Here is a 118420-nt window from a genome sequence, read left to right on the forward strand (position 1 = left end):
TATGTAAAGATTCCACAGCTAAGAAGGTATGTTTGTTTAATGCTCTGTTTTCTTGAGGACTTGAAAAGAGCTAACAGCTTCTCTTGGGAGCTCTCTCTTGCCCACCTCTGCTCCCTTTCTTTCAGTCTTCCTTCATTTCTTTTTGGAGAGATCACAGCAAACTCTGTGTGTGTGTGTGTGTGTGTTCTCAGTAAGCAATGGAAAGAAAAGATAGCCCCCTTAAAATAGAATTACTGGGAACATATCTCCTTAAAAGAAGCTGAGATAACAGATTTCATTAAAACTGCACTTTAATGAAATTAAAGGGAACTCTATCATTAAGATATGTTTGCAGAAGGTAAGCAGAAAGTGATTTTAATTATTGAATGTTTCTAAATATATCCACCCACTCCTCCCCAGCCAAGTCAGATCTGGGATTCTAGGAGAAATGATACAATATTGTTGAAGGGTAACTAGAGACATTCAAACTGACCATGATTTAGTAAGGTCTCTGCTTCTTTCACCAAAACAGAAGCAAAACTAGAATTTTCAACCTGCAGAGTAAAGTAATATTTTGAAATATGATAGCTGTGCTTATTTTCTGCTGAATTGATCATGTTCCTTTTCAGGCACTAGTGAAGTTTCCATGTTCCCTCTCCTAGGATAGATTTGTTATAGCCTATATGCAGAAGTATAGGCTAGGCAGTGTTCACATTTCAGGATTCATAATTGAATGCTGAAGTTGCAAGGCACAGATACACCTCCTTACAGTTCTGGAGATTTTGTTTTTTTGAGTATCCTGTTTTCCAGGAATTCAAGCCCTAGGGGGTGAGGAAATCTCATGGTGAAACCGCGGTGGCCAGAGTGATGGGGTAGTAGGTTAGAATGGCTGCAGGAGGTGCCCAGGCAGATGTGGGCAGGTTCAGAGAGTTCCCACGCCTTCGTGGTCTGGAGTGCAGAGCAGCACATCATTTGCAGTGATGTGTGGCCTGCGGTGGTGCAATGCAATCCAAGAACTTGGAGCTGCAACAGGAAGATGGTGGTGAGCACCAGATGGGAGCATGTGTGTCTTAGCAGATGGGTGACCTGATAGCATGATCTTGGCTTATGAAACCTCCCTTCAGAAAAGAGGTCCTCATCTCATGAATGTGTGACAGTTCTAAGTGCTGTTTGGGAAATGATGGATAATGATTCAGTAAGTTGATTTAGGTAAGTTTAATACAGTAGAACTTGGAATGCTTGGCGTGAGATTTTGATTTGGTATATTTGGCAACTAGGGATGATTGCAGTTTTCCTGGAAGAGGATTGGCATGGCAGGAAAAAAAAATTGCTTATGTTGAAAGAATGCAAAAAATATTGTGCTCAGTTGTATCTGACTCTTTGTGACCCCATGAACTATATAGCCCACCAGACTCCTCTGTCCATGGGATTCTCTGGGCAAGAATACTGGAGTGGGTTGCCATTCCCTTCTCCAGGGGATCTTCCCCACCCAGGGATCAAACCTTGGTCTCCTGCATTGCAGGCAGAGTCTCCAGGGAAGCCAACATACATTTAGATTTTTAAGGAAAGGACTGGATCTCACTCCTTTTGAAACCCATGGTGCCTAAAGTCTGGCATACAATTGCTGCTCAATAGTAGATGCTTGTTGATGAGAAAAAGAACAGTGCTGTCTCACGGATATCCAAATGGAGTCCTGAAATTTAGGGTGATATGAGAAAGGTTTTTTTTTTTTTCCTGGTGAGAAATTATTACCCCATAAAATAAAAACTAAGGGGAAATGTGCAGCATCTCTATGGCTTAGACTTGTTCTAGCCTGAATGTCAGAAGTAATTTTGCTGACTTTTCAACTCTAAGATGTATGTGACTTACTTAACTCTATTATTCAGATGAAGAGTGTTTAAAAATCCCTATAACTGGCCATGAACAGACACGGAGGAACATTAAATGCCTATTGCTGAGTGAGAGGAGCCAGTCTAATTATACAGTATAGTTCCAACTATCTGACATGGAAAAGGCAAATTTATAGCAACAGTGGAGAAGAAAAATCAAAGGTTGGGTAGGGAGAGCAGGAAGGTAATATATGTGGAGCATGGAGAATTTTAAGGATGACATTCTGTGTGATACTGCAGTGGTGGATTCACAGCGGGTTCCTGGCAGTGTACATTTGTTAAAACCCAGACAACTGTATAAACGCAAAGAGTGCACTAATATAAACTATGGACTTCATTTAATAATAATACATTGGTTCATAAGTTGTAAATAATATGTTGCACTAATGCAGGGTAATAATAGGGGACGATATGGTGGAGAATATCTATTTTCTGATCATTTTTTCCATAAACCTAAAATTGCTCAAAAAACTATTTTAAGTTATTTTTTTAAAGCTGTAAATCATGAAGACATAGAGGAATGAGGTATCTCTTAGCTTGAGGGCCTTGTTTTCTTTCTAAAATGTTAGAACTGGTGCACCTCTCTTTCTTTAACTAATTAGAAAGGAACTAGGAGGCATCAAGAAGAGAACCATTATTCTCCTCTATCAGACAGAAATAAAAGTGAATTGTAACCATCAGTTCCTTTCTGCTCACTCCAGGCTGGGAGATACAGGAGAAAAAAGATCCTTCTTTGACTTTTTTCCCGGGTAATTGATGGCTTATGTTCTTGGCAGTTAAAAGCAACAGACATGTGAGTGGGCATATGGAAATCAAAGGGCAGAATGTAGTTGAGTCCAGGCCTCATTCAACATTTTACAAAAGCAGGAAGTCCAGCATTCAGAAGGAAATGGCAAATCCTGTTCCTGTTTTTGATCTTGCCCCCTTCTCCCGCATTTCCCCGGGTTTGTTTCTGGGGTTTGTGCCCCCTCATTTGGGGGCACACATTGTCTCTTTTGGTGCCACCCTGGCCTGCTTTATAATGCCAAGTGGTATTTCCAGTTTGTATTTCATTCTTATCCAGCTATTAGAGCGGACCTAGCCTTCTGTTGAATTTTTTTTGTAACTTTGTCGGAAATTGAGCAGATGGATTTGAATTCCTAATTTTCCTCAAAGATGTGCCAAGTACTCGTTCCTTTGTTCCTTATTTTCCCCTTGACCAATTCCTTGTGGCTTTGCATTTTTCCTCTTTAAAAGCGTCTCACTGATGAGTCTTGTCTCTCTGTGTCCTTAGGCATCTTGTTGGTAGCTAAATTCTCTAGAATCCACTCCCCTTTTGTTTTCATACATTATCCTGGTTTCACACACCTAGGATATGTAGGTGTACACACAGATATTACCACTGAAATAATTAAAAATCATATTAAAATGCTTCTTCTTGAGACTGCTTATGAGAAAGAAAGACATATTTGTCTAGTGTTTTATTGAATACGTTGACCAGTTAATTTGCAGAGTGTTTAAGATAAATTATCTCAATTTAACCTCATCGAATCCGCTAATGGGAGAATCTAATAGTTCCATTTTATGGAATAAGGTAGTGAGACTACAGAACAGACTTGCCCCAAGGTCAGTTACCCAGTAAGCAATAGAGCTGGAGGCAAATTCAAGTTTGTTTTATGCTATAGTCTACTTTTCTTATAATTAAAAGAGCATTGGCTTTGCCATATGAAGGCTTTAGGTTTGAATTTTTCCTTTGAGGGAATAGGGATGTTCTTTAAGTTGCTTACCTAAACCTTTGTGTTTTTGTCTTATAAAATGAATATGATGTTAATTTACTTTCAGTATTGCTCTGAGAATTAGATAATGAAGGCAAGTTCCTTGCAAGGGGCCTGGTATGCAGTAATTTTTGGACTGTCAATGTTTTTTTATATTCAAGTTATTATTTTTAATGATGATACTGTCATTTATCTTGGGGCAGAAAAGCAAACTGTACTAAGTTAAGGCATATAAATTACCATATGTTGCTAGATCTGTGTCCTTAAATTTTTGCCCGTGTAGGTCTCTCCTGACATCTGCCATTCCATTGTCCAGCCCTGTGGCAGAAAGTTTATTTGGAGACCTGATGGGTTTGTTCCCTTTTCTTGGAGGCCATGTTTTTCTGGTCAGCAGCTTCTTATACAATTTAGTGCCAGCCTTTCTCCTTCCATTGGCACAACTGTCTGAAACCTTCCTGCCAGACTGATCTATTTTCCATCCTTAGTGAGACTCTCTTTTTGGATTAAAGGTCAGCCATCCATACCTGCACCCGCCTGTGCAAATAGCAGTGTTACATTGACTTGTCTTGCTGTCTGCCTTCTGCTTCTCCTATTACCAGTCAGATATTAAAGCCTTTCCTGGGCGGGCTGCTTCCCTGCCTCTGCCACCAGTTTTAGGAGTTGAAATGCAGACCCCAAATTATCAAAATAAAACAAAGAAAAGTAATAACGAACAACACAAGCAAGCAGCCCGTGACCTTTCACTCTATAACATATGGCATATATGATATTTTTAATTCAACACATGTTAAAATTCCTTTTTTTTTTTCATTTTTTTGTTATAGAGTTGCTTTCGTTTTTTATTTTCTTTTAAAAAATCCATTTTCAACCTTGGAAAGTCTTCCTCGTTTCCAGGAAACAGAATCCAAATCAATCAGTAACAACTTAATGGTGTGTGTTTGGAGGGGATTGTTGCTGGTATGTAGTTTCCTGTATTTTGGTACTTTATTTGTATCAACTTAATATACATGGAATAAGTATCTGAATGTCTGTGATGTGCCAAGTGAAACTTGCATGGCACTGGGCATGAATTAGCCACATGGAAAAGCAACAGGGAGCTGCGGGTGGGTGGGCATGAGAAAGGAAACATAAGGATGCTACACTTCAGCCCAATGGGAGGCCAGCTTCTAAGTCCTAATACAATCAGGAAGTTCTAGTTCCCACTGAAAGCCAGCAAGTGAAGATCACCCCACTCCCAGCAACTTCTGTGGCCCAAAGAACACAGCGTAGCCTGGTAGAGAGTGCTTAGAGAGGGAGATGAGACAGAAAGGCATCTAGCAAACAGTTTTGCTGGAGAGCAGTCTCCTTAGAGGTATTATGGGCTTGGGTTGTTGATTTACAGCCTGAACTTTTTGATCACTTGCAGAGACATGGTTTTGCAATGAGAACTCTGATACAATGAGGCAGTGTCCTACTGCCCTCTGCTAGGATGAAACCAGAGAAGGAGTGCAAAAGCCCATCAAGCATCCAAATTGGACCAGCCACATACCTTTCTCAGGTTTGCTTGGCCAAGGGTTCACCAGTGGAGTTAAATATATGGAAATTGAATTTTGTTGTATATTAGTTATGTTTAAGCTAACCATCATGAACAACTGAAAGCACTCCTCTGGGATTTGTGATCGATGGCCGTTTAGGCAAAGATGTGGTCCAGCCTGCACGTCGCAGTCAAGGGCCCACAAAGGGCGAAACCAGATACCTGCAGCTGCTTATGGATTGTGGTTTATCCAAGCTGGCTTCTGTTTCCTGCACCATCTGACACAACAGCACAGTAAAGAATATGAAAGATCAAATCCCTGCCATGGAAGAGCTTATAGTCTAGGGGAAAGCCAAGATACATTAAAATGAAGCAAATACATGGAATTATTTATATTTTATTATCAAAGTAATGCATGTTCATGGTAAAAGCAAGAAAAATATTAAAATAATAGAGCAGACTCTGATTTCCAATTACAGTCCCCTATCCTGCCACTCGCCACTCCCCACTTCAGCCTCACTACCAGAGATATCCTTCTTTTAACTGCTTCAGTTTTTATATCTTCTGGTAGTTAGGATCACAGCACTAAAACCCATATATAAGCTATTGATAAACATCCTATATTATCTATTCCTCCCCATGGCAATAGGATTTAGCATCCCTCCTCCCTCTTTTCCTAATTCATATTTGTATTACTGTGTTTATATTTTATACAGATTATTTTTATAACTAATTCAGCTCTTATTTTTCTATTCCATCATTTTTTGATGGAATCATCTTTTTTTTTCATTCTTTCAAGCCTCCTTTGTCCGTTGCCTAACTTCTGAACTTTTATAGTGTAAAGGTTCAGGAATTTGTCAGAGCCTGAACTTTTATAGTGTGAAAGTGAAATCGCTCAGTGGTGTCTGACTCTTTGTGACCCCATGGACTGTAGCCTACAATGCTGCTCTGTCCATGGGATTTTCCAGGCAAGAGTACTGGAGTGGGTCGCCATTTCCTTCTCCAGAGGATCTTCCCAACCCAGGGATCAAACCTGGGTCTCCCGCATTTTAGGCAGATGCTTTACCATCTGAGCCACCAAGGAGCTGATGAATTTTATTTTGTGTTCCGTCAGGAGACTTGAGTCCCGGAGCTTTGTATGTAAATTATTTAAATAACAAGGTAAAATTCTTCATAGTGAAGTGCAATTGCATAGTCTCTTGTTATTCTAGTTGACCAGATCTGAGACCTGAGAAATCAGTCAAGGTAAAATAGTGGAGACCGATTCGTGGAGGCATTCGGATATATTCTGCCTCTTGAAAAATGTGGAAGATAGGCAGAGAGAGGTGGCAGGTGCAGAGAGGAAAGAGAACAGGACCTGCATGATGAGTCAGTATACTCAGGTGATAGGCAAGTGACAGGGCTATATGGAGAAGATGGTTTCTTTTGGTGGATAAAGCTGGAAAGGTAATTTAGAACCAGATGGTTGGCGATGAGCCTCAGGCTGTCTGCTTCCCCAAAGTTGTAGCCTACACTTTCCCTGCCTCCACTTCCTGCTTTCTCTCTCTCTGCAACCTCTTTCAATCTGGTGCAAGCCCACACAGCTCTGTTAAAATTGCTCGCAAAGACCACCAGAAACTGATCTAATAGTTCAGTCTTAACCCACATCCTCCTTTATGTCTTTGTGGGATTTGATGCAGTCGGCTGGTCCTTCTCGGCCCCTTTGTCCTGTGACGTCACATTCTTCGTGTTTTTCTCCTGCCCCTCTTCCTGTTCGGTGGTCTCTTTCAGTGTGTTTCCTTTGAGGGTCTGTTGGGTTTCTGCACTGGACCCTGTGTCTCTCCATCAGCTTTCTGTTCACTTTTATCTCCCGTGTGCCTTGATTCCCTGGTCTCCAGCTTTGATTTGCTTCCCATGTTCCAGATTACTTCAGGTCACTGCGAGTCTACTGAGGTGCTCAATCCGAATGATCATTCAGAACTTTCACTCAGCGTGTGCAAGACTTACACTGTTCCCTTCCACACTAGTGCCTCGTCCTATTTGTTTGGTTTTTTCGCCCCTTTTATCTTCCTTACTTCTGTCATTATCCTTTAAGTTATCTGGATTCAAACCATCATGAGAGCTCTGGATTTCAGCCCCTGACCCACTGGTCAGTGACTGGGTTCTGTCATTTTCCTAGCATTTCACCCTATCTTTATATTTCCAGTGATAGAACCCTAGCAGGGCCCCCACTTGGTCATATCTGTGTGGAGGCAAATGTTTCCTCAGTGGTTTCTGGTCCGTCCCCATTTCAGTCAGCCCTTCCCAATAAACCCGGCTAGGATAGGTTGGATCATTTTATCCCTTGCTCAGAACTTTCAGTGTTTCCACTTCATTGGCAGAATAAAGGTCTCATTTTTTTTTAATCTAAATTGGCCATTTAAGATCATCCATGTCAACCTTTCCATCACTGTCTTCCACTCTTTGCTGTCATGAAACCAACCCATGCTCAAGCAATATTAGATTCCTCAGTTTTCCTGCAACCTACCTTTCTTCACTCCACTGCCTGAATTCCTGATCTGAACTCTTGACATCTTTTACACAAAATTCAATAAAGTTGCTGCCTATGTCACAAGCCTCCCTGCCAGCCCACCTCTCTCCCATTGGGATGAAATGATTGTTTCTATTTCCTTCCTAGGAGATACAGCACTTTTCTTTTTTGCTACTCAAATCTTATTCAGAATAAAACAGTAACTTTATATGGACTGTAGCCCTCCAGGCTGCTCTGTCCATGGGATTCTCTAGGCAAGAATACTGGAGTGGGTTTCCATTTCCTTCTCCAGGGGATCTTCCTGATCCAGGGATCAAACCCATGTCTCTTGCATCTCCTGCATTGGCAGGCAGGTTCTTTACCACTAGTGCCACCTGGGAAGCCCAATTTTATATCACCTCCACCCTTTTGCTTCTGATAGAGTTTGTTATCTGAGATAATTAGAAAGTGAGTATTTTAATGAGAAAGACATGCCTTTTGAGGATCGAATATCTAGTCAGAGCATGGTTCATATTAACCATTTTATCTTAAGTAAGTCACTAAACTTCTTATGCTTCTGTAAAATGGAGGTAGTATTTGTATCTTCAATTCCTCTGAGAATCTATGGAAATTCTAGGGTTCTATGTCAGACTTTATTATTTTGGGCTCCAAAATCACTGCGGATGGTGACTGCAGCCATGAAATTAAAAGACGTTTACTCCTTGGAAGGAAAGTTATGACCAACCTGAAGCATATTAAAAAGCAGAGACATTACTTTACTAACAAAGGTCTCTCTGGTCAAGGCTATGGTTTTTCCAGTGGTCATGTATGGATGTGAGAATTGGACTGTGAAGAAAGTGGAGCGCTGCAGAATTGATGCTTTTGAACTGTGGTGTTGGAGAAGACTCTTCAGAGTCCCTTGGACTGCAAGGAGATCCAACCAGTCCATCCTGGAGGAGATCAGTCCTGGGTGTTCATTGGACGGACTGATGCTGAAGCTGAAACTCCAATACTTTGGCCACCTCATGCAAAGAGTTGACTCATTGGAAAAGACACTGATGCTGGGAGGGAATAGGGGCAGGAGGAAAAGGGGACGACAGAGGATGAGATGGCTGGATGGCATCACCGACTCAATGGGCATGAGTTTGAGTAGGCTCCGGAAGTTGGTGATGGACAGGGAGGCCTGGCGTTCTGCAATTCATGGGGTCGCAAAGAGTCGGACACGACTGAGTGACTGAACTGATGTTTCTTTTCCCTTTAAAAGAGTTAATAGTTACAATTTTTCCTGAAACACTTTCCACCAACTTATAAGATGGTGGTCCATCTTACTGTAAGATGGATGTGCTAAGTTGCTTCAATCGTGTCCGACTCTGCGATCCTGTGGATTGTAGCCCTCCAGGTTCTTCTGTCCATGGGATTCTCTAGCCAAGAATACTGGAGTGGGTTGCCATTTCCTTCTCCATTTCCTTCTCCAATAAGATGGATATTACTCACCAATTCTGTTCTACAGAGAGGAGGACTATGAGAAAAGGACACAATAGACAACTATCTATTATCTAAATAGATATCCTCTCTCTTAAAAGGATTAATATCCCCAAAGAAGGATTTGTCCTGAAATTTTTGTCAAGCACACTGTAGTACTTAGAATCATTGAGCCAGGCACAGAAATTCCCCAATTGCCTCAGAGTCTCTTTCAAATAAGGTAGATTCCTGACAACCAGGAAGCTGAGACAGGGCTTTTCAGGCCTCTCCCCATGGACAGAGGAGTCTGGAGGGCTACAGTCCATGTGCTCAGTCAGTCATGTTTGACTCTTTGCGACCCCAAGGACTGTGGCCCACCAGGCTCCACTGTCCATGGGGATTCTCCAGGCAAGAATATGCCCTCCTCCAGAGGATCTTCCCAACCCAGGGATCGAACCCAGGTCTCCTGCATTGCAGGCAGAGCCACCATAGGGTCATCACTGTGCCTGGCTAGGTGTGCCCCTAAACACCAGAGGGCACTCTATAGAGTCGGTGAGCCATAGCAATGGAAAGACATGGAGGAGATATTGGAGCCCTGGGTATGAATCTCTTATTTAAGTTTTTACTTTTTTTTTTTTCATTTATTTTTATTAGTTGGAGGCTACTTACTTTATAATATTGTAGTGGTTTTTGCCATACATTGACATGAATCAGCCATGGATTTGCATGTGTTCCCCATCCTGATCCCACCTCCCACCTCCCTCCCCATCCAATCCCTCTGGGTCTTCCCAGTGCACCAGCCCTGAGCACTTGTCTCATACATCCAACCTGGGCTGGTGATCTGTTTCTCCCTTGATTAATTTTTTACTTTAACCAAGTTGTCCATTATTTTAGAACATGAAACATGGATAATACCTGCTTTGCATATTTGTTAGGCTGAAATGAGGTCAGTGAAGGAGAGACCAAGCTCTAGACCGACATAATGTTTCTCTGTGAGGCCCCTCTTTCTCTTTCTTTTCCGCTCCTCCTACCCTTCCTTCCGCCTCAACACTGAGTCTGCTCTATTGATCTGGGTCATGAGAGGCTTCCTGCAAGGTGACTGTTGATCAGAGCAGGACCGTATGCCTTGACCTGTTTCAGGGTCCCCCAGATCTCTAGGGGTTGTCACTCTAAATATAGCTTTTGGATGAACAAGGAAATGCAGCCAGTCAGCAGCAGCTCCTGGTGGCTTCACAAAAGCAGTTGTTGGCAGGGAGCCCACAGTTGGAGAGCATGGAGACAGGAATAGTACTCAAGGCTAGTTCAGGGCTCTTTCCGCCAGTTTCTGCTGCCGCTGCACATGTGGGCACAATTGGGGATTAACTCTTCTCTTCTTTTCAGCAGCATAGTCACAGTCTCTAAGCAGGAGCTGAATTTTGGGTCCTTCTAGAAAAATCGTTTTCCTTTGCTCTATAAAGTGGCACATTAAACCCATCTTATGTACAATACCTTTGTTTACCATTCCCGAATTAGAAATATCGATTGCAGGCTTTTCAACTTGATTACTAGGTTGACCTCCTGTATCCAGTCAAGTGGATTTTATATAAATCACCACCACTAAACTGAGACTTTATACCTCTTGAAAAAGCACAGATTCTGTTTTAGCAGACATTTGCTCAGTTATTCTTCTGGTTACTCTTAGGCATAGTTGCTGCCTTGCCTTGCTTTCCCCAACCACTTAGCTCTGTTGTAACTGATTGCATAGACCTAAGTTGGTATGTTAGGTATCATCTTAGACCTAAAATATCTTCCCTGAGTCAGGAAGATCCCCTGGAGAAGGGAATACTCCAGTATTCTTGCCTGGAGAATCCCATGGACAGAGGAGCCTGGTGGGCTACAGTCCATAGGGTCTCAAAAGAGTCGGACAGGACTGAACAACTAACACCAAGATATCATATTCCATTGCATCTCTTTCAGTGCCTAGTTCATTAGTCTCCCCCAAACAGAAAACAGGAAGTATCTGTTCCCTCATCAACTGGCTGGTGGCAGTGGATGTAGGTCATTGACTTTCTGTGTCCAGATTATCCTGCAAATAGCCTTGTGAGGCAGGCATTATAACTCTGTTTCACAGAAGAGGAAACTGAAGTTAAGAGAGACTGTTTTACTTGACCAAGGTCATCCAGCAATATATTGAAGGCTTCTTTATGGCACAGTATCAATCATTTTACCAATTAAAAATATAAGAAAGTATATTTTATTTAACTGTCAAAGCGCTTTCCTTGTGACTCAGCTGGTAAAGAATCTGCCTGCAATGCGGGAGACCTGCGTTTGATCCCTGGTTTGGGAAGATCCCCTGGAGAAGGGAAAGGCTACCTACTCCAGGCCCATTCTGGCCTGGAGAATTCTGTAGACTGTATAGTCCATGGGGTTGCAGAGTCAGACTCAACTGAGTGGCTTTCACTTTCATATTTTACTTAATTGTTACTTCTCAGTAGGATCAGTCAATCACATTGATTTAGCACCCGCTACTCCAAAGGGTGCCGTAGTCCCTGACCAGGCTCAGTTCTGAATTTACTTCAAGAAAGGCTTTTATTACCCCATTCAGGCTAATATACTGACACTTCCCTCCACCACCCCATAATCTCCCCCCTTATCACCTGTACTTTAGCATCTCCACACTACACTGTAATTAATTGCCTGTTGGTCAGACCAGCCCCTTTAGATTGTGAGCAACCTAATGGTGGAGTGGGAATGAGACCTGTTCATCTGTCTGTCCTAACAGAGGGCACAAGACCTATGATACAGTGACTGCTCAGCAAAGTTTATTGGATGAAAACAAAGTGCTCAGAGAGCCAGTCAGGTTTTAGGGTGAATAAATTTCAGATTATTTAAGAACAGTTGTGCCAACAGGAATTTATCCCAAAGTATTAGGAGAAAGAAATGTCTCCTTGAATTTTTTGAAACTATGATGAAACCACAGATGCCCATATGGAAAAGATTGTTGATTTTTTTTAGTAGAGTTTTATGGAAATACGTGAATGCAAAATTCACATTACATCATTCTCTATCTGACATCTTCTCTAAGGGAATGTTGGTATATTCCACCAATCAGTAAATGTTGAATGCTAGACAATTTCTGGGAGATACTGGGAAGTATGGGGATTGCCCATCCTCCTCAAGATGTGTGCTAGGATGTTGTCTTGGTCTGTTTAGGCTGCTGTAACAAAATACTGTAGACCAGTTGGTTTACAAACAACAGGAAGTTATTGCTCACAGATGTGGAGGCTGAAAGTCCAAGATCAGGATGCCAGCATGATCACTTTCTGGTGCAGAACCACTTCTGGGTTGCAGATCCCACGTTCTCTGTATATCCTCATGTGGTGGAAGGGGCTCAGGATTTCTCTGGGCCTCTAATCCCATTAATGGGGGCCTCACCCTTTATGACCTAATCACCTCTCAAGGGACCCACTTCTTGATTCTTGGAGGTTAGGATTTCAATATATGAATGTGAGAAGGAAACATTCAGACCACAGTTGATGTATTTTTCAAAGCACTATCTCAAAATGACTGAAATTGTTCCAATTGATCAGAAAGGGACCTCAGCGAAAGATGGCAGCTGCTCTGGGATTGGGTTTCAAGTACCAACATAAATCTGGCCAGATTCTGAAAAGGAACTCATACCAAGGTTTAGCTCAGCCATTTGTCATTTGAGTGTCTGCATCCTGACTGTCGCCTTGGATTAAGAAATACACATGGAAGCCTCAGGAAATTGAATATCAAGAAGGCATTTGTGGTGCTGGACTGTGATTTCATTCTCCTTATCATTTTTGCCAGGTGCCTACTGTAGTACTATGGAAACAGAAATAAACACATCCACTGTTTGGCAGGGGATCTTGACATATATCTATTTGCAGAGGCTTGGGCTTAGAATGCTTTGTTACCAGTGGGGGTTTCAGGGTTTGCAGTGTGTGTTCTGTTAGGGTTTCAGGATTTGAAGTGTGTGTCTTGTTAGGGTTTCAGTGTTTGCAGTGTGTGTCCTATTAGCGTAAAGTGTTTAGGATCAAGGTCAGCTGCTTGCCAGTAGGTCACAGCAAGAGCCTCTCATTTTCAATAAAGGCCTTCAAGTAGAGTCTACCATGGTGTGTGCATAGAAAACATGCTTCTTGGACCTTCAGTATTTATTGTCAGCAGAATCATGTTCTGTCTCTTTGTTCTCCTTACAGATACAGATTGATTAGAGAGGAAGACTGATGTAGGAAGGAATCTGACCATCTTATGTACTCCTACTTTCTGGCTTCATAGCTGGGGCGAGAGTGACAACACACACAGTGTCAATCTGACCTTTATTCTATAGTGAAGAACAGACAGAAAGTGAGTGTTGTTTCTCCAGATGTGCTGGTTTATAGTAGTTGTTTTGCCCTGCCTTCTTTTCTCTTTCCTCTCTATTCCTTCCCTTCTTCTTCCTTTCCCTGTCTTTCCTTGGTTTCCCTTCTTCCTACTTTTCCCTGTCCAAGAGAATGTATTTAAATTGTTCCAGAAAGCTTCCTTAAGGAAATGAGCATTGAGAGTTTAGAATAGCAAGATGCAGGAAAAAGACACAGGTTCCATGTTGTTTGCCTCTCAACTTTTGAGTTTCAATTTTTATTACTTGTAAAATGGGGATATGATAACTATTTTGTGAAGTCAGTTACAAAAGTTAGAGATCTGGAAAGTGCCTGCCATTATTAATAATTGGCATCAAGGAACTCAAACAAATTGTTGATGAAAATCTTGGAATGGAAATTTACAAGTTTTTTTTTTTAAACTAAACTGAATACTAAAATACTGCTATTCATTTTACCAAACTCTTAAGGCAGTTGAGTACCACACAAGGGCTCCAATTTCTATCTCAAACATGTCTTCTATATACTTTTGTAGCTGACAGGAACAGACCCTGCAAAGAGCACACTGTGTTTTGTGATATACAGGTAACTCAGACTATAATCATCTATTTTCTCATATTATTCATTAAGTGTTTTAGATTTCTTGAATGTGATAAACCAGTCTTTTTGCTTTTAAATGAGTGTTTGGAAAGCACAATATTTAAATCCCCAGTATTTGTGCGTATGTGGGTGAATCTCTGGGTGAATGACAAATGTGAAAGTTACTGTGAAATATTAGCTGAATCTTAACCTACAGTTAGTAACAAGCAATTGATGGAGAACAAAGCCAAAGCCTTACCTATTTGACATGCTTTAGCCTTTGAAGGGTAAACATGACAGTGAAAGCGCTGAGCATGATTATTCAGAATAAGAAAAACAAATTTCTCAAGCCTCATTTTCTTGATTACCAGCTTTCAGATGATGTGACTTTGACACAGGATATTTCTACTTGGTGCACATCTCAAAATATCTTGTACTAATATAGCCTTTCATTCAAACTTTTAAAAGATTTGATTCATCAGAAGGAAGTCTATTAGAAGAACATGGATTCAGAGACAGACAGACCTGAGTTTGAAATATACCATCACTAACAGTGTGATCTTGTGGTGTAATAAAAAATAAATATGTGGTCTTTGTCCACTTTTCCTAAGACAGCTAGAGAACCCTTGGAATTTACTGTCTTGTATGCTACTGAGATGACCTATAGGAGAAGGGAGGCCCTAGATGGTCATTAGTGGCTTAAAACTTTTATCCTCCACCCCTCAACTTTCTGGGAACAGAAAGGGGCTAGAGATTGGGTTAAGTTACCAATGGCCAGTCATTTAATTGATCAGTTTGACAAAGGTAATGAAACCGCCATGCATGTATGCTAAGTCGCTTCAGTTGTGTCTGACTCTTTGTGACCCAGTGGACTGTAGCCTGCCAGGCTCCACTGTCCGTGGGATTCTCCATGCAGGAATACTTGAGTGGGTTGCCATCTCCTCCTTCAGGGGATCTTCTCCACCCAGGGTTCGAACCCATATTTCTCACATCTCCTGCATAGACAAGTGGGTTCTTTACCAATTGTGCCACCTGGGAAGCCCAGTGAAACCTCCATTAAAACCCCTAAGCAGTCGGCTTCAGGGAGCTTCTAGTTTGGTGAGCACACTGATGTCCTAGGAAGGTGGCAAGCCTGCAGACGGCATGGAAGTTCTTCACCACCCTTTCACCTCCTCGTACCTTGTCCAAGCATCTCTTCCGTTTGTCTATCCCTGAGTCATATCCTTTAAGTATAGCATTTTCCTGAATTCTGTGATTCCTTCTAGGGAGTAATCAGACTTGACAGTGAGGTAATGGGAACCCCTGAACTTGTCATTGACCAGGCAGAAGTGTGGGTAGACTCTCTGCCCCATTTGTAGGTGGCATCTGATGTGGAGGCAGTCTTGTAGAATGGAGCACTTAACCTGTGGGGTCTGCACTAACTCTGGATGTTTTTTTTTATCAGAATTGAATTGATTGTTGGGTACCTAGTTAGTGTTGGAGAATTGATGTGGAAAAATGCCATGTATTTGGTATCAGATCTTAAGGATTTTTTTTTTTAACTACAGTGAACTTTGTTTTGTAATCTCTGAAAAGGAGAAAAGGCATTATAAAACCTCAAAGTGTGGCTAGAAGAAATGAAGGGGATGATCTATATAAATCTCATAGCACTATGTTTGTTATTTAGTAATTGTACATAAATGTTAACTCCCTTCCTTCATTTTTCCACCTCCTCGTTGTTGAGAGAGTGTTGGACATGTTGAGAGAGTGTTTAGAATATGGTGGAGAACATGGCAAATAAATGGCTTATGATGGCTCTAAATTACGGAGTGGAGATATGGAATGGAAAATTGTGGGAACTTTACATGAAATGGAGAAAGAGTTCAACAGCAGATTGACCCAAATATTAATGGCTTGATAACCTAAAGGGAAAATTCTCATTGCATATTATCCCAATATTTTGAGCTTTTTTTTTTTCTTTTTCTAGTGACTTGGATGCGATTATGAAGGGCTTGCTTGGCAAGTATGTCAGGAGAGAGAACGTGTGTGTGTGATAAGTGAGCATATCAAAGAATTCTTCTTAGGCCCATAGCTGTGGACCAAAATCAAAAGGGCAGAGTTTTGCTGCTACTCAGGTTGGTTGTAGATTGCTACTTGGGGTGGTCAGATCCCACCCACAGTACTGTTCAGCAGGGGCTGAACCCAGGACAGAGTGCCCAGAAAAGGGGAGTGAGGTTGAAGAAGGGGTGGAGATGGGGGGCTGTGGAAGCTATGCCAGCTAAAGAAGAATCCTAGAGCCTGAATTGTTTGACTAAGAGAACAAGTATCTCGTTGATTTATTTAAAGGGCTGTCATGTGCTGGGAAAGATTGAAGGCAGGAGAAGGGGATGACAGAGGACTAGATGGTTGTATGGTATCACCAACTCAAAGGACATGAGTTTGAGCAAACTCCAGAAGATGGTGAGGGACAGGGAAGCCTGGCGTGCTGTAGTCCATGAGGTCACAAAGAGTCAGACATGACTGAGTGACTAAACAACAACAAATGTGCAAGGAATGCGTGTTATTTGCTCAGTCGTGTCCAACTCTTGGAGGCAATCCAATGGACTATAGCCCGCCAGGCTTCTCTGTCCATGGAATTCTCCAGGCATGAATACTGAAGTGGGTAGCCAATCCCTTCTCCAGGGGATCTTCTCTACCCAGAGATTGAACCTAGCTCTCTCACTTTGCAGGCAGATTCTTTACCATCTGAGCCACCAGGGAAACCCTTGTGCAAGGAGAAGCAAGCTAATTCTGACCACTCTAGAAAACAGTCTTAAAACCAATGAGTTTCTAATATTCAGAGGTAAAAACCCAGTTTTAATTAGCAAAGACTTTTCTGATAATTCAAGGAATTCAAAAGTTGAATGGGCCACCTCACAGGCTAGAAAGCTCCTCATTGCTGAAAATTTCCAGCCGAAGCTGGACGATGCAATGAAAAGGAGGCTGGAAATGGTCTCCTCCAATTCCCACTCTGAATCCTCTGGATGTTTTAAAATATTGAACCACGTTAAGAGCAAACAAGACAAGACATTCATAATTCAGCTAACTTTGGCAAATCCAACTTGTTTGAGTTCTGTCCTGTATTAGACCCCCTCCCAAAGAGAGAATTCCATGGACAGAGGAGACTGGTGGGCTACAGTCCGTGGGGTCACAAAGAGTTGGACATGATTGAGTGCAGGTACAGACAATGTACATAAATATGTGGAGATACACATATACATACTCTTTTTTTGGATTCTTTTCCCTTATAGGTTATTACAAAATATTGAGTATGGTTTTCTGTGCTATACAACAGGTTCTTGGTTGTCTAGTTCATATACTACTGTATATACTAGTTGGTTATCTAGTTCATATATTCTAGTGTATACTGAGCGACTAACACCAACAGAGGATGTCCTGACACATGATTGGTTAAGTTCATCCCTCAAGGCATGTACATTCTCCTTTGACCTATTCATACCACTAATTCACCAAATCACTGTCATTGAAAGCATTTGTCAACATGTGATCACCACCCTGCCCCCCCACAAAGAACTTTGCAGTGAAATGAATATACTTTGATTATCTTATACTGTTTTCAGTGGGTGTTTATTTAGACTTTATTTTTAATTAATTAATTAATTTTGAATTTATTATTTTTTTCCATTTATTTTTATTAGTTAGAGGCTAATTACTTTACAATATTGTAGTGGTTTTTGCCATACATTGACATGAATCAGCCTTGGATTTACATGTGTTCCCCATCCTGATCCCCCCTCCCGCCTCCCTCCCCATCCCATCCCTCTGGGTCATCCCAGTGCACCAGCCCCGAGCACTTGTCTCATGCATCCAACCTGGGCTGGTGATCTGTTTCACACTTGGTAATATACATGTTTCAATGCTGTTCTCTCTGATCATCCCACCCTTGCCTTCTCCCACAGAGTCCAAAAGTCTGTTCTGTACATCTGTGTGTCTTTTTCTGTATTGCATATTGGGATATCGTTACCATCTTTTTAAATTCTATATATATGTGTTAGTATACTGTAATGGTCTTTATCTTTCTGGCTTACTTCACTCTGTATAATGGGCTCCAGTTTCATCCATCTCATTAGAACTGATTCAAATGAATTCTTTTTAATGGCTGAGTAATATTCTATGGTGTATATGTACCATAGCTTCCTCATCCATTCGTCTGCTGATGGGCATCTAGGTTGCTTCCATGTCCTGGCAATTATAAACAGTGCTGCGATGAACACTGGGGTGCACATGTCTCTTTCAGATCTAGTTTCCTCGGTGTGTATGCCCAGGAGTGGGATTGCTGGGTCATAGGGCAGTTCTATTTCCAGTTTTTTAAGGAATCTCCACATTGTTCTCCATAGTGGCTGTACTAGTTTGCATTCCCACCAACAGTGTAAGAGGGCTCTCTTTTCTCCACACCCTCTCCAGCATTTATTGCTTGTAGACTTTTGGATAGCAGCCATCCTGACTGGCGTATAATGGTACCTCATTGAGGTTTTGATTTGCATTTCTCTGATAATGAGTGATGTTGAGCATCTTTTCATGTGTTTGTTAGCCATCTGTATGTCTTCCTTGGAGAAATGTCTGTTTATTTCTTTGGCCCATTTTTTGATTGGGTCACTTATTTTTCTGGAATTGAGCTGCAGGAGCTGCTTGTATATTTTTGAGATTAATCCTTTGTCTGTTGCTTCGTTTGCTATTATTTTCTCCCAATCTGAGGGCTGTCTTTTCATCTTGCTTATAGTTTCCTTTGTTGTGCAAAAGCTTTTAAGTTTCATTAGGTCCCATTTGTTTATTTTTGCTTTTGTTTCTAAAACTCTGGGAGGTGGGTCATAGAGGATCCTGCTGTGATTCATGTCAGAGAGTGTTTTGCCTATGTTCTCCTCTAGGAGTTTTATAGTTTCTGGTCTTACATTTAGATCTTTAATCCATTTTGAGTTTATTTTTGTGTATGGTGTTAGAAGGTGTTCTAGTTTCATTCTTTTACAAGTGGTTGACCAGTTTTCCCAGCACCACTTGTTGAAGAGGTTGTCTTTTTTCCATTGTATATCCTTGCCTCCTTTGTCAAAGATAAGGTGTCCGTAGGTATGTGGCTTTATCTCTGGGCTTTCAGTTCTGTTCCATTGTTGTATATTTCTGTCTTTGCGCCAGTACCATACTGTCTTGATGACTGTGGCTTTGTAGTATAGTCTGAAGTCAGGCAGGTTGATTCCTCCAGTACCATTCTTCTTTCTCAAGATTACTTTGGCTATTCGAGGTTTTTTGTATTTCCATACAAATTGTGAGATTATTTGTTCTAGTTCTGTGAAAAATACCGTTGGTAGCTTGATAGGGATCACATTGAATCTATAGATTGCTTTGGGTAGTATAGCCATTTTCACAATATTGAGTCTTCCAATCCATGAACACAGTATATTTCTCCATCTATTTGTGTCCTCTTTGATTTATTTCATCAGTGTTTTATAGTTTTCTATATATAGGTCTTTGATTTCTTTAGGTAGATATACTCCTAAGTATTTTATTCTTTTTGTTGAAATGGTGAATGGTATTGTTTCCTTAATTTCTCTTTCTGTTTTCTCATTGTTAACATATAGTAATGCAAAGGATTTCTGTGTGTTAATTTTATATCCTGCAACATTCATTGATTAGCTGTAGTAACTTTCTGGTAGAGTCTTTAGGGTTTTCTATGTAGAGGATCATGTCATCTGCAAACAGTTGGTTATCTAGTTCATATATTCTAGTGTATACTGAGCGACTAACACCAACAGAGGATGTCCTGACACATGATTGGTTAAGTTCATCACTCAAGGCATGTACATTCTCCTTTGAACTATTCATATCACTAATTCACCAAATCACTGTCATTGAAAGCACTTGTCAACGTGTGATCACTACCCTGCCCCCCAACAAAGAACTTTGCAGTGAAATGAATATGCTTTGATTATCTTATACTGTTTTCAGTGGGTGTTTATTTAGACTTTAAAAAATTGGAAAGAATATTTGTTGAGGCAGACACTGCTAGTTGTCTATTCAGTGTTCATTTCTTCCTTCTTCCTTGTTAACAGAATCCAGAGTTGTTTTTTTTTTCCCCCAGCTCCAGGAAAGAGAAGCACTTTCCCAGGCCTTCTTGCAACTAGGGGCATCATGTGATAACTGATAATGAGACTTAACTGGAAGTCAGCTTAGGGACTTTTCAAGGTTCATTCTTTCCTTCAACATGGCTTCATGATTGGAACTGATACAGCTATCTTGAAGGCTAAGAGAATTTTAGAGACCTCAAACTTGACATTGCTTGGCCATTGAATGAACTCCAACAACTGTGTTGCTCTGGACTTCTTGCTATATAAAAATAAAAAACACCTATTTGTTTGTTTAAATTATCACTTTTGTGTTTTCTGCTACTTGCAATGAAAATTGTCCTAATTGGTCATTTGACCATGGCCTTTATGCCACTAAGAGAGCTTTGGCCAAGTGCTATGGGAAGTGCTACTCACTGGAGAAAAAGGTGTATGACACACGGGACCTTGAGCGATCTCAGCCTCAGTCTTTATATCTTAAAGAACCTTGGACAGCAGTCTAATGGGGAAAGTTCAACACCTTGTGTCTTTTTTTTTTTTTCCATTTATTTTTATTAGTTGGAGGCTAATTACTTTACATCATTGCAGTGGTTTTTGTCATACATTGAAATGAATTAGCCATGGATTTACATGTATTCCCCATTTCGGTCCCCCCTCCCACTTCCCTCTCCACCCGATCCCTCTGGGTCTTCCCAGTGCACCAGGCCCGAGCACTTGTCTCATGCATCCAACCTGGGCTGGTGATCTGTTTCACCCTAGATAATATACATGTTTCGATGCTGTTCTTTTGAAACATCCCACCCTCGCCTTCTCCCAGAGTCCACAAGTCTGTTCCATACATCTGAGTCTCTTTTTCTGATTTGCATATAGGGTTATCATTACCATCTTTCTAAATTCCATATATATGTGTCAGTATACTGTAATGGTCTTTATCTTTCTGGCTTACTTCACTCTGTATAATGGGCTCCAGTTTCATCCATCTCATTAGAACTGATTCAAATGAATTCTTTTTAATGGCTGAGTAATATTCCATGGTGTATATGTACCACAGCTTCCTCATCCATTCGTCTGCTGATGGGCATCTAGGTTGCTTCCATGTCCTGGCTATTATAAACAGTGCTGCGATCAACATTGGGGTGCACGTGTCTCTTTCAGATCTGGTTTCCTTGGTGTGTATGCCCAGAAGTGGGATTGCTGGGTCATATGGCAGTTCTATTTCCAGCTTTTTGAGAAATCTCCACACTGTTTTCCATAGTGGCTGTACTAATTTGCATTCCCACCAACAGTGTAAGAAGGTTCCCTTTTCTCCACACCCTCTCCAGCATTTATTGCTTGTAGACTTTTGGATAGCAGCCATCCTGACTGGCATGTAATGGTACCTCATTGTGGTTTTGATTTGCATTTCTCTGATAATGAGTGATGTTGAGCATCTTTTCATGTGTTTTTTTGCCATCTGTATGTCTTCCTTGGAGAAACGTCTGTTTATTTCTTTGGCCCATTTTTTGATTGGGTCATTTATTTTTCTGGAGTTGAGCTGGAGGAGTTGCTTGTGTATTTTTGAGATTAATCCTTTGTCTGTTGCTTCGTTTGCTATTATTTTCTCCCAATCTGAGGGCTGTCTTTTCACCTTGCTTATAGTTTCCTTTGTTGTGCAAAAGCTTTTAAGTTTCATTAGGTCCCATTTGTTTATTTTTGCTTTTGTTTCTAAAACTCTGGGAGGTGGGTCATAGAGGATCCTGCTGTGGTTTATGTCGGAGAGTGTTTTGCCTGTGTTCTCCTCTAGGAGTTTTATAGTTTCTGGTCTTACATTTAGATCTTTAATCCATTTTGAGTTTATTTTTGTGTATGGAACACCTTGTGTCTCATCCCATTTTCCTGTGGGCTAGAACTGTGAGATGGATCCACTAGAAGGTTTGCAGGGCACTTGGGTCAGGAAGAGTGGCCTGGGATAGCTTATCACATGGACTCTGCTGTCTTCCTGTGCTGCTCTGAGGGTGTGGTGCTGAGATTTTAGTGTCATCTGTACTTCGTGATTTAGCTGTTGAGAGAGAAAAGATGTTGGTAGTGTTTACATCAATTTAATGACATAAATAGCATTAATTTTCTGAGTACTTTAACTTTATTTATTTAAAAGGTACATTACCACTGTAAACTGTGAATAAGATATTTAAGATTTCTATTTAAAAACCACGTGAATACATTTTGTAAAATATGTTTTTGAAGCAACAATTTAATCCCAAATACCTTTCTGATTGTATATTAATATTTTCAGGGAAGATGATAGATTGTTTTCAAAAATTATATACAAACTATATGCTTAAATAACCTCTGTAAAATTTTTAAGAGAAATCCTAAAAGGAAATACACCAAGGAATCGTCTAATACCACAGAATTTTGAAATTTTGTGTGATCAACAGCTACTTTCTACTTTTCTGACTTTATTCTAATTTTATTGTAATTAGTGTTATTTTTATACTCTAAAAAGAATGAGTGTAAGGAATTATGTACCGAGTCATGACAAATGAATTGACATAGAAACAGCAGAAGCATTTTAATGTGTTTATATAAATAGTTCTGTATAATTATCATTAAGCCTCATAAGCAGATACTGCTAAAAAGAACAGTTCTGTTTACTCAAATCAAAGTTGAATTTTATTACAATATATACCACAATAAATTAAATCACATTCCAAAGAGAATGAGATAATGGTGACAGGAAAGCCATTGCTTTAGTCCATCTATGTATTAGGTATCTGTGCATTAGTACCTATCTATTTATTAAGCAAATAGTGTTACATGTCCATAGCTTTGCTATCAGTAACCTAAAAGTGCTGACACTTTGTTTCTGGGACCTTGAAAAGGGAGAGGAGACTATATTCTCACCTGCCCTTTTCATGTAATCGATTTCAGAATATTCTGTTACTGAGTGTCTTTTCCCTAAATTTGATTCCTGAATTGAATTCTTGACTCCTTAAAGCCACTAAATATCATCATGCAATTATGTGTTTTAGAGTTTGAAGTCCAAACTTTTAATTGGAAGAGATTAAAAAAAAATAGGGTCTTAGTGATTTTTAAAAATATTTCATTTTTTGAACACTATTTACACGCTTACCTGAGGTACTCAGATGATTGAGGGATGGATCCCATGTTAGCAGAATTTAGTGCTGGGGAGTGGCTCCAGTGGAGGAGAAATAAGCAAATTTGGTTCATGGGCAACCAAGAGAGGAAAAGGGTCCCATGTTAAGACTAAAAATACCCACAGATGGCAACTGTGCCAGGAAGGAGTCATTGGTGGCCTTCACTTGAGTGAGTAAGTAGATTTGATTGAATAGATTTGTCAGAAGGGCAGAAGCAAAAATCAGCTTTGGAGAAGCATAGAAGTGAGAAGGGATCAGCATTAAATTTAGGAATCTTCTCCTTGAAGGGGGAACGAAGTGCTGGGGCCAGAAATCAAGTCTCCTGACTCCCAGGTTATTACTTATTCTCCTAAAGCATGTTGAAAGTTTATTGAATACAGAATTCTGTCAAGGTTAGAATTTAGTAATATGATTTTATATTCCTCAGAAAGAGTAGTGTGTTCAGTCTTTTTAACCCCTTGAGAGAGTTCATGGACCCATTCCCTGATGATGTGCAGAGCTCCACTGCCGCAGGCGTGGGGGGCTCAGCAGAAACAGAGACTCGAGTTTTAATGTACTCTTTAGGAAGTTATGTGGATGGTCTTCTGCTTCAAACTCCAAGTACTGTTTCATCTGCTCTAAAAATAAACCACAGACCTCTTCTCTGCCCCTGCCAGCGCATACACTTGTCAATGCATGGCAGTTGCCACTCTCTCTCTCTTGAACTTTGAAAAGTTTAGCTTATTGGTCAGAGTTAGGCCATTTTGTGAAGCTAGTCACTTCCAACAAGCCGTGCCCTTCTATTTCTGTCAAATTGTCCATCCTCTTAAGCCCGAATTCCCTGATTACTATTCCTTACCTCTGGTTCTTCCAAATACTAAGACTCCTTTGGATTTTTTTCCATTTTGCATTCAAAACCTTTGCTTGCTTTATTAACAATTACTTTTACCTTCAACCTTTTTTTTAAAGATTTTTTTTAAAAATGTGGACCTTTTTTTTTTAATTAAAAAAATCTTTTTAATTAATTGATTTATGTTGGCTGTGCGGGCTTCCTCTAGTTGTGGCGAGCAGGAGCTGCTCTTCCTCGAGATGCACAGGCTTCTCACTGCACTGACTCTCTTGCTGTGGAGCATGGGCTCTGGGGTGCATGGGCTTCAGTAGTTGTGGCACACGGGCTTAACTGCTTCTTGACCTGTGGGATCTTCCCAGACCAGGGATCGAGCCTGTGTCTCCTGCATTGGCAGGCAGATTCTTTTTTTTTTTTTTTAAATGTTTATGTATTTTGCTGCATCAGGTCTTATTTGCTCCACATGGGATCTTTGTTGGGATCTACACATGGGCTCAGTAACTGTGGCCCTGGAGGACTTAGTTGCCCCACAGCATGTGAGATTTTAGTTCACCAGGCCGGGCTCAAACCCGCTTCTGCTGTACTGGAAGGCAGATTCTTAACCACTGGACGATCAAGGAAGTTCCAGCAGGCAGATTCTTAACTGTTGAGCCACCAGGGAAGCCCCTACCCTCAGCCTTTCATCAAAATGCTATTCAGCCAGAATTCAAAATCTTTATCTTCCTCAGGATAGTTTCTGCCAAGTTGTTCTGCTTTGAAGATTGATTTTCCCATCCACTGCCAATTTCATGAACCAGGAAGGAGGGTGGCCACTCCCCTGGATTTCCAAAAACTTTCTCAGCCCCCCCAACTTCCCTCATTTAAAACATCTTCTCCAGATTCCTTAAAAAACTGGAAATAGAACTGCCATATGACCCAGCAATCCCACTCCTGGGCATACATGCCAAGGAAACGAGATCTGAAAGAGACACATGCACCCCAATGTTCATCGCAGCACTGTTTATAATAGCCAGGACATGGAAGCAACCTAGATGCCTATCAGGAGATGAATGGATAAAAAAGCCGTGGTACATATACACAATGGAATATTACTCAGCCATTAAAAAGAATACATTTGAATCAGTTCTAATGAGATGGATAAAACTGGAGCCGATTATACAGAGTGAAGTAAGCCAGAAAGATAAAGATCAATACAGTATACTAACGCATATATATGGAATTTAGAAAGATGGTAACGATAACCCTATATGCAAAACAGAAAAAGAGACACAGATGTACAGAACAGACTTTTGGACTCTGTGGGAGAAGGCGAGGGTGGGATGATCTGAGAGAACAGCATCGAAACATGTATATTACCAAGTGTGAAACAGATCGCCAGTCCAGGTTGGATGCATGAGACAAGTGCTCGGGGCTGGTGCACTGGGATGACCCAGAGGGATGGGATGGGGAGGGAGGTGGGAGGGGGGTTCAGGATGGGGAACACTTATAAATCCATGGCTGATTCATGTCAATGTAGGGCAAAAACCACTACAATATTAAAGAAAAAAGAAAAAAAACTACCATGTATAAAATAAAATAAGCTACAAGGATGTATTATGCAGTACAGAGAATATAGCAAATATTTTATGATAATTATAAATGGGGTTAACCTTTAAGAATTGTGATTCACTGTGTTGTACATCTGAAACATATAATATTATAAGTCAACTATGTCTTAATAAACAAATATTGGGACTGACAAAAAAATAAAACATCTCGTCCTTTGAGGATCCAGTGTCCTAGTTCTATCCTCTTGACCCTTTTCCTTCACTGCTGTCCACCAGCATGCCTCTCTCTTTCATTGAAACTTTGAGATTGAATCATTCAGATTTTGCCCTCTGTTTGAACTCCAGTATCCTTGCCTGGAAAATTCCATGGACATAGGAGTCTGACAGGCTACAGTCCGTGGGGTTGTGAAGTCAGATACAGCTGAGCATGCACACTAATACTACATTTATAGTTCAAGCTTCCCAGGTGGCGCTAGTGGTTAAGAAACTGCCAGGCAGTGCAGTAGATATAAGAGACGCGGGTTCGATCCCTGGGTGGGAATCATGCCCTGGAGGAGGAAATGGCAACCCGCTCCAGTACTCTTGCCTGGGAAACCCCATGGACAGAGGAGCCTGGCGGGTTACAGTCCGAGAGATGGCAAAGAGTCAGACACGACTGAAGCGACTTAGCACTGAGCTCTCTGGGTCTTGCTCCGTCTGCAGCTGCTGAAGAAGCCTGCAGTGTGAGAGCGCGTGCTGCTGCTGCCCAGACAGGCATTTCCAGTCCCATTTTGAGTGGGACTGTGAAGGAGGAAGCCAGATCTGGGCGAGCCCTGTGTGCCTTCCACGGTGTGTGTGCTGCCGGATGGCAGATCCCAGGTCGCTTTCTCTCTGAGGCAGCCCTGGGGCTCCAGGGAGGCAGGAGACTTTTCAGATAACTCCAGCGCTATTGAGCTGGGCGCTTCAACTCCAGGACTACAATGAGAAGAAGAAACTGTTTCAGGCTGTCCCCAGGGCTCCAGTGGACCACTGTATCGTATGACAGCAGGTTTTGAAAAGAGCCAAGAATATTCCAGCTAATCAGGGAATAGTTGTTTAGCAAGTTGAAAACAAATCTTTTCAGTGATAAATGAAATTATTGATAAAGAAAAGCCGATGAGTTCCAGGCGTCTCTGATAAAAAACGAGTATGTTACAGTTTTTGGTGAAAGGAACTTGAAATAGTTTTCTCCTGTAATTTCAGCTGCTTATGAGTCGGGCTTTTCTCTCTCAGTTCAGCATTATCTGTGTTGTGTGGGTTAGATTTGACCTCTGAGGGAGGATCTTTGCTTTTCATTTCTGCCAGCTGCAGGAGTTCCTTGCTGGGCATGGCTTTGGCTTCATCCCTTTTAACGGTTGACCAGAAAGATACGTGTTGGAGGTAAAAGAGGGAAGCATCTTATTTAGAAAGCAGAATAATTGTGCGAGTGCCCTGAATGGAGAGGCCGGCATAAAGGTCTGCCTTGGATGGTCGGTACCTTGGCTTTTGTTATCCAGTGACTGGACTGAGTGAGGGGGGAGCAAAGAAAGAGACACCCTTTTCTCTCCTGAATATTGAATTTTTCTCTCAGGCACAGACCGCAGCTCCCAAGAGAAAACAGCTCTTTAAAATGTCCTACGCAGATAACTAAAAATCTAGAACTCCCAAGTTCTACTTTTAGATTCATTAATTTATAAATGTTATGGCCAGAAAGAGACCTCTGCATGCATGCTCAGTCGTCACGTCTGACTCTTTGTGGCCCTATGGGCCGTAGCCTGCCAGGCTCTTCTGTCCATGGGATTTTCCTGGCAAGAATACTGGAGTGGGTTGCCATGTCTTCCCGCATGGGATCTTCCTGACCCAGGGATTGAACCTGCGTCTCCTGCATTGCAGGTGGATTCTTTACCACTGAGCTACCAGGGAAACCCAGAAAGATACCCAGGGGTGCTCACGTAGCAGAACACTTCCATTGTACAGATGAGCGAACTGAAGCCCTGGGGGAATATAGTAACGTGCTCAGGGCAGTGCAGCTATGCTCTTTTTTCGTCAATGCCACCTTTGTATCATTCTCCTTCCAAAAACAAACTCAAATTCTCTAAGATTCAGCCACTTAAATGGTAAAATTCTTGTATCTCTAAAACACCTAAAACTTTTATAGACTAATTTTTCCAAGAGATCAGGGTACTTTATAGTCGTTTTCTCTCATTTCACAACATGGTAAGTCAGGGACACAAGCTCCTAGGGACATTTAATACTCAGAAGGTGCAGAAGTATGGTATGACTTGTTCAAGATAAAAAGGAATTGAGAACATGAGCTGGAGATGACTTAGAAACTCTATATTTAATAGAAGAGGTGACTTTCTGGAGGAGACCCAGCTAAGAAGAGGCCTTAAATGTGGGAAATCAATATTATTAATCAGACTGTGTGTAGCTTATCAGAGATGATGACCAATTTGAGTCCATGAAACATAGAACCAGTTTATTTTCTTACTCTAATACTTCTTCTTCCAGATCTAATCAAGGCTAAACTACACCACATGCATTTTTGCTTTTAAATGATTTTCCTCACAAGTTTGCCATCTTGTATTACATAAAGCAACCCAGTCAACCTACAAATAAATAAAGGCTGATCTCTGATTCTCATCTCTTTGGCTCTAATGTCCATACTTTCTTCTGTCTTCAGCTGAACAGGAAACAGGGTCTCCATAAACCATCTGGTCTTTCCCTGGACTTGGCCAGACAGACAGAATGTGGGGTCTCTTTTCAGAAATAGACCATTTGTTCTTTTGTACTTACCTTCACTATTCCTTGATGAACTGTATTTGTTAAATCTTTCGGTTTTGCTCTGTATCTTAGTATTTGACCCTAAAAGCCAGCATTCTGCTGCTTTTATGTTTCCTCTTGACAATTTCCCTTTGGTCTGAATGGAAAATGTCACAGAATTAAAAACAATGGGGATTGGAACAAAACATCAGTTGTAGGAATTGGAAGATTTATAATCTTAGGTAGAAAGTCATAGGAAAACCTTGCTGCAGAGAAAAAAAACCAACCCCAGGATAATCCCAGAAAAGTCATACAGTTATTTGAGATTTGTGAGACTGTAGCAGTGTATGTGGACGAGACACTTGAAGAGAAGGCTATTGACCAGAAGATCTGAGTGATGGCTAATCATTCATTTTTTCCTTCAATTTTCATTTCCTCTGGCATACATGACACAGTGGTAAAATGCTGGTAGTGGGTTTTGTTGAGGGAGCAGTTTTGGCTTCTCCCTACTTCATTCTTACATGAAAAGGTTATTTTTCTACCATTAGAGGCGAGGATACGTAGATGGTATTCTCTGTTTTATTTTCAGTAGTATATCTGTGATCTTTCCAAATGATTCATGAAAAATATTAACATTATGGGGTGGGGGAATTTTCTTCTTTCCATTTTTAAAGAGTTTTTAAGTAGCAATGGCTCCTAGTTCTATAGTGTGACTTTGGGTGGATAATTACTATAAAATACTGCAGACCTTTTTTTTCCCCTGTAGGGTGATTGATTTTAACCTTTCTCCCCTGCCAAACCTCTGTTCCGTGCATGACATTTCAACCCCCACCACTTCCTATGTTCTCTTTTGCCGAAGAAAATTGCATTTTCTATTTCTGGATAAAGCATGGTTGTTTGTGTCAGTCAATTTAACACAATACACCACTTCTTATTTGTGCAGAGGAAGCACTAATAAGATTCCAGCAGGAGATGCGTCCTGGGCCCATGACCAAGCCTCCCATTGAGCCCGGAAGACGGAAGCCACAATAATCCATTACCGACAAGGCTACTTAGTGATGATGTAGCGCCTTCTTGTCTCAGAGACCTCCAGGTAGTTTGAAGTTCTATTTCCTGCCTGTACCCTCATCCTGCAGATGATACCCGAGCAGGAAAGAAAGTGGTTGTGTGGCTGAGTGGAAAGGACAGATGTTTGAAGAGTCTGACCTTGTTCTTGATCTTTGCTCCATTTACCAGCTCTGAACACTTAATCATATTACATACCCTTTCTGAGCCTCTGGTTCCTCGTGGAAAATGGGGTAAAGATACAGTTTCTGAGTTGCAGGATTCGTAGGAGAATGAAATAAGATACTCAACATGAGACTTAGCACAGGGCACACTCCACGGCAGGCTCTCTAGAAGTAGCTGTTGTGCTGAAAGCGTTCCTCTTAATAAGAATAGATTACATTTTGATGAAGTAAGCAGTTCTTACTCTAAGATGTCTGTTGGTTAAAATGGAGGTAGAGCCCTCTCACCTTTGCGTTCCATAGAGTATATCAGCTGTGGGAAAAGTTGATCAACTATCTGATTTCACCGCTCCGCTATGTCGATTGAGTCATGTCCAACTCTTTTGTGACCCTATGGACTGTAGCCTGCCAGGCTTCTCTGTCCCTGAGTTTCACTGCTACTTATACTTTAACTCATTAAACTATTTAATGAAGGCCTATTGGATGCAATGAACTGTTCTGGATGTGTGAATCTAGAAGAAAAAACAAAGAGGAAAGAGGCAAAGTGATGGTGAGAAAAGAATACAGGTTCTGGTGTGGATGAACATGGAGTCTGATTCTTGCTCTGCTATCTGTGAGTACTCTGTGGCTTGGTCATGTTATTTAGCTTCTCTGAGCCTAGTTTGTGAATCTCAAAAATTTAGATAATAATACATGCCTCACAAGGCTGTGATAATAGATAGAAGGCAGTTGTAATATGGGATGATGTTCAGAATATTCACTAACCAGAATGGGAAGGGCATTGACTAATTAGAAAGAACCAGCTGTAGAAAACCAGTCAGCTAGTACATATCAGTGTATCCATGCAATCCAAGCCCTTCTAGAAGCTGTGCTTAAAGCCCAGGGCCTAGCATATTCCTAACAGAAAAGAGCCCAGGTTTTAGTTTGGGCTTTGGGAGTTATATTGTTTGTATTTTTAGTTTTCTGTATATTATGGTATTTTAACATCTTAAAACGCTTTCTGGCTGGAGGGAGACTGGCCCTTCAGCAACTCGCAGATTCTTAGAGATTGCAAAGGGCTCAGGCGAGAGCTTGCTTTTGATAAAGTGGACTTACCAAGGCAGACCATACCTCCTCCATCCAACCTGGACACCCCAGGATGCAATGTCCCTCTACTTTCATCATCCCAGAGCCAGCCTCCATCAGACAACTAGGGACCACGTTATAGCTTAAAGCTGAAGATAGTGTTCAAAGTAGCCAATCCTAAAATGTTTACCCTGCATAACCTTTTCTGAAAGAGTATTACTCAGTCATGTCCAACTCTTTGTGACCCCGTGGACTGTAGCCCACCAGGCTCCTCTGTCCACAGAATTCTCCAGGCAAGCAGACTGGAGTGGGTTGCCGTTTCTTACTTCAGGGGATCTTCCTGACCCAGGGATTGAACCCAGGTCTTCTACATTGCAGGCAAGTTTTTTTACCGACTGCCTTTTCTGAGGAAACCTCCAATGATGACTCCAGACTTGCCTCTCTCCTGGTCTTCTGCCTCCTAACAGAAACCCAGCACTGCCACTTGAGACCCTGTGTGGTACACAGGGCTTCATGTTTCTGGGACTCGTCCTGACAGTCACATAAAAAGCAAAGAGCAGGAATGGACTTGGCAAACGATTGTCATATGGTTTGAAATATGCTATAATGAAAGTACAGAGATGAACCAAGAAAGCACAGGTAGGGAAGCCCTGAACCTAACTGGGGGAATCCAGAAATAATAAAGCAAAGGAAAGCTGAGCATTGAAGGCTGGGGAGGAGGGTGTGTCAGGCCTGAGATAACCACACAGAGAGAAAAGCATACCCCTCGGCATGAATGTCCACACGTGGACAACATGCTTCAGGAGGAATAGGGTATGGTGGGCTGGCAGGGGGCGCGGTTCGGGGCTGGGCAATGGATAAAACTGGAAATGTAGGTAGGGGCTTGGTCTCAAAGGATTTCTGAAGCCATGCTGCTACAGTGTGAGAAGCCATTGCCGGGGGGAGACGTGAACTGGAGGATGTGATGGAGGTGGGCTGTGTCGGTCAGTGGGCAGATACGAGGGCCTGAATCGCGGAGGGCACTCTCCAGGCAAGGAGGGCTCAGACTGCCGAGATGGGTGACACACGGACCAGATGGAACCAAGTCAGTGATTGGGTGTGGGGGGAGGGAAGAAAGCAGCTGAAAACACCTGAGCTTTAGCTTACGTGATGGATGCACATAGCAGCTGTCCCCAGCCTTTTCAACACCAGGGACTGGTTTCTCAGAAGACAATTTTTCCACGGACCAGGGCGGGGGCAGATGATTCAAGCGTGTTACATTTATTGTGTACTTTATTTCTATTATTATTACATCACCTCCACCTCAGATCATTAGGCATTAGATTCCAGAGGTGGGGTACCCCTGCAGATAGGGGGTCCCAGAAAAGACAACAGTTTGGGGATGAAGCACCTCCCTCCTGTTTGTGTAACAGCATCATTCCCCTGCCTGTCGGGTCAAGTGAGGCTTTTTTTTTTTTTTTTGGTCTCACAGCTGTAAATATTTCATGCCAGTGGCCATGTTTCTGTTTTATTTTGGGAATGGCACTTTAGCTGGTGTTTCAGTTTAAACGACTCAGGAACTGACGGGCCATTTTTGTCTTCCGGGGAATGTTTGGTGCCGAAGATGGTAGACAGTTGGGTGTGGGTGAGGACAGATAGCGCCTGAGGTCTTGCAGCTTAGAAGTAACATCTTGTCGTTTGAGGATAACACTGTCAAAGGTGTGTGGGTGTATCTTTGAAGAAACAAAACAAAAAAAGCATGACCAGCGATCTGATCTGTGCTAGGTGTCTATAAAAATCATTCTTTTATTTATTGCCTTGCATCTTATGAAGCTGCCTTACTGGCTTCCCAGATGGCCCCTTTGTTCAAGTAAACCACCCCACTGCTCTCACGGGCTGGGGGGTCAACTTGTCAGTCCGTGGGGCTGTGGGGAGGGGTTTGGAACCACTGTCCTGGTGGTGGTGGTGGTTGAATCGCTTAGCTGTGTCCGACTCTTGTGATCCTGTGGACTGTAGCCTGCCAGGCTCCTTTGTCCATGGAATTCTCTGGGCAAAAATACTGGAGCGGATTGCCGTTTCCTTTTCTGGGGGATCTGCCTGACCCAGGGATCAAAACCACATCTCCTGTATTACACGCTAATTCTTTACTACTGAGCCACCTGGGAAGTCCCCTACTGTCCTGCGATACTGATTCATTTAAAATCGGGCTGTTTTTGCTTCCTCTCTTCTCCATCCTTGGCAGCATCTAGTAACCTCCCCCTCCCGGGGCTGAGGAATGTGCAGAAAGCCCCTGGTTTGTGTTCCCCAGCAGGATCATTTCAGACTAGAGGGGCTGCACACAGGCCGGGCTATGCTCTCCCCTGACTGCTCTGACTGTTGAAACAATTTCACCGAGAAGATGGATTTATAAGAGGGTTCCTTTCTAATCATAGTGGGAGCCTGTCCAACTCTTTGAGGAGGTTTGCTGTGGTGTCTGGGGAATTTTCTTGACAATACACTTTTCCATCATTTTCATTTTTCGAAAAGCCTAAGATCCAGGCCGTCACACCATTTACCACTACTACAGTGACTTGTGTCAGGTACATTTATTGAGCCCCACCACCTGTCAGACCCTGTCCTAAGCACTTCACATAGATCATCTGAACTCAGCTTCCCAGCAGCTCCATGAGGCAGCACTGATCACCTCCAGCCCTCACATGAGGACCCGGGGGCTCAAAGAGGTAAAGACACTTTGTTCAGGGTCACTCAGCTTGAAGAGGTCGGCTCAAGAGTCCAACCCAGATACTCCCAACTGTAGAGCTGGCACTCTCAGCTGTCATGTTCTACAGCTTTGCAAGGTCAATAACACACGTTATCAATTTTAAAGAAGATGAACCTGAGGCTTAGAAAGCCTTTGATTCCAGAATCCAGGTCTCTCTGACTTTAAAGTCATGTTGTTGTCGCTGGTCATCAGTTAGCCCTGCTTATACCCTATGAACAAAGCAAAACTTTATATGAACTGTTTTATCACACACTGGCCCTGAGTCCTGGGATCTTCAGCATGAGCTGATAAAAGTGCTGTTGGTTTGTGATATGGTGATGCTTCTGGTCTTACATCTGATTGCACCATTCTTTCTCATCCTCAGTGGAAGAAAGAACATTTGTTGTTGTTGTTCAGTCATTAAGTCTCATCTGACTCTTTGTGACCCCATGGATTGCAGCATGCTAGGCTTCCCTGCCCTTCACTGTCTCCCAGAGTTTGCTCAAACTCATATCCATTGAGTTGGTGATGCCATCCTACCATCTCATCCTCTGTTGTTCCCTTCTCCTGTCCTCAATCTTTCCCAGCATCAGGTTTTTTTTCCAATGAGTCAGCTCATAAAATGAGAATGTTCAAATCACATCTTATTAACTGTTAAATCCCAAAGTCAGTTTGGGCCACATTACTGATTGCTCTGTATCAAGCGAGGTACTGTTAAGGCCAATATATGGAAAGATTACTACCTCTTTCTGTGGAGTTTACAACCTTCAGAGAATCACAGGATAGCTATTTATTTTTGTATTTATGCAAATTATATATATACATACAGAGTATTAAAACATAAAAACAACATATGGTTTAGTAGAATTTCCCTAAGTGCTTGAGGCATCTCTGGATACAGAAATGGCACGGCTGCTAATAACACAGATTCCTCAGTGAACAGAGATCACACCCTCAGCGACTCTCAGAATCTGTGAGATGAGGGGCTCTTTAGGAAAGGGTACCATTCCACATTCACACCTCGGCTTTCCAGTTCTACTCATGATGATAATTTGCCATTTTTAAAGAAGGTTGGGACTTCCCAGGTGGCTCAATGGTGAAGAATCCACCTGCCAATGCAGGAGATGCAGGAGATACAGGTTTGATCCCTGGGTCAAGAAGATCCCCTGGAGGAGGAAATGGCAGCCCACTCCAGTATTCTTGCCTGGAGAATCCCATGGACAGAGGAGCCTGGCAGGCTACAGTCTAGGGGTTCGCAAAGAGTCAGACGTGACTGAGCAACTGAGCACGCACAAAGAAAATCGATCTGGTGGATAAGCGGAAAAACTGAAAGTGACAGAGCAGGAGAGAACAAAACTTGCTTAAAGGATCCAGCCTGTCCTTTTGAGTTGAAACTAGCCTAAAATACTGACCTGTATCATTCAGAAAATTTGACAAATTTAGCAGAACTTGAGGCTTAAGCTTCCAAATCAGAAATGCTTAGAGGACTGCATGGAACCAGCTCCTAATGAGTCTAATCATCTCTCTTGCTAATTAGGCAGAAACAGATAAAAAATAAAAAGTTAAAGAAAACCAAAGAGGGAGGAAAAATAAGAGGGAGAATGAACTGAGAGCTACAAGATTCTGTCTACTTGCCAGGGTTGTGTTTTAATACCATCTTGGTAACAGCCAAGGGGAAAAGACTTTTTTTTTTAACCTTTTATTCTGTATTGGGTTATAGCTGATTAACAATGTTGTGATAGTTTCAAGTGAACAGTCATACATGTACATGTATCCATTGTCCCCCAAACTCCCCGCCCATCCAGGCTGCCACATAACACTGAGCAGAATTCCCCATGTTAGGTCCTTGTTGATTATCCACTTTAAATATAGCAGCATCACTCAGTCGTGTCCAACTCTGCGACCCCATGGACTGTAGCCTGCCAGGCTCCTCTCTCCATGGAATTCTCCAGGCAAGAGTGCAGGAATGGGTTGCCATGCCCTTCTCTAGGGGATCTTCCTGACCCAGGGATCGAACCCGGGTCTCCCACATTGCAGACAGATTCTTTACCATTTGAGCTACCTGGGAAGCTAACACACACATGTCCATCCCAAACTCCCTCCATATTCCTTCCTCCTATCCTTCCCCCAGGCAACCATAGGGTTGTTCTCCAAGTCTATGAGGAGAGGCTCTTCCTAATTTCATGTCATGGATGGGGAAACTGAGGTTTTAGCGTTGGAGGGATTTGCCCAGGGTCGTGCAGCCAGGTCGTGGTACTAACAGTCTGTATCCGACTCTTTCTGACACAAGGAAAAGCTTTTTGTTCTTTTCCAACCCTAAGTGGAAAGCTTTCTTGAGAGACTCCGCAGCACTGCCAAATGGCCTTTGCAGTCTCTGGGTACATCTTGCATTGATGCTTGGCAGAAACCGTGGAAACCAAAGGTGAGGTGTGGCCAGAGCCCGGCTGTGGCTTTGCTTCTCCCTCCTCACTGCTGCTCGGCAAGCAGCACAGTCACCGCTTCACACGTTAGGCTTCGTTGGTTCTTTGCACCGCAGTGTAGCCCCAGTGCCTATCACACACAAGGCAGTTGATTTTCCCAATATTCCCTCATTTTGGGCGTGGACTGAATGCAACCAGAGAGACTAAGCCAGGATTGTATCAAGGACTTCTGCCTGGGTCTGTGCAGAGCGCTGTGCGGTTGCCATAGCAGCAATCAATCTGCTGAATAACTGGTAACATAAACTGATTCAAAGGCAAAGACTGATTTGGGTCAGGGAATCGCACTCTATAAAAAAAACAACTTCTCTGCGACTTCTGCGGGTTTTTTAGCCTTCATGGTTGGCCCTAGAAATGCAGGTGAGTGAATGCTCAGAGGCAGGAGGAGTGTGTGTGCCTCAGGAGATGAGACATGTGCTGTTTCCAGGCAGTTAGAACTGGTAATTCCATGGCCCATGCTGTACACTTGCTCTTCTGCTGCATAGAAATTCCCAGGGGCTTAGGATCAGGGACCAGTCAAAAATCATGGTGTCCAGTTATTGAGTTCTCCCCATGTCCTGGGATGCCTCTCACTGCACTACAGGCTTTTGGTCAAGAATCTCGCAAAATGGGATTTATCACCGCTGTTTACAGTTGCAGACACTGATGTCCAAACTCGAGGCACCAGCCAGTGGTGGGTTCAGGATTCAATCTGAGATCTGCTTAATGTAGCTACTAGGCCCTCCCCATCCTGCCACGCAGCTTCTCTTCCTTGAACTTCCTAAAAAAGGAAAGGACATTTCTTCTTGGCCACTCCCATAGCAATATGCCCTGTTCTGATTATGCATTGCATATTGTGAAACGTTTGCTAATTATTTTTTATCCCTCAGGAAAACTAAATCTTGGAGCTAGAGGACTTGACATTCCCAGAACTAGTGCCACTCAGTTTGGGCAATTCAAGTTGTCATTGCTAAAAAGGAAAAAAAGCAATTTTTTTCTTTTATTATGGATTTTATTACTATACAGGGGCTTCCCTCATAGCTCAGTTGGTAAAGAATATGCCTGCAATGCAGGAGACCCCAGTTTGATTCCTGGGTTGGGAAGGTCCACTGGAGAAGGGATTGGCTATCCTCTCCAGTATTCTTGGGCTCTCCTTGTGGCTCAGCTGGTAAAGAATCTGCCTGTAATGCAGGAGACCTGGGTACCATCCCTGGGTTTGGAAGATCCCCTGAAGAAGGGAAAGGCTACCCACTTCAGTCTTCTGGTCTGGAGAATTCTGTGGATTCTGTCGTCCATGTGGTAGCAAAGAGTCAGACATGACTAAGCGACTTTCTTCATTGTTGTTCATTGTTAGAACAATACCAAGTATTCTGCTCTCTCCATTGTAATCTAGCCAAGCTCTTAGGTAAAACTTTCTCATAAGAAAGCTTTTCTGAACCATAGTAAGAGGTTCAGTTTAGTTGCTCAGTTGTGTCCAACTCTGTGACCCCATGAACTGCAGCACATCAGGCCTCCCTGTCCATCACCAACCCCCGGAGCCTGCTCAAACTCATGTCCATTGCGTTGGTGATGCCATGCAACCATCTCATCCTCTGTCGTCCCCTTCTCCTCCCACCTTCAATCTTTTCCAGTATGGCGTGTTATAAAGCAGAAAACACTGACTTAATGTCTATGTTGAGTTATGGACTTTTTCACTTTCCAGCAGTGTGATCTTGGGCATTGTACTTCTATTATTTAGGCCTACTCTCCAATTTGTAAAAAGGGGATGATGGTGGCCATGGTGGTTGTCATGACGATGGTGATACCACCACCTGACTCTCAGTGGCCTGGAATGCTCTTCAGAGTGAGATAAAGGTAAAAATTGTCACACAGCTTGAGAAGTAAAGATGTCTGCAGATTCCTTTGTATCAGGGCATATATTCCCTCATCCCTGAATTATAATTTTCATTCTTTTGCTTAGTGGCTCTGAATGAAGTGTTTGTAGGATGAATGAAGTCTAGGAAAGCACTTCAGAGAGTGCCCATCACATGGTTATGGTTTGATATATATTAGTTTCTTATTTAAGCAGAGCTTAACGATTACTGGGGGCTTCCCTGGTGGCTCAGATGGTGAAGCGTCTGTCTGCAGTATGAGAGACCCAGGTTCGATCCCTGGGGTGGGAAGATCCCCTGGAGAAGGAAATGGCAACCCACTGCATTTTCTTGCCTGGAAAATCCCATGGACAGAGGAGCCTGGTAGGCTACAGCCCATGGGGTTGCAAATAGTCGGACACGACTAAGCAATTTCACTTTCACATTAACAATTACTAGATCATTCTTCATCTTTAGATCTAGTTTGTAGGTGCTGGTTAGGTTTGGGAGCCCAGAGGAAGGAGACTAAGACCTGCCTTTGTGTTTTATGTTCTCTTACTTCTGACTCTGTGACTGAAGGTCAGGAGTCGAGGTGAGCGCCGTGAACTGCAGTCCCGTCTGGAAGGCTCACCTTACTGGGGTCCGCAGCCACAAAGCTGGGTCAAGTACCCTGGAAGTGAACTTTATGTGGCGTGAGGTTTGACTCTGCCATGCCAGCTGGAATACACCTTTAGATGCTGCGTAGGTGAGTTCATTTGGGGGATCTGACTATTTGGCAGCCTCTCAGCTGAATGACAATTTCTGGTGGAAAGGTAGTCTTCATGTCAGCTCTTTTCACATGGACTGTCAGGGAGCCTCATACAGGCAGGGCTGGGCTGCATTTTCAGCTTGTGACCTGGAGGTGAAAGTTCTGCCCCTTCCTTCTCATCATTCTTCCCCATGAGGTGGTAGTTTTACATTGACCTCTAGCCCCTTGACTGGTTTTCTACAGCGCTGCTGTAATTTGCAGCTTCAAAATAAGTGCTCCATTTTTTTTTTTCCCTGTGTGTAGACATTGATTTTTTTTTTTTTTCTTTGTAAACCTGGAATGTAAGCGGAGTCTGTGCCTGCTATCTGAATATCTCTAATTAGACTGACTTGCACAGATCTTCCAATTGACTTTCATAGATTGAATCCAAGTCTGCCACTGTGTCGGAGGGGAAATGAGATGTCCTGGCCTCCCAAGTTATCTTCAGTGCTTTTGTCTGAAAAGCAGACAGATTTCCCAAATTCAGGATCCAGTGGTAGGTAGGCAAGAGTTGCTGAGAGCCTGGAGGCAGGATCTAATCATCACACAGGTAAATTATCTCTGCCGTGAGAAAATGGAGCCGTCAATGAAGCGTGAGTCTCCTTCCCGGGGAGGTCATATATGTTACGGTGCCCCACCAGCCTGCCTCTCTGATGATGGTTGGAGTCGAGGCTGCCACCCAGGGCGTCCTATCTTTTTTCCATTTGGTTCCTTTTCCTCTTAGAGTCTACCGAGCTTTGTTTTATTCCAGCTTTCCTGTGTTCTACCAATTAAGCCCCAAACTGGTGGCAAAGACAAAATAGAAATGAAAGGAAGGGGGCGGTGAGAAAATGGACAAGGCAAATGAGAATAAAGATGAAAATTACTCCTGTCTTCCTTCCCACGCCGTTTCTCTCCTGGCGGCTGCGCTGAGCAAAGGAGAGACCAAGCTTTGCGTGGCAAGGAACCAGTAACTTACCAGGTTTGAGTCCCCGGCAGTCTGGATCAAAACTGCAGCAGGCGACATCTATAATCTGAACACATCTTCCTACCGTCCCTTCGCTGCTCCCAAACACACCTGGGCTCCTCCACCTGGAACAGTATTGAGCAATACTCTAACCCTGATCAAGGCTTATTCTCTCCCTGTGCGTGTTTCCTAAGGAGACCAGGTTTCAGACTTCGCTTGAAAGGATGATTATGAATTTTGGAGGCAGATGAGGGGGGAAGGGCGTGCCTTAAGAAGGGAGATTGTATATAAAGGCATAGAGGTGGGGTTTGTGAAGGATGGCCATGCAGTGCGGGATGGTTCAGACAGAGGATGGATCATGGTTGAGGATGAAGTTGAGGTCGGTGAGAATGACACCAGGGAGAGTGAGGTGCCAGTTTTAGAGGTTTGGGGCTCTATTTTGTAGACTCATCAGTGTCTAGTGAAACAGTTTAGGTCACCTGCTGCTGACTCATTCATGGCCTATAGGATTGTAGTCTACTCTGGAGTACCCTGTTTCCTTTCTCCCTCTCGGAGGCATCCCTTAAGGCTGGCCCACTGCTGTAAAAACAGCCCCCAAGCTCAGTCACTGTGCATTTGCTCCCTTCCATTGAGTCTAATGCAGGTTAGGGCAGACGTGTGTGGAGGGTTGCGATGACTGTGCTCCTTGCAGTCATTCCTGGTCCCCAACTCCCCTAGGAATTCCACTCACATTGCAATGGCCAGAACTCAGTTTCAGGTTCTGCACTTGATCCAGGGGGAGCTGGCAATGTGAGGAGGGAAGGTGTGTGCCAGGATAAAAGCAAATGAAATGTGGGGGAACACTTGGCTGGCGTGCACAGGCATGTGACTATAGTAATCCACGACATTCGCCTCTAAGAGAGGTGTCACCCAGCCACAAGTTGGGCTTTCTGGTTCTTGGACATCGTGTTATCACAACCATTTATTCCTTTATGAAATTTAACTAATTCAGTTTGGGCTCAGAGTTGGGCTTATTTGCTTAGATTTTCTATATCTGCTCCTTATGCAGAATTTGTTTTTTCATCTTTGTCCCTTCCCTATTTAATAAAGCTCTTATAGAGTGAAAGTGTTTCTACCTTCTTCTTTCACTCTTGTAAAAGTGAGGATTGTGAAGCAACCTTCAAATTGCAAATACAACATGCAATAGTCTGTCAAAAATAGTTTTCTCTATTACTTTAGTGGAATCCTAAATAGAAGGTAAATCAGAAGCCCGTGAAAGGCTGAAAAACAGGAAGATACTGTGTTCAGATTGCATTTATAATAGAAGGAACTGGAGAAATCATTTCAATTTGATTGTGTTTATAAACATGACTTTGTTGTGCCTTTTATCCTAATCTTCATATATAACATTTGCTGTTCTCTCCCTGTGCCCAACGAACAGATAAGTCTGTCAAATAAGTCACATATTTTGTTTTGTTCTGTCACCTCCACACCTCTTTATTTAATCTATGCAATCAGGAATGTGTTATGGAGAACATAATTAGCACTGCCAATGGACCAGCAATGAGATTGCATCTCTGTGTGTGTGTGGAAAAACAAAGAGATGCTTCTGGGTAAGGAAATAGATTTTAGTTTCAAATTACGCAGGGACTGTTACAAACCCCAAGGATAGGAATTGTTAAAATATGAAATGTATTCGGTAATATAATTTGATAACAGGGTTTTTTGGTTTCTCTTTTCATCTCTTCCATCGTCCCTCTCCCCTCTCCTCTGCTCATCAGTTTAAGAGAATCACAGTGAGACATGAGGTGCTGGGTAGCTCCTTTGGCCACCAAAATTGTTGTTGTTTAGTCAGTAAGTTGTGCCTGCCTCTTTTGCGACCCCATGCACTGTAGCTGTCCAGGCTCCTCTGTCCATGGGATTTCTCAGGTAAGAATACTGGAGTGGGTTGCCATTTCTTTCTCCAGAGGATATTCCCGACCCAACCCAAGGATGGAACCCACGTCTCCTGCATTGGTAGGTGGGTTCTTTACCACGGAGCCACCAGGGAAGCCCTTGCCACCAGGATAACTTTCCTTAAAGAAACGCAGGTCATTAAACTCCTGTTCATCCTTCAGGTACCAACTCAGATGACACTGCCTAGGGGAGGGCTTCTCTGCCCAATGAGGCTGGGCTTGGAACTCCCCACTTCCTCAGTCCCCATGTTCTCCATACGATATGGAACATGCTTCGTTGTTTCATGGCACTCTTTTATTTTTAATTTTTGTTTTATATCAGAGTATAGCTGATTTGATAATGCTGTGTTAGTTTCAAGTGTGCAGCAGAGTGATTCAGTTATCCATTCACATATATATATTCTTTTTCAAATTCTTTTCTCTTTGAGGTCATTACAGAGAATTGAGCTGAGTTCCCTACTGTATAGCACAGGGAACTCTGCGCATATACTCTTAAAACTGTTTTCCAGTGAGTGATCTGTTGTCATGGATCCATCCTGGAGAACCTAGCACAGTGCCCAGTACATGGTTGACACTCATGTTCGAAGGAATGAGTGAATGAAAGTGTAGTGTAAATAGGAGAGGTTCTAGAAACAGGTACAGCTGCAGTTCTACTTTGCCTCGGCTGGTTCCTAGCTTCAGTTTGGTGGGTAATGTATTTAATCTTTACAGGACCCAGTCACCAGAGCTACAGAATAAAAATGGTAGGTCCTAAATGCACAGTGGTTTTGAGGATTAACTGAGACAATGGACATGCAGCCCCTGTGACAATTTCTATCATAGGCATGTGACTCAAATGTTGGTTCTGTAGTCTGTGGACAACAGTGGAGAATTTGGAGCAGGAAAGTGACAGGATGAAAGTGGATGCTTTGTGAACGTTGCATCTGGTGGCCTGATGCAGTACAGCTGAGGAACAGAGTAAAGAAAGTTCTGCAGGGTTCTTAATGTGTGGGGAAGAGGCCTGATCTTGTTTATAGTTACAGTCTGAGATGCCACCTCTGGATGGGCTGGGTCACTTTGTCCAACTATGTAAGTGGTGTATGAATGTGGCATCCACTCAGTGAGCACCCTTCTCCGCCCCCTTACTGGCTGTTGGCTGATTTGCCAGCAGGTGCTGGCTTGGGTTATTCAGGCTCATAACCAAATGGGGAACAGGGAGTCATTTAGACCTTCTTGCAAAATGAGTTTATTTTAAGGATATTTTGCAAATGAAACAGGAAGATTGTAAGGCTCCAAGACAGTTACTCTGTGCCTCTGAACTGTGCACACTTCACTGTCATGGTGGGCTGGCTTCTCTCTCTTTACTATTTTATTTCTTGTCTATTTACTTTATTTCTTGTCTATTTACTCTTTTATTCTTGCCAGTGACCTGTCAAACTTCTCTAGTCCAAATTGCACAGGGTGGTTGTCTGTCTTAGTTCCCATAAACCACATTTAGAACGTGTTTTGTGCTAGACCAGCTCATGGGTCTTCAACTAGGCTGGAAATGAACATCCTTTGGGATTTTTCTTTTCCTTCACAAAGAAAGCCACTGGGATAAACTAGAAGGGCACCAAGGGTAGAGGACAACATGACCACCATGCCCAGGACAGAGCAGTTGGGAAGGCCTCACGACATCCCTGATGTGGTTGGAAAAACTGGTCCTAACTGTTGACATCAACATGGCCTGGTGTGACGGCAGGGGCCCAGTGGCATAAGCAAGCAAAGGAACAGGGCTTCGGGAACATCTCATAGGAGATAAGAGATCATCAGAGTATTCTGTGAAAAATGCATCTAGTGATTCAAAAAATAATTACTGGTGCCTTCTTTGTGCCAAACACTGTACTAGTACTGAAGACACAGTGGTGGACAAGATGGAAGGCCTGCCTGCAGCTTATGCTGTAATGCTGGAAGACAATGAAAGGATGAGCAAATAAATATGTGATGTCATATCAGGTGGAGATAAGCCTAGGAAGACAAATACGGTAGCATAAGGGGTCACTGGATGAGGTTGATCCCCAGTCCCATTTACTATTCCACAGGGACACAAAGACAGACTATATTTCCCAACTTTTTCTTGAAGTTCAGCTGTGACCATTTGACTGTGTGTTGCAGACCTGTGGGTTCTTCTCCACTTTGGTTGGCCTGAATGGAGACAACTCCCAGGACAACCATGGGCATCCTCTGTTAAAAGTAGTGGAGCCACAAGTCCGTCACTACATGAAGGAAAGCGAGCCTTCTAGGAGTGCCTGCATCTTGTGGTTAGGCCGATGAGACATCAGCTGTCATGTTGTTAAACCCAGTGATTCTCAGAGTAGGGTCCTTTGACCAACAGCATCAGCATCCCTTGGGATGGTGTTATAAATGCAAATTCTTGGGCCCTACCCTAGACATACTAGATCAGAAACTTGGAGGGGTGAGCACTGCTATCTGGGTTTTATCTATTACATCAGTTGGTATTATTTTTAATTAATAGAGTAATTTGAGTGGTGAGGGTGGGGTTAGCAACTTGAAATGGCATGGTCATGGAAAGTTGTTCTGGGGTGTGCCATTTTAATTGAGGGAAGGAGGGAGCCACCTGAAGATATAGGCAGATCATTTTAAGTGATGGGAAGCAATTGCAGTGAACTTAAGGGAACAAGTCTGGTTGCATGAGAAAGGAGGTCAGCATGGTCAGACTAGAACAATGGTAGAGAAAGCGTGGGAGAGATCAGAGTGGAAAGCCAAGGCCGATCACATAGGGCCCAAGATGGCAGGGCTGGGGCTTCTTCACTGACCCTTTCTAAGTGCAATGTGACTTACATGTTGAACAGATTTTTATGTGTATGCGATGTTTTTTACTGTCATAAAGTATTGTTGTAGTCGCTAAGTTGTGTCCGACTCTTTGCAACCCGAGGGATTGCAGCATGCCAGACCTCTCTGCCCCTCACTATCTCCTGGAGTTTGCCCAAGTTCATGTCCATTGAGCCAGTGATGCTATCCAACCATCTCATCCTCTGCTGCCTCTGGTTAAGTATATAACATAAAACTCATCATTCTAACCATTTTAAAATGTACAATTTAATGACATGAAGTACATTCAAGGTGTTGTGCATCCATCACCACTATACATTTCCAGAACCTTTTTAGCATCCCAAAGAGAAACTCTATCCATTAGACAGTAAGTCCCCATTCCCCTCTCCTTCCTAGCCCCTGGTAACCTCTATTATATTTTCTCTCACTCTGAATTTGACTATTCTCGGTACTTCATATAAGTAGAATCATAATATTGGCTCTTTTTTGACTGGCTTATTTCACTTAGCATTAATGTTTTCAAGGTTCATCCATTTCCCTGGTGGCTCAGATGGTAAACAATCTGCCTGCAATACAGGAAACCTGGGTTCGATCCCTGGGTTGGGAAGATCCGCTGGAGGAGGGCATGGCAACCCACTCCAGTCTTCTTGCCTGGAGAACCCTGTGGATGGAGGAGCCTGGCGGGCTATAGTCCATGGGGTAGCAAAGAGTCGGACATGACTGAGCAACGAAGCCCAGCAGGTTATGCGTGTGTCAGTATTTTCTCCCTCTTTCATGTTGAAAAATGTTTCATTGCACTTTCTCTTTATTCACTCATCCAGTGATGGAAATTGTGTCATCTCCCCGTTTTGGCTATTGTGAATAATGCTGTTATGAATATGGGTACAAAGGTAGGCCTGTGAGTCTGGACTTGTAATTTTTCTGGGCCAGCAGACTCTGTAAGTGCTCTGGTGCTGTGTCCATCCTGAGGATGAGGTGGTGTGTGGGATCTGAGCCAGTTGTGGCACTCACTTGGATGAAGGAGGAGACAAGTGAAGATCAGTCATGATCTCTTGGAGTGACAGGGCATGCTCACATAAAGTACCTAGAAGGATCACCAGGTGGGGTCAGAGAAGGCCTCCTTCCTGGAGGAGGTGATGCTGAAGTCAGTCTGAAAGAGAAAATAGAAATTAGGTGAAGAGGAGAGAGAAGGGCATTCTAGGGAGATAGTGGGGCACCAAAGCAAAATAGGTGTGTGTGCGTGTGTGTGTTCCTCTGCAGAAGCCCCTGTCAGCCAGGAAAGATGAAGAAATGAGGGTGTGATGGAGGAGAGGGTAAGAGATGAGGTTGAAGAGATAAGCAAGGGCCTGGCCGCGGAGAACCTGGCCAGAGATGTTAAGGAGCTTGACACAAATCCGTTAGAGCATCAGTGCTTCTTCTTGACTGCCTTTGGGAATCGCTCAACAGCTTTCAAAAACAAAACACCAATGCAGAGACTGAATTCCACCCCCCATAGTTTCTGGCATAATTGGTCTGGGTTGGAGCCAGGACACTGGCATTTCTGAAATTTCCCAGGTATTTCTAGTGTGTAGCCAACGTTGAGAAGTACATCCTCTGGCCATGGGGAGGCTCTTAGAAGGTTTTAAGCAAGGGAGGAGCAAGATAAGATTCTTTCTTCACCATGTATTTCAATGGAAAGTAAAGTTTATGGCTGAAGAGCCTTTTGGGGAAAGAGGTCCTTTCCTGTTCTCTGAGGCTAAGTTTGTTCCATTCTGAAGTGAAGACACGACTTCCATCCCTCAAAGGCTGCTGTAAGGAGCATATGGGGAGTAGGCAGTGACAGAAAGAAAGCCCAGGCAGGAGCCCCTTCATACAAACAGCTTTCCATTGACATGGCAGAATCCCCTAGAATCAATGACCGAACTTGGGGCTGAATCCCCCGGGGGTCCAGAGCTTCTCTGGCCTTGATGCTTTGCCAGCATCAAAAAGCTCTGCCTCCTTTCCTTAGCTGGAGACCTCCTGGTGCACAGGATCCAGCTAGAGTTGGTTTGAGAGCAATGAGAAGTGCAGGCTGACGCAGCTGTGTGTGTGTGCTGACTTCATCTCGCCTGCATGCTGTGGTGTTTGCTTGTGTTTGTCTCAATCTGGAGGAAAACTCCTCCCACGGAGCCCTTCACTTCTTCCCTTCCCATCCCATCCCAGGAGGGAGGCCGATGACCAGGTTCAAGCCACAGAATGAGCAGCCAGATTCTGCTTTGGATCTTAGGGTGTGGCACGGCAGTCCTTGGTTTTCTGGGGTAGGGAGTGGTGACCTTTCTTCTTTACCTTTACCGCTCCTAGAGAGACTGAACCATGCCTGTGGCCATTTTGTGCTTGAACATCTTGAAAGAAAGTTTTAATTGATCAATTAGTCAGTCAGTCCCTTCAGTCGCTCAGTCATGTCTGACTCTTTGCGACCCCATGAATCGCAGCACGCCAGGCCTCCCTGTCCATCACCAACTCCCGGAGCCTACTCAAACCCATGTCCAACGAGTTGGCGATGCCATCCAAGCATCCCATCCTCTGTCATCCCCTTCTCCTCCTGCCCCCAATCCCTCCCAGCATCAGGGTCTTTTCCAGTGAGTCAACTCTTCACATGAGGTGGCCAAAGTATTAGAGTTTCAGCTTCAGCATCAGTCCTTCCAATGAACACCCAGGACTGATCTCCTTTAGGATGGACTGGTTGGATCTCCTTGCAGTCCAAGGGACTCTCAAGAGTCTTCTCCAATACCATAGTTCAAAAGCATCAGTTTTTCGGCTCTCAGCTTTCTTCACAGTCCAACTCTCACATCCATACATGACCACTGGAAAAACCATAGCCTTGACTAGACGGACCTTTGTTGGCAAAGTAATGTCTCTGCTTTTTGATATGCTATCTAGGTCGGTCATAACTTTCCTTCCAAGGAGTAAGCATCTTTTAATTTCATGGCTGCAGTCACCATCTGCAGTGATTTTGGATCCCAAAAAAATAAAGTCTGACACTTTCCACTGTTTCCCCATCTATTTGCCATGAAGTGATGGGACCAGATGCCATGATCTTAGTTTTCTGAATGTTGAGCTTTAAGACAACTTTTTCACTCTCCTCTTTCACTTTCATCAAGAGGCTTTTTATTTCCTCTTCACTTTCTGCCATAAGGGTGGTGTCATCTGCATATCTGAGGTTATTGATATTTCTCCCGGCAATCTTGATTCCAGCTGTGCTTCTTCCAGCCCAGCGTTTCTCATGATGTACTCTGCATATAAGTTAAATAAGCAGGGTGACAATATACAGCCTTGACGTACTCCATTTCCTATTAGGAACCAGTCTGTTGTTGCATGTCCAGTTCTAACTGTTGCTTCCTGACCTGCATACAGGTTTCTCAAGAGGCAGATCAGGTGGTCTGATATTCCCATCTCTTTCAGAATTTTCCACAGTTTATTGTGTTCCACACAGTCGAAGGCTTTGGCATAGTCAGTAAAGCAGAAATAGATGTTTTTCTGGAACTCTCTTGCTTTTTCGATGATCCAGCGGATGTTGGCAATTTGATCTCTGGTTCCTCTGCCTTTTCTAAAACCATCTTGAACATCTGGAAGTTCACAGTCATGTCCAACTCTTTGTGACCCCAGAGTAGCCCTCCAGGCTTCTCTGTCCATGGGATTCCCCAGGTAAAGATACTGATGTGTGTTGTCATCTCCTTCTCCAGGGAACGAAGCTGGGTCTCCTGCACTGCAGGCAGATTCTTTACTGTCTGAGCCTCCGTTACCACTCCTGGAGGGCCTGAACCATGCCTGTGGTTACTTTGTGATTTGAACATCTTAGGTGGACAGAAAAATGTGTATTCAATTGACCAAGGATCAGTTAGGATTTACCGTGCTGAAAAGAGAAGAAGGAAGATGAAGACGACTTGAGTGACCTTGAGACCTGCAGAGAAATGGAGTGAGATGGGGTCTCTGTACTCATGCAAGTTAATGCAATGACTTAGCCTTGTCCTGTGTTTGTGATCATTGTGTGTTGAAATTGCACCCAGAGTAGTGAAATTCCAAGCCTCTCCTACCCACTGACAGTAGAACCAAGCTTGATGTGGGAGTGTCTGGGGTGGGGCATCCAAAATCACCAGCGGAGTCAGAAGTATACATCTAAATCTTGCACAGCCTTTACATTGAGGTCATGTGTAAAGTCTAAATCATTGCAAACCTCAGCTCTCTTCCATTCATCTTGGTAATTGAGTGCATACACGCTCAGTTACTCAGTCATGTCCAACTCTTTTTGACCCCATGGACTGCAGCCCACCAGGCTCCTCTATCCATAGGATTTCCCAGGCAAGAATACTGGAGTGGGTTGCCATTTCCTCCTTCAGGGGATCTTTCCAACCCAAGGATGGAACCCACGTCTCCTGTGTCTCCGACATTGCAGGCTTCTTTATCACTGAGCCATGAAGGAAGCCCAGATAATTGAGCAGTTGAGGGTAATTTGGGGGGATCCTAGATCCAAAGGCCTTAATGTTAGAGGGCAGCCCTTCTGTTCTTTCCAGTTGGGAAACTTCATCTTGTTAGCTGGATTTAGTTTGAGATTTTGTACTATCCTTTCCCAGTGTAACTGATTCACTCTTATTTTAAAATCGCATCATGGGGTTAATAGTGCATCCGGGCAAGCATTACAGCCTGGGGCTGTCTGTAGGGTTGTCCTGGAGCCATGGCCCGGCAGGGGGCCCATGATTCCTCACCTCTGTAACAGGGCCTGGCCATGCATGCATGCTCAGATGATGGGCCATCTGTGCCCTGCCTGGCACCAACTCACAGAGCACCTCACTTGACAAATGAAAGGTGAGGAAGCCTTAGGCTCTCTTGCTTCTTAAGAAGAATGTGGGAATCAGTCCCCTTAGAGTCAGGCCAGCATGAGGAACTAAGAGAAAGAACTCTACTGCAAATATACCAGACGTGTTTTTTCTATGTTACTTCATTGAACCCTCACTAACCTTGTGAGGTGGGTATTTTTATCCTTGTTTTATAGATGGACATATCAAAATTACAAATGACTGAGCAATCTACCCCAGCTTGCACAGCTAGATTGGTGGCACCCCAGATTCAAAGCCAGGCCTGATGTGCTGGGCTCCATACCTGGGTTTTTCAAAATGTCAACTGTTGACATTGATGGGTGATAGTTCTTTGTTGTTTGGAGCTGCCCTGTGCTTGTAGATGTTCTAGCAGTGTCCTTGGTTTTTATTCTAGATGATAATAGTAACCCCACCCCCCCCCCAAAAAAAAACTTGCTTGAAATAACCAAAAATGCCCCCTGGCAGACAAAACCCTTCCAATCTCAGCTGAGAACCACTGTCTTACAATAATACATGTGCATGTTCATGCATACAATAATATATGCACATGTTCATGCATGCTAAGTCACTTCAGTTGTGTCTGTCTGTTTGCAATGCTATGGACTGTAGCCTGTTGATCTCCGCTGTCCATGGGATTCTCCAGGCAAAAATACCGGAGTGGGTTCGCCTTGCCCTCCCGACCCTGGGATTAAACCCGCATCTCATGTCTCCTCCTTTGGCAGTCAGGTTCTTTACCACTAGTGCCGCCTGGGAAGCCCACAGTAAAACTTAAGTTTTCTCAATTCTCACAACAACCCCATACACCAGGTCTATCATCATTTCCCTTTTGAAGATAAATATACAGAACCTAGGAAAATTGTAAGTTGATCCATGTCATACAGCTTTTAAATCAATTGGGAATACACAGCATCTCTCTCTTGTTTTTTCTTTCTAGGTTTCCAAGGTGGTGGAGCCTATGTTAAGACTCAGTGTAATGCTAAAGTCCTTTTTCCTTGCCACTTTACCAGGAATCTGAAAAATGTAGTGTTTGTGAGAATAACCTGGGGGAGCTTGTTAAAATTCATATTCCTGATAGATAGATTTGAATCCAGTAGACCTGTGGGGGTGCAGGGTTGTGTATTATAAAACACTCCCACAGGGCTTGGGGGGTGCCGTGGTTCAGGGAACCTTCTTTGAGAAGCACTGAATTACTTGGCTGTGTCTGAAGTGACCCCAAGATAAAAATTCAGGAGAAAAAATGGAGATGGCAAGTGGAAGTGGAAGGAGTTTGAGATGAGACCTGATGAGCAACTCCTTGTAGAGTTCTGTTTAATTACCATAAAGGGTGCTAAACCTGTAGTTTACCCAGGGACCTACCATGCCGGGAAGAAAGGTCTACAGACCTTGGGATGATATGTCCTACACATTCAAATCTCTATCCATCCCCAGCTAAGGTTGCCTGTGCTGCCTAATTTGGAAGCTTAGTGCATCCTGAAATTCTAAAAATGGTTACATTTAAACAAAAACAGCTGTGTCAATTCCCAATTTCCGCTCCATTCAGTTCACAGCCTCCCCTCTTCTCTTAGAGGTGCTGGGAGGGACACAAGCGCGCACACACACACACACACACACACACACACACACACAGCCGCCTCTCTCTCACTCTCACTGGAGTTCATTTCTCCATGGAGAGGGAATGTTTCTAGTTTTCCAAAAAGGGATCACAAACACGAGAAGCTACAAGAGCGCAGACTACAATAAAATTCTGCAATATGCTTTCAAGCTGGAGCAACTCAAAAGCTGGGAAGAGAAAGTGGCAGTATGATGCCTATTTTTATCTTCAACTATAATCTACCCACTTGTAGTTTCATAGCTGTCAGGAGGCAGAAAAGGACACGTAATCAGCCTAACGTTGTCTGCTCGCATCCTCCACCCGTGTGACACGGATGTGGGTGTGTGTGCACACTTATTTTAAAACAGCTGTCAGAGGATTTGACTGAATTCACACCTAAAGCCAGACTCCTTTTTTTTTTTTCAGAACCCATCCTTTTATCCATTATTTCTTGGCAACCGGTCAGGAGGTGAAACGTGATGAAAACCCATTTTCTGAACATCTAGGAATAATGGTTACTGTGGGATGGTTGGAAGGAACAGCTGCTAACCTGGACACTAGTCACTGATCCAGTGACTGCCTGTCCTCTTTAGAGTGGGGGCAGAAATGGGCTGGTGCAAATTGCACAGCCCTGGGATCAGGAGGCCTGAGCATCTGGCCTCATGCTGCTGCATACAGGCTCTGTGTCCTCTCTAGTTTCAGGGAACGTGAATACCAAGTGTTACTGCATGGCAGAGGCTAAGGAGATGCTACCTATTAGTACTAGTATTTCTGTTATTGCTGCTTTACTTCTATTAGTATTTTAGAGATCATAGTAGCAGCAGCAGCAGTAGTAGTAATGGGAGTTTTTTGGGGTTTGATTTCGCAATCCGTTTTCAATACTCTAGTTTTCCGTGGTTACTCTCGGGTATTGGTAGCAGAGAGTGTCACGTGAGTATTCCTTGTGCAGTGTCCCCGCAGTGTCCACAAAGGCAAGTCAGAAGAGTCACTTCCTTTATGGTGTGATGGTGAGAATTTGAAAAACTCTATGATGCCCTCGTGTTTCCCCTCAACTTGCTGGCAGATAAGGGACTTAACATCTTCCCAGAGAAGCTGAGTCCCTTGGAAGCTCCTGCTCTCAGAGGCTTCCTTTTAGCTGCTGCAGTGACATCTCAATAGATGGAGGAGCGGAGAGTAAGTTTGGTGCTGATTCTTCAGAAAGGCATGAATTAGAGTCACACAGATCTCGCTTGGCGCACTGCCCTGCCTTTTATTAGCCACATGGACTTGTGCATGTCGTTGAACCTTTCAAGGACTCGGTTTCCTCATCTGTAGAATGATACCCTCCAGAGGGTTATAGTGAGGTTCAAAGTGTAAGGATGCTCTGTAAACTCCATGCCAGATAACTGTTGGCTGGCTTTCCTGATGGTCCAAGACAGCGGAGGGAGGGATGGTCCAAGACAGCAGAGGGATGGTCCAGCCCTCTCTAAATCTGAAGTCTTAGGGAACCTATTCGCTCACTGGGTTCAGAAGCATTTTCTGTACATGAGGTAATAGGGTTTTGGAGTGTAACTTTGACTCTCTGCTCTGCGTAGCCTGCATGAGGCCCTCAAGCCACCTAATGCATAGTCATTTCTTTGTGTGCAAGCTCATCACTGCGGCCACAGCGCCCGCAGAAGAGCAGCTGTCTGGGGGTGTGTGGGGGGCTCTGGCTGGCCAAGGGGGCACCCAGGTAGGGCTGCTGCTCCGGAGTGTGTGCAGGGCGCCATATGCCTGCCTGGAGTGTCCATGTGCTTCTGCTTATGATGCCTCGGGTCGAGGAAAAAAAGCCTGGACACACGAAAAGCTTTCACAGATTGGAAAGTGCACAGTTTGGGGGTGTTTAGCACTTCAGCACATGCTCTGTGACTGTGCATTCAAGACAGCATGTCAGGAGGAATTAGTCTGCAGTGGCCACATATGTCAGCCAGCCGGTGGGAGCATTTGCCTGACGCCCAGGCTAGCGACGTGGAAGCAAAGGCTGCTTACCTGTAAATCCCCTCAAGGTTAGCACATCGGCAAGGTTGTCCAGGCTCTTGTGCTCCGGGCAGATGTTGGCGAGGAGCAGCGTGAGTGTGGTTGAGGAGGAAGTAACCAGGCAGTGTGAGGAGGAAGCGGAATCTCGTGTCTTTTGCTCTGAGTCAGGCAAACAGAGGTGTCCCCTGCACGTACTATCACACTCCTGATGACAGCCCTGCCAGCTGGGCAGTATTAGCATCTGAATTTGCAGATGGGATAATCAAAGCTCAAAGAGGCCTTGTGACTTGAAAAATAAAAATCAGAGGCTCATCCAAAGATCTCTCAGAATCTGAAGTGTATCAACGCTCCTTCCCTTCCATAGGGCATGTGCTTAAAAAAAAAAATGTTATGGTTGACACTATGATGTCATTTACGAAAAAGAGAATAAGAATGATAGGGGAGTTCCCAGAGCATATTTTTCTTGTAATTTTCACTTTCAGAAGAGGTTCTTGGCATTTACCTCTTACTAAATATAGCACAAGATTGACAAATTACCAAAAGCGGAAGTGATAGCGTTCCAGCTGAGCTCTTTCAAGTCCTAAGAGAGGATGCTTTTAAAGGGCTGCACTCAATATGCCAGCAAATTTGGAAAACACAGCAGTGGTCACAGGACTGGAAAAGGTCAGTTTTCATTCTAATCCTCAAGAAAGGCAATGCCAAAGATGTTTAAACTACCATACAGTTGCCCTCATCTCACATGCTATCATGGTAATGCTCAGAATCCTTCGAGCTAGGTTTCAGCAGTATGTGAACTGAGAACTTCCAGATATACAAGCTGGATTTAGAAAAGGCAGAGGAACCAGAGGTCAAATTACCAGCATCCATTGGATCACAGGAAAAAACTGAAGGAGATTGTGTTAAATTCTAAAGCTTCACTCATTTTTAAAACGATAGAAGGTATAGTATAATAAAGATATACTCACTACAAGGATGAGCATTTTTTAAAGTAAGCAGTAACTGGAAATGTAGCCCCTATGAAAACAACAGTGGTTTAACAACAGTGGCTTTTCTTTCCTCAACAAGCATATCAGCGCTTACATATGTGATTGTCATCTTCAACGAGGAAACCTTGGCAGGCCCTGTTCCACAAGCAGTGTCCCTGTTCACACTTCACTGGATCCCTGTTGGGAGCTTCCTTCGTTCTCGTGAAGAGGGTCACTAACAGTGGGTGTCTGCCACTTGCCAGGTGGGTTTGACGAGCGGTCGAGGGCATGCTTAGGATTCTGTTGTCAAAAAAGTCTAGGCAGCAGATGAGCTGAGGTCGAGAGCAGACATGGGAGAGAGTTGAAAGCACACGGTGACTGATCTGACGGGAGAGGTGAGGGGAGAAGCGTTTCCAGCTTGGGAAATCGTGTTGACGCTGCTACCACGGCTTCCTAACTGGATGTGGGAGGAATGGGCACGATTTCCTTGAGAGCTTGGAGGAGCAGTGGGAGTGGGCAGGATGCGTGCTCCCGCCAAGACCTAAGGCATGCTGCGCTGGCATTTGAAGTTAGGAGGGCGTTCAGAACAGCTGTCCGAGAGTTGGGAGCTGGTGGTAGATGAGTGATCTGAGGAACCAAGTGTGATGGTTAATTTTATGTGTTAATCTGACTGGGCTAAGGGATGCCCAGTCAGCTGGTAAAGCATTATTTCTGGGTTCATCTTGTAAGGGAGTTTCCAGGGGAAACTCCCTCGGCCTCCCGACTCTGATTTATCCCAGCAGCCCGTCCACTCCCCTCCCATTCCCCCATCCAGGTTCGCAGGGCTTTGGCGTCAGACCGGGTGTTATGTCATCAGCAGCCCCGGTTCTGAAGTCTTCAGACTTGGACTGAATCTGACCAGTCTCTCCTCAGTCTTCATCCTGAAGACAGCAGAGCTTGGGACTTCTTGGCCTCCTCAGTTACATGAGCCAGTTCCTACAGGAAATCTCTCTCTTCTATATTTATGTGTATATGTGCTTCGTTGCTCAGTCATGTCTGCCTCTCTGTGACCCCATGGGCTGTAGCCAGGCTCCCCTGTCTCCAGGCAAGATTCTCCAGGCAAGAATACAGGAGTGGGTTGCCATGCCCTCCTCCAAGGGAATCTTCCCAACCCAGGGATCGAACCCAGGTCTTTTGCATTGCAGGTGGATTCCTTACCATCTGAACCACCAGGGAAGCCCAAGGATACTGGAGTGGGGTAGCTTATCCCTTCTCCAGGGGAACTTCCCAACCCAGGGATCGACCCAGGTCTCCTGCATTACAGGTGGATTCTTTACCAGCTGAGCTGCCAGGGAAGCCCATATGTGTATATACATATATAGAGAGAGTGATACACATACATATGTGTATTAATATATTTATATATAAGTATTTGCATTTTATATATATCTCTTTGGTTCTATGTATGGAGATAGAGATAAATACACTCACACATATATATGTGTGTGTTTATATGTGTGTTTATATATTTCTGTATATCTCCTTTGGTTCTGCTGTTCTTCTGGAGTGTCCTAATACACCATGAAAGGAGAGAGAATGGATGGGAGAGTAAAAAATGAAGAGGAAGAAACACTGAAGCTTAGTGATGTTTAAAGGGTGTGTGAGGAAGGGGAGGGCTGTTAATAAGTCTTGAGTTGCGTCCCCGCCGTTTCAAGCATATCCTTGAAGACAGCCGGATTTAAGATGACTAAACCTTTGTCAGAAGAGGGAGAGGAGCAGGATCACGGTACTTAGATCAGTCATCTCATCCAGGCGCGGCCATACTAAAACTGTTAAAGAAGACCTGCTGATGCTAAGTGAAAACTGAATGTCAGCAGGCTTGTGTGCATGCACACGTGTGTGCATGCACACACAGAGCACCCCTCAGCCACACAGCCAGCTGGTTTGGGCCAAATGGTCTGGACTCTGCTTTGAAGGGTAAATTTGGAAGAGAAAATTTTAAGCAAGTATTTAACTCTGCCTACTGAGGAGATCTCTGTTCTCTGGGATTCTGTGTTGTCAGCGAGTTCCAGAATAGCCTTAGAGCATGGAAGGAAGTAACAGCATGGTGCAGAGCAGAGCAAGAAAAGGCCTTTCATCAGCGCCCCCACCCCCACCCCCCTCACCTTAGGTTCGGTGGCACCCAGGTGGCAGTTCAGGGAATTCTCCTTGATGCTCACATGTTGCTCCCTTCCTTGGCTGTCTGTGCCCTGTGCCACACCGTGTGGACTGAGTGTGATAATCAGGGGTCAGGGCTGTGACCTGGAGGAGCTCTTTCAAGGGAACACAGAGGCAGGAATCAATTAGACTTGGATTCCTGAGTGCTGTGGGCACCTAGCCCAGTGACATCATTCTTCGGGCCTTAGTTTCCCCCATGTAAAGGAAGGACTTAGTGTGATGCCATGTCTGTCTCTGGGCTCCCCAGGTGGCACTAGTAGTAAAGAACCCACCTGCCAATGCAGGAGACATAAGAGACCTGAGTTTGATCCCTGGGTTAGGAAGATCCCCTGGAGGTGGGCATGACAGCCCACTCCAGTATTCTTGCCAAGAGAGTCCCATGAACAGAGAAGCCTGGAGGGCTACAGTGGGGGCTACATGGGGTCTCAAAGAGTCAGACAGGACTGAAGTGACTGAGCGTGCACATTGGTCCCAATTGAGACCATCATAGTATCTGTAAGACTTCATAGCATGTGTTCATATAGACTCTCACCACAGTGAACACACAGACCTATTCAGTTGCATGTTCCACGAATAACCCATTGTCAGTTACCTGTGATTCCCTAAACAAGGTCAGGGTAAGCCCTAAATCCCTTTAATAGCTGAACCACAGGCTTTTACCTCTAGCTGATTCCCTCCCCAAACTTCTCTGTGACCCATCAGGATTGCCACCTTTCTACGGAGGACTTCGCCTTGCTTATTTGCCACCTCTTTCCAGGAGGATAGAAACCTACTGCAGCCTTCAAGGCTGCTTGCCATAAATGTGGATGTCTGACCAAGTAATGAGAGTCATGCTGAAACTCCGGAAGTCCCAAAGAGATTGACCAGGCCTCAAAGCCCTGCCTTCCAGGGACTTGCTTGATTCCCTGAAGACCTGAGTGTGAGCCTCCATCGCTCCTCTCAGCTGACCTGACCCTACTGATCATCTAGCATCATTTTCTACCTCTGCCCCCTTGTCGCCGGTGAATTTAAGGTTGTTTCTTCATCACAAAAGAATTTGGAGATGAAGCAGAGAGGTTAAGAAAGTAAAGTGAGAGTTTATTTAAGCAAGAATACAGTCTCAGAGGGCTTCCCTGCTGACTCAATCGATAAAGAATCTGCCTGCAATTCAGGTGACCTGGGTTCAATCCCTGGGTCAGCAATATCCCCTGGAGAAGGAAATGGTTGCAAGAGTCAGACATGATTTAGCAACTAAACCACCAGCACACGGTCAGAGGGACAGTGGGCAGGCAGGCGAGAAGCTGCCCTGGATCCATTTAGCAAGCCGGTTATGAAGAAAAGTACAAATATTAGTAATTTAGTCGTGTCCAACTCTCTGCGACCCCATGGACTGTAGCCCGCCAGGCTCCTCTGTCCGTGGGGATTCTCCAGGCAAGAATACTGGAGTGGATTGCCATGCCCTCCTCCCAATCCAGGGGTCAAACCCAGGCCTCCTGCATTGCAGGTGGGTTCTTTACTGTCTGAGTCCCAGGGAAGCTCAAAAATGCTCGAGTGGGTATGCTATAGCTTCTCCAGGGGATCTTCCCAACCCAGAAATTGAACCAGGGTCTCCTGCATTACAGGTGGATTCTTTACCAGCCGAGCTACCGGAAAGCCCACTTATGAGGGGCATACAAATGAAGGAGTGGAATATTCACTGGGGAAAGAGGCATTTGGGCATCATGTTCTGTGATTTTTCACTCCAGTTCCAATTTCCCAAGGGGAGGAGGGATTTTTGTCCTTACTTAACTTAGATCAGAAATGTCACGGCATCAGTTCATCATGGGTACTTCTTATCCACAAGGCTATTTTTCTTGTAATGAGAGTGTAATGAGCAACAGATTACATTCAGAAGCAAGAGGTTCTCAGCTTTCTTTGTCTGCTACCCACAACCTTATCACCCAGTATGTGTGGTTTCCTATCAGTCTGGAGGTTCCTGCTTTTCTTCATCTGCCTATGGACCCGCTCTGTTTACAAGATGCATGATTTCCTGCCATCTGGCCCCTCCTCGCATTTCTCTGCTTGGTACCTAGCTACCTGCCTGTTCTGACACCCTCAGTGCCCTGCCTCACCCACGCAGTCCAGCCTCGCTGCTCCCTGACTGCTCCCACCGCAGGGCCTTAGCACTTCCTATTCATTCTGCATGGAGAATATTGACTCTTGTCTGGCATCACACATTCTCTTCCTCATTTGTTTTAGGTCTCTGATTAAGTGTCACTTCCCTAGAAAAGTCTTTCCTGAACACCGCATATGAAATACCAGCTGAAACCTCTTTTTTTCCATGCCCAGCTTTATTTTTCTTCGTGGTGTACCTGACATTGTTATGTTTATGCACTTGCTATCTCTGCATACTGAATGTCAGCTCCAGGGGAACAGGGATTTTATTCACTGCTTTATCCCCAGCACCTAGAGTGGTGCCTGACACAGGGCAGATTTGTTTCAAATGAGTGAAACAATAAATGAACAAGTAGTCAAGGAGGCATGTATGACTTCAGGAGTTCTCTCTTTAGTTGGTACATGCTTTCATTCATGTCATCTCTGAGAAAGATCCTCATTTTCATGGAGTTTATGTTCTAGTGGTAGAGGCAGATGGTTTGTACATACTTTAATTTCAGATGTTGGTAAGTGCTCTGAAGAAAATAAAGGCAAGAGGCATGCAAGAGAGTGTCTGGGCTAGGGTGATGGAAATTCTTTTACATGGAGTATTCGGAGAAGTCAGTCTGTTTCAAAAGACGTGGGCAAGTGAAGCACTGAGAAAAGAGCAGGTGGCAGGTCTCTGAGGCTGGAGTAAGTTTAGTGCATTTGAGCTCCACTGAGAAATCCAGAGTGGCTGAAGCTTAGAGAATAGGAAAGGAGCCTGGAGTGGCGGGTGGAAGTCTAATCACTTATTTCTTGCAGTTCCGTGGTATGGAACTTGGGTTTCATTGTAAGACTTTGGAAACACCTTCCGTGGAACCCGGCCGGCAGGGGCCTGGTAGCCCAGGTTTCCGAATTCACTGTGTATACTTTGCCTATAACTCCACTGAACTGGACCTTGGCTGTTGAAGTCTGACTCACATAGTCCAGAGTCTGTTCCCTGGAGAATTTCCTTTCTGAGGGTATGTGATGTCCTTTTCTATCATCTGATTTTGCTTATAGCAGGACAGTCCATCACATAAGTTTCAAAATAAATATATTCATCATTGGGAAGAGTCAAGGTCCCATTCCCGTATTTTCCAGAGGACTTCCTTACCCCCTGCATGTGTTTTTAGATTCTTAGGAGAGGGCTTGCTAGTGGTAAAGAACCCATCTGCCAGTGCAGGAGATGGAACAGATGTGGGTTTGATCCCTGGGTCAAGAAGATCCCCTGGAGGAGGACATGGCAACTCACTCCAGTATTCTTGCCTGGAGAATCTCATGGAGAGAGGAGCCTCGCGGGCTACAGTCCACAGAATCTCACAGAGGTGGACACAACTGAAGTGACAATAGTTAAGTCAAAGAAGCTAATGATAGATCAAAGTCTGGACTCCAGGCCATGCCCTTGAACTGCATGCCTGAGTTCACATTCTCTGTCTTTCTCTCCCTCTCTGAGCTCTCAGTGTCTATGCTTATTCTGCTTTTCTGGTAGAAGACCCTTTTTTAACTTCCCTCATTGTGGGTTTCTTATGTAGGGTTGGTGACATTTGTCTGCTAGTTCAGAAGATTTCCACGATTTTGAGCCACTTATAAGAGCTTTCTGGCATGGGACTTGTAGAGATGTGCAGTTCATGGAATCTTATTAGGCTTGGAAAAATCCGTAAAGATTCCTACCTTTAAATGTTACTTCTTTAGGAACAGTCTATTGGGGTAATTGCGTGGCAAGTTACTACCATTGCTTTGCCTGTAAGACATTTTTAGGCCAGCACTTTAATACTCTTTCAGGTGGTTGACCCAAATCCATTGCATTGTAACAAATGGCCCAGGGAAACGCTGAACTGGAGTGGCCTGGGGTTAGTCCAGGATAGTGGGAATCCTTTCAAAATTTGCAGGGGGAAGATACCCTGTCATTTTAAAGAAGATAATTTTCCTCAAATTTATCCCAAAATTTATTCTTAAACTCTGATGCCTGCTACCACTTGTCTGGTAGCAAGCAATAGCAGACAACCAAAGAAATGAACAAGCAGCAAATGAATATTAATGGAAAAATTCTGAAACAGTTGATAATGCTTGGTTTGACAGCTTGTTTCTTTGTGGACATGTGGGTTTCCAGTTCTACATATAGAATTTTTCTCCTAGTAAAATTATTGGTACTTCGCCTGATGGAGTTCACGCTGGTAATTTTTTAAAAAGAGCATCATTTCTTCCAGATTGTTCTTTTCATAATTTGGGAACCATTGAGTGTTAAGGGCCAGCTGAAGTCTCTCTCTTAAAAGGCTGCAAATAAGTTCCTCTCAGTTACCAGAACCTTAGAATGTTTCTGACTAGTTCTTGTTTGTTTTTTAATTTTTACAATGGTTTGTTGGTTTCTTCCATACAAAAACACAAATAAGCCATAATTATATACAAATCTACTCCCTCTGGAGCCTCCCTCCCTTCCCCCCAACCCACCCCTCTGGGTCATCGAAGAACTCCAGACTGGGCTCCCTGTGTTATGCAGCAGCTTCTCACCAACTGTCCATTTTGCATATGATAATGTATATATGTTGATGCAACTTTTTCCATTTGTCCTACTCACTGTGTCCCCCACTGTATCCACAAGTCCATGCTCTACATCTGCATCTCCATTCCTTCCCTGTAAATAGGTTCATCAGTACCATTTTTATAGATTCCGTGTATATATGTGTGTATGTTAATATACTATATTTGTTATTCTCTTTCTGACTGATTATACTTTGTGTAACAGGCTCTATGTTCATCCACCTCACTAGAACTGACTCCAATTTGTTCTTTTCAATGGCCGAGTAATATGTATATACGTACCACAACTTCTTTATCTAGTCATCTGTCAATGGGCATCTAGGTTGCTCTTATGTCCTGGCTATTGTAAACAGAGTTACTATGAACACTGGAGTGCATGTGTCTTTTGGAATTGTGGTTTTCTTAGGGTATATGCCTAGTAGTGGGGTTGCTGGATCATATGGTAGGTTTATTGCTAGTTTTTTAAGGAATCTCCACACTGTTCTCTATAATGGCTGCATCAGTTTACATCCCCACCAACAGTAGGAGGGTTCCCTTTTCTCCACACCCTCTCCAGCATTTATTGTCTGTAGATTTATTGATCATAGCCATTCTGACTGGTGTGAGATAACCTTATTGTAGTTTTGATTTGTATTTCTCTAATAATTAGTTGTGTTGAACATTTTTTTTTTTTTTTGGCCATCTGTATGTCTGACTAGTTTTTAAAAGGCTGTGTGAAGATGTGACCACTTAGGGTATTCAGGGTGGAAGTTTCAAGTTCTTGTACTAATTTATTCAGCAAACATGACCTACTATGTTGTGCAGAGTTATTTCTGTTCTCAGCTCGAAATCAACATCCTTCCGCATCTAAGGTCTTACAGAGGAGAAGCTGGGAGTCATATTTCCCAGGAGCCCCTTCCCTAAGTGATTCCTAGCTAGAGTCTGCCAATAAGAGCTACTCACATGAGATTTAGAAAGTGGATAGAAAAACAAAAGGCCATTACACTCCAGAGGCAGTTTAGGCAGATGTGTGAACAGCTAGCAGACTCAAGGCTTACAGAATCTTCTGGCAAGCACCTGTGAATTACCTGCTTTGTGCTCTAGGCAGTGGGGATGATCATTGTGGCTGTTTCTGAGTCCTTGATTCCTTGTCACCAGCCTAGACAGTGGTGTCTTCTTCAACGGAGCTTCCTCTAGGTTCTTGGTGCTTGCAGCAGCTTCTTGTTCTTTTCCTGCAGCAGGTGGAGGGAGGTCTTCATTGCTGGCTTCTGTATTCTTTGCTGCCCTAGCCCTGAAGCTGAATCTGGCCTCTCTACCCCGACACCAAATGAAATCTCAGGGACAGAGTTTTGAGTGAAGTCGAAAAGAATAGCTACCAGGGCTTCCTTGGTGGCTCAGATGGTCAAGAATCTGCCTGCAATGCAGGAGACCCGGGTTCGATCCCTGGGTTGGGAAGATCCCCTGGAGAAGGGAATGGCTACCCACTCCAGTATTCTTGCCTGGAGAATCCTATGGACAGAGGAGCCTAGCGGACTATAGTCCATAGGGGTCCAAAGAGTTGGACACTACTGAACGAATAACACATACACACACAGAAAAGAATAGCTTTGTTGCTTTGCCAGACAAAGGGGACCCAGCAGGCTAATGACCAGAAAACAAATGTCCCATCTTGGAGGGGGTAGTGAGAAGTTTTATAGTAATGGTTCAGAGAAGATGTGGTCAGCTCATGGACATTTTTTTGATTAGTTGGTGGTGAGGTAAGTGGGAGTCAGCATCATCAGCCTTCTGGTTTCAACCTGTCTGGGATCTCTATGTTTGTGGGCAGCACCTGGTGGAGGAGCTTCAATATCTGCAGAACAGCTCACAGTTACTGTTATATCCCTTGAGGGGGAACTGTCCCCAAGGCTATGCTATTGTTTCTTTGGACAGTTCCTCCACCTCCCCTCCCTTTCCCTAATTAGCAACTATTTGAACCTACTCTTGGAACACAGGGAAGGTCTTGGAGGCTAAATGAAGCCTATTTCCTGTAATCAAGAAGTGGGGGGACACAGAAGCACTTATGTGTCCTGGAGCTCCACAGGGTCCTGCTTGGTATGAGCCCTTTCAGTGACAGTGCAAGCCTCCGAATCTCTGGTTTCAAACCCTTCATGTCTGGAACACTTAAAGGTCGGACGTTTAGACACTGGGGTGCGGGCTCAGTTCTGTTAGCTAGTTTGGCTACAGCTTCCATGGGCCCATAGGATGTCATCAGATGGGTCCAGTTTCCTCCTTTAATGCGCGCCCTGGTGGCCTGGAGGTTCGGATTTGGCATCTCATTCTTCAGCCAGCCCAGTAATCCCCCTTGATAGCACCATCTTTCTGAAAGACAGTATCTCCCTATCACGTAAATGTCAAAGGACTCGAGAAGACACTAATCTGCTCAAATTTGACATCCTTGGCCTCATCAAACCCTCCTTGAACCTGTTAACATTTTCAGCATTACCAACACTTAGGAAATAATTCCACTTGTCTTCTTTTATTTTTCCTTATAATTCAAATTTAATGTAAGACTTGGCTGGTGTCACTCTAACAGTTCTTTCAAGACTCACCAGATTAAACATATGAGGCATGACAAAATCAAGCTTTTCCTGGGAATATCCCCTCGCCCAATATCTGTGTCAATTATTGGACTTAAACTTGATAGGGGGAGGGTGCTGAAAGCAGTGATGATATTCCCACTTCCTTCATGTTAGCTCAACATGCACTTGACTGTATAAAGATATTTTCATCTTAGCTGTTTCACAAAGCAAAAGCAGCAGAGAAATTCAAACGAAACAAATTTTAAAACAGATGTGGAAATAGAATGCTATGTAGCTTGAATGTTTAATAGATGCAGGTGTAGAGAGCAAGCTGGGTCAGTTTCCACCGTTGATTAGTCTTGCTGAATGGACCAAAATCTCTTTAGATTAGAGAAATTAAATCAGCATCAGAATGGACATGGATACTGGCTTTTGACTCTGACTAACTTCCTCCCTCATCTGGTCAGTATACTCTTGTCGGGTGTTAAAATGTTCAGTCCAAAAAAAAAAAAAAAATGTTCAGTCCAGTCACGTTATTGGGAACATCTCCAGGGCTGATATTCCATTGCTGTACCACCTTCATAGCCCTACCAGTTTCTAAAATATTGAAAAACTTTCTTACTTGTGGGTACAGTCACTGTCCTGAGTTCTCCCATTGCACCCCACCATCCTGCCACATTTCTCCACAATTCAGCAATCTGTCTGCCACATCATGGGAGCTTCCAGGATCTCATTGTTTGACACCTGTTTCCTATTGCAATTGAAGAGCCAAAATCTCAGACAGTGATCTAATTTTCTTTTCACTGTCTCCTACTCCCACCAACGAACAGCCTATCAATAACATATGTTTCTTGAAATCCTATCTACTGCTGGTTGAAAACAACCAGAGACAGACTCCACAAGAGGCTTATTAAAAGCCTGTTTAGATACTACCTGGATCAGGGAATAAAATCTCAGATAAGAGTCCCTTGGATTCTTTGTTGTTGCAGAGAGGGAAACTGTAGGGTTGGGTCATCTCTCTGGTTCTGTTACCAGACCCCAACATGGCACGCAGAGCAGTCAGCATGGGCCAGGGATAAAGACGACCCTCAAAACTTCAGGCCACAGAGAGAAAAGGAAAGGACATACTTGGTCCTCAAAGTCTTCTGGGTGCTCAGAGGATTTACCCCCGAGGTGGACTTCCAGTGTGTGGGGAGAGAACGTTGGCTTTGTTGTGATGGACCTGCCCTCAGTACTGATCTGGCCACTTCAGGTTCTGTGACTGTGGGCATTTTAGTCCCATTGGATCCACATGTACTCATTTCAGAATGGGGAGCATTCATAGGGTGGTGTGTGGGTCAAATGAGGTAATGTGTGTATGAAAAACACATTAACACTCAATTTATAACTGAAACAAACCCCGCAAAACAAGCAACTTGCTCTTCAGCTTTTTTTCTTCTAGGCAATGTGAAGAGAAGACTGGGAAGATGATCCTGACGTGGGGCACTCTTTGTGTTACGTTGTCTGTTTCTGTGATGGCCTTTTCAATGTATGAGTGTATGGACTGAGGGCCTTCACATGTTGAAAAGGTCATGTCCCAGCAGAAAGGAAATGAGACCCAATGTTTTGCCTTGTCACTTCTAGAAAGAGATGGCCAGGGAGAGAATGGACCTCCTGTTCCTATCCTGTGGTCTGCTAGTCCTGAGAAATGATCTCCTTGGAAATTGTCCTCGGCTTCCTTGGTTTCCTCAATGCAACTGAATACTCAACAGTGCCACAGGGACACGTACTAATGCTAGTGCAAGTTTACCAAGTTGCCCCCTGAGCAAGCTCTTCCTTGAATGTTGACTCCTATCCCCATCCCCCAGGCTGTACTGTATGGACTGTGGGAACCAGTAACGGTAGACAATGCCCTTTTAACAGTAAAGGCTGCGTCATAGGTTATTCTCAGTACCTCTTGAGCAATGAAGCTCATTTTCTGTGTTTTAATCTTTGGTGAGCTAAGTTGCTTCAGTTATCTCTGACTCTTTGCAACCCTATGGACAGTGGCCCCCAGGCTCCTCTGTCCATGGGATTCTCCAGGCAAGAACACTGGAGTAGATTGCCATGCCCTCCTCCAGGGGATCTTCCTGACCCAGAGATATAACCCACTTTCCTGTGGCTCATGCATTGCAGGTGGATTCTTTACCACTGAGCCACCAGGGAAGCCTCTTTAATCTTTGGAGTATATGATTATTATCTTTAAAGTGAATGTGACAAATAGGAGCAACCTCACATACCAGCACAGATTGCTTGATAGAGAGGCTGCTGCTTTATTGTGCTTTATCAGGATTCTAAGGCTACAATCCATGCCTTGATTGATTAGCAATGTCTGTAATGGATATGGGAAGTGATGATGGCAGTGTGCCCATAATGCACTTGCCAATCCTATTTTACAGTCTTTTTTATTCTTGTGCAAACAATAACCTTTTTTTAAGGTACAAAATAGCAGACTAAATGGATTAGAGGAGCTTTTCTTAGAAAAGTGATACAACAAACGAAAGAGATACTCATCCCTACCTAAGCAGAGTGTTGTAGGATTTCAAATTGGAGGATTCATTGTTATGTGTGCAAGATGGATTTTCTTGGTGCTTATGTCTACATGCAATGAAAAGGAAAAATTGTGTGTTTAAGTGTGCATAATCAGTGTCCTAGCTTTTACCTCTGTCTGCTAAAGTTAGGGTTTATAGGCTTCAAGTTTTCAATCAAGTTTTTACTTTCCTTGGGGGGTGTTTGCAACAGTATCCTCTCCCATAGTGGGACACACCCATTTCCCCCTTTCCTCTCCTGACCCTCATCTACGCTGATGTCTGGGAAGCCACTGGATGGTGTCTGTGCTGCTCCAGGTACTCATGGGGAAAGTTTGAGGTCAGTGCCAAGGATGCCATCTACAGATGCTCTGAAACCATAAATCTTTGCGGGCTTGTGGCAGTTGCTGTTCAGTGGGGGGATGGGCACGTTTTGCACTCTGGGCACTAAGGCAGCAGCGTTTCACGTAGTGAATCCACAGCTTCTGCACTGCAGCCCCTGTCTGCAGACGGCTCACATGGCAGACTAGGTGGGGTCTCGAAGCCACACTAAGCTCCCCTTCCATCTCCCCCAGGTATATCCCTGGTGCTTCTTGCAACACTGCTTGTACAGATTGCTAGTTGAGGGGCCAGTCTCCTTGGGACATTAGCAAGTATCTGGTCTCCTTGGACACATGAGTTCTTAGATAGTTTGGGCCATGAATATTCCAGTGATTTCAGGTGTTCTAATTCCTCACTGCTATTTTACTTAGAGGTAAAATGTAGTTTTTACTGCAAGAGTACCTGAAGTAGTTGGGATATGGAGGAAATACGTGACACTTAGACACACTCTTCTTTCGTATTTCAGTATATTCCCTTTTGTTAATTTCTATCATTTGTTAATTTCATTTATTCATTCAACATTTACTGCACTGCTTGGTTGTACCAGGGAATTAATATTGAATCCTGAACTGATGAATATGACTACTACAAGCCTGGTCTTCACAGCTTTCACAATTTTAGGGAGAAGGGGAGACATATGAAAGGGAAATTCTGTTGGTGAGTGCAAAATGAAACATTGAAGCATTTAAGCCTAGAGAATAGTACTGGGGAGGAAAAGATTAATCCCAAGCAGATGAGGAGGGATAGATGGTATTTCTGACTTTATTTTTGCCATTCAACCCCAGACAGCAGTCTTCTGGGCTTATGTTGATTTTGTCCAGCTCACAGAGACAACATTAGCAAAGCACCAGGCTGCCAGTATGGTTTAAAAACTAAAACAAATTTAACACCCTGAGCTGCAGGAAATCTGAACTGAGACCTGCTAGGGAGAGCTGCCTTGGCATTCGCTGTGTGGCATCTTGAAATGGAGTAGGTTTTGAGGCCAAGGTGATTTATGTTCAACAGCTAATACTTTAGAGACAAGAGTTGTATATACAGAGAGCCCTGTTTGGCCTTTACAGATGCAAATAAGAGTTGCATCTGTAACCCAGGCTTTATTTATTTACTTTTTTAGCCGCTGACATTACTATGAAAGGAGAGCATCAGGTCAAACCAAAGTAGGAGGTCATTCTACTCACCCCATCGCAGGACTGAAATAAAAGGAAAGAAGACTGTGCAAGTCAGTTACCACATCGCCCCTAACTGTAGGGGTTGGTTAGCTGTAAATGTCAATAGTCCTAACAAGGACTGTGGAGTAATTTGTTAAATAACCGAGTGAGCATGCCACTCGGAAGCCCGCCGGATGAGAGCGCGGCATCAATTAGAGACAAACGGAACCGCTCGCTTTTCTCTGCATCGCGTGGGCCCTCGGAGGCTCGGAACTAGCGAGTCCAGAAAAAGCAGGAGGAAGGAATGGGGGAAGGAGGCGGCAACTCGGCCTCCTTGAAATGTGAGGGGCGATAAAGAAAGACCGCCCTTGCTCACACTGAGAAAACACGGCCGGAGTGGAGTCTGGAAGGAAAGCTCTGCAGCCCCCCGGGACCTGGGCAGAAAGCGTCTGCCGACAGACTGAGTGACCAGCCTCACCATCTGCTTCCACACGTCGCTCCCCAACAATGGGGTCTCGGGCGGACCTCCTGCCCCTCCCCTCCCCTCCCCCAGCGGGAGCACTCATTTAAATGAGGCCGGGAAGGGGGCGGGGAGCCGCTGCTGGCGCTGTGATCGCTCACACCCTGGGAGCCAGCCCAGCATCCCCAGCAGAAGGCCCCGAGGTGAGAGGTTAGACTCTCAGCTGCCCGGAGAGATGATTACCGAGCTGCTCCCAAACGAAGCAGCTTCACCGCTGGTGCTTGGGCATGTGTGGGGGTAATTGTGCTTGAATACTTAATGCTTGATTGACTTGGCTGTTTTGTGTTTGACCATATTTTGAAATGCGATCTCACTGTTGGGGTGGCAATTAGCATCAAGCCCACAGGGTTGGGAAGAGTGAAACGGAGTTGCTTCTGTGGTGATGTCTGCTTCTTTCCTGGAATCAGCGCAGAAGACTGAGTGTTCTGCTGGGACTCATTTGCCTATATTTGGATCATCTGGAATTTTGATCTTAAAGAGGAAGTCTCTTAATCCTGAACTTCAGTGTCGCTGCCAACTTTGATCTTTACATCTTTGGTTGCAGCTGAGTCTTCCATCCACTCCAAGGGACCTTTGTTCCCTGTGCAGCCGTGGGAGAAGAGGAGAGGAGAGGAGAGGAGAGGTCAGGGCCCAGAAAAAGAAAAATTCATGCCAAGTAGCAGAAAGGCTAGGGCTGAATGTGAGTGATAAGTTATGACACAGAATCCAGAATTTCAAAATGATGGTTAGCTGAGTGGCTCTGGTGCCCCGTCTGGTTCAGTTCCTTGAGGATATGTCTTAATTATCTTTGTATCTCCAGCACCTTGCACAAGGCCTGGCTTTTAGTAGGTATTTAGCATTTATATTTCTGGAATATGTATACTAAAGCCAGCACAACTTCTAGGAAAAAAGAGAAGGGCAATCAGCTAATTTTTAAAAATCTTTTTAATTTCATTTTCAAATGGTGAACTTACGCATCCCTCGGGCTATGTCTCACATTATTGGAATAAAGTGTTCCAGTTAAAAATTACCAGAGGTTGGCAATGGATCTCACAGATTCAAGGTCACTCTGGGGATATTTGAAATTACTGACTCCCTGTAATAAAGGATGGGGCAGGTTTCTGTTCATTTCATCTCATTAAAAGTAGCACAAGCAGGTACTGATTTATTTGAAGAGAAGTAATCTGCCTGCAGTGCCGGAGACATGGGAGACGCAGGTTTGATCCCTGGGCCAGAAAGATCCCCTGGAGGAGGAAATGGTAACTCACTCCAGTATTCTTGCCTGAGAATTCCATAGACACAGAAGCTTGGTGGGCTACAGTCCAATGTGTCGCAGAGCATCGGACACAACTGGGCGCCCAAGGACACAGACAGAAGAGGGAAGTTAACTGTGCATTAGCTAGATGACTTAGTGTGTATCACTGATTCCATAAATGAAGGCATCGCAACCCATTGTTAACTTTTACAAGAAAAATGAGAACAAGTACTGAGGAAGTAAGATTACAAAACCTAAGTGATGGGTCTTATCAAACAATTCCAGAAGTACAGAAAAGTGTGGTGGATGTCTAAGACCCAAATATTAATAATAGGTGTGCAGTCAAAATTTCTGAGAAATCAGTCTTAGCAAAATGAAAGGGTTTGATGACTTTGGCTCAGTGGTATCCACAAATCTGCGATACACAAACTCAATTTATTTGTAAATTGATAATTAATGTCCCTTGGTCAATGCACAACTCCTATGTTGTTGTTGTTCTCAGTTAAAAATGAAGAGTGATTCTTGGATTTGCATTTTTTTTTTCTGTGTTCTAATTAAAGACTTTTTCCTGTCCTGGATGTTAAACAACTCTTTTAAAATTAGTTATTTATACTTCTTCTGTCTTTGTTTCCTCATCTGGAGAATGATAATTTTAATAATATCTACTTCATAAAATTATTGTAAGGATTAAATCAAATGATATGTGTAAGATATTTATAATTGTGCCTGGCACTTAGTGTTTGCACATATATATTTCCATTGATAATATTTGCAGTTATTAATTTGAGAATCTTCTTTATTGAGGATATAGTCTCATTCATACTCCTTTTCTGTTTAAGTATGTGTGACTCTGTTAAAGAAGACTGTAGACTTCTGCAAAAGATAGTGCAAACTTATAGTAAATACTTTTGTAAGGTCACATAATGAAGTATAATAATTCTCAGTCACTGCCCTAAATTTGAAATTCTAATTATATAATTATCATAAATTTTAGCAGCTGGGGAGTCTGGGTTAAGTATTAAACAAGGCTGAGTATTTTAGTGCATTACATAAGGCAGAGTAGAGAAGTGAATAAGTAAGTGAGTTTGAGTCTGGCTATTTTGGTTATTAACCTCTTTGAGACTTGAGATTTTTATCTTTTAATAGAGTAATAATATCTATCTCACAAAATTGAAGAAAAGATGAAATAAGATAATATATGTAAAGGACTTAGTACAATGCTTGGCCTATATAGAGAGGACCCAATAATTGAATAAGTGATAAGTGTAATTATTATGGTAATTCTTATTATAGCTATGATCACCATTTGCTATCACAAAAGTTAGAAGATGGGCCTTTTACTGCTCACAGGGAAACTCACGGAGGACAATTTGGCATCTTAGAGGGTATACTGTGATCTGTTGAAAAGAAACCAGAGGACATGGGCTGAAGTTCTCGAAATGCGTGGCAGGCTTCCAGGTCCTTCTTGGAAGGCTCTACAACACTGAGGTTGACTTTGCTGCTATAGGAACCAAGGATTACCTCCTCCTTCAGTGCTGTCTCTCTCTGCTCCCCACAGCTGTTGTCCTAATAGAGGTATCATTGTCTTTCTTCCCTATATGTGCAACAACTTTATTTGCATTATTTTTAATCACTATTGAAAATCTGATCTGAAATCTAGAGGTTACCCAGTTTACAGCTGTATAAAAGTCATTAGCTGGTGGGTAGCAGAACCAAGCATTCCACCTGGGTCTTTCTGGCCACTGAGCCTGCTCTTTTTCCATTGTCCCCTGGCCCCGTTTACCACTGGAGCACTATCTCCAACTCTAATCTTAACAAAGGTCTCTAAAAACATTTATAAAGAAATATTCTTGAGGATCATTTCTTTCTCAACTTGAGATGTGTTTTTCTTCCTCCCCTACAGAGTACAAAATTATGAGAATCCACACATATACATACTTGTGAAGCTGTAGTGCGAGTCACTCCTCTTGAGTGATATTACATATAGTTTGGCTGCAAGAAAATTAAACCCTGTCAAGAAATAGTTCCCAAGATCAGTAGCTTTTGTGGGGAAAGAAAGAAAGAAAGAAAGAAAGTGAAGTCGCTCAGTCATGTCTGACTTTTTGCGACCCCATGGACTGTAGCCTACAAGACTCCTCTGGCCATGGAATTTTCCAGGCAAGAGTACTGGAATGGGTTGCCATTTCCTTTGTGGGGAGGGGATGTGTAAAAACAGATGCCAAAAAAAAGAGTGAAGAAAAAAAAAGCCTCCCAACCCCAGAGACTAAATAAGTATAACATATATAATATTTAGTTCAGTGTTCTGAAAAGGTTGAGACATACTCAAGGTCAGTCACACAGTAAATCAGTAATGGAATCATACCCAGCCTTTGGACATTCATTCCGGTACTTTTTCTGATTCTTCTTTTTCCTCTGCAGCTTTTCAGGTATCAGGAGAGAAAAACTTTTTAATCAAAATGAACGGTGGAAGAAAAAGTGTTTAAGACATTCCAGGAATAGTGTTAACTGTAGAGTTTTGAGCCATTTTGAGGTTGCCCACATCCTTGAATCCATGTATCATGCATCTGAGTATATACTCCATGGATGTGTAGCAAGGACCATTCATTCCAATGAAACACCTGCAGGGGCAACTTGAGATGGAGCAAAATGTGTCTCTGTCAACATCCCCCTTTCCCTCTCATGCCCTCTAACTCCTTTTGATATACGTACTAGCCCTCTTGCTGCTGCTGCTAAGTCGCTTCAGTCGTGTCTGACTCTGTGCGACCCCATAGACGGCAGCCCGCCAGGTTCCCCCATCCCTGGGATTCTCCAGGCAAGAACACTGGAGTGAGTAAGAGTCCTCTTACAGCCCCTAAAATCCTCTTTGTATGTTTTATTACCAAACATTTTGTTCTGATGTGTTAACTTTTATAAAATTCTGCAAAAAATTATCTGCTGATAGTAATCACTTGTATTTGTATAACTCATTATATTAAGTACCATCATATGCACTGTTTTATTTTTCTTGTTAACTGCCAAGTGGAACAGACAGGTTATCCACATTTTACAAATATTAATAATACAGGGTTGGAGGGGTTAAAAGACTTGCCCAGAGTCACACTGGGCAGTGACCAGTGGTGTCAGATGGACCTGATGTTTTCTGAGTCCTAACAGGGCGTTCATCACAGAGCTACATTTCCTCATTGAGCAGTTTCACGTTGAGAGAAGACATACCTGATGATGGAAAGGTGTTTAATGCAGAAAGACTCTGACCATGTAATTTCAGGTTTTATGGCAGCAATTAGCCAAAGGTATACTTCGGTGGCACCTCCTGATTTATATCATGGAAACCAAAATCTTAAGGAAGATATCAGAAGCATTTCTCCCTCTGAAGTCTTATCCCATTGTAAGCATTTGACAAATACTTTTATTCAGAAAAAAGGAAATACACTTTTATGTGTCAGAGGTAAACAAAAGCCAGTACCAAGCCAAAATACTCAGGATTTCTTTTATTTACTATGTTCTAGAGCTGCTGGGCTTCCCTAGTAGCTCAGCTGGTAAAGAATCTGCCTGCAATGCAGGAGACCTGGGTTGGATTCCTGAGTGGGGAAGATCCCCTGGAGGAGGGCATGACAACCTACTCCAGTATCCTTGCCTGGAGAATCCACATGGACAGAGGAGCCTGGCAGGCTACAGTCCATGGGGTTGTGAAGAGTTGGATATGTCTGAGCAACTAGGCACAGCACAGAGCATTTTAATTAGAGGTTTTTAAGTTTTGAGAGTGATGTTAAGCAAATACAGAGCATGAAATTTATAGGAAATTGCTGAGCGGCTAATGTGACAATGGAATTCATTACTGGGCATATGTTGTGCATTTACTGCTTCAAAAACGGGATGGGGAATACATGTAAATCCATGGCTAATTCATTTCAATGTATGACAAAAACCACTGCAATGATGTAAAGTAATTAGCCTCCAACTAATAAAAATAAATGGAAAATAAATAAATAGATAAAAATAAATAAAATATAATAGAAAAAAACAAACAAAAAAAAAAAACGAGGAATCTCCCAGGTGAAATCTAAAACTGACCCCTATACACAGAAGGCAAGGAGAGAGAAGAGAAAGGCAGATCACTCCAGAATGGTAGGTGGAGGTTTAATAAACAAAGCAACTTACACACGAGGCTTGCCTTGGGCAGCCACAAGACAGGGCGATCTTATCCACCTGCCAGAATCTTAAAAGTTTACATGGTGGCTTTAACTACTTCAGTTACTATTCAGTCCAGATGGTCTTAAGAACACCTCATTCTCTCTGTGTCCTTGAAACTCCTAGTGTGGGAATGGTGGGCAGAGTGTACATTCCGAGGATGGGAGGGTGTAAGGAGCCTCCAATTTCCCACGTCTAATCTCCGGTTCAACTGGTGGTCACATCCCCTTGATGACCTCCTATAACAGCATCATGTTGGCTATGGGTACTTTAGAAGATTCAATTGCATAATAATGTCTTAGGTTCTTTAGAAAATGAGGACCAGAACTATAAATACTTCAATTGGACACAGTATTCTTATGGTTAAGGAGCAAACAACTTGTGTATCTCCAGGAAGGAAAGGAGCCAGTTACATAAACTTAGTAACTTAAGAGACGATGTGGTTGATAATAATTATTTTTTTATTTGTCCAAAGAGAATTTGTAATTTCTATGGAAGCATTTTTATAAATGGTTGCTTTAAAATCCTTGTAGGTAATTCCAGTATTTGATTAATTTCCAGTGTTGGTGACTAGAGTTTTCAGTTCAGTTCAGTTGCTCAGTTGTGTCCGACTCTTTGCAACCCCATGGACTGCAGCACGCCAGGCCTCTCTTGTCCAAAACCAACACCCGGAATTTACTCAAACTCATGTCCATTGAGTTGGTGATGCTATCCAACCATCTCATCCTCTGTCATCCCCTTCTCCTCCTGCCTTCAATCTTTCCCAGCATCAGGATCTTTTCAAATGAGTCAGTTCTTCACATCAGGTGGCCAAAGTATTGGAGTTTCAGCTTCAGCATCAGTCCTTCCAATGAATATTCAGGACTGATTTCCTGTAGGATGGACTGGTTTGATCTCCTTGCAGTCCAAAGGACTCTCAAGAGTCTTCTCCAACACCACAGTTCAAAAGCATCAATTCTTCGGCCCTCAGCTTTCTTTATAGTTCAACTCTCACATCCATACATGACCACTGGAAAAACCAAAGCTATGACTAGACGGACCTTTGTCGGCAAAGTAATGTCTCTGCTTTTTAATATGCTGTCTACCTTGGTCATAGCTTTTCTTCCAAGGAGCAAGCATCTTTTAATTTCATGGCTGCAATCATCATCTGCAGTGATTTTGGAACCCCAAAAAATAGTCTGTCACTGTTTCCCTTGTTTCCTCATCTATTTGCCATGAAGTGATGGGACCAGATGCCATGATCTTAGTTTTCTGAATGTTGAGTTTTAAGACAACTTTTTCACTCTCCTCTTTCACTTTTATCAAGAGGCTCTTTAGTAGTTCTTCACTTTCTGCCATAAGGGTGATGTCATCTGCATATCTGAGGTTATTGATACTTCTCCTGGCAATCTTGATTCCAGCTTGTGCTTCCTCCAGTCCAGCGTTTCTCCTGATGTACTCAGGATATAGGTTAAACAATATACAGCCTTGATGTACTCCTTTCCCTATTTGGAACCAGTCGTTCCATGTCCAGTTCTCACTGTTGCTTCCTGACTTGCATACAGATTTCTCAGGAGGCAGATTAGATGGTCTGGTATTCCCATCTCTTTAAGAATTTTCCAGAGTTTGTGGTGATCCACACAGTCAAAGGCTTTGGAATAGTCAATAAAGCAGATATAGATGTTTTTCTGGAACTCTCCTGCTTTCTTGATGATCAAGTGGATGTTGGCAATTTGATCTCTGGTTCTTCTGCCTTTTCTAAAACCAGCTTGAACATCTGGAAGTTCACTGTTCATGTACTGTTAAAGCCTGGTTTGGAGAATTTTGAGCATTACTTTACTAGTGTGTGAGATGAGTGCAATTATGTGGTAGTTTGAGCATTCTTTGGCATTGCCTTTCTTTGGGATTGGAATGAAAACTGACCTTTTCCAGTCCCGTGGCCACTGCTGAATTTTCCAAATTTGCTGACATACTGAGTGCAGCACTTTCACAGCATCATCTTTTATGATTTGAAATAGCTCAACCGGAATTCCATCACCTCCACTAGCTTTGTTCATAGGGATGCTTTCTAAGGCCCACTTGACTTCACATTCCAGGATGTCTGGCTCTAGGTGAGTGATCACACCATCGTGGTTATCTGGGTCATGAAGATCTTTTTTGTATAGTTCTTCTGTGTATTCTTGCCACCTCTTCTTCATATCTTCTGCTTCTGTTAGGTCTATACCATTTCTGTCCTTTATTGTGCTCATCTTTGCATGAAATGTTCCCTTGGTATCTCTCATTTTCTTGAAGAGATTGCTAGTCTTTCCCATTCTCTTGTTTTCCTCTATTTGCATTGATCACTGAGGAAGGCTTTCTTATCTCTCCTTGCTTATTCTTTGGAGCTCTGCATTCAGATGGGAATATAGTTCCTTTTCTCCTTTGCCTTTAGTTTCTATTCTTTTCACAGCTGTTTGTAAGGCCTCCTCAGGCAATCATTTTGCCTTTTTGCATTTCTTTTTCTTGGGGTTTATCTTTACTCATTTACCTTGTGGTTTTCCTGGTTCTTGGTATGATGAGTGATTTTTGATTGTATTCTGGACAGTTTGGATATCATTTTCTTGAGAATTGAATCCTTTTTCATCTTTTATGAGGTAGTCTCCCTGTTAAGGTGTAGTTTAAGGAAGGACTGGATGGGTGTATGTGTCAGGTTTTCTAAAGGGTCTCTGCTGATATAGGAAGTAGAGGAATGGCTTACACTGTTTCCTTGCAAGTGGATGCTCCCCACTTGGTCCTACTGATACCTTCCCAGTGAGAGTGGGACATCAGTTGGTACCACCTCCTTGCCTCCAAGTGGTGTAGGACCAGGTCTTGCTGACATGAGGGATGGGGGTGCAGAGGGCTGATTTACCTGCTTTGTTATTACAGGGGAGGGAGGCAATTCAACAAGGCATCCTTGATAATGAGGGAGAGGAAGGGGGTTGAGTGCCAACTGACTGCATCTCATACGTCATTGTTGCCAGGTAGGCATGGAGGTTCAGCCATCTGCTGGGCTCTAGTGACATGAGTGATGGGGAAAGCCACGTGCTGACTAGATGCGCCTCACTGTTCACTGAGTTTCACTGCTGCCGGATGGGGGTGGGATGATCTGCCTGCTGCTGGATGCTATCCTGATGGAAGAATCCGAGGCTTACCAGACGGTGTAGGGTGGCAGGTCAGTTTTCTACTCAGTCCTCACTGAACCATGGGGTGAAAGAAATGCAGTTTTTCTTTAGGAATTTGCCTGGAGTAAGGCAGCATTACCAAAAAGGCTTTCTGTTGATAGGCCACCTCTTTTCAAGTATTTTGACTTGGGAATAGGTTTTTCTTCAATTTTTTCAATTTTTTTTTGGTCCATGTTTGTTGGTGATTTCTGGTTTGAGGTTTTGAAATCTTAGTTTGAAGAGGGAGGAACTCTGCCTCTCTAAGAGGTGGAAATGGGGCTACTCCAATATTGGAACTAAAAGTCTCAGTAAATATTTTAAAATAATTCTTTGACATGCTATTTGGTAAGAATATTTCCATGGACCTTGCCATTAAGAGTATTGTGTGTGTATGTGTGTGTCTATGTGCAAGCATGTGCATGCATGGTTGCATGTACGAAGACAAATTTGAATGGTTTAAATTTTCCTTTCCCTAATACCTATTTAACATATTTTGCCTTCCTTTCTTACACACGTGTACACACACACACACTTCTTTTGTGGTGGTGGTGATCTACCCTGCAAGCTTACTTGCATTATTCTACTACCCCCACTACAGTTTATTTCAAATCTTGCCCAGTAATTCCTTGCCTTTGGGTGGATGTAAAAAATCAATAGCATTAACTTTTTTCTTTTTTTCCTAAAAAATCTTTATCTTTGGTTCACAGCTTGGGAGAAGGTTCCAAGGCTTCCTTGACGTCTCAGACAGTAAAAAATTTGCCCGGAATATGGGAGACTGGGGTTCGATCCATGGGTCGAGAAGATCCCCTGGAGAAGAAAATGGCAACTCACTCCAGTATTCTTGCCTGGAGAATCCTGTGGACAGAGGAGCCTGGCGAGCTATAGTCCATGGGGTTGCAGCCAGATACGACTGAGCTAACACTTTTTTCACTCGGGAGAAGGCCCCAGGGTGGTTAAAAAGCTGCCTAGTGTCTGCAAAGGGAGGCTTCTATCAGAAGCCCTGACACCAAGGGGATGTAAGAGGGGCCCTCAAGGCCCGCTGGGCCGTGGAGGCTTCTGTACGTGCTTAAGGCTGTGCCTATTGAGTAGATACTCACCCAGCCCGTGGGCCGCCAGCTGATGGAGATTAGTCACGTGGTTGCCATCTTGGTGAGTTTCGCCTCTCAACCCGGAAGTCCTTCATCCCGGAAGTTCGAGAGCTAGGGGTCTGTCGCTTGAACCTGGGGCATTCGAATCCAAAACGGCCTTCTTCAGGTTCTTCTCCATAGCGACGGTGGGTCTCAGAGTGTTGAAGGTTTTTCCCACTTGTCTTGGAACGGCTTCCCCACGGCAAGTTCTGGAAGAGGGCTCCGCTGCAGTCGTTTGTGTGTTAGAGAGGCTTGGCATTCTCGCTTTTCTCCCCGGCCAGCTTGATGAAGTGGCCTGTGTCTTCCCGAGTCACATGGTCGTAGCCAAAATAGAAGCCCAGCGAGAGGTAAGTGGCAGGGGGCCTGCAGATACATGTGGACCAGGCAGTTGCCAGAGGCCTCCACCTCGGTGGAATAATTCTGGGAGAATCTGGGAAGGCCATCGTTGATTGAGGATACGAAATCAGCTAAGGTTCCAAAGGTTGCATTTGGAAAGGGGGTTGGAGTGGAGTCGGAGGCCAGGAGCCAGGGCGGCTCTGGGTGTCTTCTGCCTAAACACTGTTTAAATCAGAGACTGAACTGGTGGGCCAACTGGCTGCAGTGCCGAGTATTAACTTTAAAAAAAAAAGCTTTTACTTTATTTACTTATTGTTTCTATTTTTGGCTGTTCTTGGTCTCCATTGTTGCGCGCTGGATTTCTCTAGTTTTAGAGAGTAGGTGGGGGTGGAGGGCGGGCTACTCTCTAGTTGCTGAACTCGGGCCTCTGGTTGCAGCGGCTTCCCTCCGTGCAGAGCACAGGCTCTAGGGTGCTCAGGCGTCAGTAGTTGCAGTGCATGGACTCAGTAGTTGCTGCTGGCAAGCTCTAGAGCACGGTGCAGTAGTTGCGGGGAAGGGGCCTGGTTGTGGGAAGGAACGTGGAATCCTCCCAAACCTGGGAACGAGCCGCTGTCCCTTGCATGGCAAGGTGGATTCTTAACCACTGGATCACCAGGGAAGCCCAGCAGTATTAACTTTTTAACTCAGATCCCCAGTTTCCTGTGCTATTGAAATTTTGGCTTAGTGGCCTTGCATGGAGAATTTCTTGAGTTCAGGTCTCTGACTACTCAGCTTTCTATCTGAAGCATCTAGGCTCAGTTCCTGGCACCTCCCAGGTTCTCAGTGACTATTTGTTGCATAAACTGCCCACATAAGCAATTTTCCCCTGGGTACCCTTGCCTCTGATTGGAAATCGTTTCTTTGCACATCCTCAGATGCAGCTTGTTAATTTATATGAAAGAGGCATAGCCTACCTGATGCTGGACTGTCTTACAATGTGAGTTGGTAGTGTTTCAGTTGTCTGTCGCTGTGTAATACACTTCCTCAAAGCTTGGTGACTTAAAACAACAATGATTTTGCAGTTTGGATAGGATTTGGTAGAGCTTAGCTCTGTTCCATGTGTCACCAGCTGGGGTGTTTTAACTGGGGTTGGAGGATATACTTTCAAGATGGTGCACTCAGGTAACTGGCAAGTTGGTACTGGCTATTGACCGGGAGCTCAAGTGAAGACTGTCAGCCAGAGGTTTGGATTTTATTTCACAAGAGCTGTTTGGGCTTTCTTACAACACGGTGGCTAGATTTCAAGATGTAGAAACTACCCAGCGTTCTTAATACCTTGCTTTGAATACTCATAATATTTCTTTCTCTGCATTTTATTGGCCAAATTAGTCTTAGACTCAGCAGATTCAAAGGGAAGGAATGTAAGTGCCTCCTGTTTATGGGGGAAACACCATGTACATATATGGAGGGGCAGAATTATTAGAGACTCTCTTTGGAGAATGACTTTAGTTTTCTGCCATAAAATTTCTTTGTAAAATATGAAATTGAGAGAGGGCAAAAATAGCACATACATCACAGAATTGGTATAAAAATCATATTCCTGGCACATAGCAAGTAGATACATTTTTTAAAAGATTTTTTTGATGTGGACTGTTTTTAAAGTCTTCAAAATTGTTACAATATTACTTCTGTTTTTTTTGGCCAGGAGGCATGTGGGATCTTAGTTGCATGACCAGGGATCCAACACACAGCCTATGCATTGAAAGATGAAGTCTTAACCATTGGACCACCAGGGAAGTCCCAATACATTTTAACTAATTTAACTAATTTTCATTGCTATGAGAAAATGAAAAATTCCTGCAAAACACCAAGTTGGAGAAGAACATACTTTTTCCTCCATGGAGATTATGATTTTACTGGTTAGTATTTCCTTTGGTATCTTTAATTGCCATATTCTCTTTGCTTCTACTTAACTGACAATTTTTTTTTTTTTTTTTTTTTAAAGATCTCAAACCAGTAGTCCTTAAATGGAAGGACTAACCCACAGTTTTGTAGGGTAATGACTTTTGGTGTCTCTGTTGGAATCCTTTTTCTTTTTATACTTTGTTGCAGATTTTTTTTTCTTCTTGATATTACTTTTCAGTCCTGGCCACATTATGTTTTGAAAAAGCAGTTCTCTGTAGAGGTACAATGAATGATATTGGAATGACATGCCCTGGAAGCTGCTCCTGGTTCTCTCTTTGGAAACTCTTGTGCAGAGTTAGTCCTTTAGGAAGTTTACAGGTCACCAGAGGTCATCAGCCAGATAAATCTGAAGAATAACCAGTGGAGCTAGATAAATTCAAGTCAGGTAATCTCTATATATTAGCAGTTCCAACAAGATAATTTCTTATTTCTACACCAGAGATGGGAATTGATGTTAAACAATATGCAACTGCAATTATGTAAATTTATTTTTAGTGGTTGAGATATTAGCCAGTCAGACTTTTTATTCACCAGTGCATGGTGTCTTTGTAACTAGCTTTTTTTTTTTTTTGTATATGAAGAAAGCAATCAGGTTTGTGCCATATTCTCATAACACTGCTAATTTTCATTCTTTTCTTTTGATTCTGTGTCCAGACCTGTAATTCCTTCGAGTGATTAAGACCACAAGTTTTTCCTTCCACAGCTGACATTTCCTTTCTATGATTACTCATCTCTTTAGTTCTTTTAATAGCTGCATTTTATTAATGATCATTTACCATTCTAGTAATAAACTCTATGTCATTTAGTCCTTCCGGAATTTTCTGATTCTTGATTACAGTGTAACATATTGCCTGATTAATTGCTCATCATTGCTGTTTTCAGCTTCTGCGTGCACTAGTTAAGCTTATTTCTTCCCTTTTTGGCGTTTCTAGCCCCTGAAGATTTTCATTTTTGAAAACCTTATTAGTTATCTCCAACTCCTCTCACTTCCTTTTTGCATTCCCTGATAGCACAGAGCATATGCGGAATCCCTGTCTATCTATCTGTATATGGTTACTATTTACACTTATTTGAATCTAGCACAGAAGTTCTCAGATTTTAGTGTAACTTAGGAGCACCTAGAAGGCTTTTTAAAACATAGCTTTCTGGGCCCCTCTCCCAGAGTAGATCTGGTTGTGGACAGAGAATTCACATGGCTAACAAGTTTCTGGCCAGGACCAAGCCTTGAGAACCCCTGGCATAGCTGATTACCATGGTGGTTAAGAGTTTAGGCTCTAGGTTTTGCTGATACAGGTTCAGATCACAGTTCTGCCACTTAACTTTCTTAATCATGTGACCTTGAGACAGCTAAGGCCTCACAGTTTAATCTTTGTAAACCTCAGTTTCCACTTTTATAAAATGGAAAGAGAAGTAACCTTCTAAACTTGTAAGTATGAGGTGAATTGATCCATATAAAGCACTGAGTGCATTGCTGCTGCTGCTGCTGCTGAGCTGATTCAGTCGTGTCCGACTCTGTGCGACCCCATAGACTGCAGCCCACCAGGCTCCCCCGTCCCTGGGATTCTCCAGGCAAGAACACTGGAGTGGGCTGCCATTTCCTTCTCCAATGCATGAAAGGGGAAAGGGAAAATGAAGTCACTCAGTCGTTTCCGACTCTTCGAGACCCCATGGACTATAGCCTACCAGGTTCCTCCGTCCATGGGATTTTTCCAGGCAAGACTACTGGAGTGGGTTGCCATTTCCTACTGAGTGCAATGGCAAGATGTAAATACTCAAAATGTTAGCTGGTGGTATTTTTTAACCAGATGTGAGAAATTAATGTTCAAGCTCAATTACTAAAATTAAGAAAATATGCCCCCTCTAGTAAGTTAATCATTTATCTCTGGATCTTGATTTTTTTTTAATACTGATGAAGTAGAAATTTTTCTTCTCTTTTTTTTTTTTTTTCAAGATTGGCTGTGTGGACAGAAAGATTTGGTAGAAAGATCATGAGATTTGGAATCAGGAAAATGCCTGGGTTCCAGTCTAGACTCTGCTATTCCTGGCTTTGTGAGTCATAGCAATTTTCTTCATCTCTCTGATCCAAGTTTCCTCTAAATATCTTCAGAAGTGGTGATATAAATGGTAAGGACTGTTACATGGATCAGATGAGCTAGATCATTTGAAAGGTTTTTTATCTTAATATTCAGTACAGGTATTGTTATTTTTATTGAAAATAAGGGTCTAGAGCAATTTTTAAAATTTTTATTGGGGTGTAGTTGATTTACAGTGTTGGGGTTAGTTTCAGGTGTACAGCTGGAGCAATTCTTTATTGTACTTATTATCATGAAGAATTATGCTTCTGTGGAGTGACAATTATGGAAAAATTTTTTCCATTGTAATTATTTTGAGTTGGTGGTGACTCTAACTGGGAATTGTGGAACACTTAGATATGTGAGTGTGTTATCTTTTATTAGTAATTAAGCCAGATTGCTTTCTTATTGGCTGAAATGCTGGTTCATTTTTCAGACATTTTACCTGGAAGGAATTAACATCTGAATGACCATATTTCAAAATGATGCAAGGAGAAAGAAAAAAAAAATGTGTCTGGCAATGACTGGACCAAAAGCATATTTTAGAAAACTTTGCCCCATGATGTGAGTTGCTGAGTTTTGATAATGAATTTTGGATGAAAATCAGGGGCTTATTTTCAGTTTGGGACTGTATAATTCTTTCAGAAGAGGAAAGAAGAGAAAATGAAACATTTTAAAATGTGGCACTGAACACTCTGTTAGGCGCTGTGGGAGATATGAAAATGAACCACACACGTTTCATCCTTTAACTGCGTTTCTCTTTCAGAAAGCACAGCAACATAACAAAAATCACTACACATGTCATAAAGAAGGTCAAGTCAGAAGGCTGAGAGCACTTAAAGGAGAAAGAGATTATGTCAGGCTGGAAGATCAGCCCCCTCCCAATTTTAGGCCACACTCTGAGCCACATTAAGCTCATGTATCTGAGTATCATATAGATTCTGGAAAGGACTTGGTGAGCCCAATTTATTGATCTTCACAGAGGATTATATTTAAACCATCTCAGACAGATGAGAACCTATCCCCCGTTGGGGGAAGAAATCCTTCCCTTGAAAGAGATTCTATAACCTTCTTTATTAACTCATTTCAGTATTTAACAGCCTTTACTGGCAGCTGAGAAACCTGCTTTAACTCCCACACGCACATCAGAATTTGTTCCTTCTGGGCTTACCGAATGCAGACTTGTATCTCAATGTTAGGCAACCATCATCCTAACTCCAGGATCCTCATGTCATTGCCTCACTATGTGATTAAACAATTAAACAATTTGGGAGTTGGGATATAGCCCTGGCTAAGAGCATTGAGAGGCAGTGGTTTTGGATTAGAGTCCTGACTCTCATTGGGTTTCCCTGGGGGCTCAGATGGTAAAGAATCTGCCTGCAATACAGGAGACCTAGGTTCAGTCCCTGGGTAGGGACAATCCCTTGGAGAAGGGAATGGCAACCTGCTGCAGTGTTCTTGCCTGGAGAATTCCATGGAAAGAGAAGCCTGGTGGGCTGCAGTCCATGGGGTCGCAGAAGAGTTGGACATACTTTGACTTTATTCTTCACTTTCCTGACTGTCACTTTGTTGTCCTGGAACCTAGGGCAAAGTTACTTGAAACCTCTGTGCCTCAGTTTCCTTATCCATAGAATGGAAATAGAATTATATTTATCTCTTAATAGATATCATATCTACTTCTTAGGGTTGTTGTGAAGATTAAATGTAAAAGATCCATGTTTGTGTTGAAGTACATGAAGTCATCAGTGTGTGACCATCTTGACCAATTAAAAACTAGCAATTTTATGTCGTTCAAGTTAGTCATGGCTTAGCAAAGTACCTAGAATCTACCAAAGACTCAACATTAATAGCATTTTTTAGAAGCAAAGGATTTTTTATTGTTGTTATTACATCCTTCTCATTAGTGTTACCATGGCATACATATTCAGGCTCAGTGCTAGAGGATATTCCTGCGAACAAACCACTACAAAATGGTGAGCACATGGATTGTGGAGCTGTATCTGAGACCATACATGTGCAGGAGATAGAGCATCTGGGTCGGCCTGCAGAAGGTGTTGAAGGCTCCAGAGAGGTGGCAGCATTTGAAATGGGGCCTTGTAGGATGAGCTGGAGTTTTCTAGGTAGAAACCAATGAAGAATCCCACACAGAAGCAAGAGCCTGTGCCCAAGGCACAGAGGTGGGAGAGGGTGTGGGAGCTTGAGGAACCTGTCTTGATTCCATATGGTGCGTGTAAAATAGGACTGTGGGGGTGGAAGGAATTGAGAGCAGAGAGAGGAGGAGGGTGCGCCTTGAAAGACGCTGGAGATTTCCTTGGAGAAGTGTCGTGGTTGGTTTTGCAAGCTGGAAAGGTTCCTCTGGAGATTTTGAAGAAAATGATTGGCCTGGAGAAAGTGTGGAAGACTTCTAAGAAGAGAGACTTGTAAGAAGGCTGTTACAACCAGTAAGCCAAGAAAGAGAGTATAGGGGAGCAGCAGTGTGCTGGGAGTGAATGAAAACGATGTCTTAAAGGTCCTCGTGATGGGAGGGCCTAGGGATGAGGGTGACAGGGAAGTTGTCTGCTGGGTGTGTAGTACAGAAAATAGCAGCAGGACAAGGGTGTGGAAAACTGGGTGGGAGAGGAGTGAGAAGATAATGAGTTGAATTTGGAATTTCTTGCATCCCTGTGCGTGAGGGCTTTCCATTTCCATGGATTTCCTGTTGATTCTGTTCTGACTGCTGCAGCGCGAGTTGTTACGTTCTTACTGGGACCACAGGGATTCATGAGGCCCTTCCTTGTTGGCAGATCTTGACAGCACAAATAACACTTGGCTTTTCTGGTTTCACCAGTGTCTTGCCTTCATGAGGACATTGGTCATGTGCCTGTGCTGAAGCAATGGATAAGTTTTTGTTTTTTTTTTAAATAGCTACTTTTAATGAAGAAATAGAGTGCTCACTACTCTAAAAAATTGTTTAATGATTTATTTTATTATTATTTGACTGCTGTGGGTCTTTGTTGCTGCACAAGGGCTTTCTCTAGTCACAGTGAGCAGGGCTACTCTTCATTGCGTTGAGCGGGCTTCTCATTGTGGCGGTTTGTCTTGTGGCAGAGCACAGGCTCCAGGCACATGGGCTTCACTTTTTGCAGCTTGTGGGCTCTAGAGCGCATGCTCAGTAGCTGTGGCACACAGGCTTAGTTGCTCCAAAGCATGTGGGATCTTCTCAGATCTGGGATCCAGTTGGTGTTCCCTGCATTGCAAGGCAGATTCTGAATGATTGGACCACCAGGGAAGCCCCTCGTTTTAAATTTCTTAAGGTATAGTTGATTTACAACTATAAATTGTTAATTTCTTACATACAAACAATGATTCATTTATATGTGCATATTTATGATATACACACACACAGTAGGACCTTGTTGTTTATCCATTCTCTGTATAATACTTCACATCTGCTAACTCCAAATTCCCAACACGTCCCTCCCCCATCATTCTCCCCCTTGGCAACCACAGTCTGTTCTCTATGTCTGTGATTCTGTTTCACAGGTAGATTCATTTTATAGACTGTCATATAAAATGGCATATAGAATGTCATTTAATGGCATATTATAGAATCCACATATAAGTGATGTCATATGGTATCTTTCTCTTTTGATTTACTTCACTTAGTATGATAATCTCTAGGTCCATCCATGTTGCTGCAGTGCATGTTGTTTCATCCTTTTTGATGGCTGAGTAGTATTCCATTGTATATATGTACCACACTTTCTTTATCCATTCATCAGTTGATGGGCATTTATATTGTTTCCATGACTTGGCTGTTGTAAATAGTGCTGCTGTGAACGTTAGGGTACATGTATCTTTTTGAATTACGCTTTCATGTGAATATATGCCCATGAGTGGGATTGCTGGATCATATGGAATGCTATTTTAATTTTCTGAGGAACTTCATACTGTTCTCCATAGTGGCTGCACCAACTTACAGTCCCACCAACAGTGTAAGAGGGTTCCCTTTTCTCCACATGCACTCCAACTTTTCTTATTTGTAGATTTTTAAATGATTTCCTTTCTGACTGGTGTGAGGTGATACCTTATTGGAGTTTTGATTTGTGCTTCTCCAATAATCAGTGTTGTTGAACATCTTTTCATGTGTCTGTTGGCCATCTGTATGCCTTCTTTGCAGAAATGTCTATTTAGATTTTCAGCCCATTTTTGGAGAGAGTTTTTTGATTTCTGCTTTTGAGTTGCATGAGTTGTTTGCATATTTTGCAAATTAAGCCCTTTCAGGCACATCATTTGCAAATATTTTCTCCTATTTTGTAGGTTGTCTTTTCATTTTGTGTATATTTTCTTTGTGATGCAAATGGTTCTAAGTCTGAGTAGGTCCCATTTCTTTGTTTCTGTTGCCATGGGATGGCTTCTAGACTTTTTGGCTAGGGTAAAATGTTGCCTTGGGAGACTGACCTAAGAAAACATTGCTATGATGTATGTCAGAGACTGTTTTACCTACGTTCTTTTCTGGGAGTTTTATGGTGTCAGGTCTGTGTTTAATTCTTTTAGCCATTTTGCATTTTTGTATTTTTTTTTTTTTTGAGGTTACTGAGAAGGGTGTGTTCTAACTTCATTGATTTACATGTGGCTGTCCAAATTTCCCAACATCACTTGTTGTAGAGACTGATTTTTTCCCATTGTATGTTCTTTTTTAAAAAAATTTATTGCTCTATAGCTATTTACAATGTTGTGTTTGTTTCAGATATACAGCAAAGTGATTCAGCCATTTGTTATTGTTCAGTCACTAAGTCATGTCCAACTCTTTGTGACTACATGGACTGCAACACACCAGGCTTCCCTGTCGTTCACTATCTCCTGGAGTTTGCTCAAATTCATGTTTGTTGAGTCAGTGATGCTATCTAACCATCTTATTCTCTACCGCCCCCTTCTCCTTTTGCCTTCAACCTTTCCCAGAATCAGGGTCTCTTCCAGTGAGTTGGCTCTTGGTATCAAGTGGCAAAAGTATTGGAGCTTCAGCATCAGTCCTTGCAATGAATATTCAGGTTTGATTTACTTTAGGATTGACTGATTTGATCTCTTTGCAATCCAAGGGACTCCCAAGGGTCTTCTGCAACACCACAATTAGAAAGCATCAATTCTTCAGCGCATATATTCACTTTTTTGCCATATAGGTCATTACAGAATATTGATTGGAGTTGCCTGTGCTACACAATAGGTCCTTATTTCTGTCTATTTTGTATATAGTTGTGTGTTTGTATCAATCCCAGCTCTCTTAATTTATCTGCCCATACCACCTGGTAACTCTTAAGTTTCTTTTCTACATCTGTAAGTCTATTTCTGTTTTGTTTATCCTTGGTACCCATTTTTTTAGATTCCACATATTGTTTTTGCTGTTCACTCACTCAGTTGTGTACGACTCTTTGAGACCCCATGAGCTGCAGTATGCCAGGCTTCCCTGTCCTTCGCTATCTCCCCGCGTTTCCTCAAACTTGTGTCCATTGAGTCAGTGATGCTACTCAACCAGCTCATTGTCTGTCAGCACTTCTCCTGCCCTCAATCTTTCCCAGCATCAGGGTCTTTTCTAATGAGTTGGCTCTTTACATCAGATGAACAAAGTTTTGGAGCTTCAGCATCAGTCCATCCAGTGAACATTTAGGGTTAATTTCCTTTAGGATGGACTGGTTGGATCTCCTTGCTGTCCAGGGGACTCTCAAGAGTCTGCTCCAACACCACAGTTCAAAAGCATCAATTTTTTGTGTTCAGCCTTCTTTATGGTTCAACTCTTACATCTGTACATGACTACTGGAAAAACTATAGCTTTGGCTACACGGACTTTGGTCGAAAAAGTGATGTCTCTGCTTTTTATTTTTTTTTATTTTATTTATTTATTTTTTTATGTCTCTGCTTTTTAGTATGCTGTCTAGGTTTGTCATAGCTTTTCTTCCAAGGATCAAACATCTTTTAATTTCATGGCTGCAGTCACTGTCTGAAGTGGTTTTGGAGCCCAACAAAATAAAGTCTGTCACTGTTTCCATTGTTTCCCCATCTATTTGCCATGGAGTGATAGGACTGGGTGCCATGATCATAGTTATTTGAATGTTGAGTTTTAAGCCAACTTTTTCACTCTCTTTTTTCACCTTCATCAAGAGGCTCTTTCATTACTCTTCATTTTCTGCTATTAAGGTGGTGTCATCTGCATATCTGAGGTTATTGATATTTCTCCCAGAGATCTTGATTCCAGTTTGAGCTTCATCCAGCCCAGCATTTCTTATGATGTACTCTGCATATAAGTTAAATAAGCAAGGTGACGATATACAGCTTGACATACTCCTTTCCTAATTTTGAACCAGTCCATTGTTCCATGTCTGATTCCAGCTGTTACCTTTTGAAGTCCATTCAGGTTTCTTAGGAAGCAGATAAAGAGGTTTGGTATTCCCATCTCTTTAAGAAATGTTCCACAGTTTGTTGTGATCCATATAAAGGCTTTAGCATAGTCATTGAAGCAGAGGTAGATGTTTTTCTGGAATTCTCTTGCTTTTTTGGTGATCCAAAGGATGTTGGCAATTTGATGTCTAGTTCCTCTGCCTTTTCTAAAACCAGCTTGAACTTCTGGAATTTCACTGTTCAAATACTGTTGAAGCCTGGCTTAGAGAATTTTGAGCATTACTAGCATGTGAGATGCTAACATGAGATGAGTGCTATTGTGTGGTAGGTTGAACATTCTTTGGCATTGCCTTTCTTTGGGATTGGAATGAAAACTGACCTTTTCCAGTCACTGCTGACTTTTCCAAATTTGCTGACATATTGAGTACAGCACTTTAACAGCATCATCTTTTAGGACTTGAAATAGCTCAGCTGGAATTCCATCACCTCCACTAGCTTTGTTCATAATGATGTTTCCTAAGGCCCACTTGACTTCATAGTCTAAGATGTCTGGCTCTAGATGAGTGATTACACCATCATGGTTACCTGGGTCATGAAGATCTATTTTGTGTAGTTCTTCTGTGTATTCTTGCCACCTCTTCTTAATATCTTCAGCTTCTGGTTAGGGCCATACCATTTCTGTCCTTTATCGTGCCCATCTTTGCATGAAATGTTCCCTTGGTATCTCTAATTTTCTTGAAGAGATCTCTAATCTTTGCCAACCTATTGTTTTCCTATTTCTAGCACTGTTCACTTAGGAAAGCATTTTTATCTCTCCTTGCTATTGTTTGGAACTGTGCATTCAGATGGGTATATCTTTCCTTTTCTCCTTTGCCTTTTACTTCTCTTTGTTTCTCAGCTGTTTTTAAGGCCCCCTCAGACAACCATTTTGCCTTTTTGCATTTTTTTTCTTGAGTATGGTTTTGATCACTACCTCCTGTACATCTTACATCGAAAAAGCAAGAGTTCCAGAAAAACATCTACTTCTGCTTGATTGCCTACACCAAAGCCTTTGACTGTGTGGATCACAACAAACTGTGGAAAATTCTTAAAGAGATGGGAACACCAGACCACCCTACCTGTCTCCTGAGAAATCTGTATGCAGGTCAAGAAGCAACAGTTAGAAATGGACATGGAACAACAGACTGGTTCCAAACCGGGAAGGAAGTACATCAAGGTTGTATTTTGTCACCCCGATTATTTAACTTACATGTAGAGTATATCATGTGAAATGCCAGGCTGGATGAAGCACAAGCTGGAATCAAGATTGCTGGGAGAAATATCAATAACCTCAGATATGCAGATGACACCACCTTAATGGCAGAAAAAAAGAAGAACTAAAGAGCCTGTTGATGAAAGTGAAAGAGGAGAGGGAAAAGGCTGGCTTAAAACTCAACATTCAGAAAATTAAGATCATGGCATCTGGTCCTGTCACTTCATGGCAGATAGATGGGGAAACAAGGAAAATAGTAAGAGACTGTTTTCGTGGGCTCCAAAGTCACTGCAGATGGTGACTGCAGCCAGGAAATTAAAAGACCCTTGCTCCTTGGAAGAAAAGCTATGACCAACCTAGACAGTATTTTAAAAAGCAGAGACATTAGTTTGCCAACAATGGTCTGCCTTATCAAAGCTATGGTTTTTCCAGTAGTTATGTATGGATGTGAGAGTTGGACTATAAAGAAAGCTGTGCGCTGAAGAATTGATGCTTTTGAACTGTGGTATTGGAAAAGACTCTTGACAGTCCCTTAGACTGCAAGGAGATCCAACCAGTCCATAATTGATGCTTTTGAACTGTGGTATTGGAAAAGACTCTTGACAGTCCCTTGGACTGCAAGGAGATCCAACCAGTCCATTCTAAAGGAAATCAGTCCTGAATATTCATTAGAAGGACTGATGCTGAAACTGAAACTCCAGTATTTTGGCCACCTGATGTGAAGAACTGACTGATTAAAACAGACCCTGATGCTGGGAAGGATTGAAGGCAGGAGGAGAAGGGGACAACAGAGGATTAGATGGTTGGATTGCATCACCGACCTGATGGACATGAGTTTAAGCAAGCTTTGGGAGTTGGTGATGGACAGGGAAGCCTGGCGTGCTGCAGTCCATGGGGTCGCAAAGTTGAGACACTTGAGACTGAACTGAACTCTTGTACAGTGTTATGAATCTCTGTCCGTAGTTCTTCAGGCATTGTGTCCATCAGATATAATCCCTTGAATCTGTCACTTCCACTATATAGTCATAAGAGTGCCTGAATGATCTAGTTTTTTCCCCCTACTTTCTTCAGTTTAAGTCTCAGTTTGGCAATAAGGATTTCATGATCTGAGCCCCAGTCAGCTACTGGTCTTGTGTTTCCTGACTGTATAGAGCTTCTCCGTCTTCAACTGCAAAGAATGAAATCAATCTCATTTCAGTATTGACCATCTGGTGATGACCATGTGTAGAGCTGTCTCTTGTGTTGTTGGAAGAGGGTGTTTGCTGTGACCAGTGAGTTCTCTTGGCCAAACTTTAGCCTTTGCCCTGCTTGATTTTGTACTCTGATGCCAAACTTGCCTGTTACTTCAGGTATCTCTTGTTTCCTGCTTTTGCAACCCAGTCCCCTGATGAAAAGGGTATCTTTTTGGGGTATTTATTTCTAGAAGATCTTACAGTCTTCATAGAACTGTTCAACTTCAGCTTCTTCAGCATTAGTGGTTGGGATATAGACTAGGATTACACTGATACTGAATGGCTTGCCTTGGAAATGAACAGAGATCATTCTGTCATTTTTGAGATTGTACCCAAGTACTGCATTTTGGACCCTTTTGTTGATTGTGAGGGTTACTCCATTTCTTCTATGGGATTCTTGCCCACAGTAGTAGATATAATGGTCATCTCCCATTCTGTTCCATTTTCATTCATTGATTCCTAAAATGTCAATATTCACTTCGGCCATCTCATGTTTGACCACTTTGAATTTACTTTGATTTGCGGACCTAACATTCCAGGTTCCTGTGCAATATTGTTCTTTACGGCATTGGACTTTTCCTTCCAACGCCAGACACTTCCAAACAGAGGTCGTTTCCACTTTGGCTCAGCTTCCTCATTCCTTCTGGAGTTATTTCTCCACTCTTCTCCAGTAACATTTTGGGCACCTACTGACCTGGGAAGTTTATCTTTCACTGTCATATCTTTTTGCCTTTTCATACTGTTTATGGGATTTTTATGGTAAGAATGCTGAAGTTTGCCATTCCCTTCTCCAGTGCACCACATTTTGTCAGAACGCTTCTCCATAACCCGTCTGTCTTGAGTGGCCCTACACGACCTGGCTCACAGTTTCATTGGGTTAGACAAGGTTGTGATCCATGTGATCAGTTTTTGGTTTGTTTTCTTTAATTGTGGTTTTCATTCTCTCTTCCCCTCTGATGGACGAGGATAAAAAGGCTTGTGGAAGCTTCCTGAAAGAAGGGACTGGCTCTGGGTAAAACTGGGTCTTGCTCTGCTCTGGTGGGCAGAGCCATGCTCAGTAATTCTTTAATCCAACTTTCTGCTGATGGGTGGGGCTGTGTTCCCTCCCTGTAGTTTGGTCAGAGGCCAAACTATGGTGGGGTGATGGTGATATAGGTGACCTCCTTCAGAAGTACTCAATGCCAGCACGCCACGGCTCCCAGGACTGCTGTAGTCAGTGCCCCCGGCCCTGCAGCAGGCCGCGCCGGCCCACGGCTCCACTGGAGACTCCCACGCTCACAGGCAGGTCTGGCTCAGTCTCACGTGGGCCACTGCTCCTTTCTCCTGGGTCCAGGTGCACACAAGGTTTTGTTGTGCCCTCCGAGAGTCTGTTTCCCTGGAGGTTCTCAGTCCTTTTGCCGGATGCCCAGGCTGGGCAGTTTGTTGCGGGCCCTGGAACTTTCACAACAGCAAGAGAACTTTTTTGGTGTAATTTTTCTGTGGCTTGGGGGTCCTCTGCTCATTTGCTTCATAGTGGAGCTAATGGCGACCTCCTCCAAGAGTACTGAAGCCACACTCTGTTCCTCCCACGTCTGCTGCAGCCAGAGCCCCTGTCCCCACGGCAGAGCACTGCTGACCCATGTCTCCCCAGGAGACACTCAAACACTCAAAGGCAGGTCTGGCTCAGTCTCTTGTGGGGATGAGTAATATTCCATTGTGTGTGTGTGTGTGTGTATGTACACACCACATCTTTATCCATTCCTTCCTTTCTTGTTTTTTAAATGTTTACTTATTATTTGGTTGTTCCAGGTCTTAGTTTTGGCATGTGGGATCTTCAGTCTTTATTGCATGCTGGATAGTTTAGTTATGGTGTGTGGAATCTTCAGCTGTGGTATGTGAACTCTTAGTTGCAACATGTAGGATCTTGTTCCCTGACCAGGCCCCCTGCATTGGGAGCAAAGCGTCTTAGCCACTGAACCACCAGGGAAGTCCATATCCATTCCTCTGTTGATGGACATTAAGATTGCTTCCATATTGTGGCTACTGTAAATAGTACTGCAGTGAACATTGTAATGCATGTTTCTTTTTGAATTATGGTTTTCTCTCAGTATATACTTAGGACTGGGATTGCTGGATTATATGGTAGCTCTATTTTTACTCTTTAAGGAACCTCTGTGATGTTCTTCATAGTGGCCGTATCCAACTGACATTCCCCCCAGGAGTGTAGGGGAGGGTTCCCTTTCCTCCATATCTTCTTCAGCATTTATTGTTTGTAAATTTTTTGGTGAGCAGCATTCTAATGGTATGAAGTGATGCCATGTTGTAGTTTTGATCTGCATTTCACTAATAGTGATGTTGAGCATCTTTTCATTTGGTTTTTAGCCATCTGTATGTCTTTTTTGTAGCAATATCTATTTAGATACTCTGTTTTTTGATGGGGTTCTTCTTTTTTTTTTTTTTTTAAATTGAGCTGCTTGAGCTGTTTGCACATTTGGACATTAATCCCTTGTTGGTTGCTTTGTTTTCAATCCCCCCCCCCCCCCATTTTGAGGGTTGTCTTTTTGTTTGTGGTTTCCTTTGCTGTTCAAAATTAAGTTTAATTAGGTCCCATTTTAATTTTTGTTTTTATTTTCATTACTCTAGGAGGTGGGACATGAACAGTGTTGCTGTGATTTGTCAGTGCTCTGTCTGTGTTTTCCTCTAAGAGATCTATAGTATCAGGCCTTACATTTAGGTCTTTAATTCATTTTGAGTTTACTTTTGTGTATGATGTTAGAGAGTATTCTCATTTCATTCTTTTACATGTAGCTGTCCAGTTTTCCTAGCACCACCATTGAAGAGGCATTTTCTCCTTTGTATATTCTTGCTTCCTTTGTCATAGATTAGGTGACCATAGGTGGGTGGGTTAATCTCTGGACTTTCTAACCTGTTCCATTGATCTGTATTTCAGTCTTTGTGTCAATAGTATACTGTCTTGATGACTCCAGCTTTGTGGTATAATCAGGGAACCTGATAACTCCAGTTCCATTTTTCTTTCTCAAGATTGCTTTGGCTATTCTGGATCTTTAGTGTTTCCATCCAAATTGTAAAATTTTTTGTCCTAGTTCTGTGAAGAATGCCATTGGTAACTTGATGGGGATTACATTGAATCTGTAAATTGCCTCGGGTTGTATAGTCATTTTTGCAATATTGATTTTTCCAATCCAAGAACATGGTATATTTTTCCTTCTGTTTGTGTTGTCTTAGATTTCTTTCATCAGCATCTTGTAGGTTTTGGAGTACAAATCTTTTGTCTCCTTAGGTAGGCATATTCCCAGGTGTTTTATTCTTTTGATATCTGTGGATTAATTTTGTATCCTGAAAGTTTAGTCAAATTTATCAATGAACTCTGGTAGTTTTCTGGTAATGTGTTTAGGATTTTATATGTATAGTATCATGTCATCTGTAAACAGTGACGGTTTTACTTCTTCTTTTCCAATCTGGATTCCTTTTATTTCTTTTTCTTCTGTTATTGTCATGGCTAGGACTTCCAAAACTATTTTTTGTAATAGTGGTAATAGTGGGAACCCTTGTTTTGTTCCTGATCTTAGAGGAAATGCTTTCAGTTTTTCACCACTGAGAATAATGTTTGCTGTGGTTTTGTTGTATATGGCCTTTATTATTTTGAGGAAGGTTCCCTCTATGCCCTCTTTCTAGAAATTTTTCTTTTTTTGATTAGAAATTTGTGTTGAATTTTGTCAGAATCTTTTTTTTTTTGCTTCTGTTGAGATTATCATATGGTTTTTATCATTCAGTTTGTTAATATGGTGTATCACATTGATTTACCTGTATTGAAGAATCCTTGCATCCGTGGGATAAACCTGACTTGATCATGGTGTATGATCTGTTTAATGTGTTGTTAGATTCTGTTTGCTACTATTTTGTTAAGGATTTTTATATCCATCTTTATCAGTGATATTGGCCTATAATTTTCTTTTTTTGTGTTATCTTTGTCTGGTTTTGGTGTCAGGAGGACTGTGGCCTCATAGAATGGGTTTGGAAGTGTTTCTTCCTCTGTAGTTTTGGCAAAGGGTGGTTGTTAACTCTTCTGTAAATGTTTGGTAGAATTTGCCTGTGAAGCCATCTGGTCCAGGACTTTGGTTTGTTGGAAAATTTTAATCACAGTTTCAATTTCAGTATTTGTGATTGGTCTGCTCATATTTTCTGTCTCTTACTGGTTCAGTCTTGGAAGGTTGTAGTTTTCTAAGAATTTGTCCATTTCACCCAGGTTGTCCGTGTAATTGGCAGATAGTTGCTTGTCTCTTATGATGCTTTGTGTTTCTTTGGTGTCTTTTGTAACTTCTCCTTTTTTCATTTCAAATTTTATTGATTTGAGTCCTCTTCCTTTTTTTCTTGATGAGAATTTTTTATAGTTCAGTTGTTCAGTCATGTCTGTCTCTTTGCAACCCCGTGAACTGCAGCATGCCCCTCTTCCCTGTCCTTCACTATCTCCCTCAGTTTGAGCAAACTGAGTTCATTAAATATGTGATGCCATCCACAAATTCAGTGGATGGCATCAATGAATGCCAGTCTCTGTTGTCTCATCCTCTTGTCATCCCCTTCTCCTCCTGCTTTCAGTCTTTCCCAACATCATGATCTTTTTCCAGTGACTCGGCTCTTCTCATCAGGTGGCCAAAGTGTTGTAGCATCAGCTTCAGCAGCAAGTCCTTCCAATGAATATTCAGGACTGATTTCCTTTAGAATTGACTGGTTTGATTCCCTTGCTGTCCAGGGGACTCTCAAGAGTCTTCTGCAGCACCACAATTCGAAAGGATCAATTCTTTGTCACTCAGCTTTCTTTATGGTCCAGCTATCACATCAGTACATGACTACTGGAAAAACCATTGCTTTGACTTATACGGACCTTTGTCAGCAAAGTGATATCTCTGCTTTTTAATGTGCTATCTGGGTTGGTCATAGCTTTTATTCCAAGGAGCAAGCATCTTTTTAATTTCATGGCTTCAGTCACCATCTGCAGTGATTTTGGAGCCCAGGAATTTAAAGTCTGTCACTGTTTTCATTGTTTCCCCATCTATTTGCCATGAAGTGATGGGACCAGATGCTATGATCTTACTTATTTGAATGTTGAGTTTTAAGCCAACTTTTTCACTCTCTTCTTTCACCTTCATCAAAAGGCTCTTTCTTTCCTCTTCGTTTTCTGCCATTAAGGTGGTGTCATCTGCATATCTGAAAATATTGATGTTTCTCATGGCAATCTTGATTCCATCTGGAAAAAATCATCCAGCCCAGAATTTCTCATGATATACTCTGCATTTAGGTTAAATAAGCAGGGTGACAATATACAGCCTTGAAGTACTTCTTTCCCAATTTGAAACCAGTCTGTTGTTCCATGTCCGATTAACTGTTGCTTTTTGGCCTGCATACAGGTTTCTCAGGAGGCAGGTAAGGTGATCTGGTATTCCCATTTCTTTAAGAATTTTCCAGTTTGTGGTGATCCACACAGCCAAAGGCTTTAGCTTTAGTCATTGAAGCAGAAGTAGATGTTTTTCTGGACTACCCTTGCTTTTTCTGTGATCGAATAAATGTTGGCAATTTGATGTCTAGTTCCTCTGCCTTTTTTAAATCCAGCTTGAATGTCTGGAAGTTCATGGTTCAGGTACTGTTGAAGCCTAGCTTAAAAGGTTTTGAGCACTACCTTCCTAGCATATAAAATGAGTGCTATTGCCTGGTAGTTTGAACATTCTTTGGCATTGCCCTTCTTTGGGTTTGGAATAAAAACTGACCTTTTCCAGTCCTGTGGCCACTGCTGTGTTTTCCAAATTGCTGACATATTGCGTGCAGCACTTTAACAGCATCATCTTTTAGGATTTGAAATATCTCAGCTGGAATTCCATCACCTCCACTAGCTTTGTTCATAGTGATATTTCTTAAGGCCCACTTGACTTCACATTCCAGGATGTCTGGCTCTAGATGAGTGATTACACCATCATGGTTACTTGGGTCATGAAGATCTATTTTGTATAGTTCTGTGTATTCTTGCCACCTCTTCTTAATAGCTTCAGCTTCTGGTTAGGTCCATACCATTTCTGTTCTTTATTGTGCCCATCTTTGCATGAAATGTTTCCCTTGGTATCTCTAATTTTCTTGAAGAGATCTCTAGTCTTTCCCATTCTGTTGTTTTCCTCTATTTCTTTGAATTGTTCACTTAAGAAGGCTTTCTTATCTCTCCTTGCTATTCTTTGAAACTGTGCATTCAGATGGGTATATCTTTCCTTTTCTCCTTTGCCTTTCACTTCTTTTCTCAGCTGTTTGTAAGGCCTCCTCAGACAACCATTTTGGCTTTCTTTTTCTTGGGGACAGTTTTGTTTACCGCCTCCTGTATATGTTATGAACCTCCATCCATAGTTCTGGCACTCTATCAGATCTAATCCCTTGAATCTATTTTTTACTTCCACTGTATAATCATAAAGGATTTGATCTAGGTCATACCTGAATGGCCTCGTGATTTTCCCTACTTTCTTAAATTTAAGTCTGAATTTGGCAATAATGAGTTCATGATCTGAGCCACAGTCAGCTCCTGGTCTTGTTTTTGCTGACTATATAGAACTTCTCCATCTTTGATTGCAAAGAATATAATCAATCTGATTTCAATATCACCATCTGGTGAGGTCTATGTGTAGAGTTGTCTCTTGTTAGAAGAGGGTATTTGCTAGGACCAGTGCGTTCTCTTGGCAAAACTGTTAGCTTTTGCCCTACTTCATTTACTCCAACACCAAACTTGCCTGTTGATAAGTCTGGCTAAAGGTTTGTCAATTTTGTTTATCTTCTCAAAACCAGCCCTTATTTTCATTGATCTTTGCTATTGTTTTCTTCATTTCTCTTTCATTTATTTCTGCCATGATTTTTATTGTTTCTTTCCTTCTACATACTTTTTTTTCCCCCTAATTGTCTTAAGTGTAAGGGTAGATTGAGATTTTTCTTGTTTCTTGTGGTAGGACTGTATTGCTATCAACTCTACTCTTAGAACTGCATTGTTTATAGGTTTGTTTTTTTTTATTGATGGCCCTTCTGACCTATGTGATGTTGTATTTCACTATGGTTTTGTTTTCCCTCTCTCTAATAATTAGAGTACTTACTGTTCTTTAGGCACTGCTGGAAATGCTTTCTGTTCAAATTTTGCTTAATTTTAGCAACAACTATAAAGGTGTGTAGTACTATTAAGGCCATTTTATACGTGAGGACAGGGAAGCTGATGGAGGTCAACTAACATGTTCAAGGTCAAATAACTAATGAGTGGTCAAGCCAGGATGCAAATGGAGGTGGAGGGTTCCAGGGCCTAAACTTTATGCTAGGATGTGTCATTTGGTCTAGGCAGTCCTCTGTGTCCTTTCCATGAGGGTGTTTTATAATAGGGTTTTTTGTTTGTTTTTTAAAAACCATTCTTATTTGGTCCAAACTATTTTATTAATACATAGTGTTCAGAGGTTTGCAGATTCAAAGACTAATTTTTTAAAAAAAATTTATTGAAGTATAGTCGATTTACATGTAAATTTCTGTACAGCAAAGTAACTCAGTTATACATATATATATATGTTATATATATATATACACACACACACATACACATTCTCTTACATAATCTTTTTCATTATGATTTCTCATAGGATACTGAATATAGTTCCCCATGCTATAGTGGTACCTTTTCGTTTATCTGTTCTATATATCAGTTTGCACTTGCTAATCCCAAACTCCTCATTCACCCATCTCCCAGCCTCCTTCACCCTTGGCAACCACAAGTCTGCTCTTAGTCTGTTTTTAGGTAAATTCATTTGTGCGATATTTTAGATTCCACATATAAGGGATATCATATGTTATTTACCTCAGACTAATATTTTTTCCATGGGTTAAAAATTCTTCTGTCTAATCTATGGTCTCCAAGGGGAATGACTCTGTATTTTGGTTCTAAATAATTGTATTTGGCCTGTTATTTCATTCTAGATAATCTTACTGTATTTGGTCTGTTATTTTTTTTCACTTTTTAGTTTGGGGGGCCCCTCAGGAGGAGTCATATAGGAGTATAGATATAGGTGATATTTTCTCTCTAAGGTAAAGTAAATTTATTGCTTATTTTTGATACTGACCGAAATAAAGTTTAATGTTTTGTGGGTATTTTTTGGGAAGTCACTTATATGCTATGCTGGTATTCTGCATCGTTATGATCCCACCATTCATCCTTGCTATGGATGGAATCTTTGTGTCCTCAGAATTCATATATTGAGGCCTCAATCTCTGATGCAATGGTATTTGGAGGTGGGGGCCTTTGGGAAATAATTAACTTATGAGTTCATGAGGGGAAGCTCCGTGATGGGATTAGAGCTCACTCTCCTTTTCTCTGCCATGTGAGGACACAGCAAGAAAGCAGTGCCCTTTAAGCCACCCAGTGTTTGGTATTTTTGTATAGCAGCCTGAGTAGACAGCACAGTCCTCTGTGGGTCTTCAGTAAGATGACTCATATCTGCTATGGGCCCCACAATGGTGTGACAGTCCTCACTGTAAGGCAGTCCCTTACCTTGGTTGCAGCCCAGTCACTGACTGATGGAAAAACCAAGCTCAAGTTTTCTTTCCGTAGATGTGTTTTTATGAATTACTTAGCTGGGCTTTGTTCCTGCCTTTACTAATTGCACTCACTGGAAAGAACTATGGAGTGCTGGCATTAAGAACCCTTTGAAAGACAAAGCAGTTGATTATTCGTATCATCAAAGTAGGTACTCATATCAGCACACTAAGTCCTGTGTAGAAATAGCTTGTTGGCAGAATTGCACTCTCAAGGGCGGATATCTTCAAGTCATCCTTAACTCTCCAGCAGAAAGGCAACCACATACAATGCTGGGAGTGGGGAAAATGTTGAACTGAAGGTATCTCATGTGAAATTGTGAGTGGCCTTCAATGATGGCTGTCAAAGGAGAGTCACAGTGCTTCACTTTTCTTTCCAGTGATGGAACTGCTATCCTCAGGAAAGCTCAGTTTGCTTCCTGGCACAAGTATTAACTAATGGTTTGAATGAACATAATCTTTTTACCTCCTTGCCTTCATATGCACTGTTTCCTCTCTGAGGAAAGCCTACCCCTCATCCCCCAGCCCTGCCTACACCTCACTTCTAGAGAATTTCCTACGTGTGGCTTTCCTTACCTAAATAATAACAGTGATACGAGCTAGCCTTTATATAGTACTTACTATGCATCTGGTAGTGTAGAGGGTTGAATTGTGGGGCGGTGGGAATACCTGCTTCAGATCTTGCTGATAAGGAGTTGCATTGCCTACAGAGAATTAAAAGCCATATTAAAAGCAAAAAACTGATTCTGCTTTTTTTCTGACCAACCTATTTTGGCAGTTCTAAACAACGTCAGTAATAAAACACCCCTCCCCACGGGGGCAGACTTCTCAGCCCCCTTCATCCTTGGTACCCGCTCTGTGTGCCCAGCACCTTCCTAAGCTTTTATATATATTAACTTCCATAACTTGTCCCCATTTTACAGCTGAGGGAATGGAAGCACAGAGATCATGTGACTAACCTAAGTTTACATGCAGTTTGGTCATACTGCCTAATCCAGCAGTATTGCATGATTTCACCTAACCACTAAGTATCTGCCTGGTGGAAGGTCTAATACACATATGTTGATAGATACCTCTGTGAAGACACCCTGAGCCACCCAGGGGGTAGTTAATAGCTCCCTACATGTGTCCCTCACCCCGTTTATATTTCTGTCATATTACTCACTGTGCTGCAGGGAGGAGACAGAGCTCCCTAAGCCTAGTCCGAGGGCTGCCTTGTAATAGAGGTTGAAAGAATGACTGAGTGAATGCAGTCTTTGGTCCCAGAGCTAGGGGATCTGCATATATTTATGTATATTACATGTATATCATGGCAGATTGGTGGAACGCTCTGGATTTTGGTTTGCATTCAAGAACAGCTTTCGGTTCTGACTCTGTTACTAATTATCTGTGAAACCCAGAATCAGGAATTGAATACATGTGAATATTTGTTTCCTAGTTTGTAAAGTAGGAGGTAGGATAGTCTGTCAGTGATTTTCAGTAGTGGTAACCTACCTTTAAACTAAACTCAAGTGGAGTTCTTTTTTTTTTTTCATCCCCTTGTTAACAGTCATTTTTGTAGAAAAAACTTTTCATTTATATATGACATACTACAGAAAGCACACAAACGAGAAGTATACCGCTTACTGAATTACCACAGGGTCAGCACATCCATGTGACACCACCTGCATCAAGAAACAAAGTATTAGCAGTTTTCTGGTATGTGCCTTCTTAGACAATGAGAAGCTCCTCTTTCAACATCATAGAGTTCCTGATAAGTGGAAAAATTTAGCATATATTATTTGCTCTAATTTTTCTTACTGTCTTTGTGGGCTTCATCCATGCTGTTACAACCCCATTTGCCTTGCTGTGTAGTATTCCATTGTGTAAACAGACTATAATTATCCATTCTACTATTTATGAATATTTTTATTTTTATTGAATTTTAGTATAGTTGATTGGCAATGTTTCAGCTGTTCACCCTGATATATCATTTTGCAGATTTTTTTCCATTATAGGTTATTATAAGATGGTGAATATAGTTCCATATGCTATATACAATAGGTCTTTGTTTGTCTATTTTTTAAAATTTGTGTTTTATATTGGAGTATGGCTGATTAACAATGTTGTGTTAGTCTCAGGTGTATAGTAAAGTGATTCAGTTATACATACACATAAACCTATTCTTTTTCAATTTCTTTTCCCATTTAGGTTATTCTGGAATATTTAGCAGCGTTCCCTGTGCTGTATGGTAAGTCCTTGCGGGTTATCTGTTTTAAATACAGTAACATGTATATATCAGCCCTAAACTCCCAATTTATCCCATTCCCCACCTTTCCTCTTTGATAACCATCAGTTTGTTCTCTGTGAGTCTGTTTCTGTTTTTAAATTAGTTTAATCATATCATTTTTTTCAGACTCTGCATATAGGTGATACCATATGTTTATCCTTCTCTGACTTACTTCACTCAGTATGGCAGGCTCTAGGTCCATCCATGTTGCTTCAAATCCATTATTTCATTTTTTAATGTCTCAGTAACATTCCATTGTATACATGTATTATTACCACATCTTTACCTATTCTTCCCTCAATGGCCATTTAGATTGTCTTGGCTGTTGTAAACAGTGCTGCAGTGAACATTCCAGGTGAATGTATCCTGGATTGTTGGATCTTATGGTAGCTCTAGTTTTAATTTTTTTAAGGAACCTCCATACTGTTCTCCATAGTGACTATGCCAGTTTATATTCACACCAACAGTGTAGGAGGGTTCAGTTTTCTTCAGTCTGTCCAGCATTTATTTGTATGTTTATAGAGGTTTGGTAATGGCCATTCTCACTGGTGTGTGGTGATATCTCATTGTAGTTTTGATTTGCATTTCTCTAATAATTAGGGATGTTGAGCATCTTTTCATATGCCTCTTGGCCATCTGTATACCTTCTTTGGAGAAATGTCTATTTAGGTCTTCTACCCAGTTTTTGATTGGGTTGTTTGTTTTTTGGATCTTGAGCTGCATGAGCCATTTGTAGATTTTGGAGATTAATCCCTTGTTACTTGCACCATTGGCAAATATTTTCTCCATGCTGTAGGTTGTCTTTTCATTTTGTCTATGGTTTCTTTTGCTGTGATTTATGTCACGGAGTGTTCTGCCTATGTTTTCCTCTAAGGGTTTTATAGAATCATGTCTTACGTTAATCCATTTTTAGTTTATTTTTGTGTACAGTGTTAGGGAGTGTTCTAGTTTCATTCATTTACATGTGGCTATCCAGTTTTTCCCAGCACCATTTACTGAAGCGACTATCTTTCCTTCATTGTATAGTTTTTGCCTCCTTTGTTGGTAGATCCATTGACCATAGGTATGTGGGTTTATCTCCAGACTCTCCATCCTGTTCCACTGATTTATATTTCTGTTTTTGTGTTTTGAGTACATAGTTCCTGTGCTCATGCCTACAATCCCTATGTCCAGGACTCATCACAATCAGAGCACTCCTTTAAGAATCCTGACCTTGGAATCAGACGGCGAGTCGTCCTATGAGACTTCGCACCTGACTGGGGCCGCTGAGGAGCATGTCACTGCATGGGGAGGAGGTGTAGCTACCACGTGGCGGGACAGTGTGGAGAGAACGCCCTGGGGGTATCCCCAGCTTCATTTACCCCAGAGGCCTACCACATCTTCCTATAGGTACTTATTTGGTCCATTAAATCACTCCTTAGTTTAAGTTAGTTCAGGTTAGTACTCTGTTATAATCGAAACAAATCTTATGAGTATACACACATGATACAAACTAAAATATTTAAAATCGCTAAATGTGGAGCTTCAGTGCTTCATTGCCTCACTTCTCAGCAGCCCCTTTTAAAAGCAACAGTGTTATTTAAGATCTGAATGCAGTTTTTGAGGAATGTTGAGGGTGGTGAGTTTTGTCAGTTTAAGAAAAAGAATCTGAAACAGTATTGTATGAGAGGCACAATCCTCTGGACGCCTGCCTGGCACTTTCTTCAATGCTGTCCTCAATTCCACTCTAAATAATCCTGTCTCTTGACTCTGCATCCCTGAGCCTGAGTCACAGGGCATTACATTTGAAAGGTGTAAACCCTGTATTCTGGTTTCAAGTACATTTGCCTTCCACGTAGAAGGAACTCAACAAAATCAGCCCTTACGGCTTAGCTGAAGACCCTTTCCTTATTTGTGGATGATGGCCTACCACATGTCTATGCAACAGTCTACTCCAGAATCTTTAATTCTCTTGAAATCTGCATTTTGACTTGATAAATGACTCCTTACTCCATTTTAATGAGCAGTGTCAGAGGTTCCCTTCATTTTTATCAGTTTCAACCTTCATGTTTATCCCTCTTCTCTCTAGTCCGTGGAATCTGTGTCCTTATTTTGCTCTCAAGCCAGATCCCCATCTTAGCGATACTGTTACTGTATTTATTCCCCCCTCTCTCTGGTGCCTTCAAACTCTCTGTCTTCATAGAGGGTATTTCAGCACAACTTGTGTATTTCTCCTTCACCTTGAAAGAGAATCTTGGTGTCTAGAGCAAACTCCAAAATTATACTGTCTTGTCTTTATTGACACAGTTCTTGAATAAGAAACTCAAGGATATGTTCATCACCTATGTCGAAACCTTGAAATACCTTCTATTCATTTCCAAGGTAGGTCACTCTACCTTCTTGCTTGATCTTTGTCTCTACCCCTGGCTTTGCTTCTCTGTATCCTTAACTCTGAGCATTTCTGAAAGTTCAGCCTGATTGCTGGGCTCTTTCTCCTGTTACAAAGTTCTGTCAGCTTCCTGGATAATGTCTGTGCAAATGATACCCAAATCTATTCCTTCCACCTTGTTCTCTCACCTGAGTTCCAGCTGTGTTGTTTGAAATTCCGGCCGAACATTCACACTCAGCTGTTCAATTTTCTTCCTTCAAATGAACACTTGCCAAACTAAGCTCATCTTTCTTCCATCCACACTGGGCTCAGCATGCCAAATTCCTTTCCTTCATCAATAACACCAACATTTCCCCACTTAGGAAGGCTTGGAAGCTCCATCATTATTGACGTTCCCTATCTTTCATTACACACAGTAATCAGTCACTATGACTCACAGAAATTTGTTCCTTGAAAACACCCTGGCAGCCATACCTTTTTCTTTTTCCTACTCCCACACACCAATCCATGATTTCCATCACCTGATGCCATTACAAAACTCATAGAAAAATGTGGCATCTTCCTTTCCCAATGTTTTCCCTTCTTGATGAACCTGTAAATTTGCCTCTCTCTCAAAAATATTTTTAGCTCTAAACTTTTTTAGAACCAGGATAACCTAATCAACATGAATTACAGGAATGAACAAGTCTTCTGTGGTTAACTCTCCCAGACTGGCTCATGTCTTATATGTTCTCTATAACTTCTCACTTAGAAGATTCTCTCAAAGGGTTGGGATGTTCTAAGAGTAGAATTTTAGAAAATCAAAATATCTTAAACATATTTAACAACAGCCATCATTCTCATCTAGGAAAGCAGAAATGGTTCCCACACATCCTTATTTGGTGGTCAGAAACGCTGACTACTTACTTACCTTTCTATATGGTACGGAGCACAGAGACTGTGTTTGCCATCCTGGAAACACTGCAGTGTCTGCCTCAGAGTTTTGTGTGTAGTAAGGATTTTAAACTTTCCAATGAATGGATGGATGACTATCAATAATACATATTATTTGTAAAAACTTTATAATTTAACATTTTTAGGACTGTACGGAATAACTTTTGGGCGTAACTAGAGCACACTGGAGAAGGAAATGGCAACCCACTCCAGTATTCTTGCCTGGAAAATCCCACGAACAGAGGAGCTTGGTGGGCTACTGACTCTTGAGGTCACAAGAGTCAGACACGACTTAGTGACTAAACACCACAGAACACATTATTTTTTCCAGTTTTCTGATGAGGAATCTGATGGTAAAGAGAGGTTATGAATTGCCTACATTCATACCGGTATTTGGCAATATGACTAAGCCCAGAAGCTGATCTGTTTTCTGCAAACCACTGCATGAAAGATTGGTAAACCAAGTTTTAAAATGAATAATAATGCATATATATGAAATCTAGAAAAATGGTGCTAAAGTACCTACAGGGTAGAGACGGAGACATAGAGAACAGACTTGTGGACACAGCAAGGAAAGCAGAGGATGGAACAAAGTGAGGGAGCAGCACTGATGTATATACACTGCCGTGTGTAATACCGAGAGCCGGTGGGAAGCCGCCGTTTGACCCAGGGAGCTCGGCTCCGCGCTGTGATGACCGGGAGAGGTGGGAGGAGGCCCAAGATGGAGGGCATGTACGTATACTTAGAGTTGATTCACACTGTGTATAGCAGAAGCTAACACAACACTGTAGAGCAGTTGTCCTCCAATTTAAAAAATATAAAAAAACAAATCACAGTTAGTAACTTAGTAAACTATGAAATATACTATAATTTAGTAAACTATGAAATATTGCTGTAGCAGTAGTTAATAGCAAGAACTGTAACCATGCTTAAAATCAGTTTTTATTCAAATGAAAAGATACATGGTTTCTAAATGTAATCTGTAAATAGCATTAAGGTAAGTAATTAAGATTATTATATGTTGAATAAAGTAGAAGAAAGATTAAAATAGGAAAAAAAGAACAAAAAAAGAGGGCCCAAGTCAATAAAATTAAAAAGTTACAACCAATACCACTCTTTTCCACCATGAAAAAAATTATGGAATTTTCTTAAAAATTTAAAAATCTATCATATGATTTAGAACTTCCACTCCTGAGGATTTATTCAAATAAAAGAAGAACCCTAATTAGAAAAGATACTTACATATATTCATTCCAGTATTGTTGACAATAGCCAAGATACAGAAGTAACCTAAGGGCCCATCAGTATATGAAAAGTGGCATATATATATAAAGGAATATTAACTATTAAAAAGGATGAAATCTTGCCATTTGTGAAAACATGAATGGACCTAGGGGCTATTATGCCAAGTGAAGAGGTAGAAATTTAGATACTGTATGATTTTACTTATATGTGGAATCTCAAAAAACAAAACAAATGAACAAATAGTTGTAGATAAAGAGAACCAACAGGTGGTTGCCAGAGGTGAGGAGGGGTCAGGAAGGAAAGAAACAGGTGAGATAGATTAAGAGGTACAAACTTCCAACACAAAATAAACAAATCACAGGTTTAAAATGTGTAGTGTGGGGAATATAGTCTATAACAATCAAAATCTTTATATGGTTACATTGTAACTAGCCTTATCATAGTGATCATTTTGAAATGTGTAGAATTATGGAATCACTATGTTGTATTATAGGAGCTACCGTGTGTCGGTCAATTATACTTCAAAAACTCATAGAAAAATCAGATTTGTGCTTACCAGAGTGGGGGTTGCGGGGGAAGGGGAATTGGATGAAGGTAGTTAAAAGCTACAAGCTTCCAGGTATTAAGATAAATAAGTACTAGGGACATGATAAATATAGTTAACACTGCTCTATATTACATATGAAAACTGTTAAGAGTAAATCCTAAGAGTTCTCATCACAAGGGAAAAATTTTTTCTACTTCTTTCATTTTCATTCTATATACAAATTTTGTATATTCATTGTGTTCTGTGTGCTAAGTCACTGAAGTCATGCCCCATGAACCATAGCCTGCTAGGCTATGGGATTCTTTGGGCAAAGATAACTGGAGTGGGTTGCCATTTCCTCCTCCGGGGGATCTTCCCAACCCAGGGATCAAACCTGTGTCTCTTACATATACCTTAAAGTAATACAGTGCTGCATGTCAATTATATATTAATAAAAATGGAAGAAAAAACTATATTTAGAATTGAAACCTCTGCAAAATTTCTCCTTTAGAATATTTAGTAGGGTCATAAATATTAGTAAAACATTTTGTATTTTAAAGTCCAGTTATTTCCTTATGAAATTTGATTGTTCCTCAACTTACGACAGGAAACAGCTTACCTAAGTTAATTGAGTTGCTGAAATTTTATAGTATTACCATTGGAATATTGGAAATTGTGCACCTGGAAGGAATGTCTCGAAGAATCTCTCTTATAGGACTCCTTTCTGTAAGAGAGAAATATGGAAAGGACTTGAGTGAGTACAATGTACAGTTTCTTCAGGGGAACTTCAGAGGTGGGTCATTTGAATGAAATGAGTTTGCACTTCATCAGCTGGTATTTGCTCTACATTGTGTTGTATCTTGCCTGTTACTTTTGTCTAGTATTTCATATTTACTCAGTGCAGATAGTATCACCTGGGAATTACCTGATGTATTTTAGGAAATTTGTAATTGTCTCTCTGGTAATCCAATCCTTTCTGTTTTCTCCAAACTAGACAGTCTTCAAAGTTTCTAGTTCACGGATGTCACTTCACTCTTAACGAATGGGGTTTCTGTTCCTTGAACGGACCAAGCTCAGACCACTCTAGACGTTTGAACTACTTCCTCTGTGGGGAATATTCTAAGCTTTTTGTAAGTCTGTATATTTAGATCATTCAGGTCTCAGATCACATATTTGTTGTTGTTTAGCCTCTAAATCGTGTCCGACTCTTTGCAACCCCATGGTCTGTAGCCCTCAGGCTCCTCTGTTCATGGGATTCCCCAGGCAGGAATACTGGAGTGGGCTGCCATTCCCTTCTCCAGGGGATCTTCCCAACTCAGGGATGGAACCTGCATCTCCGTTGGCAGGCAGATTCTGTACCACTAAACCACATATACCTCCTCCAAAAGGATTGAAGGTGGGAGGAGAAGGGGCCGACAGAGGATGAGATGGTTGGATGGCGATCACAGACTCGATGGACATGAGTTTGAGTAAGCTCCGGGAGTTGGTGTTGGACAGGGAAGCCTGGCGTGCTGCAGTCCATGGAGCCGCACAGTCGGACACGACTGAGTGAACTGAACTGAAAAGGATTTCTTGCGTGCTATAGGGGAAACAGTTCCCCAAGCCCCTCCTACCAGTCACTGTCAACCATAGTTATTCTAATTACTTTTGTAGTATAGACCATTGGCTAGAGTTACGTTGTATATTTATTTGTTGTTTATTGTAGTTTTTCTCTTGCCCTCCCCACCTTGACCAGAACGTAATCTCCCTGAGATCAGGAACCTTGCTTAACCTCTTCTCCACAGTAGCACCTAGAGCATAGCCAGAGAGCAATAGTGATTTGTCAGATGAATGAAGGATTAATTCTTAAGAAAATTTTTTCTGTCACCTCATAGGATTTTTGATTTTGAAAGGTAAACTTGTATACTTAGTCTGTCAAATTGATTTGATTTGGTGTACAATGGATTACTATTCAGTCATGAGAAAGAAGGATATTATGCCATTTATGATAACATGGATGGTCCTTGTGGGAATTATGCTAAGTGAAATAAGACAGAGAAAGAAATATTGTGTGATATAACTTATATGTAGGATCTGAAAATGCCAAACTTATAGAAACAGAGGCTAGAATGGTGGCTACCAGTGGCTAGGGCTGGGGGAAAGGATCAGGAAATGTTGGTTGACGTGTATAATTTCCAGTTATAAAATGAATAGGTATGGAATCTAATGTACAGCATTGTGATTATAGTTATTAATACTTTATTGTATACCTATATAAAGTTGTTAGGACAGTCTATCCTAATTGGATGATGTAGTACAGATGTTAGCTAAGGCAGTGGTGGTTAATTAATTTGCAATCAAAATAATAAAAAACTTAATACATTATAAACCTTAAACTTACATACTGCTCTATATGTTGATATCATTCAATAAAGCTGGAAAATATGTAGGATCTTGGTAATATTGGTAGTCACTTTGTCATATTGATAATAGATGTTACAGAGAACACTGTTGTTCCAAATAATTGGTATAGAATATCTGAACATACCTGGAACTTTTGGTAATCCCTGATATATTATACTACATAAAAAGATGCCTGAAGCCCAGAAAAACAAAAGACACACAGTTCTGGAAAGGAAACATTGTGTAACTTGCATATTATTGTCTCATTCCTTCTGTAAAATGACCCTGCTCTCCAGTCACTGGATGTGGGATAGTATGGTAATGTGGTCTGCTATTGGAGGTTTTCATGAGAGTGTGTTCCAAATGTGAGAAGGGTTTTCTTTTTCTTTTTTTGTCTTTAAAAGCAAAGATTGAAGGCAGGAGGAGAAGGGGATGACAGAGAATGAGATGGTTGGATGGCATCACCAACTCAATGGACATGAGTTTGAGTAAATTCCAGGAGTTGGTGATGGACAGGCAGGCCTGGTGTGCTGCAGTCCATGGTCTCGGAAAGAGTTGGACAGGACTGAGCAACTGAACTGAACTTTTTCCTAAGACTTTATGAGCCCAACAGGCCTCTGCCCTTACCTTGGTCCCCAGAGGTCAGGGCAGTATTTTGTTTTTTGGTAGTGGGCTGGGGAAGGTACTTTTAACATTTAATCCTCAGAACAACACTTACCTGGTAGGTACTATTAACAGCTGTTTTCACATTAAGCAAGCAGACTCCGGTTATGCAACTTGGCCAAGGTCTTGCCACTGGTAAGTGTAAGAACCAGTATTGACCCTGTTTTCAGGCACCAAAGGTTCGATGTGCTATCCCGTGTCAGTATTCAGCAGTGTCCCTTAGAGTGGAGATGAGTTCACTACATCTCATCTGTTATTAATTGACTTAAAATTGTTGGAAAGCTATTTCAGATACTGAACCAAAATCTCTTTCTCTTTATGTCTATATAAAATTGCCCTGTGGGAGCAGAACTGAATGTCCACCTTTCTTTTTCCTGACAATCAATCACTTTCAAGTCCCTGAGTAAAATTATCCACTGTGGTAGTTAGGGATGGATTCATAAAGAGGTGGCTGGCACCTAAAGAAAATTCATAGCATTTGGATTTGTGCACATGAGAGAAACAGACCTTTTAGGTAATCAGATATGATGATAATAGAATGATTCACTGAGCACCTGTTGTGTCTAGCACTGTGCTAGTTACTTTTGATGCACTGTCTCATGCATCGAGTAATTCTCATGATGACTGTGCACTCGAAAATGGTATTTCATTTTATAGATGTAAAAAAACACTCAGGAGATGTAAAGTGATCCAGTTCACTCAGGTATTAAGTGACACGGAATTTGAAGCCAGGCTTATGTGATCCCAAAGCATGTTTTCTGCGCTAGCCTAGGCTTCATGTTGGTTGCATAAATTATAACAATATAATCTGTCGATCAGTCTGAATTCAGTGCCGTATAAACCAAAAGGCCTTACTGTTTTCCAGTCACTATCTTAAATATGCAGTGCCTATTTACTCCATTTTTGTCCTCTATTAACATTTTAAGAAGATTCCATTGTATTTTGGGCCTTTTTATGACAAAACCCAGCTAGTTTAAGTCTAAAAGTTGTCTCATTTGTTTCCGTCCCTTCATCTTAGACCCAGAAGCCTAAGACTATGTGAAAGTAAAGAAGAGCATGTTCTGTTTATTTAATCTTTTTTTCCCTTTTTTTCTTTTTCACAGGCATTTAAGGCAGCAAAGAGGAAAATAGTGAAGGTCAAGTGACTCTTAACTGATGCTGTTGTAATCCTTTTCTGACTGTTTCTAGTTCCTCAGGTAACTGATCTGCTACTGATGTGGTCTGTAAGGCAAGTGTTTTACCTTTGGGCTCGGTTTAGGAAAATGAAGGAGAAAGGGAAGGCAGGTTAAGGTCTGGATGCCAGGAAAGATGACATTTATGGTAGAGGGAAAACTGGAAGAAAGAGAGCTGGTTCAGGATAGGCATAATCCAACAGACATGACAGAAGCTCTTACATGATGATTTAAAATGGAAAGACAGCTTTCACTTTGTGGAACTGATGTGTTCCAGCTTTTGATTCTAAAATGAACTCAATTTTCCTTCTTAACTGCTATAATAGAATCAAGGATGTATCCCCACAAGGAAAAAAGAAAATCCTCAAAAGACTCAATTAAAGCTTTTGGTGAAGACGTAGTTGAAAGGGTGGCCGCTCCCCAGGTCCTGTGGGATTGTCATCCCACTTTGTGGTTCACTTACTTTTGCTGTGGTTTACCGGCTCCTCGGTCTCCCCGAGGCCCTCGGGCCCACCCTTGCTTCCTTTGGGACAGGATGTTCATGCATGTCTGCTGTCAGAGAAATGAACATGCACAGTCCTGACACCCTGGGTGTTTCCCTTTGGCTGGCTGCGCAGGAGGTCACACGTTTGCATTCAGGTTTCATACCTTCACTCCCCTGCCGTGTCTCACCTTTAGAGCGTTTCTGTAAGTAAAACCCTCATCAGAGCAGCCATGTGGGGTAATTCTCACCTGGGTCTCTCTCTCTTTATGTGAACAAAAATCCTCCGCCAAATTGTGTAGACATAGATGGTATCTTATATTTTATCAAACACTTAGTTGCCCTATCACTTTGGCATTCTCTGTGTCTATATAAAACAGTCTGTTGGTCTTTAAAGAGAAGGCTGTCTTTGGAACCAATTCTCAGAAAACTCAATCAGGCAAATGCCAGATTATGTCCCTAACTCTGTCCCCTGGGTGATTGGATCTTGGGCACCATGGAAAGTTACTGAGGTTTGGAAGGAGAACATACCCAGTGGAAACCAGGAGAATGGAGAACTTAGAGCAGAGGCGTAAGGGGAGAGGAAAGGGATACTAGCAAAGATGAAATTGCTTTAGCAATATTCTTGCACTGGTTTCTATGCGGGAAACCTGTAATACCAATCCCGTTGAAAAGACTGGGTCAATAGAGTCCCCTCCTGAACTCTCAATTTATAGCACCGTCACTTTCTCTAACTTTGTTACAGCTGAAGGAAGGAGTCCTGTTGATACAAAACACGATTACAGCTCTTTTTGAAAAGAAGAAAAAGATGCTCACAGACGCTTCCCATTTATTGTCACTATCATTTTTTTCCCCATAATGCTCTCATTCTTGGCCCACGTAGGAAATCAGAAGATAATTTAAAATTCAATGATGAGGGCTCAGAGCTTAACACATTTAGAAGAAGAGAGGAAAGAAAAGCGTCACATCTGGACAGGACTGGGAGTGATGTTGGAAAACTCCCCAAGGAGGCCCAGAAGAGCTGTTGGCAAGTGGCCTCATGGTGCTCTGTGTGACCACAGCAGACCCCCAAGACATTATCTTTACTCAGGCCAGGGGATAGTGACTGAAGTCATGGACACATAGGAGAGAAGTTGAGAGATATTTTATGTGTTAGGAAAATTAGGTTGAACCTTTGATTTACTAATTACTATTTTGTAATACAATCCTTCTAAGCATTTCTTTCTGTACGTATAACAGTATCCTCATAGAATATGAGAAGTAAATTATTTATATGTATAAACATATGCATATATATAATTCTTAGTATATAAAGTTCTTTATAAATAGTAATGGTATAGACTATTCTTAAAATAGGACACAAAGGCAAAGGCAGCTCTTTAGTTTATCTTTGCTTTCACTTGCCCCTATGTGGTGATACACAAATCAGTGAAAACGGCCTTCTATTTTCTTTCAAGATTCTCTGTTAGAAGTAAAAAGAACATAGGTGTCAGAATCTCACAAATCAGAATTAAAATTTGTATTCTGCCACTTATGAGCTGTAGAACCTGGGACATGTTACTTTGTTGGTTTCAGAGTTCACAACTGATAATGTCATTATTTCACAACATGACTGGGAAATTTAATGAAGGGAAAAGTATGTAGCACTGCTGAGTACATTGTCTGGTATATAACATATACTAAATCAGAGGTTGGCAGAGATCTTCTTTCAAGGGCCAGATTGTTAATATTTTAGGCTTTTTGGCCCAACTGCTCGAGTTAGTCATTATTGCATGAAAACATACAGGGAGTGTGTAAGGAAATAAGGATAGCCGTTTTCCAATAAAACTTTATTTAAAAAGACAAGTGGGCCAGCTTTGGCCTCTGATCTATACTTTACTAATCCTAGCTCCTAACCAATATTAGTTTCTTCCTCTTCTCTAATCTGTCATCTTTGAAATTTAGCGTTTTTTTTTTTTTTTTTTTGTGGTACATAATGTTGAAAAAAGCATCTACCTAAAGTTTAGTTTATTGATTGAATATCTGTTGTGTGCAAAGGACTGAGTTAAGTGGAATGAAGAGCAGCATGAATAACATTTGCTTCTACTTTTGAGAGGGCTAAAGGATGAGAGGAAGGAATTAACACTCTTTTAAGTTTGGCTTTCTCAGCCAGAAAGCAGTTTAAGAACATTTCTTTGAGTTGTTGAAGGATGAAATAAGGCCTCATATTTAAGCATAGATGCAGTACAAAACATTATAGAGAAATGGTTATTGGACTGAACTTTTTTCCAGTGAAGAACTGTACAGCTGGACAAAATGAGGTATGAGGAAACTGCAGACACAGGACAGCAAAGCACAGGTCTGTGATGCTTGAGATAAGAAAAATACATTTCATTCCAGTTTTCTGTCTGCAGCCACTATTCAAACCTCAGCTCAGAGAAGTGGCGGCCAATTTTTTTTTTAGGTGTTTTTGTGTCATTTTAAAGCAGTGCTTTCACTGGGTAGGGACAAGAGAGATAAGAGTTTGGGGATGCTGATGTAGCTGGAAGTTACAGATCACATTACTGACTAAAAGGCAGATGCACGGATAAGATGGCCTCAGAAATCTATATGAGGGTCCCCTTGAGTGTTGGGGTGAATATAAAGCTATATGCACAGATCAAGATTCAGTGAGAGTAGGCAGAGGATAGCTATTGGGTGACTGAACTGAGCAGGATCTTGGAGGTTGCAGAGCACAGGACAGTGGAGTTCTGTCCATCTAAAGCAGAAGGACCTCAGAAACGCCCCGGACATTCAGTCAGAACCCTAGAAACGTTATTGTAAGTGAAGGGCTGAGGGAGGGGTCAAGATGGCAGAGTAAGAGGATGTGGAGCTCACCTTTCCTCACAAACACATCAAAAATGCATCTCCATGTGGAACATTGCTCACAGAAAACCAATTGGAAACTGGCAGAAGTTCTATATGACTAAAGCTGCAAGACAGATCTCCATGTAACTGGGTAGTCTGGGGAAAAAGGCATCAGGACAGGACTGGTGCCCTGGGAGGGAATTTTAAGGGAGAGAAGGTCCACATGGACAGACCTGCAACCTGAGGGGCCTCCTTGACTGCTGGGAAATCCACTGAGACAGATAAATGCCCGAAGAAGCCTAGAGTCTACTTGTGAGGAGAACACATGTGCTGGCTTGATAACAACCAGGGAAGAGAGACACCCATACTGGCAGCTGCCAACTTGCCATACTTCCCAGTTCAAAGAATCTACTGCCTCAGCCCCACTTGCTCCATAGCACAGCCTGGGGAGAGACCAGGTCAGAGATTTAATCTAGCTGCACAGAGACAGACCTGGGCACTTGTAGTGTGGTCCGGGCCAAATTGCAGAGACCCTTATCAGCATAAGCCCAGGGGCAGTGACAGAACTGGGCAGACATTGCCAGTGCATGCACTGGGGTAAGCTAGCCCCAGCAATCAGACATGAAAAAGAAATAAAAGGTATCCAAATTGAGAAGAAAGAGGTAGAACTGTCACTATTTGCAGATAACATAGTATTCTAAATAGAGAACTAATAAAGTCTCCATGCAAAAATGATTAGAACTAATAAATGAATTCAGTAAGGTAGTAGGATACAAGATTAATTTATAGAAAGAAATCTATTATATTCCTTTACACTATCAAATATCAGAAATAGTAAAGCAATCTCATTTACAATTGTATCAATCTCATTTAAAATTGCATCAGAAAAATAAAATACAGAGGAATAAATCTAACCAAGGAGGTGAAAAACCTATACACTGAAAACTAAAACATTGATAAAGGAAACTGAAGATGATTCAAAAAAATTGAAAGATATCCTGTGCTTGTGGATTGAAATAATTAATATTGTTTAAATGGCCAAAGTACCCAAAGCAATATACAGATTAAATGCAAACCCTGTCAAAACACCAATGACATTTTTTAAAGAACTAGAACAAATAACCCTTTTATAAGGAACCACAAACAACCCAGAATTGCTAAAACAATACTGAGGAAAAAGAACAAAGTTGGAGGCTTAACTCCTCCAGGCTTCATCCTACAAAGCTACAGTAATCAAAACAATCTGGTATTGGCAGAAAAACAGACATATAGGTGAATGGGACAGAATAGAGAGCCCAGAAACAAACCACACACCTATGATCAATTAATGTATGACAAAACAAAAATATACAATGGAGAAGACAGTCTCCTTAACAGGTGGTGTTTGGAAATCTGGACAGCTACATGTAAATCAGTAAGAACACTGGCTCACACCACATACAAAAATAAACTCAAAATTGTTTAAAGACCTAAATACAAAACATGACACTAAAACTCGAAGAGAACATATGCAAAACATTCTCAGATTGCAGCAGTGTTTTCTTAGATCAGTGTCCCAAAGCTAAATAAGTAAATGGGACCTAATCAAAAGTAAGAGCTTTTGCACAGTGAACATAACCATCAAAACAAAAGACAATCTATAGACTGGAAGAAAATATTTGAAAATGATATGACTCACAAGGGCTTAATTTCCAAAATACACAAATAGCTCATACAACTCAATATTGAAAAAGATGGGCAGAAGACCTAAATATAGACATTTCCCCAAAGACGACATACAGGTGGATAACAGGCACATGTGAAGATGCTCAGCGCCACTAATTATTGGAGAAAGAAATCAAAACCACAAAGAGTTTTCACCTCACACCTGTCAGAATGGCCATCATCAAAAAGCCTACAAATAATGCTGAAGAGGGGTGTGGAGAAAAGGGAACCCTCCTGTACTATTAGTGGGAGTGTAAACTGGTATGGCCACTGTGGAGACTGGTTTGGAGGTTACTTTAGAAAACTAAAAATAAAGCTACTATATGATCTGGCACTCCTGCTGCTGGGTATCTATCCAGAAAAGATGAAAACGCCAATTCAAAAGGTACACACACCCCAGTGTTCATGGTACTGTTTATAATAGCCAAGACATGGAAGCAACCTAAGTGGTTTAAGAAGATGTAGTCTATGTATACAATAGAAGATTAGCCCAAGATTGAAATAATGCCATTTGCAGCAACATAGATGGACCTTGAGAGTGCTACACTTAGTGAAGTGAAAGACATATCACTTACATGCGGGATCTAAAAATTCTACAAATGAATCTATGCAAAACAGAAACAGACTCCTAGATGTAGAAAGCAAACTTATGGGTGCCAGAGAGAAAAGCCACGGTAGGGAGATGTTAGGAGTCTGGGATTAACAGATACTACTGTACACACAATGGACAAACAACAAAGATTTACTGTATAGCACAGGGAACCATACTCAGTATCCTATATAATAACCCGTAATAGAAAGTATTCTGAAAATTTATGTATATATTTATATAACTGAATCATTTTGCAGCTCGCCTCAAACTACCATATTATAAATTAACTGTACTTCACTTGAATATTAAATGTGATCAGAACGAGGAATAAAAACAAAGAAGGGGAAAGAAATAGAGATTGAGGAGTTAAAAGGACCCACTGAGGAGATGTAGCGGTCAAGGTCAGAGAGAGGGAAGGAGCCATGCCTCTCTCTAGGGTTAAGAGTTTTCCAGGCAGAGGGGACCGCTATTGCAAAGGCCTTACAGTGCCTGCTCTTTATGTTTAAAGAATGAGGATACTGGTTTATTGAGTCAAAATGTAAAGGAGAAGAAGTGGTAGTGAAGGAAGTCTGAGTGGAGCCAATCTTGTGAGATCTTCAATCTCATGGCAAGAACTTCACTTTCGCCTTGTGTAAGATGGGAAGGCAGCTGAGTTTTGAGCAAGGGAAAGACACATCTGACTTCAATTTTGACCAGCATCCCTCTCATTGTTGTGCTGAGAGTATTTTGAAGAGAGACAAAAGTGGAAGCTGGGGCACCAAATAAGAAGCAATTGCAAGAATCCAGTGAGAGACGGTGGCTTAGAGAGCCACGCCTGCACTAGAGGTTACCACAGATTACCACTGTGGCCCTCCCGTTTTCCCTGCATCTTATTTATCAGTCCATGCCATCCAGCCTCTAACTGCCCACATCAATGTCTCTTATTGGAGAACTGTCTGGGGTTGGAGCTAACTTTTCCCAACTATGAACCAGCACAGAAATACCCAGTTTGTCGTCTTGGATAAACCCTTCACAGGTGGTAAGCGTTCGTTTCTAAATACCATAATTTTCTCAGTGGAGTCATATGAATCTGGGGCATGTGTCTCATAGGGGCCCCAGAGTTCCCTAGTGCGATTTAGAACCAGTTGCCTGCTGTCGAAACTGGCTTGATACTGTACCTTTTACTAGCCATCTTCCCTTTCATATTTCCCCATTCACTACTGAAATTTCCTGGAATTGCATCCAAAATAAGCTACTAGCATTCAAATGTTATCTCCAGATCTTGTTTTAAAAGAAATCCAAATTAAGATGGAAGTTTCCCCGGAAGTAGAACTTTAGGATGGATTTCTGGATTTGACAACTCTCTGGTTTTGAACAAGGATCCTGATCTGGCAGCAAGTGGGTGGTGATAAACCCTGGATTGTTACACGGTGAGGGTTACCGAGACTCCCACTTGCAATGAATTGGGAAGGAAGGTGAAAATGGATGTACTTGCTTTTACAAGAATAATACAATAATGCTTTTACAATGATATTTCAGATGTGGGATCAATGGTAACTACAAGATCTAGGTAGTTGATTTATTATTAAGTTAATCAAAGGGTTAAAAGAAGAACAGCTGTCTCACATCAGTTGGCTATTAATTCAGACACCATATGTAAGCCAGAAGCCCTCTGTAAAAGCACTGAATGATTTTCATCTCCCATAGCTGATGGTGGACTGCTGAAAATCAGAAGCAAGGCCTGATTAAGAGAATAGTATAATTATGAAGCAGGCTGAGATCACAACACTAGCAAGTCTGTATGGGAAGCAAGATCCTGATGGGGAAGCATCTGTACTATGATGATAGGAATGGGAATATCTGAGAGGATGTATTTATGAGCCTAGAAAACTCAGCATCCCATGAATCTGGACTAGTTTGAATGACCTACAACCAACTGCTTGCTAAAGGGTAATAACCTCTACCTATCTGAAGCCATGCAAAATCCTCACCTGAAGCCGATGCCAAACAAGATGATGCTTACTTTAAGATCTTTCATACCTCCTCTTGTTTCCTTTAGATCTAGATCAATAAATAGAGCTAAGCTAAATTGCATCAAGGATCAACTGTGGAAGTACTGTTTCTGCTATGGGAGGAAAGAGACTATTACCAAAAGAGCTGCAGGATATGGATAATCTGTTTGACAGGAACTGGGAGACCAAGCTA

At 42.1% G+C, this 118420-nt stretch overlaps 1 protein-coding gene across 1 annotated transcript; it reads left to right on the forward strand.

Annotated features, from left to right (window-relative positions):
* The first annotated feature begins 67217 nt into the window (after positions 1-67217).
* On the forward strand, positions 67218-113073 carry LOC110130091 (uncharacterized). The gene is made up of 7 exons (XM_070480187.1): positions 67218-67296; positions 67511-67708; positions 101266-101305; positions 102518-102733; positions 107411-107546; positions 110565-110657; positions 111860-113073. The coding sequence occupies exons 1-6, from the start codon at positions 67218-67220 to the stop codon at positions 110604-110606; spliced, it is 711 nt and encodes a 236-aa protein (XP_070336288.1). The 3' UTR covers positions 110607-110657; positions 111860-113073.
* Positions 113074-118420: the final 5347 nt, after the last annotated feature.

Source organism: Odocoileus virginianus, chromosome 18 (genome assembly GCF_023699985.2).
Source record: "Odocoileus virginianus isolate 20LAN1187 ecotype Illinois chromosome 18, Ovbor_1.2, whole genome shotgun sequence".
NCBI lineage: Eukaryota > Metazoa > Chordata > Mammalia > Artiodactyla > Cervidae > Odocoileus > Odocoileus virginianus.

Excerpts from the sequence above, each read along its gene's own strand:
- LOC110130091 (XM_070480187.1), top strand. The coding sequence starts at position 67,218 with ATGCCACTCGGAAGCCCGCCGGATGAGAGCGCGGCATCAATTAGAGAC. Across the intron at positions 102,734-107,410 it reads CCTACCACATCTTCCTATAG|ACAGTCTTCAAAGTTTCTAG; the intron begins GTACTTATTTGG and ends TCTCCAAACTAG. Across the intron at positions 107,547-110,564 it reads GGGAATATTCTAAGCTTTTT|GCATTTAAGGCAGCAAAGAG; the intron begins GTAAGTCTGTAT and ends TCTTTTTCACAG.